This window comes from Ochotona curzoniae, unplaced genomic scaffold (assembly GCF_017591425.1).
Source record: "Ochotona curzoniae isolate NIBS_2020 unplaced genomic scaffold, NIBS_Ocur_1.0 contig_21, whole genome shotgun sequence".
NCBI lineage: Eukaryota > Metazoa > Chordata > Mammalia > Lagomorpha > Ochotonidae > Ochotona > Ochotona curzoniae.
Window position 1 is genome coordinate 5,365,329 of NW_024465322.1, and position 109,915 is coordinate 5,475,243.

The 109,915-nt window shown below is 51.7% G+C and overlaps 2 protein-coding genes across 4 annotated transcripts; both read right to left on the minus strand.

The window, feature by feature from the left end:
- Positions 1–4,460: 4,460 nt before the first annotated feature.
- Positions 4,461–47,718, minus strand: SLC39A14 (solute carrier family 39 member 14). Of its 2 annotated transcripts, none has more exons than XM_040971262.1 (9): positions 47,566–47,718; positions 18,745–19,023; positions 16,660–16,846; positions 13,975–14,144; positions 12,224–12,346; positions 10,494–10,682; positions 10,161–10,368; positions 9,248–9,432; positions 4,461–7,454 (listed from the first exon to the last, which is right to left on the minus strand). In XM_040971262.1, exons 2-9 carry the CDS (start codon positions 19,006–19,008, stop codon positions 7,308–7,310), a joined length of 1,473 nt encoding a protein of 490 aa, XP_040827196.1. In that variant the 5' UTR covers positions 19,009–19,023; positions 47,566–47,718; the 3' UTR covers positions 4,461–7,307. The 2 variants fall into 2 exon arrangements, with proteins under 2 accessions (XP_040827196.1, XP_040827197.1); XM_040971263.1 differs by lacking the exon at positions 13,975–14,144 and adding an exon at positions 16,075–16,244.
- A 6,219-nt stretch (positions 47,719–53,937) lies between these two features.
- On the minus strand, positions 53,938–106,998 carry PIWIL2 (piwi like RNA-mediated gene silencing 2). 2 transcript variants are annotated; one of them, XM_040971265.1, is made up of 22 exons: positions 106,804–106,998; positions 102,859–102,946; positions 102,585–102,723; positions 101,899–102,105; positions 101,305–101,415; positions 98,254–98,371; positions 97,191–97,315; positions 95,373–95,453; positions 95,022–95,135; positions 91,220–91,408; positions 90,585–90,669; positions 89,825–89,914; positions 88,465–88,605; positions 84,244–84,357; positions 83,071–83,259; positions 81,107–81,208; positions 80,391–80,507; positions 79,113–79,201; positions 78,187–78,292; positions 57,614–57,867; positions 56,353–56,460; positions 53,938–55,769 (listed from the first exon to the last, which is right to left on the minus strand). In XM_040971265.1, the coding sequence occupies exons 1-22, from the start codon at positions 106,993–106,995 to the stop codon at positions 55,613–55,615; spliced, it is 2,916 nt and encodes a 971-aa protein (XP_040827199.1). In that variant the 5' UTR covers positions 106,996–106,998; the 3' UTR covers positions 53,938–55,612. The 2 variants fall into 2 exon arrangements, with proteins under 2 accessions (XP_040827199.1, XP_040827198.1); XM_040971264.1 differs by lacking the exon at positions 56,353–56,460 and having other exon boundaries at positions 106,804–106,995.
- Positions 106,999–109,915: the final 2,917 nt, after the last annotated feature.

The following is a 109,915-nucleotide window of genomic DNA, read 5'->3' on the forward strand; positions in this document are numbered from 1 at the left end:
CCATTTTTGCCACAGGACAGCTCCTAGCTAAAATACGACAGGGATTTAGTCCAAAGCTCAGTTGAAACAGGTTTATGCATTGCAAGGAAGTTATCCGCTGGAACCAGACCCTGCAGGATCCTCTTGGATTTGTTTAACCATAAACACCTTGGCTAGCAACGCTAGGGGACAGGTGTGCGTCCTTTAGGTGCAAATTTGCCTTTGCTTTCTGGAGTTAGGGCTTCAGGCCCTCACCCAAGGGGATTGTTCAGATATCCTGAGGCCGTCCTTGGAGGAGTAATCAGAGCTCAGGCTTACATCCGGTCTCTACCGTCAGATGCTGGAATTCCTCGGGAGGGACATTAAGAGGGAAAGAGTAAACAAATTCAAGAAAACATTGTGAACCAGGGGCAGGGAGAGTTTAATCGTGAGCTCTTGGGATTGAAGTTGGGCCCTCAACCTGAAGTGGGCCTGGTGTTATGTCTTCCTGTGGCTCAGCCAGATCCCCTGTGAGCCCAGGAGCTGGAGACTGGGCGCGAGGCCAGCTCTGCTCGGACATGGATGAGCTGGGAGTCGGCCACTGCCCCAGGATCCTACCCAGCCAGAGGAGAGCTTCCCAATGTGGTCAGAGTGTCCAGTGCCCACACTTGGTGAAGGGGTCCTGAATGGAGCACCCCACCCAGCACAGGGACTTTCGTCCTCATTTTGGCCCGCAGCTGGAAACTGAAGCTTCGAGATCTATCTGTTGCAAGTCAGAGGTTTTTGCTTAAAGCCCACACACCCATTTCCAGAAGCGTTTCGTGGATATATTCACATTTCTGCTTATCCTTACAGTCATGAATATGGACCAAACTCTTTCCAGCTGCACATCTCGGGGCACAGCTTGTAATGACCAGGTTAGCAGATTGCAAAATTGATTTGATCAGAGTAGGTCCGATCATGTTTCTTTGGCTGTCATGAAAAAGAAGGAAATGAGACAGATCAAAGGACATCTCACACACAAAGAACTTTTCCAGGAAATTCTTTTTTAATTTAAAAAATGTTTGTCTGTTTGAGTCATTTGGGGGTCATTCCCACATCCCTAGCTCGGTGCCTGATAGCCAGCCCCCTAAGCCCAAAGGGCTGCAATGGCCAGAGCCAGGCCGGGCGGCAGCCGAAGGCCTGAACTGCATCTGCATCCCCTGTGCAAGTGATCCGAGCTGCTGTCCCTGGGGAATGCTAGCAGGCAGCTGGATCGGCAGCGCAGCAGCCAGGACACAAGCTTGCATTTAAATGGGATGCCACGATGCTGGCCCCTAAAAGACAAGTTTAATTGGGTACTAAAAAAAATATGTTAAATTCATGCATACTTTTTCTTCTGGAACACACATGTTCCATGCCCCTGGGACATGATCTTCTGGTGGTGTTAAGCATCCACGTGGGAGACTTTCTGGATAAGTTCTTGGGTTAAAACCAAACCTTTGGTGACACTCAGTGAAAACAGAAAAAAACGTAAGAAGAAAGCTCAGCTGGCTTCACAGCTTTTTCTATAATGAGGCAACTTCCCGGGATGTGGTGTTGGAAGTTACCTCACGAACAGTTCTTTCTTAGTAATAACTAGAGAGCGCTTTCATCTCCCACCCCCCCAACTCTTTTTTTTTTGAAGATCTATTCATTTTTATTGGAAAGACAGATTTACAGAGAGGAGAAGCAGAGAGAAAAATCTTTCAGCCGCTTGGTCCACTGCCCAGTCGGCCACAACAACCAGAGTTGAGCCAGGGCTGAGCCAGAACTAAGTCAGAACTGAACCAATCCGAAGCCAGAAGCCAGGAACTTCTTCTAGGTCTCCCATGCAGGTGCAGGGTCCCAAGGCTTTGGGCTGTCCTCGACTGCTTTCCCAGGCCCCAAGCAGGGAGCTGGATGGGAAGTGGAGCAGCTGGGATACAAACTGGCGGCCATATGAGATGCTGATACACGCAAGGTGAGGATTTAGCCACTAGGCCATCTGCCAGACCCTTTCGTCCTCCTTTTAACAAGAAATTTCACGTATTCAATTTGAGAGGCAGATTGACAGATGGAAGGAGGGTTGGAGAAAGAGTGATTAAGAGTGAGAACACACTCCCATTGCTGATCCGCTCCCCAAGTGCCCACAGGGTTAGCCCCAAGTTTTCCATGTGAGTGACAGAGAACGGGAGCCATTCCTGCTGTTTCCCAGGGGCCAGCGCGAGGACTCGAACCCAGGGACTCCACAGAGGGACGCAGGCGTCGTCATCTGTCTTACCTGTTCGAGCCAGCGTCCCCTCAGCTTGATGGATTTCACTTTTATGTTGTGCCATCGGTCAGAAGTGACATAGCCTTGAAATGACTAAGATTGATGTCTAGCTGGAATACACACTGATTGCGTGCAAGCGAGGCTTCCACCTTCCAGGGCTTCTGAGACTTGGTGCGGTGCCTTGCAAAGCCCCTAAGCGCGACGGCAATCTTAATTAGTGCCCAGCTCTTCCACGAAGTAATTAGGAAGGCATTTAATTTACCAGAAGCACGGGGGATCCTTCCCTCCACCGTTACAGAAAAGTGACCTCTCTCCAGTTTCTATTTATGTCAAGTCATTAATGATTAAACTTCCACACTCCGTACAGACAAGAGAAGGGCAGAATGTTAAAAGAGAGACAGAGAGAGAGTGGGAGAGGGTCTTCCATTTGCCCAATCACTCTCGAGATTACTCTCACACTGAGCAAAGCTGGGCCAATCTGAAACCAGGAACCTGAAGCTTCTCCCGGGTCTCCCAAGTGGCTGCAGCGTCAAGAACCGGGGCTTCCTCTGCTGCTCTCTTAGGTCATGATCAGGGAGGTGGAGCACAAGCCAGGATTTGAACCAGGGCCCATAGGGGATGCCAGCACTGCAGGGTGAAGATGAGCCTGACACACCACCTTGCATGCCCCTGTAGACTTTTTATCGGGGGATGGGGAACATAGCCCAAAGCAGCACCCCACAAATAATAGTCTAAGTTAGTAATATCTTTTTGTGTTTAAAAGGAAAAAATATGGGCCATGGTTTTGTTACCTGGGAAATATATATTCATAGGAGAAGTCCGTACTCTGAGAACTGTGCTAAGCCCTGGGAGCCCCCACCGCCGGTTCCCAATGTCTGCATCATTACAAAGCAGGAAAAGCGGTGGCAGGCATGACGTAATCTGCAAGAATAGAATTGAACAGCCCCCTCTTACCTGGGCTCCCACATCCCACAGGTAGGGAGGGTCTCCCAGGTGAGAGGCACCTGCGTGCATCCGGTGCTTGGACCGACAATGCAATCATCCTTTTGGAAAAGCTTTCCCTAAACTCTGTATCCTGCTAGCTTGCTCCCCCTGCAGGCCATTCCCCTGCATTGCAGGCCTTGCTCTGCACTGTCTGTACCTGGAAGGGACACAGGTGAAGTCCTTGGGCCCCTGCACCACTAGGAGACCTAGAAGGGGCTCCTGGCTCGCAGCTTTGCATCCCCTCAGCCCTGATGATGATGTTGAGGACTGTCTATTATTGTTGAGGCAACTGCAAGAATCCAAACATCTACAATCAAAGCATACACATGGGGGAAAAAACAACAAGATCCTTCTGGAACTTGCTAGATAAATCGAAGCACTTTCTGCCTTCAGATTGCTGGGACTCAAGCACTTCCAGATTATTTCTTCACCATCATGGTGCAAGCATTCGGGAATCCGACCCAAAGCCAGGGTCCGAGGCTGCTGGCCCGCAGGAAGGCCAGCCTCTATAAATCCCTTCCTTCACTTCCGGGACGCCCTGACCAGGCATGAGGCCGCAAAGGGAAGTGGGTTGTTGGTTGCGGTTTTTGGCAAGCACTTCCCAGCCCGCGGAGTGGATGGCAGGCAGGAAGCTCTGGCTCCTTACCCAAGCCCTTTCTTATCTCCTGAGAAGAGAGCTACTCCGTCTCTTGCAGAGGACACAAGGGGTTTGCTGTCCACAAGGGGAAGTGCATTTGGCTTTTTTCTCACATGCGAACTGCTTCCCACCCCAGAGGGGGCGGCCTCTGCCACGGCCACTGGGCTCGCCTACGATCAGAACCTCCCTGTCCTCTCTGACTAACTGAAATGGAGTTTGCTCAGCTCCCGTCCGAGGGGGGAGAGGGTTGGGCAGAAGCTGCGAGGGAAGGGCACCGCTCTGCACCTCATGGCGCCTCTCAACCGTCTGGGTTGCCCATATGGGATCCACGCTGGAGCCACATACATCTATCGTGATATGCATGCGCGCACACACATGGTTCTTTTATCAAGCACATCACTGAACTCACCGGTTCCATTCAAGAAAAAAAATAAAGCTTTTCTCAATTGAGTATATTACCACTGCTAAGTCCTTTCGAGAAACCCGTCATTAGACTGCACAAAAACGGGTTTGCACATCAACGAGACGCCATCGCCACCGTGTGGTGAATAGCCTTCATTACACCCACATTGCTACAGTGAGAAAGACCACAGGCTGGATTGTCAATAATTAGAGAATATAGCTTTATTTATAGAACCTTACAAATAAACATTTACAGTCCACATAAGTTATTTTCTTTGCTAGTCTCTTCTCGCAACACCTGAGTTAATTTAAAAATAAAAACACTGTGATGGAATTGCAGAGCTGTGAAGGGAATACGAACAATAAAAAACTACCCTCTTTGTAGAAACAGGACTCGGTCTAAAGCAGGTTCCGGCATGTCATCACCTCCTTGGGACAAGGACATAGGAACGCGGGTCTCGGGCTACTCACGCACAGAGCTCTTCTCTTTCAAACTGAATGAAAACCACCAATGAGAAATTGTCCCCCCACCCCCAAGTCGACGGAAAGCATCAAGACCGGGGGAAGGGGGCGGGACAGAAACAACCTGTGGGGGGGGTTGGGGGTAGGTAGCACAACCCTGCCTCGGCCTCTGGCACATGAGTTGCCCTTGCTCCGCCCGGGGAAAAGGAAGGGTGATGGCAGGGGTGCGCCAAGTCCCCGGGACGCCTCACTGCGCCCTGGACTGCTGCATAGGGATGCTTCAAACGGCAAGTTCAACGCAAAAGTCAAATGGCCACGTTTCTGACTCGCGAGGCAGATCCACCGCCCTTGGCAGCCTCTCGCTTTGAGCTTCTCTCCCCACATCCTAAGCTTGAGCTGGCCTCTGTGCCGGCAATGGGACCATAAAGAGCCTTCCCCCGTCCCCCCCAGGCTGCACGGGAGGCCGGGTCTCGAACTCACGCAGGTGTCCGCAGGACCGGCGAGCAGTCTCCTAGTTCCTCTTGTGTTGCTCCGTTTGCTAAAGCGTCTATCTTTCAGCCCCTACACTACGAACCATCACCTCTAACTTAGTACTCTACTCCAGGACAAAGGGTGCAGGTGTGTGTGGAATGAATGACGGCGCCTACAGGGAATTGCTAAAATCATGAACTTGACACATCAAGGTGAATTAAAGAAAGCGGAATCTTGGAGAATCTTTCTGCATCTTGAGTAATTACTTTCTGCCAGCTCCGGGGCGCACTTGGAGGAAAAAAAAAAAAAAAAGAAAAGAGAGAAAGAGAAAATAATAGTAACAATTCTAACACACACCACGCCAAAAAAGGCTAAAGATTCCGACATGCGAGCGATTGGTTCTTTGGTACGACCGGACCAAAATCCTAGGAGTTAGATTTGGAATCTAGAATTTTGGTCGCCAAAGGTTTTCTCCTTCGTCAGCGTATTCTCAGATCTAGCCACGCGAAGGAAGACCAGCCACTTTTCATCACAGTCGGTCCATGAAAAGAAAACCAAACCAAACCTATGAGCTGGCCCCGGGCAGTCTTCCCCGCTCACACCCCAGAGTACTTCGGCTTAGACGGATGTTATCCCGGAAGAGACAGGCCATCGACACAGCCGCCTGGCACGACCGAGGGCGCACAGCTCAGCTCTTCTGTGTTAGGACAGAAAGCCTCGGGCCTTGGCCGTGAATGGGCACTCCGGCCCAGTGGCGCATCCGAGCCGGTCTTGGAACTACAGCCTCTGGGCTACAATGGTGGGCACCACAGAGAAAGGCTTCAGGAGAGAGCCGAGCTCCCCAAAGTGGCAGAAGAATCGCACATTATCAATATGATAACAATAAGTCAATTCACCTAGTGAACCTGGAGATGGACCCCCCCGCCCCACCCCTACATCCCCCAACCCGGAAGACTGAGACGCGAGGAGAGGATGCATGGCGCCCGAGGCTGCGCCCTGCGGCTGCGCAGAAAAGCCTGTCTGTCCCATTTTCTGGAGAGAATCAGAGAGTCAAGGGCATGACTTGGCTTTGCAGAGTTCGTGGGTGAGGGAGAAAGCGCCACCCCTCCCGCCCCACCCCACAATCCACCAGCAGCCATCATCTCTGCAGGGTTGCGGGGAGGGCGGGCCAAGGTCTTGACTTTGCACTTTATAAAGTCTGCCACTACAGGTACTTTTACGGACGGGATTAGCCAATCCCCCGAGTCCACTCCGAATCAGCAGGCAGAGCGCACACCGCGCATGCCTCATTTGGGTGACACTCTGCCCAGTGCTGAGCTGGCACGCAGTCCGCCCTGGGACGCAGATGTGGGCCGATGTGCTCTGAATGAAATGTGCTTCTAGGAAGGCAGCGAGAGGCATCCCTGGGCAGGGTGGCAGACAAGAGGCTGGGGGGCGGGAGAGGGAACCACAGCTCATGCCTTCTGTCAGTGTGATCTCAAAGGGCGGAGGCTGTGCACCTGCAACTTCAGGTTATGTACCTGGAAGCCGCGTGCCACCAGTAGGGATGACGGCTTCTACCTCCCACATGACCCGGCTGCTCCCCAACCGCCCTCCTCCCGAAGGTGTCGGTTCGGACACCTGCCTTCGCATCAAGAGAGGAGAGGTTAAGGCAAGGGCCCTTCTCGAACCCTCCTACGGAGGCCCCATGAATCCACACAGCTGAATCCATGGGTTCCACCTGGTGGTTCTGGTCAGGTGACAGTGGCCACTGCTGGCTCCACTTTGCACTGCAGGGTGGGCGGGGGGAAGATGATAATCTCTCCAGTGATGGTTCCGAGGGAAAGAAGCCAGGGCACCCATTTTAAAAAGGGGGGTGGGGAGGACGTTCTTGCTGGAAGCTGCACTCAGAGGCTCGAATCTCTGTGAGCAAGGAAGGGCAGAGACAAGGGTGCCAGGTGCTCCCTAGAAACCAGGTCTCAGGTGGGCACACGCCCGAGGAGAGAGCGGTTTTGGAGAACAGTTGACATCCAAACCCCAGCCCAGAGCCTGAGTCGCAGATTTCAAAGGGACGGCTTCCTCGGTGGTGCCTCGCGGGAGCCGGGGCTGGGGCCGGGGCCGGGGCTGCTGAGTCGGGGGCCGCTAGCCGATCTGGATCTGTCCCGAGTACATGGTGAGCAGCAGCATGATGGTGAAGCCCGTGAGGAGACCCAGGTTCTGGATCACGAACGGGATCAGGGCGCTGCCCTTCCTCTCGTCCTCCTGGGCCACCTCGTTCATCTCGGGGAACTGGGGACAGAGAGAGAAACCACAGCTCTCATCCCTCTCTCAGCACATGGGGCGCTGGGCCTGGACGCCCCTCTCCCGGTAGATGCTGATCTGCAAGGATCCCCCAACCCCCACGGGAACGAGTCCGTGTTTGCATAGGACTCGCACACATCCTCCTGGATGCGTTATTTTAGAGAGTTATCGATTTGGAAGGCAGAAGGACAGAAGGAGGGAGACACAGAGCGATCTAGCGGTTCATTCCCCAAATGGCAGCAACAGCCAGGGAAAGCTATTCCAGCAATTCCATCCAGGTCTCCCAAGTGGGTCACAGGGGATCTCCCCTCCCCCAGCATGACCGGAAGCTGTGCTGTGAGACGTGGCACCCGTGGGCATCCCACGCAGCAGTTCAACCCGTCGAGCCATTCCTCACGGCTCCCGTGTACCCAGAACAGCTGCTTGGGGCTGTGAGTGTGGAATGCACAGCTGCTTGGGGCTGGCTGAGGATAAACTGGAGCGGCAGCGAGCGCTCCAAGGCTGCACAGGGACCACTGTGACTCTACCGTGATCCAGGCAAGCACGGAACCGAACAGCATGTGGGCTGGGGCCGGCACTGTGGCAAGCCTCCACCTGCAGCTCCCGTATCCCATGTGGACACAGGTCTGGGTTCCGGCTGCTCCACCTCCCCTCCAGCTCCCTGCCAATGCACCCGGGAGAGCAGCGGAGGACGGCCCATGTGCTTGGGGCCTCTGCAGCCACGGGGGCCACTGAAGCAGTCGAGAGGGAGGCACTGGTTGGAAAGTCTCTCTCTCTCTGTGGGCTAAAGAACACTTGAAAAGACATTTGGCTAACATGCGACTGTCCTCTCTTCGGGAAACGGAGCCACTGCCAGAGGCAGGAGTGGGGCCCGTCCGCCTCGTGGGCCTCACTAGCACCAGATCCTCTGGTCCGATGCTGCTAAGGCAACTGCGGGCAGGACTTCAAACTCAATTCCGCCAGAGCAGGCTAATTTTTAAGCTCATCATTTTGTACGGCCCCACAAACGATGCTATAAATATCCACGTGGCCTTTGCAGGAGGGGAAAAAACACAGAGAAAAAGACTGTCCTTGCCTGTAAGGGGACAGAGGCTGGAAATACAACATGAGCAGCGTTCAAAACCCCACGTTGCTAGGGGCCTATTAAAGCCCCCTTTAAATATGTATATATATAGCTGCCACCATAAGCCAGTAAGTAACGCCACCTCCCCCCAGACTCGCACATGACGTCAGAACCATGAGGCAGACTCCCCCAGAGGAAGCAGAATCCAGAACACGACCAGAGGCTCGGCCTGGTGGCTGGCTCTCTCCTGATCTCAAACAGGATACAGAAAAATCACTCATGCCAACAGCCCAAAGGTTCCTCTGCTGCGGGCATGGCGCCACCGTGTGGTGACACTGAGGTAGTGCACCCTGGTTTTAACGCCTTGGGGCCAGTTATGACAAAGGTTAAGCCACTGCTTGTAATGTCAGCACTTCATATCCAGAGGTCACTTCCCTTCAGATCGGGCTCCCTGTTCATGTGTCCGGAAGGCAGCAGCTTTGGGCCCCTGCACCCGTGCGGGAGACTGGAACGGAGCTCCACGCTCCCAGCTTCAGACCCCAGCTGTGGGAGCCATTTGGGGAGTGAACCAGTGGATAGACCCTCTCTCTCTCTTTCTCTCTCTCTGCAATTCTGCCTTCCAAATGAATACACAGATCCTCAGCGTCAGCTCAGGTTTCCTCCCATCTAACAAGTTTAACGATCCAGCCTGCCCACCTGGCACGGGCCCAGGACTCACCATGTCAGCCAGAGCAATGTACAAGAACATGCCGCCCGCCAGCGCGAAGATCCAGTTGGCAGAGAAATGGCTGCCAGCCAGGATGCCGAAGGCCAGCCCCACGTAGCAGCAGCAGGCCGACAGGAAGTTAAAGAAGAGAGCCTGCTGGAGGCTCATGCCCGCGTTGAGCAGGATGACGAAGTCGCCTGCGGCCAGGAGAACGAAGCAGGAAAAGGGGCATGAGCGAGCAACTTGCAGGGCAAGGCAGAGAGGTTTCGGCTCGGGACAAGCCCGGGGAGGGACAGAGAGAGTCCCAGACTCGGGGGACAAAAGTAAGGGGACCTTCGTCTTCCAGCTCCGGTGCCACCTATGCTTGACCAGCTGTTCAAGCCCTTACCCCACGCCCACCCCCAAGCCTCTAGTCTAGACAATGAATTACTGAAGCCATGATTGATCCCTTCTCCCTGCTCGTCTCTTCTGCTGCATGGGGGACAGGAGGTGGCTCCCTTCCGTGCCACCACCATGACTTAAGGTAATGGCAGCCAGGACAGAGAACTTGTCACCCACATGCAAGGCTGCTGCCTGGCAGAGCCCATCTCGGACCTTGAGTCTTCTTGGGAGCCTCCTCCAGGTCCTGGATTTGATCAGAGGGTGACCGATCTACTGTCACCTGCCAGATTTTTCCCATCTATCACCGGGCAGGGTTAGGATGACCTGGGGCTGGCAGAGAACAGGTGCCTCAATGCCATACGGGAGGCAGCATGAAGCCCAGGGGACCGAACTTGAGTCACAGCTCAGTCCTGGTAAAGAGCGCTGCTGTCCCGTCACGATCACTCCTCCGTTAGCAAGCAGTGGTCAGGTGGCACAGGGTTTAGGCAGTGAGCAGGGCACAGCTGTGGCTGCCGCAGGAGGTGCCCCCGGCACAGACGCTCACCCAGCTCGTGTGGAAACTCCTCACAGAGGATGGCCACGGAAGTGCTGATGCCTTGGAAGACAGACACGGTGAAGGAGGCGCCGATGGCCAGCCCGTCGATGAAATTGTGCAGGCCATCGCTGAGCGTGATCATCCAGGCCAGCGTGCCGATGTCGGAGTAGCGCACGCCTTTCAGCCAGTAGCAGGCGCTCTGCGATGCCTGCAGGTCCTAGGAGCGAATTGGCATGCTGCTGCAGCCCGTGAGAACTGAAGGCAGGCCACGAGCTGCCCGGGCCAGCACCCTGCGAAGGCTCCCCTCGCCCACCCGGCAGGCGCCCACCCAGGGCCACCAACCTGCACGGACAGCGAGCCCACGATGACTTTCTCGTCCACGGCAGAGGCCTTGCCATCCAGCTCGCCGTCTCCGTGCTGGGGGATCATGTGGTCCAAGTCCCCATTCTGCAGCTTCTCCGTGACGCCCTCCTCCTGGTCCTTCCTGGAGGGCAGCGTGTCCGACGTGTAGTGGCTATGCCCGTGGTGGTGCTGGGGGCGCAGCAAGGCTGCTGTTAGAGGGGATGCTCACCAAAGCTGCCCACCTGAGGGTGAGCCTGGGCCAAGTCCAAACACGGGGCGGGGGACAACAGCTGCCCACTATGCAAGCACCGAGAGAAGTGGGGAAAGCAGTTGTGCCCCAAGGGAAAGGAGGCAGACACCAGCTATTTAATAAGACATTGAAGCACCAGCAAGGTGGGCGCTTGCCTGAGTGGTTAGGGTGCCAGTCGAAAGGTGCCCAGTATCCCACATCAGAGGCTGGCTTCAAGCCCCGGCTCCATTCCTGACCCCTGCCCCTTCCTGGTCATGCAGAGCTGGAGGTGGGTGGGAGGAGGAGCTGCAGGAGCTGGGCCGAGTATCTGGACCTTAGCCACCTACATGGAGGTCTGGATGGAGTTTTGCAGGCCTAGCTTCTGCCTATTACAGAAGCAAGCTCTCTCTCTCTCAAACAAATATGTAAATAAAACGGGTGCTGGCATCGTGGTGTATCAAGTTCGGCCTCCACCTGCGATGCCAGCATCCAACATGGGCACAGGTTCGAATCCTGGCTACTCCATTTCCGATCAAGTTCCCTGCTCTTGCGCCAGGGAGAGCAGCGGGGGATGGCACATGTGCCGGGTCCCTGTCACTCCCACGGGAGAGATCAGAGTGCGCTTCTCAGCTCGGGCACAGCCCTTGGCCGTTGCAGCCTCTTGGAGGCGGTGAACAAGCAGATGGAAGATTTCAACTCTGCCTTTCAGAGACAATAAATCTGCAAAAGTATTTGCCACAATCGCTCATTCCAGTGAGGAGCCACTGCTTCCTTTCAGCCCAGTGCGCATGCCTGGTCGGTTTCCTGGAAACTGTCCCACACCAAGCGGTGCAATTCTTTGTGGTCTCCCCTACAGCTGTGATGGCTCCGCCTGACCGAGCCTTCCCCCACGTTAGGGGAACCACTGGGCTAAATCAAATCACTGCGATTTGTATTAAACAAACAACAACAACAACAACAAAAAATGAAGGGAGGAAAAAAAAAAAGCTTGCTTGTCCAGGTCTGGCCCCCTGGCCGGTTCCTGGGGGGTAAATTTATGCTCTGGTCATCTCCCCGCTAAATAAAATGCAATCAACTGCTCTTGAACTTCACAGAGAAGAGTTCATTCATCTGCTGAACTACTCCTCAAATGGCTGCAACGGCCAGAGCTGAGCTGCTACAAAGTCAGGAGCCAGGAGCTTCTTCCAGGTCTCCCACGCAGATGTGCAGGAGCCCAAGAACTTGGTCCACCCTTCGCTGCTTTCTCAGGCAATAAGCAGGGAGCTGGATGGAAAGTGGAGCAGCCGGGACTTGAACCAGCGCCTGTATGGGATGCCGGTGCTGCAGGCAGAGGATCAGAATGCTACGCCACCTCACCGTCCCTCAAATGGAGGGGGTTCCTGACCCACAGGAGGATGTGGCATCGACTCACTGTGTGGGTGGGTCCGTCCCCCCACCACCCGCGTAGCTTTCTAAGGCAGTCCCCTCCTGGGGAGGACTTCCTGCCCGCGCTGGGCCTTACCTCATTCCTCTGTTTCAGCAGCATCTTCAAGATCTTCTCTGTGAAAAAGAAAAGGTAAAAGCCCCCAAACACCACTGCCGACTTAGAGACATAATAATCTTCCAGGGGGTTGAACCCAAAAGCCTGTGGATCCAGGAAAACACAGTGAGCTTTGAGGAAGACAGCAACTCCACCCTAGCTGCCCCGTCCTCGCTCTGTCTCAACTGCCTCCTGGGGTCTAGGAAACGAGAGACACAGGCCCCGGGGTAGCTGCCACCCACCGACCCTTCCCTGTGCACACGGGGACAGAGGGCTAGAGGCTCGCTCTGGCTTCTTCTTGGAGGGCATCCCAGCGGCCTTGGCTGTGGGTGTCTCGGCCCACGGAGGATCAGATCAAGGCTCACTGCTGCTCGGCGCTTTGCGTGTGTGTGTGTGCGTGTGTGTGTGTGTGTGTCTGACACCTGGTGTCCCGGGCTGCTCTGCCCCATAAACACAGAGGCCCCATGCAATTATACTTTCTAAAACGGGAAAGCCGCTCCCCAGCTAAATAGCAGGAATTGCAACATCTTTGTGACCACAGACCTCTGCCTGACCACAAGGCCAAGGCAGCAGACAACGGGACTGCAGGCATCAATTCTGGGTGGGAGTGGGAGGGGGGCTTCTTTGGGCTCTTTGTGAAAGCCTTACTTATCAAGGGGTGGGGAGGGTGCCACAAAACTAACCTGGGGCAGAACCAAAATGAATGCACTGGGAGCGGGACCGAGTGGGAAAACAGCAGAATGCTAGCTGAAGCCCCGTTTTCTCTCCCATCCTCTCGCAAACACATCACGGCTCAAGGCCACGACCATGAGGCCCCAGAGCTGCTCAGAGCGTTTGAGTGCCTGCCCAGCTTCCATTTTAAAGGAGGCCTAATGCGTTCACTGCCTTCTGGGGATGGCTTCTCCAGGGGTGGGGGGATCAAGCTCTAGAGTGGAACCCCACATTCAGGCAGGATCTGGGGAGCGCCTTAGGGGGAAAATGTGGTGCGACAGGCTGCTTGCCCGGCAAAGCCTTGAAGGAGGACGTAGAGGGGACGAGGTCCCAGGGGCACGCCTGTGCAGGTGCACCCCCAAGGGGGCGGGGGGCAATGCTGGCGTGATAAGCCACCAGGGGCTGAACTAAGAGAGCACACAGGGGCATTATGGAGGACAAGTGCTTCTTGTAGGGAAACCTAAGGCAATTATAGCTTTATCCAGGGCTGCTGGCCTGCTAGCTTGCAGTGAGCAGGGGTCCCGGGGAGATGTCCCCGCCCACTTGACACACACCCAGCTGCCTCTGCTCACTGGAAAGGCTCTGCCTTACGAACAGAGTCCTGTGTGTGCCGTATGGGGAAGAGCTTGCCCCTAAACTCCCCCCTGGCCCCTAGGCTCCTGCCTGCGTGTTTTGTATCTCTTTGGGACCCTGCTACAGCTACCCTCGCTCATTCCCCTTTTCAGCCACCAGGTGTTCCCTGCTCCCCAACACTCAGAAGGTTGAGACGGGCCTTATCTTTCTGCTCCTTCATGCTCAAAGGCAGTGGAGCCCTACGGCAGGGAGGGGGTGATCAGGGGCTGGGCTAAGATTTCAGAAGCTGCGGGTGGGGCAAGGTCTGAACCCAGCTCTCCAACCGGAGGTCACGGCCGCCTCTGCTGGCTTCACTTTCCAAAAAGGAAAGCGCCCTGAGGTCCCCCGCTCCGCCTTGCGCGTCGACGGAGGGCCCGCCCCACTGCTGAGACGGCTCCGGCCGGCCATACCTCGGGGATGAGCTGGAAGAGGGCGTTGGAGTAGAGGGTTCCAATCGCCAGAGCTATGAAGTAGAGCAGCAGCCTCTTGTAAAATGTCTTCTTCATGAAGGGCACCACGCTCGCGCCCATGAGCGAGCACAGCGAGATTACGGTCACACACAGGAGACCGTAGCCCCACACTGCAGCAGCCGGGGGTCAGCCCCAGCCCCGCCCGGGACGGGAGAGGGGGACAGAGGGAGGGGCCGCCGCCGCCACCACCACCGTGTTGGGGGAGGAGGATGGGGTGGCGCCAAGGAGAATCAGAAAGAGAGAAAGAAGGAGGGAGGGAGAGAGAAACAGAACAATTGTTAGTGATTCAACTCCAATGCAATTTTTTTCCCCCTCCGATCAGTTCAGAAGAAACCAGAAGGAATTCCAGGTGACCCTGGCGCCCTGTGACTACAGCCCCCTGTCAGGGCCAGCAGCAGGTGGAGGGGAGGCGGTGCCTGCCCACGCAGCACAGAATCAGAAGGAATTCCAGGTGACCCTGGCGCCCTGTGACTACAGCCCCCTGTCAGGGCCAGCAGCAGGTGGAGGGGAGGCGGTGCCTGCCCACGCAGCACAGAATCAGACAAGGCCACAACGAAAGACCTCCCTCAGCACACAGGTGACTGCCTGGGCACCCCCAGGTCCGCCAGCTGTGAGGCCCCTCCCTGGGGGCGGGGCCTCATCCCTGCTAGGCATACCAGTGGCAGGATGGAGGACCTCTCTCAGACCCCCATGTCCCTAAGACTCCATTTCTAAGCCTTCTCAGTGGTCTGAGCTTGGGTTGGCTCCAGGAAGGTGTAGGAACAGGGCTCCAGGGCACAAGGCGAATTTCCTCCCGCACTTCCCGGTAAGTCCCACTCTGGGCGTGAGTCCGGGTCCAGCAGCAAAGGCAGGACCAACTGATCCAGCTGTGGAAGGAGCCGCTCCCTGCCAGCCACAGGGCGAGCAGCACGTGGACCACAGCGGCGGGCTCACCCTTGAGCCCCATGACTAGGCATTGCATGGCAAGTGTCGAGACAGAATGAATACATTTGATTTCAGGAGCTGAAAAAAAATACCCCCCAAGCGAGCACCCCTCCTTCCTCCTACCAGCCCGACCCCCTGCTGTACAGCGCTTGCAAGCTCCCTGTGGCATTCTGAGAAGGCCTTCAGTTGGCTAGCCTGAAGCCATTTCTTCTCTCCTTAGGAAAGCAGAGCCAGCAAGGCCTGGAGCCCCAGTTGCGTTAGCCACTGACTGGCAAGGGCCTGGAGAGCTGTGTCAGGGGCTCCTCGTGGAAGGTGGTTCCCACCTTGGCAGAGCAGGGGCGACCAGGTGCCCGTGCACCAGCGCTCCGCCCCACCTTCCCATGCAGCATTCTAGCTGAGCTCGAGGACAGCTAGGTGGATGTTAACTTGGGTGGTATTTTTCTCGCTCCTCAGAGATAACAATTAAAAATCCCAAATTAAGCCACACTTCCAAACAAAGCCGAGGAAGGGTACACCGGGGAGCCAGTCCTAGCGGGGAACCGTCCAGATGCAAGGCCGAAGGACCCGAGGTCCGAACACACCCCACCCGCTGGCCCGCGGTGCATGCGCACATTGGCTCGTGGACAGCTTGGCAAAGTTTTTTTGAGTTTGGCTCCAGGTGCCACAAAGCCCAGTGGGAATGACTCACTTTATTTTTAGATGTGGCCATGCATAACCTCATTTCCTTCCCTTCATTCCAGATGGATAATGTCCTAGGGCCGCGGCCCAGAGCATTCAGAATGCAGAGCACGCATGCGCCCAAGGCTCTCTTAGGAGCCCCTTAGTAAAACGTGGCTATGGAATGGAGACCGGGAGATGTCCAGCATGCCTTGCACCTGACGTCATTGCCCGAGGAGGCCAGAGGCATCCCCGGTGCCCGGAGCAATGAGAAGAGGTCCCGGAAGTCCAAGGGTAGAGAAGAGGCAGTCCTTGGTGGGTCCCTGACAAAGGCGGCACGGGGTGGGAGGGCAGAAACTGGGCTTGGTCAGGTGGCAATCAGGCGGCGGCGGCGGCGGCGGCGTGGGGGTTGTGTGGAGGGAGCCCCGCCCGGCCGTGGGGGCCGTGGTTCTACCGCACCTCTGGGATGAGCTGGAAGAGCGCGTTAGAGAGCAGAGTTCCGATGGAGAGCGCGATGAAGTAAGTGAGCACGCGACTGAAAAACGCTCGCTCCGTGCACGGCACCACGAGGGCTCCCAGGAGAGAGGCCAGGTTAATCACCGAGACACTGAGGAACCCGAAGCCCCACACTGCGGAGGAACAAGAAGACACGGGCAGGCGGGAGGGCCTCCGTTACCCAGGGAGCTTTCCTAGGCCGTCAGCAGGGAACTGGAGAGGAAGTGGAGCAGCCAGGACTAGAACTGGTGCTCAGATTGGAAGCTGACACCACAGGCAGGGGCTTAATCCACTGCGCTATGGTTCCAGCTCCATGGTAGTTTACCTGTGTGGCTTAATAAAACAGGAAAAGAGAAACAGACCAAAACAACAAACAACCAAAAAGGCATCCAGATGCACCTGGCATGGTGCGGGATCAGACCTGTGAATACAAAAGGACCACCAGCACCACCAAGCCCTCGTCTGCGCCACTGTGGGTGAATGGCAATAACACCAGCCTGGAGGTGCAGGGTGAGAGAGACGGACAGGTCAGGCTCCCACTTGGCTCACCTTCCAGGGCGCTCGGGCCGCCTTCTGCCGTCTGCTCGTTCTCCTTGTTCTCCTGGTTTTCTGAGCTGCAGGCGCGGGAATCGAGCTGCTGCAGTATGGTGGGGCAGAACTCCTGGAACTCGCGCCGCCCGATGTGCGACTGCTCGCTGAAGTTGTGGGCAGCAAAGAGGTCCCCGGAACTGAAACACTGCAGTGAGATGAGGGGTGCGGGGCAGAAGGCCTCTTAGAACCCAGAACGGGCACCTGCCTGCCTGCCTGCCTGCCAAACGGGGTCCCTAGCGCACACGGCCTCTCTTTCTGGAGAGGCAGGAAGGGGAACAGCTGTGAGGTAAGACGCAGGAAACCAAGCATGCCCATCTGTAACTGCTGCCCGAGAAGTGTCCAGCCTGAAATCCCGGCCCCCACGACCCAGGTGGGCTTCGGTAAGACTCTGTTATCTGGGGGCTGGTGCCTTAGTGTAGCTAAGCCTCCGCCTGTTGACACTGGCATCCCACCCAGGCGCTGGTTTGAGTCCTGGATGCTCCACTTCCCATCAGCTCCCTGTTAATGTCCTGGGAAATCAGTACAGGATGGCTCAAGTCCTTGGGACCCCGCACCTGTGTGGGAGACCCAGCCCTCTCTCCAACCCACAGCTTTGCGGCCACTTAGGGAGTGAACCAGTGGATAGAAGGTCTCTTCACTGTCTCTCCTTACTGAAAAAAAGAAAGCAGCTCTACCTGCATCCCTTAGAAATCTCCTTCCCTGCAACCTTAAGCTAGCTGCACACCAGCCCAGAGTGCCTTTCCATGACAATACAGATTCCAGATGTTTCTCCCCTGGCACGCATGGGGTGGGGCTCCTCAAAAACTCGGCTGCTACCCCATCGCGCTAACACACAACGCAGTGGGGACCATCTGCCTCCCTGACCGTCCAGGACTATCCTTGGCCTGAAGGATACACTGGCAGGGACGAGGGCTGGATAACCCACACAGCCGTGGAGTGGGCCCTGGCACGCGCAGAGGCCAGCCTTCGCGGGCTCAATGCACTTGTCACCATGGGAGGCAGCTGGGGTGGCAGGGGTCCTGGCTCTCACATGCCGTTATGCCGACTGGAATTGATCTACACACACAGTGCGCCTCTCTCCATTTGGTTGCACCCTGTGTCAGCCTCTTATTTTAAGAGTCAGCCCTCTAGATGTGCCCACATTCAGTCTGCGTGCCCACAACACTGACGGCTGCCCTTTTGCACCCCACTCTGCCTCCAGATGTCAGGGCAGATCCTGAACCCCACTGGCCGCAGCTTCCAGGACCGGGCTGCATCTTCCCCACCACCATTCCCCTGTCTTCTTCAGACATACCCCGAGCCCGGGTCCTGTCCTGGGCATCCGCCATATTCTCACAGTTGTACATCCATGCCACGGGGTCACCTGACCCACACTGGCTGCCCTTCAAGGCACCTCATCCTCGAACCAGCCCTGCAGATCGCACCATGTCCTCACCCCCTCCACAGGTTCTGCCACCTGCTGACCTGGCTCTCTTTGGACAAGTATCCTTAGGACTCACACTGCAGGATCCACGGCTTTCTCTCCTGGAAGACGAAAGCTCAAACCTCCCCAGGGTTTGAGGGGCGCTCGACTCCCCAGACTCCTGAAGTCCCTGTCCTGTTTTCCAAAGTCTGAGGTCAAAGATTTACCACGCGAGGCTCCATCTAAAGGGACGGGGCCTATGGGAGGTGAGGGGATTGGAGGACAATGCTGGGTGGCGCCCCACGAGCACATGGGGCGGTGGTGCCCTTCTACAGGGAGACTGTGGGGAGGGCAGCTACAGCCTACCCGATCCTCCCTCTGCACAAGGGTCGTCAGCTGCGGCCGTGCCACACCTTCCTTGGTAGGGAGCTCCTCTTAAGAACTGGCTGATCTACACCTGCCCCTGCCTGAGGCTCACGGTGACTTGGGATGGATGTGTTATGAGAGCTACTCTATCATCTAACAGCTTCTCCATGTCATCCTAGCACAGCCGAGAACCCCACCAGACACTGGATGCCCCACTTCATCAACCCCCCACCCCAGACCCAAGAGGCCACAACTGCCCCCAGAAAGAGCTCTACCGTGGAGAGGTTCCTGGGGCCTGACACAGGCTGGCTGACGTTCTCCCGGTCCATGACCACATCCAGGTGGTTCAGCAGGGTTTTCAGCTGCCGCAGGGTGAGGCTGTCACCTTCGCCATAGCGACGCATGAGGTCCCCCAGGAAGGAGGCAGCGCTGAGGCTTGGCGTGGCCGTGGACGCAGCGTAAGCCTCAGGAGCGGCCCTCCACAAGCCCAGCAGGATCAACAGGAAGCAACCGGGGAGGGCTGAGTGCAGCAGCTTCATGGTGGCCACAGGCACCTGCAAGGACACATGGTGGAGATGAGGCCACTGCCAGGCGGATCTGCCCCGGAGCCTCTGCTCCGAGCACCAAGGCTCTCTCTCTTGGCATGAATTCATTCCCTCCTCCTTCTGCCTCAACAACATGAAGATGAAAGATTCGGCATTGTGGTATCCCATACAGGTGCCAGTTTGAGCCCTGGCTGCTTTGTTTACAATCCAGCCCCCTGCTAGTGCCTGGAAAAGCAACAGAAGATGGTCCGATGACTGTGCCCCTGCCCTACTCTAGCTGCAGTCAACCACCTGTGATGCACTAGACTTGGGCAAGTATTACACTACTGGGAGGAAAACAGCTAAGAGCTGGCAGGCATCCTGGGCCTCGTTGATAGGCTGGCAGCCCTCAGACAGGGTCTGGGGACCCGCGCATGAGTGTATGTGGGCCCTGGGTAGGCAAGTAGGGCCCCAGTTGGCATGGCATACCACTGAAGGACCAGACTTGGGAATCTGCATGCTCGCGGGCGTGGGGGGCTGTGTATTGCTCAGGGAAGGGGGTCTGAGGCTGGATGTGTGGGATGGGACTGCTGGGGGAGAACGTGACAGTTGAGGAGGGACTTCCAGCAACCAGGCTACTGCACTTGCAGGTAAACAAAGGGGCTGAGACTGGGCGGGTTAGAGGAGAGCAACGAGAGGGCCTTTAAGAACCAAACCAGTACACCTGCCCACGTGGGAGACCTGAGCTGGGATTGTTGGTATCAATCACTGTCTACTAGGGCAAACAAAAGCCATGGATGGGGGCCTGCAGTGAGTTGGGGCAGGGTGTGGACCATACTGGGCTGGGCCATGACATTAACCAGTTTATGAGCAAACCGATCTAGAAGCAGACTGTGGGACTGCCAGATTAGTTGATTTGCATGAGGGCTGGCGTGGTGACAGGCTAAGCTAGGCAGGACCATGGAGCTCACCAACATTCTTGGGTACTGGAGTTAGAAATAGGCTGGGCTGGTCCAGGCTGTAGCACCCACAGGTGTGCTCAACATTTGGGTGTGAGGTAGACCAGGCCACAACTGAGGGGCAGACTGTGCTGGGTAAGGGCCTAGAACCTGCTGGCACGTGCAAGATCTGCTTCTGAGAGTGGACCTGGTGGGGTAACAGGGCATCCCACCCAGCACAGGCACACTGGCATGCACGGGAGCCAGGATGGGGCAGGCCATGCCAGGCTAGGCTAGGTTTTACTATCACACCTGATTTGCACGGAAGCTAGGGATGGGACATGCTGGGCAGGGCTAGGCTGCAGCACCCATCAACAAGAATTGGGACTGGGGGCAGGCCAGGCTAGACCAAGCTGGGTGATGGGTTATGCCAGGCTGGGTCATAACAACCACTGGCACACACAAGATCTGTAGCTGGGAGCAAGCCTTGTTGGGGAACTAAAGGGATGCCACAGCTGGGCTGCTGTTCCCACAAGTGAGTGTGAGGGCTGGAATGGGGGTAACGAACTGGGCTGAAAATGACTGCAGTATCCCCTGGCATGGGTGTGGACTAGGTCTGAGGTGTGCCAAACTGGGCTAGGCTCCAGCACCTTCTGGTGCTTGCAAGAGCCACAGAGGGTGTGGGACAGGCTGGGCTAGGTCTCTGTACCCAATGAACCATACAAGATCTGGGGCTAAGGGTAGACCAGGCAAGGCTGGGTTGTAGCACCCAACAGTAAGAGCCAGAATGGGTGTGGGCTGGTCGGACAAGGCCTCAGTATCTGCCAGGACAGGAGGTGGGCCATGTCAGGTTAGGCTAACAACCACTGGTGTGTGCGGATTGCCACTGGGAGGTGACCTGATGCAAGAGCTTGGGGAACTCTTTTGTCAGGATGCAGTCCCTACAGGTGAGTTCAAGAACCAAGCTCGGGAGCGGTCCAGACCAAGACAGGTTTCAGCACCCGCCAACGTACACGTGGGTCAAATCCAGGGGCGGGCCAGGCTGGCCCAGTCATAGCACCTACTAGCAGATGTGAGACAGGACAGACAGGGACCCTGCCACACAAGAGGGAGACCCGGAAGGAGCTCCAGGTTCCTGGTTCCTGGCTTGGATCTGGCCTGTGTCAGGCCATGTTGGCCATTTGGGGAGTGAACCAGCAGAGGAAAGATCTCAGTATCTCTCCCTCTCTTACTGGTTCAACTGTCAGGTTGAAATGGTGACTGTTGTTAACCCCAGGTCTGAGGCACGCAGGCCACGTGGCTTTGGGACCTGCATGGACACTGCAGAAGTCAAAGTCCATGGCCTGTGATGGGACAGGCCGAGTCACACACACAGTGCCCTCCTCCCCAGCAAACGGCGGAGTGAAAGTTGGCTGACCAGGCTGGCTCGATCAGACTGCATCGTGGGCAATGCCGCCTGAAAGCTGCTGCACATACAGAGCAGGGAGACACCTGACCCGGTCACGAGTGTCACAGACAGATGATGAGCTGTCCAAACAAGGGAGAGGAGTTCCGGCCTGCATGGATCTGGAAAAGTTGAGGCCACAAGGGCACACACTCACAGCTTGATTCCATTAGGCCAAGGAGAGAAACTTCATCAACCTTTCTCTGTAATTCTGCTTTACAATAAATTAAAAAAAAAAATGGGGGGGCTAAAGATTTATTTTCATTGAAAAGGCAGATTTACAGAGAGAAGGAGAAACAGAAAGATCTTCCATCTGCTGATTCACTCCCCAAATGGCTGCAATGGCCAGAGCTGAGCTGATCCGAAGCCAGGAGCCAGGAGCTTCTTCTGGGTCTCGCATGCGAATGCAGAGTCCCAAGGCTTTGGGCTGTCATCTACTGCTTATCCCAGGCCACTAGCAGGGAGCTGGATCACAAGCGGAGCGGCTGGGACATGAATCAGTGTCCGTATGGGATACTGGCACGTGGACATGGAGGTTTATCCAGCTGAGCCATCACACCTGCCCCTAAATATATTTTTTTAAATACTCAAAATGAATAAATGAAATGACATAGGCAGGGCATGAGACAGAATTATGCATTGTTGAAGCAACTCTCTCTGCTTACAGCTCCTGGGTTCCTTGATGTAGCTGCTGTGACAGCACGGAGCATGAGGAAGAGAAGCCTTCCCAGGGGACCTCCAGGCCCTGCTCTAGCCCCTGGCACAGCTGTCCGCTGTCCTCTAGGGATGCAAGCCCCTGGCTGCAGGGAGACCCAAACACAGGTTCTGGGTTTCAGGGTGCAGGTCAGGCCAGCCCGTGGGGAGCGCAGTCTCTCCCAGCCTGGTCCCTTGAGAGGTGACCGCAACCCGCCAAGGGCCCAGGCAGAGTGTGCAAATGGCCACAAGGACGCCTCAGAAGTCCCAGTCCAGTGAGCGGTCACAGAGCTGCTGGCCACAACGGCAGCCCAAGAGTAACTGCTTTTGGGCAGATAAGAAAGCCAAGTTCTCTTCTGCGATGGAGCGCGTCGTGTGTGTGTGTGTGTGTGTGTGTGTGTGTGTGTGTGTGTGTGTCTCTCTCTCTCTCTCTCTCTCCCCATCCAGCCCCCAGGGGAGCGGGAGCTAGCAGTCTCCTGCAGATCCAGAAAAGACCCTGCCCAGGACTAGCCAAGCAGCAGGTGAAGAGGCAGGGCTGGGAGAGATGGCAAGAGCTCCATGTGCCAGGCTCTTCCTGCTCCAACCCCCGCTGCCCCCACCTCTGATCACCTGCTCCCTTGCTCAGCAACCATGAGGTACAACCATTTCAGTGGCTGGGGTCCAACTCAAAGGCACCAGGGCCAGTCCTCCAGGGAGGGAAAAGAGACACAGCGAGAAGTCAGCAAAAATCCCGTATGTCTCCACGCAAGCTTAAGAGTGCCCTTGTCACCCCAAAGGCTCCACACAGGAATGCTACCTTCTGTCCCCCCTCCAATAAACACAGAAACCCGACCACGAGAGCGGATCATGTAGCAGCTGAGAGGTCTGCAGAGTACTTGGGTTCGACTCCTGCCTTGGGCTCAATTCCAGCTCCCTGCTCATGCAAATCCCCGAGAGGCAGGGGTGATGGCCAGCCATGGGGGAGCCCTGGATGGCAGCCCTTGCTTGGGCGCTGGCCACCACTACGGGCATTAGGGAAGCGAACCAGGAGATGGGAGGGCTCAGTCTCCAGCTCTCAAAATCATAATACAATCGTAAGGATTCATTTTCTTTTTATTTGAAAGACAGATTTACAGAGAGAAGGCAAGGCACAGAGAGAAGATCTTCCATCTGCTGGTTCACTCCCTAAATGGATATAAAGGCCAGAGCTGGGCCCGCCCAAAGCCAGGAGTTTCTTCCTGGTTTCCCACATGGGTGCAGGGGCCCAGGGACTCGAATCATCTTCCACCGCTCTCCCTAGCACATTAGCAGGGAGCTGGATAAGAAGCAGAACAGCCGAGACTCAAACCTACACCCATATGAGATGCCAGTGTGGCAGGTAGCAGTTTAACTAGGCTGCTGTACCCCAACGCTGGCTCTGGTTGGTTTTTGCAGTTTGAAAAGAGGAAGTGGGACCGGCACCGTGCCCACAGTGGGTAAAGCTACCGTCTGCAGTGTCAGCACCCCATAGAGGTGCCAGTTCCATTCCTGGCTGCTCCACTTCTGATCCAGCCCTCTAATGCACCTGAGGACGATGGCCTAAGTACTCGGGCCCATGCCACCTGCATGGGAGACCCAGATGGAGTTTCAGGTTCCAGACTTAGGCCTGGTCCACACCAGCCACGACAGCAATTTGTGGAGCGAATCAGCCGATGAAAGCCTTCTCACTGGTAAAGTTACCTTTCAAATAAAAACATTTTTAAAATTATTTTTATTGGAAAGGAGGAGACACAGAGAGGAAGATCTTCCACCTGCTGATTCACTCCCCAAGAGGCCACAAAGGCTAGAGCTGAGCTGATCTGAAGCCAGGAGCCCAGAGCTTTTTCCGGGTCTCTCACATGGCTGCAGGGTCCCAAGGCTCTGGGCGGTCCTCAACTGCTTTCCCCAGCCACAAGCATGAAGCTAAATGGGAAGTGGGGCCATTGGGATTAGAACCGGTGCCCATATGAGATAATAATGCATTCAAGGTGAGGATCTTAGCCACTAGGCTACCGTGCCAGACTCCCAAATAAATACATTTTTTAAAAAATAATAAATACATTTTTTTTAAAATAAAAAAAGGAGGAAGAGCAACCCATGAGGTTATTATCTTTTAAGGAGTATTATAAAAGACAAAGTTCAATGAACACAGTACAGAAAAACATTTCTGAGCCAACGCAGGAAATGGAAATGACAGCACCATTTCCCACGTCTCCTGATAGTTAATAGAGTTTTCTGAGAAAGATCATCTAGACGGAGCGGGAGGAAGCAATCCCCAAACACACCAACATCAGCCAGGAAGAAACAGACCGCATAAGAGACCGACTGGCTGACTTCAAAACCAGACGCCAGCAAGAAACCCAAGGAGGTGCTACAGCACGGACTCAGCTCCCGCCCCGTCCCTGCCTCTCACGAGACCTGCAGTGACTGCAGTGGACAGAGCAGGGCATGGAGGACCGTCACTGCTGCGAACAAAGCTGCAAGAGGGCGCTGGTGCAGTGGCATAGCGAGCTAAGCCTCCACCTGCATCCCCAACAGGCACCACATCCAGTCTTGACTACTCCACCACTTGTGAACCGGCTCCCTGCTGATGGCCTGAGAAGCAGCAGCAGAGGATGGCACGGGCCCCCGGCACCCTGTACCCACATGGGAGACCCAGGCTGGCTCAGCTCCGGCCAGCCATTGTGGGAGAAAGCAGCAGATGGAAGAGCTCTCTCTTACTCTCTGTAACGCTGACTTTCCAAGCAAAATAAAATAAATCCTATATATATAAAATCAATACCATCAATATAAAGCTGCCAGGACACAAGGCTGGCAGGGCTCCAGGGTCACCGTGAATCAGGCGACCTGAGGCACTTGCCCGCTCCTTCAGTAGAGATGGACACACCTCCCAAAGCAGGCAGTTGGTCGAGAAGTTCCCCAGACACAGGGCAGATCCAACCTACCCACCCACGTCCCCCGTTACGCATTCCCATTCGGGGCACTCACTCCCACGGGTGGGTGGCAGCCCAGTCTAGATGCTTCCACGCTGTGGTGCTGGTGCCAGCCACAGCAAAGGCTCCAGCAGGCTACCCAAGCAGGCGTCACGAGTCCAGGCGTCACCATAGCAGAGGAGTGACTTTATCAGACTTTAAATGGGCCAAACGGCAAAACCAAGAGATGGCAGGCGTCCCAGAGGCCAGAGGAACGACACGGTACCGTCACCACAGAACTCACCGAGACGTTCACGGGGCTCGAACCTTAGACTCTGCTACTAACTCAGGCTGGAAAGCCAGGCAGAGGGAAAACATGGAAGGCAGCCAGGGCCAGCACTCATTAACTCAAAGATCAGGGAGGGAGCAGCAGCAGCAGCAGGGGACGTGGGGCTCCTGAGTCCATAGTTCAGTTCCCTCAAGTTCAATCCTAAGCTGGGTCTTAGCATTTAGCTAATGCACTTCCCAGAAAAGACTTTCTGGGCTGATGTAAAGGTTTGAGCCACTCGTGTAATATCAGCACTCCGGATCTGAGCACCAGTTCACGTCCCAGCTGCTCCACTTCCGAGCCAGCTCCCTGTGCATGCGCCTAGGAAGGCAGCAGAGGACGGCCCGAGTGCTTGGGTCCCTGCCCCACAAGTGGGAGACCTGGATAAAGCTTCAGGCTCCCTGGGATGTGAATCATATGATGGAGACCCCTCTTTCTCGCACGCAAGTCTTTGCTCTCGGTTACACTTCTGCTCTGCCGGTCAAACACATCTTGTAAAGACAGGATTTTAGGCAATCAGAACACATTCCTTTTGTCCCTTTTGAAACCTCAGAGTTGTAAGTGGGACACCCTTCAGACTGCCCTCCTGCAGCCATAACAACACACGGCAGGGGAGGACAAGACAAGGAACGTCTGTCCAGCCCAGAGAGGACAAAACCAGGAACCAAGAATGTGACCCTGGCCCAAGACAGCAGACAACAATGTCTAGAAATAAATGTCTGAGGATGGAAAGCACCCCATATGGGGACATGTCACAATAAGACGACAAATAGAAGGCAGGAAGAGAAGGAGGTAGGCAGAGAGACAGAGAGTTCCTCCATCCACTGATTCACTCTCCAAATGGCTGGATGCGGCCAAAGCCAGGAGCCAAGAACTTCATCCGGGTCTCTCGCCTGTGTTTCAGGGGGTCTGAGGACTTTGGCCAGGACTCCCTGCTTTCCCAAGGTACATATCAGCAAGATCAGACGCAAAACAGCCAAGACCTGAACCAGGCCTTCTGATCCCAGATGTGGGCGTACCAAGCTGCTTTTCTCACACTGCCAGCCCCAAAATATTTTCCATAAGAACAGATCATTCAGATATATATGGTTAAGGACACAATCCTATTACCTAAAACAAAACAAAACAAAAAACCAAAAAACCAGCAACTCAATAATACACTTACAGGGCTTGGGGTGGGGGAAGATTTAAGAAAATGAGAATTATAAAAGATTTATATACTTAAGACAGTTACAGGGGGCAGGATGGAAGTGGCTACAAGTGGCTACAACAACTGGGGATTTGCCAAGTTCAAGTCAGAATCAGGAGTGTCATCCAGGTCTCCCATGTGGGGCTGTCCTCTGCTATGTTCCCAGGCCAATCAATGGGGAGCTGGATTGGAAGTGGAGCCACCAGAACATGAACTGGTGCCCATAAGATGCTGATGAGGAACTAGAGGCTTCACCCACCATACCACAACACAGATCTGCCCCCCCCAGCCCCAATATAAGAATTTTCCTATTTTCTCATTTTTCGTGAGTCAACAGATACTGCCTCAAGTACAAATAAATTAATTGTAGACATGATTCAGAATCTATTTACTGGAGTTCTAAGGAATTATTATCTTTTGGGGCTCCCTGTTATGGCTTGAAAAAGCAGTAGAAGACAGTCCAGTGCCCAATGCCTTGGGATCCTGCACCCATGTGGGAGACCTAGAAGCAGCTCCTGGCTCTTGGCTCCGGATCAGCTCAGGTCCGGCCATTGCAGGAATTTGGGGAGTGAACCAGCAGATGGAAGATCTTTCCATCTCTCCTTCCCTCTGCAAATCAGCCTTTCCAATAAAAATAAATATGTATATTTTAAATTACCTTTTGTGGAGACCGCATTTCTTTAAAACTCAGTAATTACTTTTACTAGTTGTCATTTTTTATTTAAATGGCACAATTACAGAGAGATGGAGAGACAGAGATCTTCCATCTGTTGGTTCACTTCCTGAAAGGTAGCAACAGCCAGAGCTGGGCTGCTCTGAGAGGCAGACAAGACGACGCTAGCGGGGCCAGCACCATGACCTAGGAGGCCAGCACCATGACCTAGCGGGGCCAGCACCGTGACCTAGAGGCTAAGCTTCCACCCACAGCACCAGCAGCCCACACGGGTGCTGGCTGAAGTCCCAGCCACTCTACTTCCAACTCAGCTCCCTGCTTACGACCCGGGAAAGCAGCAGAGAATGGTTCAAGTGCTTGGGATCCTGCACCTGTGTGGGAGACCTGGAGAAAGCTCCTGGCTTTGGATCAGCTCCGTTCTGCCCACTGTAGCCATTGAGTGAACCAGCAGATGGAAGATGTTTCCATTCTTTCTGTAAATCTGTCTTTCAACTAAAACTAAAATATTAAAGGAAAAAAAAAGATGAGTGACTGCAATCAAGGCGATAGGAGTGACTATAAAAGTGGCGCAGAATCAGCCCTCCCAGGACAGCCTGCCAAGCCTCTAACGCACACTTGCTACACTCTCATACAAACAAGGGTGCCTGACGTCTGTGTTGGGGAGCCCAGCGAGTGTCATGAGAAAACCAGGAGCCTCAGAAGCCAGTCCTCGGGGGACCTGCCGGGGAGGCTGTGCTGGGGGGCAGAACCAGGAGCCAAGGCAAACGTCCCAGCACTCACTGGGCCTTTCCACCCTTGCCTCCTCCTGCCCTCTGCCTACCCGCCCAACTGCTGCTCTCCTGCCTGCCCTAAAAGGCTATGTTCTCCCCTTCCAGCTCCCACCCCGAGAACTCAGCCTCAGGGCTTTGGCACCGCCAGGGGCCACCCAGGGTGAAAAATTTCCACGGAGGTGCTGGCAGGAGAGAGGGGGAGACCTGGAGGTGGCTGCTGTGGCGCCAAGGGCAGGCTGCTGATCACGCCAGCAGCTCCCCGAGCCTCTGAGATGCAGAGAGGCCTCCAGTTGCCGCTGTGCCCCAGGAAAGGCAAGCACAGGATGGCGGGGGAAATGAAATACAAACAAGGCAAGCTGAGCTGCCCCACAGCAGGGAACAAATCAGAAGCAGTGCCTGCAGCTCCTGGGTCAGCATTTACTCAGCTCCCACTGCTTGTGGCACCTACAGTCCCAGGAGGAGGAGCTGAGGCCAGCAGAGGGAGGGAAAGGACCACCCCAGCAGCACTTCCAGGCACATTATTCACACACACCCTTCCCAGGTGCCTGTCAAAGTCCCCCTTGTTTGCCAGGCACCTGAGGGCTCTGAGAGCATGGCGAATCACCCCCACTGTGGCCAGCCGTTGCCACCCTGAAACTGTGTTACCCAGGATCAGATAAATCCCTGGAGCCCTGGGTTCAAGATTTGGTGTGCCACAAAGAACTTACCCTTAGGGTCGTCTTCGCAAAACCACCGAGCTCACTGGGGTGCTCGGATCAGCAAGTCAGTGGGTTCCAGGGCACCAAGCCCTTTACCACAGCTTCCACCTGGCTCCCCTGGACCTGGCCCTCACCCTGACCTGAGACCTGCTCTGATCTCCACTTCCAGGAAGTCTTCATGGACAACTCTCCCAGCACTTGAATTCCTGGTCACCTCATCTCCTTAGGAGCTTCCCCAACTCAAGCTCCCTAGCCCTGCGCCCCTCAACGCGGGGCTGGCACAGTGTCGGGCACACAAGGAGCGAGAAGCAGAAAACTTGTTCTGCAGGACGCGGCGCCAGCCTCCCTCCTGACAGGTGCCTGTCTCTTTCGTTCCAACAGCCTAGAGAAAAGCTCAGTGCCTCCTTCCAGGTCACAGACTGAAGCCAGCTGCTCTTTTCTTCTCTGAACGCTTCCCTTATCTCGGATTCCGTTTACAAGTAACCGAAATAAAAGCTGGCTTACACCTACCCCCTACTCTGCCAGCACAGTGACCACATGGCTGATGGGAAAACCCGGGGAGCACGCCTGCCACGTTAGCAGAAGGAGAGGAAACTACACGGGACAGGAAGTGACTGCAGGACTCATCAGAGAAGCTGACGGGAGTTCCTTGGCTGGGCTCCCACAAGCTGCTCCCAAAACTCATGCTGTACAATTTCGGGGGGCAGAGGGGCAAACAAGGAGCCGTTGCCCATTCTGCCTGTGCCACCTTGGAGCTCTGGCATGAACAGCTGCTTCCAAATCAGCCCGGTCCCTGCCAGCCCAGTGGCTGTCCCACTTGAGCCCCCTATTGGCATGCTTAGGTTCAAGTCCCTGTGTGGCTTCAGATTCCAGCTCCCTGCTATAGCATGCCCTGGAAGGCAGCTGGGGATGGCTCCCAAAGGGGAGACCTGGATGGAGTTGGTGACGCTACACAGGCATCTGGGATTGAATCAGCAGCCACAGAGTCCTCTATCTGTGTTTGCCTTTCAAATAAGTGCATTTTAGGGGCTAGCATGACAGCTCAACTGGCTAATCCTTCACCTGCAAGTGGCAACATCCACTGGTGTCCCAGCTGTTCCACTTTCCATCCAGCTCCGTGTCTATGGCCTAGGAAAGCAGTGGAGGATGGCCCAAAGCCTTGGGCAATGCACCTGCATAGGAGACACCAAGGAGGCTCCTGGCTTCACATCTGAAGCTCTGGCCATTGCAGCCATTTGAGGAGTGAGCCAGAAAATGGAAGAGCTGTCTCTCCTTCTCTGTAAATCTGCCCTATGAACAAAACTAAATAAATCTGTTAAAGAAATACATGCATTCTAAACTAATGAAATCACTGCCACTCCTCCCCACCCCCCATCATCTTCACAACTGGGTGGTGACTGGTTAGCCTAACTCTTGGTGGGCCTCCAAGAACCCCCGACTTCTTGAAATGACTAAGAGGCTCCCTTTGGGAGGGGAGGTGGGCCCTCCGCCCTGCTTGAGGGTTCCTCATGCCCCCCAGCTTCGCCAGGAGCCTGGCCCACTTACAGCCCTTACACTTTCCCTTGGGACTTCCTGCCCCACCACTTCCCCTGCCACACCCATCTCCACGGGGAAGCCCAGGCCCTGGTTCTGGGAAGACAGTTCCCCCATCCCCACCCAGGGAACCGCTAGACCATCATCATCATCATCATGGGCAGGGGTGGGGGGTGGCTGGCCACAATGACCAGGCAATTCACAGCCCTCTCGTCACCCCCGGTGCCCAGCCACCATACCAGAACCTCTTGGGTAGGGCTGTAACGACGCGGGATATACAGACAGGAAGTGAGTTTACGCTGGCTCAGCCGGCAGTTACAAGCCCCCCGTGTAATTCATTCCATCCTCCTGCTTGTCAATCCAAACGCCCCCTTCCCTGCGATGCACCGTGCACGACCCAAGTGGTGGTGGTAGGGGAAGACACCATGAAAAGCTGGGACTTGAGGGGTCTGTGTAGAAGTGCCCCAGGGTGCCCAGCAGGCTCCAAGCCTGGGAGGGACGCCTGTGGGCGGCAGGCTGCAGCTGGAGCGGCTGCCAGGTGCTGCCTCCCCTCCCCCAGCCCCTTACGTTAGGCAAATCATCTACCCCACAGCCCACGGATGACGGGTATTTCTCCATAGGGTAACCCCAGGCACGCTCATGCGTGTATGAGTACGCATGCGTGGTCACGCTCTCACCCTGGACATACGTTAGCGCTTTGAGCACGTGTTGATGTCAGCACGTCTGCTGTGGCTCCGACAAGGCCTGGAGTAAAAGGCCCACAGCAGCTCCTGCTCAGTGCCAGGGTCCCAGCTGCTTGCGCTTTTGATTCTTCTATCTCCTGGCCAAGATTTATTTATTGGGGGTGGCATAATGACACAGGATGATACATGGCACAAGTTTGTGCTCCCGTCGCTCCACTTCCCTTCCAGCTCCCTGCTTGTGGTCTGGGAAAGTGGTAGAGGACGGCCCAAAGCCTTGGGACCCTGCACCCACGCGGGAGACCCTGAGGTGGCTCCTGGCTTTGGATCGGCTCAGCTCGGGCCGTCGTGACCACTTGGGGAGCGAACCAGCAGACGGAACATCTTCCTCTCATCTCCGTTTCTCTTCAACTTTCAAGCAAAAATTAATCAATCAATTAAATAAATAAACTAAACCTTTTATTTATGAATCAGAGTTACAAACAGAGAAACAGACAGAAACTGAGAGAGAGGAAGCGCGAGCTTCCACTCACGATTCACTCTCTAAACGGCCATCATGGCCAGGGCTGAGCCAGGCCAAAGCCAGGAGCCAGGACTTTCATCCAGGTCTTCCACGTGGATGCTGGGCCAAGCACTTGGGCCATCTTCCGCTGTCCCGGGTCATAAGCAGGGAGCTGGATGGGAAGTGGAGCAGGTGGGACAGCAGCAGCTTAGGCCACCGACTGCCCTGGCCCCTTGATTTCTCAATAATGATATTGAATAATGAATACATGCCAACAGCCTCATACACTATAGACCTATCCTCATAAGAAAAAGGTGGGGGGGTGGTGTTGAAAAGTAAGAGGAAAAAAAAAAAACCCAGATTGCCACACCGGGGAAAAAAGATGCGAGCAGGGCAGACTGTGCAATCGCACGCATGAATCACATTCCCCGGGGACTCCCTCCCTGTGTCCACACTTCCCATCCACATGTCCTGTGGGCCGAGGTCACAGGTCACGGAGCCAAAGGCACATCGCCACACGTCCCACTTCCTGTGCCCGAGCAGCCTGCTTCCTGCCACCCCAGGCCCTGGGCACACGGAGACACAGCCGCCCTCCACCTCTGCCCCTCTCCCAGGAACACCCCTCTGAGACTGGCAGTTAAGCCATCTGCCCAGGCTCCTGCCTCCAGAATGGAATGTTGGAACATTCTGGAAGGAGCTCGACCTTTCCTGCTGGAGCTGGGGCCACGCGTCTGTCCTCCCAAGGTGGGAAGGGCCTAGACAGACGGAACTTGCCATGCCCCTTCATTCCCTGACCCCGGGCAAATCCTGTTGCCTTCTGCCTTTCCTTGAATGTCTCCTGTCACCTCAGAATGCCAGGACTTCTCTGAGGGCGCTTCGGAAGGTTTGTCGGAAAAAAAAATTTTTTTTTAATTAAAAGGTAAGTTTTCTTCTGGTACACAACTTTTTTTTTTAACATTTATTTATCTATTTATTTTTATTTGAAAGTCAGATACACAGAGAGGAGAAACAGAGAGGAAGATCTTCTGTCTATTGATTCACTTCCCAAGTGGCTGCAACAGCTGGAGCTACGCCAATCCGAAGCCAGGAGCCAGGAGCTTCTTCTGGGTCTCCCATGCAGGTGCAGGGCTCCAAGGCTTTGGGCCGTCCACCACTGCTCTCACAGTCCACACGCAGGGAGCTGGATGAGAAGTGGGGTCGCTAGGACACAAACTGGCACCCATATAGGATCCCAGGGCATGCAAGGGGAGGACTTTAGCAACTAGGCTACCACACCAGGCCAGGTGCACAACTTTTTGAACTTCATATAACTTTCTTATAGAAAGTCTTTGGGGCTGGCACAATGGCTGCTCCACTTCCCATCCAGCTACCTACTAATGCACCTGGGAAAGCAGCAGAAGATGGCACAAGTGCCTGGGCCTCTGCATTCATGTGGGAGACCTGGAAGAAACTTCTGGCTTTGGCCTGGCTCACTGCCGGCCATTACTGCCATCTGGGGAGTGAGCCAGTGTGTGTTAGATCTCTCTCCCCACCCTCTCTCTCTCGGCAACTCTGCCTTACAAATTAAAAAAAGTCTTCCAAAAATTCGTGGATATGTCTATGATGGAAAAACTATGCATGTATATCAAAAAGCTTTTTGCACCAGAAGAAATTCCTTTTCCGCACGAGTTTTTCCTGCTGCTGTAAGCTCATGTGTTTGGCTTCGTCCTCACGGTCCTGTGAGGTGGGTAAGGGCTTAGTCGGACCTCACCTCACCCTCCTGGGACTTACAGATTGGCCGGGGAGAGGCAGTGGACAGGGGCTGAGGCAGAAGGGGTGGGTGCTCACGGAGGGCCCCAGGGCAGCCCCCTGTCCTTCTCCACCTGTGTCAGCGCTCTCAAGAGCACCTATAGAGAAGCACCCCAAAGTCAGGGAAACCTGGACCCCCGGCTGTGGGTCCCCTAGGCCACACGGGACAGCAGCCCCACTCCCCAGCCTATTAGAGATCAACATTCTAAACCGACTTAAAGGCTTACTCCCCCAGGCCGGGCCATAACACAGACAGCCGAGGAGGGCGGGGTGGGCGGCTGGCTGGCTGAGAGGCTCCCTTACACAGGCCTGCCTGGAACAGCATGGTCCACACTCACCAACCTCTGCCAAGGTGGGACAGCCCTAGCTTGCCACAGCCACTCATCCTCGAAAACCTCCTCTCCACGGAGATCTGGAGAACCACGCACGGTGTTTCCTGTTTCCGGTCCTGGGAATGTAAGTGGAGGAGGTGCAGCCACACTGCCCTCCCTCCCCAGACCCTCCCCCTCCACACACGCATGACTCCAGATCTCAGGTCTGCGAATTTGCTCATGCAGCACATTGCTGCTCTGTTTGAACCATTCAGTGGCTTCCTGGCACCCACAGAATGCACTGAGTGCCTGGCCCCTGCTCTGCAGGTCACTGCACACACAAGCCACCACCGCCGATCTGGCTCGTTCCGACCACAGGGCCTTTGCACTTGCTGTCCCCTCCACTAGAGGGCTCCTCCCCTGGATCATGTGCACCAATTCCGAGGTCAGCAGCCCCCTCAGATAGACGGTCACCTAGAGCCCCCAAACTGTCTGTTCCTGCTGGTTCGGAACACTAAAACACCCTGTTTGGTTCTCCTCTTAGCATGTACTATGGTCCCAAATAATCCCTTCCCATCACTGAGTGTCTAAGGAAATCCCAGTCTTCCGCAGGGTCCTTGCAATACGCCTGACTTCAGAGAGCCACACATCTTGCCACATAGCTGGACTCCTGGGCAGCATGTAGAAATGCAAATAAAACATGAGGCGAGGGTGGTGCGTGTGCGCACGTGTGTGTGTGTGTGTGTGTGTGTGTGTGTGTGAGGGCGGCTGTCCAAGAAGAAGGTGGAGGGGAAGGCAGGCTGTCAGGTGGCCTCTCTCCTTTCCCACTGTCCTGAGAATACAGCCCCCCTAATAATCTTGCCCGAGGAACATTTTCACTTTTTGTGGAGGCAGACGGAGAAGGTAGCCAAGGCCCGGATGCAGGCTGTTTCTAGAATTCTCCTCCACTCATGGAAACTCTGAGTCTCTTGGTGCGGGTACACCAGCCAACTACACGGATCCTGCAGTGCAGGGGGAAGGGGCTGGGCGAGCGGCCAAGGAGAGGGAGGGACGGGGGGAGGGGGACAGACAACCAAGGTCATGGCCAGATGGAGCAGCTGCAGCGCACAGCACACTCCAGGCTAGGCTGGCTGGCTCACGGTCAAGGACTCAGCCTGGGGAGGAGGCTCCTCCAGGGGTGCAGCATCTGTGGGTGTTGGAGGGGCGGCTGAGGTGGGGAGTAGACAATGGGGCTCAGAATCCGTTTCCAGAGCTGGCTGGCTGGAAGCACTGGCACCCCACCCCCATCCAGGGGGCCAAGTCTGGTGAGCTGCCCAGCCTGGGCGAGTGAGTGACTTTGAACTGTTTGCACCTTTCTGGGAAAGGCAGTGGGGATGGCCGTGGCTTGCTGCCCTCTGGACCCGACCCAGGGACTCAGCCTGTCCCATGGAGTATGTCCAGTACGGGGGAGGAGGGGGAGAAGGAATGGTCAACATTGAACAGACAGCCACACGGGTGTCACACGGGCTTGGCATGGCAGAGCACAGGGGACACAGCACCAGCGAGCAGGGAAGGAACGAACAACCCTGATGTCCCCAGCCTGTGAAAGAGCAACAGGCCAGCAGTGGGCTCCCTGGTCAAGCCTCCATAGTCAAACTTTGAAAAACCAGGAGTCCCCAGAGCTGGCCCGCAGAGCCCTCTGGCTTCCAGGAAAGGATGGAGGGAATGCTCGCCAGTACAGCCAGCTCACTGCTTCCAAAAACCTCGGAATTTCCAGTAAAAGAAACTGCAATAGAAACCATTGCAGCTACTTGGATCTGCCGCCTTTCAGCTCCTGCAACCCCCGGGGTGGGACAGGGGGAATCTCGGCTTCCTCCAAGGAAGACCTTGGTTGCGACCTCTAATGGAGGTTGGGGCAAGTAAGTAAAGCCTCCGCCTGCAATGCCAGCATCCCATATGGGCGCTGGTTCGAGGCTCAGCTGCTCCACTTCCCATCCAGCTCTCTGCCAGTGGCCTGGGAAAGCAGCAGAGGATGGTTCAAGTGTCTGGGCTCCTGTATCCGTGCAGCAGTCCTGGCAGAAGCTCCCAGTTCTCAGCTTCGAACAGGCCTATCATTGAACATTTGCAGCCATGTGGGGAGTAAACCAGCTGACTGAAGAGCACTCCCTCTGTAACGCTTTCATATAAATAAACAAATACATCCTTAAAAAAAAAAAAGAAAGAAAGAGCACCCAAGGGGGTGAAAGGAGCAGTGACGATAGATCCAAGGCACACGGTACATGCTAAGAATTCACTGCACCACCTGCTAAGCCTCTCTCCCAAAGTCACGGTTTATGCTCGGCTGTCCATGCGCCTGGGTCCTGGGATCCGCCCCACCCTTACACCTGTGCCACCTGGATGGGAGAAAACACACACTCTTTCAATCCCTTTACTTGGCCCTTCTTTGGTGACTGGCACGTCCAAACCTGCTCTGAGGTTCACTGGCATTTCTGTCTCTTCTCGGAGATCCCACCTGGCAGTCTTTTGTGCCTAACTTGGCTGAGACACCGCCCTTCTCCTTAATGGCTCACGTAAGAGTTCACCAAGTGACCTTCCTCCTCGTGTCCAAACACCGCTAATCAGTCATTTGCCTTTTCACTTCATCGATCGCAATTACTGACAGTTTTAAGATCTTATTTATTTCAGAGAGAGAGAGTCAGCTAGAAAAAGATCAGCCACCTGTTGGTTCACTCGTCACTAATCCAGGCTTCTGCTAAGGCGTACCCCGGGAGTGGCAGCAGATGATGGCCAAAGAGCTGGGCCCCATCACCCCCAGGGCAGACTCTGATGGAGTTCTTGGCGTCCCAGCTTCAGCTTAGCCCAGCCCTGCTCGTGGCAGGCATTTAAGGAGCAGAACACTATATTGAAGATCTCTGTCTTTCAAATAAAATTAAGATCAAATTTTAAGGCTGTTCAGAGACGAGCGCGGCGGCATAGCATCCTAAACCTCCACCTGCAAGCACCACCATCTCGCATGGGTGCTGGTGTGAGTCCAGGCTGTTCTACTTTTGATCTAGTGCCCTGCTTATGCCCTGGGTAAAGCAGCGGAGGCTGGTCCAAGCAAGGGCCTGGACTCCTGCACCTACATGGAGACCCAGATGCTGTACTAGGCTCCAGACTCGGGACGGGTTGATTTCTGGCCTTTGGCAGAGTGAAACAGCAAATGGGGGAGATGGTTATCTCCCTTAGGGCTCTGTCTTTCAAACACATAATCAGAGAGGAGAGAGAGAGAGAGAGAAGGGGAAAGATTGTCCAGCCCCTCCTGAGCCCTAAGGAACTTCAACAACAGCATCCTATGGTAGGAAGGAAAACTCTGCCCAATGGGGGCACAGATGCACCTGCTGCCTACCTCAGACAGCAGCAGCAAACAGCACCTTGCAAGGGCGGATGCAGCTATCACCCTTGCTTTACAGGGAAGACACTGAGTCTTAGAAGAACTGAGTCATAAACACGAGACAATGATTAGAAAGCAGTATCATCATTGCCTGCTGAATGCTTGTACATATAGAGGCCTGTGTTTTGGACATTTCTACTCCATTCCACCGATCTGCCTTCCACCACTGTTACATTCTATAAAATTTCCAAGTCCAACTTCCCCACGTCTCCATTTTTTAAAGTGCTCTTGGCTATTTGTGGGCATTTGTTCTTTTAAACATTTTACATCATTTTTCTCATTTTGGAAAATTCACTACCTATGGAAACGATAGTGAACGGCAGCAAATATTTAGCTCTAGGGAACCTTAAAAATGTTATTTATTGGAAAGGTAGAGTAAAAGTGAGAGGAAAGGGGCCAGAGAGGAGGAGACTCAAGAGAGGGACAGAGCTCTTTCTGCTGATGTTTTCCTCCCCGACGGCTCCCACTGCTGGGGCTGCATCAGAACACAGCCAGGAGCCTGGAACACCATCCGGATCTCCCATGCAGGAGGCAGAAATCCAAGTACTTGGGCCATCCTCTGCTGCTCGCCCACTGGCAGGAAGCTGGCTTGGAAGTGGTGCAGCCAAGATGGTGGCGTCCAAGCAATCAAGGGTTTAACCTCCTGCATCATTACGTCAGCCCCCTGGGAGTTTCCACAAGTGTACGTTCAGGGTCTGATGCAATGGCTGGAGTAGTCAATCTTCCCACTTTAAGCTCTTGGCGCAGGTTCAGATCCCAGAGGCTCCACTTCCCATCCAGCTCCCTGCTTGTGGCCTGGGATAGCAGCTGAGCATGGGACCCTGCACCCAAAGGAGCTCCTGGCTCCTGGCTTCAACTCAGCTCAGCTACAGCTGTTGTGGCCGCTTGGAGAGTGAACCGGCCGATGCAAGATCTTTCCCTCTGTCTCTCCTTCTCTGTAATTCTCCCTTTTCAGTAACAGATAAAATAAATCTTTTAAAAAAAAAGTTTCTGGAAAAGTGTACATTCAATACTAAGCAAGAGGTACCCCCGCTCAGGGCACAGGGAATGCAGCCAAGGAGAAAAAATAAAACATTTCTTCCCACCTGGGGGTAGTCTCATAGCGCCTGTAACAAAATTGCAAGCGAAGCAAGTGTGTAACACAAAGGATTACATTGTTCCCAAAATAAAGGCAGGCAGTCCAATTAACACCGCCAATATTGAGGTTAAGAGTGCTGAGCCTAGAGACTGGATCACTGAGCACCCCTGATCACCCCTCCAGGCACTGGGTCATGTCTGCAGCCAAGATTTCTTTCCCTTTTGGGGAAACAAGGGAAGTCCCTAACTGGTTCACCCTCAGAGTAGGTGATAAGATCCAGTAAGATACTGAATTTTAACACAATACTTATTCTCCAGCAATTGTTGGGTACATGTTAGTCAGCTGGGGCAAGAACCATGGGGAGGGCCCACCCAGTACGATGATGGCTCAGCGGCTAAATTTTCACCTTACACCTGCCGGGATCCCATATGGATGCCAGTTCATGTCCTGGCTGCTCCACTTCCCATACAGTTCCCTGCTTGTGGCTTGGGAAGGCAATGAAGGATGGTCCAAAGCCCTGGGACCCTGCACCCATGTGGGAGACCCAGAGGAAGCACCTGGTTCCTGCTTTGGATCGGCTCAGCTCCAGCCGTTGCAGCCACTAAAATGCATGTTTAAAGAAAAGAGCTAAAAATACCGAGGCCAATATTCTGGTACAGTGGGCCAAGCCGCCCTCTGTAACACCAGCATTCCACAGGATTGTGGGTTAGAGTCCCACCTGCTCAGCTTCCTGTTAAGGCACCTAGGGAAGCAGTAAGGGATCGCTCCAAAGCTTGAAGCCTTGCCACCTATGCAGGAAACTGGATGAAGCTCCTGGCTCCTGGGTTTGAACTGGCCCAGCGCCCCAAAATTACAGCCTTCTGGAGAGTGAACTAGCAGATGGATACTCACAAGTAGCAAAATATAGTGTGTCCAACAGCAGTTTCTATTGCCTTTTTTCCATTCATCCAGTATTTCTAATGAAGAACGTGGATTTCCTGAAGGTAGGAGATGGGCAAGGGAGCCAGAGAAACCAGGCAGGTAGCCATGTCCTCTCTTCTGGCAGATCGTCACTCTGCAGGTAAATTCTGCCACCTGCCCTGGTCACTGCGCCAGGTTCTCCTGGATCAGAGCGGTTCTCCGGAGACACAGACATCTGGTACACCCAAGACTGAGGCTGATACACCTGATTCCCGGACCAGACCCTGAAAAGCCCCTTGGTGTGACATTTTGTCATTACGTGAAACCTCTCCGAGCTCAGTTCCCCCTCTGCAGCACACAGGCCTCCCCCGACTGCTGACCTGCCCGCCCTTGAGGGACACAGTTACACCTGGAAGCACAATATCCCACAAAGGCCACCCGAGCCTGTGTGCTGAGGCCCGGCTCAAGATCCACTTAGTTTCAGAGCTGAGTCAGCACAGCAGGGAGCAGGCAGCCTCAGGCCAGCGACCCGTGCCAAGTCTGAACTGTCATCCCCTTGTTCTCTTGCAGGGTCCTGACTCCGGGGGGCTCCCCCAACACCTCAGTCCCCTGAAATCTCTGAAGGACGTGTGACTTGGAAAAAGGCGTTTGGGCAGTTACAATAAGTTAAGGATCTTGAGATGAAAGTCACGCGCAAGTTAAGACAGGTCCTAAATCTACCGGCTCCTGTGCGTGGAAGCAGAGGAGGGCAGAGATGGGACCCCCGCCCCCACAGCCACAGGGAGCAGGGGCACCCCTCCAGGGGAAGCTGCCACAAGGTACCCGGCCCTGCCAAGGCTTGCCTCAGAGAATTCCCGCCTCCAGGGCTGCGAGGGAACCAATAGCCGTTGCTTGTTCCAAGCCAAGGGGAAGCTAACCCATAGGGGAGGACACAGGGGGGCCGGCGTCACAGCTTTTGGCCGTGATCAGCACAATTCCCAGAGACCCTCGACCCTGGCCTGGGTGTGGGAGGGGTGTGCAAATAAGACATGGTTCCTGTGCTCTCCTCTGGCAAAAGGGGTGGTGCGGGCGTCGGGTGACCCAACTAGTCGACCTCACATTGGGAAATCATCCCACATGAGCCAGAACTCATGAGTGCGGTGAGCTCACCCTGGCAGAGAGAGAGAAGCCCGAGGGAAGGTCTCCGCAGAGCTGGACTTCAGATGGAGGAGGGGAGGAAGCTGTGGAAGGCTTCCAGGGCTGCTGCCCCCTCCTCCCTGCCTTCCCGCGGTTGGCCAAGAAAATGCCAAGGGGATGGGAAACTTCTGTCCTCCTGGCCCCAAGGAACCAGGTTCTAGCACAGCTGGGGGAATCCGGCAGAGGGCTCTCCCCTGCCCCTACCCGCCCCCCAGACTCCAGATAGGAAGTCCGGACCCACGGAAACCGGGAAACGACTGCTCAGCTACCCCAACCAGCAGACAGATGGAGGAATGAACAAATGGATGGATCGCTAGTCCTCCAGGCCCTGCAGCAGCGGAACACTGAGTTCCAGCCACAAGTGGAGGGGCCTGGGCGAGGCGTGCCTTCTCATGAACCCATTTTACAGACAGGCTGAACCAGGAGCAGTTAATTCTTACAGAAACATGAGGCAGCTGGCTCTGACCCTGGATTGAGCCATCTTCGCAGCTTCTGATGTGAGAATACACCGTGCTCCCACCCTCTCCAATCTCCGTTGAACCGAAGAACTCTGAAGCCGGGAGTGTAAGGGCGCTCAGCTCAGCAGGAAGGGAACAAACCTTGGAGGGCAGCACAGGGGAATGCCCACCTGCCAGGAGGTACCTGGATGGAATACTGCCGGGGCAGATGCTGAGGTGTAGTGGCTAAGGCTACTGCCTGCAGTGCCTGTATCCTGTGTGGGTGCCAGTTCCAGTCTCGGCTACTCCAGTTCCCACTCAGCTCCCTGCTGGGATGCCTGGGAAGGCAGCAGAAGATGGTCCAAATGCTTGGCTCCCTTCCACCCACATGGGAGACCCGAAGGAAGCTCCTGGCTCCTGATCAGCCCCATTCTGGCAGTTGAGGCCATCTGGGGAGTGAACCAGCTAATGAAAGATCTCTGTCTCTCCTCTCTGTAAAACTGTCTTTCAAATAAGTATATTTAAGGAAAAAAAAAAAAGTAGAAAAGCCAAGACTCAAACTAGTAGTCCTATGGGATGCTGGTGTTACCAGCGGTGCCTTTACCCGCTACACCAGAATGCTGGCCCCTCTGGTGCATTTAAAAAAGAAAAAAAAAGAAGAAGATAATGCTGATGATGTATTGGAAAGCCAGTTTTACAGAGAGAAGATATACAGAGAGAATTATCTTCTCTGTTGCCTGTTCACTCCCCAAGTGGTCACAACAACTGGAGCTGAGTCAAGCTGAAGCCAGGAGTCAGGTGCTTCTTCTGGGTCTCCCTAACAGGGGTAGAGTCTCAAGGCTTTGGGCCATCGTCTACTGCTTACCCAGGCCCACAAGCAGAGAGCAGGATGGGAAGTGGAGTAGCCAGGACACAAACTGGAACCCATATGGGATCCTGACAGGTGCAAGGTGAGGATTTAACCACTGAGCCATCACATCAGCCCTGGTGAAATTTTTAAAATTCTGAGAAAAGCTTCTCTTCTGGTGCCAGCTTTGTGGCACAGTGGAGTTAAGCCACTGCATACAACAATGTCATCCCATCTGAGTGCCAACTCAAGTCCCAGCTGCTCCATTTCTGGTCCAGCGCCCAGTCAATACGCCTGGGCAAAGGGCAGAGACGACCCGAGTGCCTGGACCCCTGCACCCACGTGGCAGGACGGGAAGTATTTTTTTTTTTAGCCTGTCATCTGGGGAGTGAACCTGCAGATGGAAGCTTGCTCTGTGTTTCTGTAACTCTGCCTCTTAAAAACAAACAAAATTCTGTAAAGTCCATTTTTCTCAAGTGCCCACGTGCTGAGACAGCCTTTCCAGGGCCGTGGCTGCGTGTTTCTGAGCGCTCAGGGTGGAGACGGGGATGGGACCCTTCCTTGTCTCTGCTCTGTCACTCACTCACTCACCAGAGAGCAGCGTGTATCACGGGAGAGTGGCTCATCTTCCCCAGGCGCACAGCTCTCCTCCATGCACCTGGGGGATGGAGACAGCATGCCACCTGACTTCCTGGAGGCGAAGTGCTCTGAGCCAAACTCTGTCAGACCTGGCAAGTCCCTGCAGGAAGAGGGCAGCGGCTCTCTCCCCTATGGCTGCTCCCAGCTCCAGGCTAGGAACTCAGGGTAAGGTCCCTAACCAAGACTCAGCATGCCTTAGTTCCAAACCTCCTAAGGCCACTGCTGTTCAGTGTTTTCAAAACAAATACAGGGGCTGGTCACTGCATAGCAGATTAAGCCTCCGCTTGGGGCAACTACATAGTATAGAAGCACCAGTTCAGTCCCAGCTGCTCCACTTCTAAACCATCTCCCTCCTAATGTGCCTGGGAAAGCAGCAGAGGATGGCTGAAGTGTTTGGGTCCCCGAAGCCACACTGGAGATCTGGGCCCTGTTAATGGCCTGGGAAAGCAGCAGTGGATAACCCACGTCCTTGGACCCCTGCACTCACATGGGAGACCAGGAAGAAGGTCCTGGAAGAGGTTAAGCTGGCTCCTAGCTTCAGACCAGCTCAGCTTTGGCCACTGCAGGCAACTGCAGAGTGAACCAGTAGATGGAAGATTCTCTCTCTGCCTCTCTCCATCCTTGTTCTGTAACTCTGCCTTTCAAATAAAAAATAAATAAATCTTACAAAAAAAAAATGGGGGTGGGGATTCTGAACATGACTTGGTTTGCAAGGGTCTCCTAAGCTGTCGCCTTAGTGCATCTCCAATGAAAGCAACAGGAGACCCACTTAGCGAAATGTGCTCATTCTACGGTCTTACATCAGCAGGAATCACCTTTGTACACAATCACCCATCAGGGCATCGTCTATAACGGCAAAAGGCTGAGCACAATCACGCCGAGACAAGGCACACTGCTGCAAAGTAAGACAGAACCCCTCCCTTGCGGACTGCCCCACAGCCACCCCACGGACACACCAAGGGGATCTATGCGCTGACAGAAAAGGCTCCGACCCAGGTGCTAGTGGAGTGACCAAGCAAGGACTAAGGTGCTGGCTCACACTTACATGCAAGTACTGACTCGAGTCTCAGTACCCAGCTCCCTTCTAGTGCATCGGGCAAGGCAGCAGAGGATGGGCCACATGCTTGGGCCCCCGCACCCATCTGGGAGACCTGGATGGAGTCCCAAGCTCTGGGCTTCACCCTGGCCCAGCTCCAGCTACTCTTACCATTTGGGGAGTGAACTGGCAGATGGAAGATCTGTCTCTCCCAGTGCCCAGTCTGTCACCTGACTTTTGAATAAATAAATCTTTCACTTAAAAAAAAAAAAAAAGAGAAACAGTTTTTAAAAAGATTTACTTTATATTCACTGGAAAGGCAAATTTTACAGGGAAGGAGAGACAGAAAGATCTTTCATCTGCTGATTTACTCTCTACATGGGTGCAACAGTCAAAGCTGAGCTGAGCTGAAGCCAGGAAACAGGAGCTTCCTCTGGGTCTCCCATGGGGGTGCAGGGTCGCAAAGCTTTGGGCCATCCTCCGCTGCTTTCCCTGGCCACAAGCAGGGAGCTGGATGGGAAGTGGAGCTGCCGGGATTAGAACCAGCGCCCATATGGGATCCCAGGACTTGTGAGAGGAAGACTAGCCAATTGAGCCATTGTTCTAGGCCCAGAAAACAGGCGATACTTCACTGATTTGGGAGTTGAACTATATAAGCCTCTTGGAAAAAAACTGAATAAAATCAAGGAAATGAGAACTCTCAGATGACACACTGTGGTGTGATTTTTAACACACAATTTGCAAGTCTAAATAAAAGATCGAAAGACTCAAAGAAAAGGCCTTGGCCCTAAACCAAAGTCTTGGTGACTAAAAATAGAGGTTGGCTTTTGGCACTGTGATTAAGATCCTGCCTAAGGTTGGTGTCATGGTGTATCAGGCTAACCCACTGCCTGCAGCACCGGCATCCACTACAGACGCTGGTTCAAGTCCCGGCTGCTCCGCTTCCCATCCAGCTCCCTGCTTGTGGCCCGGGGAAAGCAGAGGAGAATGGCCCAAATCCTTGAACCTCTGAACCCACGTGGGAGACTTGAAAGAAGCTCCTGGCTTCAGATCAGCCCAGCTCCGGCCATTGTGGCCTTTTAGGGAAGTGAACCAGTGGATGAAAGATCTTTGTCTCTCTCTTTCTGTATCCCTGCCTTCCAAATAAATAAAATAAATCTTGGCGGGGGCTGGGGAGTAGGAGAGAAGTTCTTGCATAAAATGCTAGCATCTCATATCCCACATACATCGGGGTTCCTGGGTTTGGATCTGGACTTTTTTTCCGATTCCAGTTTCTCGCTAATGAGTTCCCCGGGAGGCCACTGGTGATGACGGGTCTCCTGTCACCCGCGCGGGAAACACAGACTGAGTTCTGGGATTCTAGCTTTGACCTGGCCCAGCCCCAGCTGCGTGAACATTTGGTAAGTGAAGCTCTGGGTGGAAGACCTTGCCTGCCTTTCAAATAAATAAAACTTTTATTTGATTAAAGATATAAACGTGCTTTAAGAGTAAATCATTTAAAAACATGCTTTAGCTCTCAACCTTTGAAGAGAAGCGGAGGGGGGGAGACAGAGACGAGAATCTCTACCCACTGATTTCCTCCCCAAATGCACAGCTTCATCCAGGTCTCCCACGTGGGTGGCAGGGCTCCAAGCCCTCGAGCCATCCCCTGCCACCTCCCAAGGTATGCCTTAGCAGGGAGCTGGACAGCAAATGGAGCCAAAGCTTGAATCCAGGCACTCCAGTTGAGGCTGTGCCTGCCTCAAGTGGTTCCTAACCCCAGTGCCAAACAGCAGCCTCTAATGCCCCCTTCTGATGGAGCCTGCTTATGAGCTACAGACAGGAAGTCCCTCTTCCCCTGCCATCAGGTTCCTGATCTCTGCTGCCGGAGAAGGGGTCAGGCAGTCTAGACAGATGCCCAGCCCAGCAGAGGCAGTCCAGCTCAGAGAGGGCACTGCACTGGGAACAGCTGGGGCAGGCTACAGGGAGAGGAGGGATGCGGGGAGCCCCAGCCTGGCTCCATCCCAGTGAGAGAGAGTGGAGACATGAGGGACTCTTGCAGAAGGAACCACCACCACAGAAGCCATGCCCAGCCTTGGCCTCCAGTAATCACAGCAGCTGCTGGCCCTTCCTCTCCCCATGGGCGCCAGAGAAAGATGGCCTACTAGCAGCAGTCACCAGCCTCCCCTGCAGCTGACAACCCTTCATCCCGTGCCACGGCCAAGCAGGTCCTCAATTCAGGACTTCTGCGTAGAGGGGAGTGAACTGAGGATCCTTATGGACCAGGCAGGGGTGAAGGCAGCAAAGGGGGGCGGGGGGAAACAGAACGCAGGAGCTGCTGTCGTGGCACAGTTCATTAAGCTGCCACCTGCAAGGCCAGCAACTCATACGGGTGCCAGTTCAAGTCTCAGCTGCTCCACTTCCCATCCAGCTTCCTGTTAATGGCCTGGGGGGGAAAAAAAAAATCAAAGGATGACGCAAGGTCTCAGGTCTTTGCCACCTATGTGGGAGACCAGAAAGAAGCTTCTGGCTTCATACCCACTCAGCTGTGGCTGTTGCGTACATTTGGGGAGTGAACCAGCAGATGGAAAATTTTATATCTCTGTTTCCCCCTCTCTGTAACTGTGTCTTTCAACTACAGACAGTTCATTAGGAAGCGAGGGAGGAGAGGAGAGGAGAAAGAAGGAAGCAGGCCTGAGACAGACATGACACACAGACGCCTTGTTAGTCCTGACTATTATTAGCCTAGAGAAGGAGTATTTTTCCTCTAAAGAAAACCAGAGTTGCTCCCAGAACTAAAATAAATGTGTCTCTGTCTCCGTGTGTATGCGGGGAAGGGCGGGGGGGTTACTTTTCCTTAAAACCAATCAGTGAACCAGCGAGTAGGACAGAGGGGATAGGCCAGGAAAAACGGAGTCCCCCTTGTAGGACAGGGAAACTGCTTTGGAGTCACCCCTGGATCTGGGCTCCTCCCACTCCCACAGCCCACTCCACCCACGGGCTTCTGGGATCCCTAAATAACCCACTTGGGCATGCCACAAGCCCTGTGCCGTGCGTCCCAGCACAACCACGGTGGCACCGGTGCCCCACGGCAGGCAGTGGGCAAGGGCAGGCTTGTGCGGCTGGCCGGCCCTCAATCCCACCTCCTCCAGACCCCAGCTCAGGCAGAGCAGGCTGCAGCCTGACCCTGCAGCTGCACCATAGGACCCTTGGTCCCCGGGCAACCCCTGGGCTTGGCTCTGTCCACAATTTATGAAGTCTTCCCAACTAGGCTGGGACCGGCAGCTTCCTCCCCAACTCCTCAGACCACTTGGTAACTGGGGGTCTGACCAACCCCCGGGGCTCATCTCCTATCAGCCCCGCCCGGCCCTGTCCAGCTCTCCCGCCTCCTTCCCTCACCAAAAGCAGAGTCCAGGGGGAGGAGGGAAATTATTTTTCTGGAAGCAGAAACAAGCCCCTCACTTGGTGGCAAGGAAGGAGATGCCAGGGTCCAGCAAGGAGTCCAGAGTGGTGGGGTTGGGGGATGGGGCTGCACAGTCCTGTCCCAGGCTGTAGGGCTTGTGTTTTAAGGGGTAACAGAGTGGGATCCCTTCCAGGAGCAGGCGAGTCAGTTCTCTGGCTTGTGGAGGACACAGTCCAACAAATACAGAGCTTGCAGTGCAGATACAGGGAACTGTTCTAACCCCTCACCTCCCCTTCAGACCCCTGGAGCAGACGGGAAGAGAAAGAGAGGTGGGAGAGAGAGGGAGGGATGGAGAGAAAGAGAGCGAGAGAGAGAAAGTCAGTCAGTCCTCACCCGGATTCGGACGTCCGGGCCCACTCTCTCCCAGCCCAGACCCAGGAAGGTCACCAGCAGCCCCTCGGAGCAGAACCTACTTACAAAGCAAGAGCGCATGCACACAGCCTGGATTCACATCGGACCTCGTGGTCGCAGCTGAGCCACCTGGACGGCCCCGGGGGCCCCAGGGGGCCACCCTCTGAGAGAGGGAAGCTTGAGCCAGCCCACCTCACTTGGTCGGCACCGGCTCAGAAACAGCCCAAAGCCATCACCCTCCCGCTCGGAAGTGGAGTAGCGGAGTGCCTGGGGAACTAACCGAGCGAGCGCCCGTTAGTTAGATCTGGGGCTTTTCCCTGCGTCTGGAAAGTGGGTCCGGCAAGGATGCAGGGGATATGGGGCGGGGAGAGGCGGGGACACAGTTCCTGGAAGGCAAAGTCCGGGAGGCACCAATAACCACCACCCCCCCCACGGCTGCGCCCCACGAGGCTGCCCTGCACGCCGTGGGCCCCAGTGCTCCGCCTGGAAGCGCCGGTACCCAAGTCCTGTGCGTCCTTCTCTGCCTCCCGCATCCCCGCGGGCTTCTCGCAAACTGCAACGAGCGCCGCGAGCGCCGCTGTGACCTCGCCGCCCTCGCCACCGTGGCACCCCAGGGCCAGGTGCGCCCGCTTCTTCCCGGGCTGCCGCGCGTCCTGGGCAGAAGCGGAGCCACCTCCATCCCCACCCCCAACCCCATTCTCCCAGCCGGCGCCTCCCCCATCATCCCATGCCCGCACACATCAGGCCGGGGCCTGATGCCCTCCCCTGGGGCCCAGCCCCGCACACACTCCTGCTCACCTATGTGTGGTTCTGACAGCCGGCAGGAGACCCTGTGCACTAGCCCGCCAGGCCCCGGCGGCCGGCGGCGCTAACAGAAGCAGCAGCCGAAGCAGCAGCGGCGGTGGCGACAGCGACTCGAGGTGTGCGTCTGCCAAGACAGCCCGCGCCCGGCCCCCTCCCTGCGTGCGGCCGCCGGCGCCGCGCATGCCCGGCTATATACCCGGGCGCGTCACGGCGGGGCCCGCCCCCCGGCCGCCCGCGCGGGCCCCACCCCGTTCCCCTCCCGGGCCTGCCACGTGGGGCGGCCCGGCTGCGCCAGCACGGCTGGTGCCCGCCCGCGGATACTGGCTCGGGCATCGGCCTCGGGCCCGAGACTCCTCCTCCTCGCTAGAAGCCGCCCCCGTAGACCTTGGCCGAGTGCGCCCCGGCCACCTGCGCTCCGGGCAGGCACGACCGGCGGGAGCGCGCCGCTCACCCGGCTCCGACCTGCTTTTGCACACGTATCCTCCTCTACACGCTCCTCTCTCGTCCTTCTCGTCCCGGTAAAGCTCTGGAGAAGGCGGCACGCCGGAAAAAAGAGGAAAATTTCTCCCAAGCCAGGAGAAGTCCCGTCCGAGCTCCAAGTCTCCTCTTTGTCCTCACTGTCCCAATCAGAGGTCACACCACTGTGGTCCGCGCCCTCCTGGCCCTTTAGAAAGCAAGCACAGTTCTCCCCGTAGCCGAGGAGGCCGGACTTTTCGTTTTGTTTTGCTTTTTGGTGAGGAGTATCCTGGGGGTCGCTCCCCGGGGACCGGAGGACGGCGCGCAATGTGCCTATTGAGATGGATATTAGGCCCTGGGAAGTGCTTCCCCCGCACCCCCACCCGAAAAGCAGCCGCCCGGGAAACTGCTTCTTGGCTTGCTCATGATTTCCTCCTGCCGCTCTGCCAGCTGCGGCCCCATGGGGCTGCGGCGGGGGTGGGGGAAGACCGGCGGGAGGGGCTGCCTAGCCGGACTGTGGCACGTGCTCTTGGGGTCCCCGTGAGCCCCCTCGTGTCGGGATAGATCTCTCCCCCCGACAGTCCTCCAAGGCAGTGCTGTGGAGCAGGCCGGGACAGGGGACCAGAACCCCGACGGCCCCTGCTGTCCCCTGGTCGACAATCTAGTGGCCCCAAGGAACCCAGGGCTGGGGGAGCGGGGACCAGTCCTGAAGGCAGGTGACAGCAGGCCTGCTTCTCCCTGTGTGCCCAGAGGTGTGGGCAGTGATGGAGCCAACCGCGCTGCGTTTATTAACCAGCTCATTCCAGAGGAATGTGAATTTCTCCCAAGCCCGCTCTCTGCCTCGTCTTCCCAGAAACCCTGCCTGCCTTGGTTGCAAGTGCAGTGTTGTTCTTCAGGTGCCAGCCGGCTGGCACTGTGGTTCCCCCAGAATCAGGGCCCCATGTTCACTGCCCTTCTTTCAAGGATTGGGGACGGGCAAGGCAATGGGGTGATGCGCACCTGCGTGGATCCCAGAAGCAGTGCGTGGCGCTACCCGAAAAGCACTACCTGCAAAGACACGCCACCCAGTCCCCTCCCGGCCAGGTGTCCAGGTGTCGTCTGTCCTCCCCTCTCACGACCTATCACAACATCCACAGTTGTTCACCATCAAAGACTGGAGGTGCAGCTGCTAAAGTCCACAGGGGCCCAGCGATAAGCTATCAGTCACCCCTGAGGGGAACAGAATTAATTATTAACAGAGGAGCTGTTCCAAATGGAAAGGGCTTCCACTCTGAGCATCTGAGCATCGACCCCTCACAATACTCTACCTGGCGGCCCACTCCGGCCAGCCTGGAGGCGTCCTCGCCCCTTTGGCCTCCCGCTATCCCTTGGCCCTAGCCCTGCACACACTTCCAAAATCCACCAGGCTTCTTGAATCACCTCAAGTATATCTGATCCACTTTTTCTTGTTACAGTAACCCACATTAAAAAACACTTAACACTGTAACTCGAGTATTCAAGTAAGACAGTGCACCGGCAATTCACGAGGTCCTTAATACACGTGTGTAGTGCCGACAGCTCCCACTGCGGTTTAACACGTGGATTTCATAATACATTCACTGCTGTTTCTTAAAATCTCCCTCTAGCCGCATCAGACCTTAACCTGCTTATGTCCCATCACACTAGGTACAAGACACCGATGTAAAGTTAAGTTGAACAATAAATATACCATTTATGACAACCTTATTATTAAAAAAATTTTTTAGAAGAGCTCTTTATTCCTTTGGAAGGAAGAGTTACAGAAAGAGATGGAGAGATCTTCCTTCCACTGGTTTACCCCCCAAAAGGCTGAAACAGCCACAGCTGGGTCAGGCCAAAGCCGGGAGCCAGGACCACCACCCCACCGGGTCTCCCTGTGGTCTCCCAAGCTCTCGGTCCCTCATCTGCTGCTTTCCTGGGCACATCAGCAGGGAGCTGGATGGAAAGTGGAGCAACTAGGACTTGAACTGGTACCCGTAGGGGATGGCGGCACCACAGATGGCAGCTTGACCCGCGGCAGCAGAACTCCTGCCACCATCCTGCCCCCCCTCCCGCTTAGGGTAACTTTAACGTAGAGTTCTTTAGAGAAAACAGGTGAATAATTGAAGCATTTTTTCGTTGAGAAAATGGCATAAACTGTTGTGGAAAAAAAGACCAGCATTAACTTTACTGAAAAAGTTACTTCCACTAAATATTCAGCGGAACAAAGAGAGAGGCACAGAACTGATATGAGAGGCATGCAAGGAAGTTCTCCTGTACAGGAGCCTTCGCATAGTAAGCTCATCCTGTTTGTAGTGCCAACATTCCCGCATTCCGCATGGGCACTGCTTTGTGTCCCGGCCGCTGCACTTGTCCGGCTCCCTGCTTGTGGCCTGAGAAAGCAGTTGAGGACGGCCCAGTCTTGGGACCCTGCACCCATACAGGAAACCCTAGAGAAATTCCTAGCTCCTGGGTTCAACTCAGCTCAGCTCTGGCCATTGTGGCCACTTAGGGAGTGAACCAGTGATCTGAGTGAACCAGAGATCTCTGTCTCTCCCTCTCTTTATTCAACTCAAGGAAAATAGAGAATTTTCCAGAAGTTGGTTATTTGTCATCTATATTTCAAATGGTAAGACAACCGTGTACCGCACGGTGAGAGGTGGTGACCTGGGTTTTCATGGGATACACCTCAACAGTTCTGTCTCATCGCTTGAAATGAGTAGCAGCATCAGTCTCTGGTCACTTGTTGATCTGTGTAGCCTCACTCACTGTATGGATCAGCCCCAAAGCTGTGAGCGAAGGCAAGAGAAATGTCCTAACTTCAGTGTGTTTCAGAGAGAACTCTCTGTTGGGCACACCTAACACGGTGCACGGAGCCTCGGAGGAAAACCAGGTCACCCTCGCAGACCTACTGCTGGCCCCGAGAGGCCATTTTCCCCGAGCAAGAGCAGTGACATTGTCAACACAGGCTGGGGCATGTTGTCAAAAACGTCCCGTAAGCCTTTGAAACGCTTTGCGCCCTTCCACCAAAAGCGAGTGTGGCACATGTCAGGGAGGCCACTTTGTAACTTGCGAAATGAAGGAAGGGATTGATTCAGCCAGCGCCCTCTCTGCAAGGCAGTCTGCATCGGTGTTCTTCGTGAGGCTTAGCGGGTGTTACTATAAACTCTAGAGGTTTTCCAACCTCTTGGTCTTGTGTCAATCTCATTGATGTGTTCGGAAAAATGAAAACTTGAGACTTAAACTGGTTCATCTGTCTTCATTATAAGAGATTCCTGTATTTATCTGTACCCCCTAACGCAACACCTTGCACATTACAGGTTCCTGATAAATATTTGTCGGATGAAGGGACAGGCCAGCTCATGGGAAGTTTCATATTGGGCAATATTTAAGGGAAATGAGAACAGAAATTGGGACACTTTGGGCTGTTACCGGTTCTCTTCCAAAAAGATCCCACAGCTACCAGCCAAGAAACACAGGAGGACTTCCCGGAGACAGGGAAGCTTTGAGAAACAAAACCAGGGAAAGCAGACCCGGGCCCTGATTGGCACTGGGTGAGGTTGGGGCCCTCCTGGCTGGGTTTGCACTGACAAGCTAATCAGTGGGGTCGGGACAAGAGCTTTCCCCATCCAGGCTCTCCCACCAACGGAAGGTTTAACTGGATTTGGCTGGAGAGGGGTTCCAGCTTTTTCTTTTCTTCTTTCTTTTCCTTTCTTCCTTCCTCTTATTTTTTAACAAGAAAAAAAAAAAAAGTAAGGTAACCTTTTGTAAATATCTACCTGCCTTGGGAGGCTGTGCACTCCACACAGTAAACAAACAGAAGCGGCTGGATTTGTTACACAGCCTTTATGGGAGGCCATTGTTTGCATGACCCAGGACGGTTATTTAAACTCAGTGCTGTGGAATACAGCAACTTTTAAAAATGGACCAGTCTTCCTACAAGCAGGGAGATGGCACAGCAGCCAATCAGAATGAGCCACGTTTACCTGCTTCGGCATGAAGAAGTGCCTTGCTACATTCATCTTGTAGGATTAACGTGGAAATAGGAAAAGCCATGACATCCAGGGAGCTGAATATTTTCTGATGGTAGCTGATTTCCCGCAACTAGTAACCATGGAGGGAAATACAAGGGCGAGAGTGTAGTACATCCAGCCAGCCCGGGGAGGAGGGGTGTCCGCCCGGAGGGCTACAGGACAAGGCAGGAGAAGGCAGGAGAAGGCAAGAGAAGGCAGCGCTGGGCCCAGCAGCCTCCTCATGGCACGGGAGGCGGAGCCATACCTGGACACACAAATGGGATGGACGTGTACCTGAGGATTTCTGAGTTTCTCCGTGCCTCCACCTGCAGCTTATTCATCTTTTCAGTCATTTAATTATGGATTTGAAAGGCAGAGTTACAGAGAGGCAGAAACAATCAGAGATCTTCCAGCAACCCAGAATTCCACCTGGGTCCCCCCCATGAGGGTGGCAGGGACCCAGACACTTGGCCATCCTCCACGGCCTTTCCAACTGCATCAGAAGGGAGCTGGATGGGAAGTGGAGCGGGTGGGACTTGAACAGGCAAAGGCCTGACTTGTGGCACGGGTCAGCTCACAGGTGCTGTGCATCACGCAATCTCCTCCTTCCGTTTCCGAGGCTGCATCCTGGGGAAGAGGGCGTGCGGGACTGCCACGTGAGGGGGCGGATGTAAAGTGCGGGGCTGTGAAGCATCATCTAGGGCAACGTCTTCATCTCATCCCCATATTAACGCCACGCAAGGTACGGGGTGTTCATATGGCTAGTTTGGAATACAAACTGGAACCCACCTTCCTACTTTTCTCATCCACATCTTTCTTAAGATTTGTTTTTATTGGAAAGGTAGATTACAGAGAGCATCTTCCATCTGCTGGCTTACTCCGCAGCTGGTCACAATGGCCAGAGCGGAGCCGATCTGAAGCCAGGAGCCAGGAGCTTCTGGGTCTCCCGAGCAGATGCAAGCACCCAAGGTCCCGGGTGCTGCTTTCCTCTGCTGCTTTCCTCTGCTGCTTTCCCAGCCTCCAAACAAGGAGCTGGATGGGAAATGCAGCACCCAGGGCAGGAACCAGCAACGGTATGGGATCTTGGCACTTGAAGAGGAGGATTAGCCCGGACCTAACCCACATACTTCTGTGTATACTAGTTAGCCAACTCTGGTTACAGTGATCATCCAGCTGGATGATCCACTTGGCCTTTTCAGCTCCAAGTTAATCCCACGAGATTAACACCAAGGGGACTGTGTTCAAGCTGACGCACACTGGTGTGAACCCTTCATCAAGAACAGCAGCTCCTTAAAGGGCGATCCATGCCTTGCCTTTTTTTCAGGCACATTAAGCAATTAGCTTGTATCCCCAAACAATCTCCACATGAAGGGAGGCTCTTTGGGGTGACCTATTCTTTGAAGACTTACTTGTTTGAAAGGTAGAGTCACAGAGAAAGGGAGAAGTGGAGACCCTTCCTCCCGTGGTTCACCCCGCAGGGCCGGGCCGGAGCCAGGCAGCTTCCTCGGGCTCAAGCACCTGGACCAGCCTCCACTGCCTTTTCAGGCACGTTAGCAGGGAGCTGGCTGGGAACTAGAGCATCCAGGTCTCAAAACGCTGTCCCTATGGGAGCCTGTGCCACAGGCACTGGTTCCGCCCACTATGCCCTCAGCGCCAGCCCATAAACCTGATCTTCCTTTCCCATAAAATTAAGTAAATCTTTACAAAATAAATTAGCTTAAAAATAAAACATACATAAAACAGTAAAAAAAAAAAAAAAAGATGAGGAAGGTGGACCTTTCAAAGGTGACTCTCTGCGTTGTGGGAGAAAGGTGCTCTGAGGAGGCGCACACACCAAGCAGCACAGTGATCCGCTGCAGACTGTCCCCAGCAAGTCTCGCAGTGACATGACCTGGCTCCTCACCGTGGGGCCCGGCCTGCCACGCCCGGTCAGCACGGAGGGATGCAGGGAGTGCGGCCGCTGTGGCAGGAGCAGCAGCTCACCGGGCAACACAGACACGACGCGACTTCAGACACAAGTGCGCACCCCCACAGACCGGCTTTATTTCCACCTCATGGTCCAATCACTTGGCATGAAAACTGAAAAGCAAGGCAAGCAAACTGGGACTAAAAAGTGAAGGCATCTTAGGATTCTAGTCAAGCTGTCTGCCTGTTCTTGCTAAGAGAAGGGGGGGAAATCCAACTTGTAATGTGAAATTCAAACTGCTGCCAAAGAAAATCAAGAAACTCGGCTGCTCAGTCGGAGACCAGGGGCTCATTTAGCTCGAGGTCACAGGGTTTAAATTCCAGGTCGCAGCCTCACCCCATGTTACAGACTCCACACGAACCCAGAGAACCTGCCACACTCATTGCTCCCGGCACCGTGCCGGGTCCTGCAGCCAACTGAGAAATTTCTGGGCTTTCCTCTTTTAAGGACTTTGAGGCTGAAGTGTCTCCTCTCACACAGCATCATATGAAAAGGGTATTTCCACTGTGTCTCCTTTCCTGCCACTCTCAGCCCCAAAATAAATACAAATCTGAGACGTTGCATAAAACTGGCCTTTAAAACCCCACCAAGGCGAGCCATGTTGGAAAGCTGCCTGAAGGGTCTGAGAGATTTGAAAATAAGAGTGGGGGAGGGGTGAGAAACCAACACAGAAGAACGGGGTCTCCCCCAAACACTGACTCCTGCAGGCCCCGGGGGACAAGCAGCGCTTGTCAAGTGTCCCGTCTGGACTTTGGTAGGAATGTCATGTTTTTCCAAAGCCGACTTCTGCAAATCTCAGCCTGCGTTCCAAAAAGTTCCCGGCAAAATGAACCAACCACCAATTAGAGGTTATTGCACAAGAGAAGCGAGCAATCCCCCCTCTCAACAGCAACCAAGGCCACCCACACCTCACCCCAAACTCTGCCGGCGGGCTGAGATTGTAACTTAACCAACAGAGATTTAACTGAATGCCAGCCATGAAGAGGTAACGCTCGTGTGCGTACACTGGCAGGGAACGAGACCTCAATACGATCTCCCTCAATGCGTCTGAAAGGTATACTTAAAAAAACAAACTAAACACAACTTCACTTGGATTCTTGCAGGAGGCCAAAGCACAGCTGAAAGCCACCTCCACATCCAACTCAAGGCACAGGCGTTGTAAACTCCCCACAAAGAACTGACTCTCCCATGAGCCGATTTTATTCCATGCCCTTCACAGCAGCCATCAGCTGCAGCAGGAGGCCTTTCCATCGCCTCTCCAGGTGGCCTGTGTGGACTAACTGTGCTTTAAGAAACTTGCAAAGGTTTCATCTGCCTGCTCCATGTTGCTGCCAGAGGTGGGAACTGCTCAGCGAGGACAGCGCTGAGGTCTAACTGGGATTCTGCAGCACGTGCTGGCCGAGGAGGAGCCTTCTGGCTCCAGCCCGCAGCGTGCTGCTCCCCTCCGCTCTGCAAGGGACACAGGGCACTTCCTAGCTGACACCTGGCTCTTGGCGACACCAGCTTTAGGAGAACAAAAGACATCTTATTCTACAGGGTTGGAGAAAGAGAACACACTGCTGTCAAGCTGAGCTCCGAAGTCAGCCCAGCCGAGACCTGGGCTGGGCAGTCACAGGAAGAACAGGTTCTCACACAGTTGGATGGCCGGCTCATGATGCAAGATCTGGCCTGACAGGAAGGCTAGCTTGTGGGCATATTTGCAAGGAGCTGGGACTCGGATGGTGCCGGGCCAATTCCAGTACATGTGGCACAGTTTGAAAGTCAACCTGCAGGCCAAAAAGAAAACACGATCCTTATCACCTGCCACCTCCGGCTGGGGAGGCACTTACCACCGTCAGGGATGCCACGACTCAGCCGCTCACCAGCGAACTGGGGAGCCCGGAAACACACGTGCGGAACTGTTTCTAATGTCACGTGTAAGTCAGAGCACACGGGCAAACTCCCTTGAGGCATTTCCCTGTTTTTATGTCAAAACAAGGAAAAGAAGACAAAGTTGGTTTTGTCGACCATGGAAGCTGCACAAGGCCAGGCCCACAGGGCACTTCACTCCTCTGACCTCAAGGGCATCCCAGCTCCAATCAGGGCCTGCTGTCGTCATCACCTGTGTCCCAGAGTACAGGTACACCAGCTGATTGGGGCTTAAGGCCAGCATCAACAGTGTTGTGGTGGAAAGTTCCTCAAGTAATTCTGCTGTAAACCCAGAATTATCATTCCTCAACAAGATAGCACTGTTGTCAGGGAGAGGAAGACCCTCTGGGCAAGCACACCGGCTGGGGGCAGGCAGGGCCCAACCAGCTAGCTGGCCAGAGCTATCGCCATGGAGGAGAAGGGAGTGACCGACAGGCTCACCTCTGCATGTGATCAGGGCTCAGGTTGGCCGTGTTGAGCACGCACACGTAATGCGTAGGGATGCCACAGCCCTGCCTCACGTGATGTGCAAGGAGGTAGAAATCCACCCTAGCAAGATAAAAGCATAGATTAGGGATCCGGTCATGTGTCCAGACAGGGTTGAAAAGATGGGCTGCCGATCTTCAAAATTATTTGAAAGACAGACTTACAGAGAGAGAGGGAAGTGGTGGCAGACTGGGAAGAGAAAGAGAATCTTCCATCTGCTGATTAGCTCCCCAAATGCCTTCCACAGCTGGGCTGGGCCAGGCCAAAGTCAAGGGTCCAGAGTTTCACCTGGGCCTCACACATAGGTGCAGAGGGGCCTAAACACGTGGGCCTTCCTCCACTGCTTTTTCAGGGGCATTGGCAGGAAGCTGGACCACAAGTGGAAGCAGCCAAGTTTCAAACCAGCACCTGTAAGGGATGCTGGAGTTACAGTCAGCAGCTTACCAACCAAAACACCAGCCCCAAGGCAAGGCTAAAAACCTGTTAAAATTCCTCAAGAGACTATTTAAGGATGGTGGCAGGGAATTGGCATTATGGCGTAGTGGTAGAGCCATCGCCTGCAATGGCATCCCATATAGGCACTAGTTCATGTCCCAGCTGCTCCACATCTAATCCAGCTGTTAGTAGCCTGGGAAGAGGAACTCAACATGGCTCAAGCATCTGGGCCCATTACCATGCGGGAGACCCAGAAGAAGATTTTGACTTCAGCCTGGTCACTGTGGCCCTCCTGGGAGTGAAGAAGCAGATGGAAGATCTCTGTCTCCCCCTCTTTAGCTCTTTCAAAATATATGAACCACATTTAAGAAGTAACAACAGAGTGGTGGCTGGGTGGGCCCGGTCCAGCCCTGGCCGTCTGGGGCCATTTGGGGAATGAGCCAGAGGATGAAGATCCATCTCTCTCAGATTTTCACACACATTTTAAAAACATTTTTAACATTTTTACAGAAGATTGATGACAGAAAATACTTCATCCCCATGGAGAAGGTGCAGCTTGTATTATCTCAGGAAAACACTGTGTTCAGGATTTTGTAGGTCAAGAGGCAAAAGGTGTGTCATCCTTGTTGGTCTCAGATAGCTTTTTAAAGATTACTTTGTCACCAAAGGATCCCAGGATTCCACCCCACGTCTCTCCAGGCAACCTCCCTGCTCCAGGAGCCAGGAGCCAAAGGCTCTGCTGTGGCCTTGCTAACCCACGGTACTCTGCGGCCCCACTTACCACTCGCAGCTCGTGATCGTGTGATCCACCACAGTCCCAGGGGAGGGTGTCACAAAGTGCTCGGTGGCAGCCAGGTACAGATTGGTGCTGATCTTCTTCTGAACTACGAAGACCACCATCTTGGGCTGATAATTCTCAAAAGCTTCAAAACATTTCTGCAGCTGGGGGATCTCGTAGTTGGCGACCGTCTTCAGTTGGCCGTCGGACACTCCGTCCCGGTAGACCACGATCTTCTCTGGCAGACAGTGGTTCACCTGAAACGACACTTCCGGTCAGGAGCCTCGTGGGGCTCACTCGGGTCACACGCTTGGGCTCTTAGCAGCTTGCCCCATGAACAACGGTGTCTCCAGGGCAGGGAGATGGGTGGCAATAGGTGAGCAGGGGGGATGACACTTCGAATCACTTTCAGACTGCCACGGGGTTATAAAACAAGCCCGGAGCAGCAAAGGTATCGTAAAACACAAAAGCAAAATAGACCAGTCATGAGTCACATCCACACCGCTTAGGCTCAGACACAGTGTGGACAAAGTTAAAGAGGAGTGGCAGTCCGATCACAGGCTCAACAGTCTCCCTGCTACACACATTTTTTACCACGGACAACTGCTTAGGCAAGATCAGGGTGGGTGTCAGGGACGTGCTAACACACAGGCTCCACTGTGTCTGACAGGTTCCCCTCCAAGTGCCTTGGTTTATTTGGTCCTGGCAGTGGGTAGCTGGCACAGGGGTTAAGAAGTCATTCCGGGGGATGGGCACTGTTGCACAGCAGGGGAAACCATGGCTTAGCATGCCCACATTCCAGACCAGAGAAACTGGTTTGAGTCCTGGCTATTCTGCTTCTGATCCATCTTGCTGCTCATGTGCCACAGCTCATGGCTTAAGTCAGCTGGGTCCCTGCCACCCACACAGACGCTGAGTTCCTGGCTCCTGGCTTTCCCTGGCTTGTTTCAGGCTACTGGGCAGTGAACTAGCAGAAAAAAGACCTCTCCCCACCTCTCTCTCGCCTTGAATGCCCCGGGATCCCATATGGGCGCCGGTTCTAATCCCTGCAGCTCCACTTCCCATCCAGCTCCCTGCTTGTGTCCTGGGAAAGCAGTCGAGGACGGCCCAAGGCTTTGGGACCCTGCACCCATGTGGGATACCCAGAAGAAGTTCCTGGATCCTGGACCAGCATAGCATCGGCCGTTGGGCTCACTTGGGGAGTGAATCATCGGACGAAAGATCTTCCTCTCTGTCTTTCCTCCTCTCTGTATATCTGACTTTCCAATAAATAAATCTTAAAAAAAAAAAAAAACCGGGCCCGGTGCGGTGGCGCAAGTGGTTAAGGTCCTCGCCTTGCATGCCCGGGATCCCATATGGGCGCCGGTTCTAATCCCGGCAGCCCCGCTTCCCTTCCAGCTCCCTGCCTGTGGCCCGGGAAAGCAGTCGAGGACGGCCCAAAGCTTTGGGAACCTGCACCCGCGTGGGAGACCCGGAAGAGGCTCCTGGCTTCGGACCGGCATAGTATCGGCCGTAGCGGCTCACTTAGGGAGTGAATCATCGGACGGAAGATCTTTCTCTCTGTCTCTCCTCTCTGTATATCCGCCTTTCCAATAACAAAATAATAAAAATAAATCTAAAAAAAAATAAATAAAATAAAAAAAAACAATAAGTAAAAATTAAAAGGAAAAATTAAAAGGAAAAAAGTATGTTTTGATCACTTGAGTGTGGTCCATTCTAGGTTTCTATTCAATTCCTCTCAAAAAGTTACATGATGAATTAAGTGTAAATTTAATATGCATTGTTGTACCCTTCACAAGTTTTATAGAAGACACTTAAAGACATTTTTTAAAGAAATAAATCCTGGGGGGGGGCGGATAGTGGAGAAAAAAATACCTGGAATCTTCTTGAAATTTAAATTCACATTTTCAAATATTGTACAAATGCCCCTTTCCTAAGAATCTTCAAGCGCTACATTTACAAACAGGAAGTTGCTGTCACAGACGGGAGACTGTAATGACTGCCGACGTTACACGCTTCTTGTTTTTGTTTTTACTTTTCCCATTCAACATCCACTCCCTTCTCCTGGGCAGCAGCACTTCCATTCCCTCGGCCTCCCGACAGAAGACAGGCTGGCGTGACTACCAGTCTGGTCATCTTGCCCTCAGCACCAAGGCACTGGGCAGGTGATTCCTCACTGGCAGCTGTCCTGGGCTACACCACACCCTCGTACTGCAGCATCCCTGGTCTCCGTACACTGGGTGCCAATGGCATTCCCAGTTAAGCCCCCAAATGACTCTGACATGTCCCGCTGGAAGGACACAGCTGCCCTCAGGCACGAAGGGAACAACTTGTAGAAGACCCAGGTGCCATGGGCAACATCCTCCTCCCCTCCCGTGATGCTGAGAGCCTAAGGAATGAGAGGACCACAGGGAGCTTCGGTCTTTCCTTAGATCCCTGTTTCTGGAACCTTGGTTGGAAGCCAACCCCACTCGGGTCCTTCTCCCAGGTGTAGTCTCCACACCAGCGCACCACGCTCTTGGGGGTCCATCCAGTGCCCCCCAGTCACACCCACTTTCCAAGGTCCTCCAAATGACAAACTGCTGAATGGGTGGGCACGGGAGCTTGGATCCGAAAGACACACTCATTCCACAGAGAAGGACACGAGAGAGAACGGTGGCCTTGGTCAGGAGCCTTCAGACCAAGTCGGATTCCACTGTTCCTTAGCAATGACCTTGAATACTTGGCTTCCCCAGTTGAAAATAGAGAAAAATTATCACTTTCTTACAAAAGCAAAGAGGGATAAAATAACATACCTTATCCACATATTTTTATAGAAATAAAAAACTACATACTGAAGCTATCAGGGAAAGAAACATTCTGAAGCAGAGGAGGGCTATAGTGAAATCAGTGGAGTGAAAAATAGAAATTTAATCTGTCTACAATGTTCTTTGCCATCACCTCCTTTAAGATTTTACTTTTATTTGAAAAGCAGGTTTACAGAGAGATAAGGAAAGAGAGACACACGGAGATCCTTCCGTTGCTGGCTCTCTCCCCAAATGGCCACAGCTGAACCAGTCTGAAACCAGGAGCCAGGAAACTCCCCTGGGGCTCCCACGTGGGTGCAGGGGTCCAAGGACTTGAGCCATCCTCTGCTCATTTCCCAGGCCACAAGTATGGAACTGGAAGGGAAATGGAGAAACCAAGACAAGAACCAGTGGCCAGTGAGCAATGGGGCTGCAGGTAGAGACTTAGTGTGCTATGCCACAGCACTGGCTCCCATCACCTCCTCCTCTTACATGTGTTAACCAGACACTGAGTGTGAGGTGCTACATTAGGCCTTGTGAACAAAAAAAGATATGGCTCCAATTATTAAGCAATGGGAAAATTCTTCTAAAAAAATGAAGTGTTCAGCTTTGTGGGTCATTTCATCTTTCCCCTTCACATCATAAAAAGGTTTAGGCCTGGGCCTGGCATGGTGGCCTAGCAGCTAAAGTCCTCACTTTGAATGCACTGGGATCCCATCTGGGCACCAGTTCTAATGCGAAGGCACCACTTCCCATCCAGCTCCCTGACTGTGGCCTGGGAAAGCAGTCAAGGACAGCCCAAAGCCTGAGGACCTTGTACCCTTGTGGGAGACCTGGAAGAGCTCCTGGCTCCTTGCTTTGAATCAGTGGAGCACCGGCCATTGCAGTTACTTGGGGAATGAATCATCGGATGGAAGATCTTCCCGTCTCTCCTCCTCTGTATAGCTAACTTTGCAATAAAAATAAATAAATCTTTTAAAAAAAAAAAGGGGTTTAGGCATGACACAGGACATAAGGCAAATCACAAGACTGCAGCAACTGTGGAGTGTCTGTTATAAAACCACTGCAGTGCCCAGGTGACAGGCGGTGAGCTCCTGGAGGGCAGAACGGCTGTCACCCCAATCCTGAGTAAAGCATCAAGGGTCAAGCAGGCAATAAATATTTGGCAAAGATTGAGATGTCTTCACGTGTGCCAACACTCACTCAGAGAACACAGACTAGACGTTAACCAGACAGGAGAGGAGCAAAGGCCTAGCTTTTGGCTGCACAGAGGTAAGGAAATGAATGGCGATCAACCTGTACATTAAACCTACCTCAAAAAGATGACTCACGTAACTACAGAGCAAACGGAAGAGAGAGAATGGAGCAGACTGCATCTCCTCCAGTTTCAGATGTCCAGACAGAATGTCTTCATTTCCACGGTGATATCAGGAAAATAAAGTCAAAAATGACAGGTATCTGTGGGACTCTTCCAGATCAGCTGACGCAAGAGCAGCTCGATACGCTAATTTCTCGAGAGCGGAGATCTGACAGGTGAGCATGAATGGGCAAACGTCGCAGGTGAGTGTGGGTGGGAGAAGTGGCCTGGGCACTGTGTACAGCTCAGAGAGAGGCAGGCCAGACAAGCCCCTGGTCAACGGTGGGGACAGCAAGGGCAGAATGGCCTCTGGAGTACCCCCCAAAACAATAATCACTCGCCTACGATAACTCACCCCCAGCCTCCTTCCAATTCTGCAAAAAAAAAAAAAAAAAAAAAAGGAAGTGAAGTTGAAACTGAAGGAGAATCAACATACAGGCTGCCATGCTCCGTGGGTGTCTGCAAATGCAACGCCAGAGCAACACGTGGGCACAGTGACTTCCTGACAGCCGCCCATCAAGCACAGCCTACCTCCTAGGAAGCTCCAGCTCTACCTGGAGCCACGGCACAGGGGACGGCACCACGCAGGACGCGGGTCAGCATTCCCGAGGCCCACGCGTCTACTCCACATTATGACACACTTCACACAGATTTCCTCCAGCCCGTGATGTGTCCTCCCACACTCTGACCAGTTCTTTCCCAGATAATTTAAAAATTTCAGTGAGATTCACCTATTATTTTTTTCTTTTACAGACACTGTTTTCAGTATATCTGAAAAACAAATCACCAAGTCCTAGGGTCACCAAAATGCCATCCTGTTATCTTCTGGAAATTTTAGCTTTGTGTTTTTAATACATATCTGACGAGTTTTGTTTTGTTTTGTTTTTATTAGAAAAGCAGATCAGATTTACAGAGAGAAAGCTCTTCTGATGATTTACTCCCCAAATGGCCACAGCAGCCAGAGCTGCGCTGATCCAAAGCCAGGAGCCAGGAGCTTCTTCTAGGTCTCCCATGCAGAGCCCAAGTCCTCACGATGCAGGCTGTTGTGGCCACTTGGGAGCAACCTAGCAGATGGAAGACCAAAGTCTGTCCATGCACACTGATTTCATATCATCAGTCACTGAGTTAGCAGGCATCTTTTATTTCCTGGAATTTTTTGTTTTACATAATCAAGCTACCTACAGTTTTCTTTGTAAACTCCCAATCTGTGTATCTTTAATTTCTTTTTAATTGCATCAGCTGGGACTTCCAGTGTGAAGATAGACGGGAGTGCTGAGAGGGAATAGCTTTGTCTAGTTCGTGACCTTCTGCGGGAGGAGGGGATGCATCTGGTCTATCATGATTAAGTACATGTGAGGTTAGCTGTAGCATTTTTGTAATTTTCAGAAACTACTCATTTTATTTGAAAGGCAGAGTGAGCGAGCGACAGGGAGACACACACAGTTACCTTTTCATCTAACGATTCCCTCCCTGAATGGCCCCAGTGTCAGGACTAGTCCAGACCAAAGCCAGGAGCTGAGATTTCCATCTGGGCCTCCCACAGGGTGGCAGGGGCCCAAGTACTTGAGCCGTCAAGTGCACCCAATAGATCCCATGGAGTCTGACCTGGAAGCCAGATTTGGATTTGAATGCAAGCGCTCCACCATGGAATGCAGGCAGCCCAGAACACGTCTTAACCATGACCACAAACTCCTACCCCTCCATGAACTTTCTCAGGCACTTCCCCCTCCCTAGCACAGGCAATCTAAAATCCAACAGAATCTGAACAGACATTTCTCCACAGAGCTTATGGAAGCAGAAAACAGATGTGAAAAGCGGCACAGTTCTCACTGGTCCTCAAGGAAACAGAAATCGGTGTCACAAAGAAGTTCTTCACGCTAAAAGCATTACAAGAAAACTACAGATCGGCATTTCTCAGGAACAAAGATGCAGAGTGCATCGCTTAAGTGACTTCCACAGTACCAACAGAATTACACACCATGTCTGCGCCCAAGTTAATGATGCCCTTCCAAATGCATGCCCTGCGACCCAAGAACACAAGAACTCTATGAGGAAGCAGCGTCTTGCAGGCATAACCAAGTGAAAGTGGAGGGAGACTGACTGGGGCGGGTCCTGGTCCAGCGACTGGCCAGACAAGAGCAAGTCTGGACACAGAGGTCCGCGTAGACACACAAACCCAGACGTCAGAGCTGAGACAGAGACGGAGCTGTCGACAGACACACCAACGGCTTCCAGCAACCATAAGAAGCAAAACCTGAAGAAATACCCTTCCCTGCCGCTTCCAGAAGAAGCAAGGCCCTAACGATAACTATCACAAAGCCTCAAATCTTTGGAGCTGCAGGAGAACACATTTCCGTGTTTTGAACTATTCACTTTGCGGTGCTTTTTAGTAAGTAGTTACAGGAAACTAATAAAACAAGCAAGTGGTTTTATTACAGCAATGTAAGGCTGGTTAAACATTCAAAAATAAAAAATAATTCACCACATAGATTAAAGAAAAATCATATAATCACTTCACTAGACAGAAAAAGCATTCAACACCCACTTGTGGTTAAAACAAACAGCTGGAGCATAGCACACCAACCCTCTGCCTACAGTGCCGGCATCTCACAGGGGCACTCATTCAAGTCCCAGCTGCTACATTTTGATCCAGTGCCCTGCTTATGACCTGGGAAATCAGAGGACTCCAAAGCTGCTCCCGGCTCCTACCACTGGATCAGATCAGCTCATCTCTGGCCGTTGGGGAGTGAACCAGCAGTTGAAAAATTCCTCTTTCTGTAAATGCCCTTCAAATCAAAATAAACAAACCTTTAACAATTACCGACTTCCAATGAGCTAGGAATAGTATGGAACTTCACCAACATGGTAAGAGTGGGCACTGTGACACAGGTTAAGCCTCCACTTGCGATGCCAGCAACCCACACCAGAGTGCCAGTTCAAATTCTGGTTGTTCCACTTGCTGTCTGGTTTCCTGTTAGCGTGCCTGGGAGAGCAGCAGATGGATGGCCCAAGCCCTGGGGCCCCTGCCACCCATATGAGATAGAGACGGATTCTGGGCTTCAGCTCGGCCTAGGCTGGGCTCTTATGCGGATCTTGGGGGTGAATCAGAGATGGTAGATCTTTGTCTTTCAGACTTTTTAAAACTGCAAGGTGGAGGAATCCACTATGGGGGGAGGGCTGTAGGAGGGGTGGGGGGAATCCCCAGTGCCTATAAAACTGTATCACATAATACAATGTTAATAACAATTAAAAAAAAATTCAAGAATTCTTTGATGCCCCCTTTCATGGCAAATGCTCTATATTTTAGGGAGAGTTTTTAAAGGGGTGACATTAATTCTCCTTTAAATGTCAGCTATAAATCAAAAGATTAGGTAGTTCCTATCTGTCCAGAAAGCCCGCATTTGAGCATACAATAGCCCCCAATATTTTCTCATTCTTCTCAAGAAACTCATTTGAAAGGCTCAGCGAGACACAGACCTCCCACCCACCCAGGTACTGCCTAAAGAGCTGCAGCAACCAGGGCTGGCCAAGGCGGAAGCCAGAACACCGAGTGGCATCTGGTCTCCCTCAGGTATGGACCCGATGCCTGAGCCACCACCTGCTGTCTTCCACAGTGTGCGTGGGCTGCACGCTGCATCAGAAGTGGAGCCAGGACCCGCACCCTGGCACTCCTCTACACGACGCAAGCTTCCTAACCGGTGTCCTGAATGCAGTGCCAAACACCCTCACTCCCTTTAACGTCAGGCCGATGGTTGCTCTTCATTTCCTGATTTTGATAAGGTTCCTTCATTTTATAATGCATGGTCTAAAGATTTTCAGTTTTCTCTGCAAAAACAAAACAATACAACCATGGATTTTACTGATACTTTTAGATTCTCTATAAAATATTTTTCATATTTTGAGCTTACTTTGCTACCCTGGCATATCTTGTGCTACCTTTAAAAATATAAATACCTTTTCTAGACCGCATGCCTAAACAATTTTATTGTAATCCATTCTTTCAATCTTTCAACTGTAGCATTTGGGTGTGTTAACATGTAATGTCATTATAAGATTTACACCTCCCATCTTGCTGGATTTTTCTACTGTCTATTTTTATTCTTCTATTTGTCCATGTTCTGGGTTAAACAGATGGTTTTACTTACTATTACGGTTGTCTTGCTTACTGTGTATTTTAGTTTTCGCAGTTGCCTTCCCTGGAGTTGTTTTCCCAGGTAAAAAGCTGAGAGCTAGATTGGAAGTGCAGCAGCTGGAACACAAACTAGCACCCATCTGGGACTACAGTGCTTGCAGGCAGAGGGTTGGCTGAGCCACCAAGCTGGCCACCCGAATTCTTACAAAAGGCACCGTGTAACACATAGTTGTCTCTTAGCATGTTTTCATTGTGTAAATACTGCCACTTCCCCCATCCGGTCACCTACATTTTTTTTTCAAAATTCTTTATTTTGAAAATGTATTTGAAAAGCAGAACAATACACAGAGATATAGAAACAGAGAGCTAGAGAGAGGGAAAAGGTATTTTCCATCTGGGAGTCCCCAAATGCCAGTGTCAACCAGGTAAGACTCCCGCATGGGTGGCAAGAATGCACCACTTGGACCACTTCGGCCATCACGTGCTGTCCCAGGCCGGCCATCGCAGGAAGCTCGGTCCGAAGCGCAGCAGCTGAGGCTGCGCCCTGGGACTCTAACCTGCGATGTGGGCGTCCCAAACTGGTTAACCCACCGTGCTTCACACCTGCCCTGGCTTTGTTCTCTTTCTTCCATTTAAAGACATTTAAACATGTTTTGCTGTCCCATCTTGATACATTTTTATTCTACAACAGTTACCCAAACGAATATAACATATATCTTCATTGCATTAAAAGAACAATTTAAATTTATGTTTCTACCTCTTCCTCAACAATGCAAAGGCCCAAGTACATGGGAATTATCCTTCACATGGCATTAAATATACTGTTATGGATCTTATTCATGTTCATGCACACATATATCTATGACCTTATTATTTTAAGTGGTATGTATTTAAATTTGCTCTCATCATTTTCCTTTTTATTGTTAACTCTTTTGTTCTTTCTAAATTTCTATCTGGGATAATTTGCCACTTATCCAAACAATTTTTTTTTGTACTTTTCTTCTGTGAAAACCTCTAGTGGACAATCTTTCAACTTCTCATTTGTCATGGACAGTCTGTTAGTCCTCATTATTCAGTTATCTTCAGTATATTTCATGTCATGCTGTCAGTTTCCTTCCAGAACTGCAAAACCAGTAGTTTGAGCTACTGTTTCTTTTGAAATCTACACATGTAACAGGTTTCTAAACAGTTCATGGGCTTTTTTTTTTTTTTTTAAGAAAAACCTATGCACGGATTCCAAATTTTTACACCAAAATAAACTTCCTACTTTCACTTTCACATTTTGAAGTAGCCTCATTACTTATCAGTTTCCAATTCACTATTAAAACTCAATGAATTTTCTCTATTCAAAAATAATCTAATGGAATTTTTAAGAGGGTAATTTATTTGAAATGCAGAGTGACAAAACAAGAGACCCAGAAAGGAGATTCCACTCGTTGGCCTGTTCTCTAAGGGTCTGCAACAGCTGTGAGTAGGCTGGAGCAAAACCAGGATCCAGGAGCCTCCTCCAGGTCTCCCACATGGGGCAGGAAGCCAAGAACTGGACCAGCATCCAGGCCTCCCAGCTTATTAACAAGAAGCTGGAGTGAAAGCACGGTGGCATCAGGGCGTGAACCAGTCACTCCAATACAGAATATGAGCATCCCAACTAGTGCCTTAACCCGCCGTCCCTGCACCCACATGGGGTACCCAAAAAGCTCCTGGCTCTCGGCTTTGAACCAGCTCAGCTATGGCCATTGCAGCCATTGGGGCAGTGAAGCCAGTAGATGAAAGATCTCTCTCTGCCTTCCAAGTAAATAAATAAAACTTAAAAAAAAAAAAAACCCTCAATGAATTCTCAAAGCACTCCTCAGGAAGGACTTGAAAGGCAGAACAAGCAACAAGGACATGGACAACCACCGTGAAAACCAACGCTTTTGAATGGTGGAATGCGAACCTCTGCAGACAGCACTTTGTCTAGCAACTGGAGGGATCCCACAGGGAGCCCTCAAGGGCTTTCCCTTGCCTTGCCGCCTTCCCTTCCTCCAGCCCGTGCGGGGCACGGCAGCAGTCAGCAGCAGGGAGAAGGGCAAAGTCCTCAGAAAAGAGCTCTGGCCAGTATCAGTAGAGCATGAAGGTGACCTTCCCCCGAGTCCACGCATGGTTTAGATCAGAGCGATTACACAGCAGCAGCACCTGGAGGTGGACATCTGATTTGCAGTGTTCTTACAGATTGGCCACTGTGGCCTGCATGGCAAAGTGCCTGGCATCAAGCAAAGCACCTCCACTTTAATCAGGCTTCCTGCTGAAGTGCAGCCTGGCAGGCAACAGATGACGCCTCACCTACCTGGATCCCTGAGATGATCCAGTTTTCAATGAAGAATTGCGAGGCATGACAAAAAGTAGAAAAGCAAGAGACACACTTAAAACACACATGGTAGAAAATGTCTTAGAAGCCAGAATCAGAAACTGGTGTTGTGGTGTACCAAAAAGTGTCACCCAACTGCTCCACTTTTGATCCAGCTCTCTCCCCTAGTGTGCCTGAAAATGCAACAGAAGATGGCCAAGAACTCGGAGCTCTCACCCACATGGGAGACCCAGAGGAAACCTGCCATCCGCCTGGCAGAGTTCCTGGACACTGTGGCAATCTGGAGAGTGAGCCATTGGATGAAAACAGATGCTCTCGCTCTCTCTCCCTGCCTCCCTCATCCTTTCTCCCTAGGGAACTCTTACAAATAAATTTAAATATCTTTAAAAAAAATCATCAGGGGTTCACCATGTAGGATGCCCACATCTTACACCGGAGTGCCAGCGTAAGTCCCAGCTTCTCGGCTTCCTGCTAACGTATCCTGCGAGGTTTCCAATGATCACTCAAGACTTGGCTCCATCACCTATTTGGGAGACCCAGACAAAGTTTGAGACCCCTGGCTTCGGCCAGGCCCAACCCAGCTGTTACTGGAATTTGGGGAAAAACACAGTAGATGGAGGATTCTCTCCTGTACATTCTCACACTTTGAAGTAGGTAAGACAATAACAAATGAATACGAAAAATGTTGCTTTTGGAAACCGCCAGAAAGCAGCAAGTACTAACAACATGAAGAAGTGAAGAAGCTAGAATCCTTGTACCCTATTGGTAGGCCTGGAAGATGGTCCAGCCACTGCGGAAAATGGCTTGGTAGTTCTTTAGAGGTGAAACAAGGAATTACCACGTGACCAGCCTTTTCCCCACAGAACTAAACACAGGTACTCAGATACACGTAGAGGCATGTTCATAGAGACATCAGCTACAACAGTAAAAGGTGACAATGGGGGCAGACATTTGGTGTAACAAATCCAGACGCCACTTCTCTCTCTGTCTGTCTCTCTCACACACACACACACACACACACACACACACACACACACCCCTACAATCCCACATCAGGATGCCCCAGTCTCGGCTCCACTCTCATCTTCCCACTAATGTGCACCCGGGTGGTGGCAGGTGAGGGTTCAGCTGGGTCCCTGCCACTTGCATGGGAGAGTTTCTGGCTCCTGACCCAGCCCAGCTGCTGCGGGCAGTTGGGGAGGGCAACAGTGATGGAAAGATCTCTGCTGTAATCCTCTGCTCCAACGTCCAGCAGATGCGCAGACTGTTAGGAATGTCTCATGGGATATTACTCAGCCGTAAGAGAGCAAAGAATTGGTAAATACTACAGTGTGGATGGAACTAAAAAAAATTCACGCTTTATCAATACTGCAGTAAGATATACTTAAATAGGCAAATCCACACGAAGAAGATACCACAGGAGTTGGGAGAAAGGTGAATTAGGAACGATTACTTCATGGGTACATGGCATTTTTTTTATGGGGTACTAAGAAAGCTTGGAAATCAGAGACATGGGCCAGTACCATGGCGTAACAAGTTAACCCTGGGCTTGCAGTGCTGGCATCCCATAAGGATGCCAGTTTGAGTCCTGGTTACCCCACTTTTGACCCAACCCCCTGTTAAGTCGGCGGAAGCAGTGGAGGATGGTCCAAGCCCTCAGGTCCCTGCACTCATGTGGGAGAACCTGGCAAAGTTCCAGGTTCCCAACTTCAGACCACACAGGTGGCAGGAGCCTACGCACCTGGGCTGTTGGCTGCTGCCTGGAGGGACGCACCAGTCAAAACCTGGGTCCTCAGAGGAGTAGCCAGGGCCTAAACGGACATTCAGATATGGAACGTGGGCATCCAAGGTAGCAGCTTAACTCACTATGCCACAACGCCTGCCTTTCTCCACTTCAGAAATAAGGCCATATTCTCAGGTACCACAAAAGGACTCCATCATCTTGGGGATACAACCAGTCCTTCCCCCGCAACAATCCCTAAGCAAGAAACTGCAACTACACCCTGAAACTTGACGTCTGACTGAAGAGCAGCCAGGATACGCTGCTTCTACTCCGTCTGGCCGAGTGAGCTTCACCGGGAATTCAGCTGTGCTGCTCAGGACGCCTGCTGGTCTACACTGCTACAACCCTGCCGCACATCAACGGGACCCGAGGACACTAGGCTAGCAGCAAGTACTGCCAGCAACCCCGAGCAGTACGATGGCCAAAGCTAATCCCCTAAAAAGGTGCAAAGGTTTGGAAATAAATGCAGAGAAAGAAGGAAGGGAGCATGGTATAAAAACATGAATAAATGGTTACGCAATGAGGGAAATACAGTATTGTGTTGGTGGCTCAAGAGAGGATTTAAACAAGAGATGGCCCATCTGTTGGACCAAGTGAAACAGCTGTTGCTGAAATGTCCACTACCCTGCGACTTGCCAACGCCGAACAGTGGCCTGCAAACCCAGTGGCACAACTCTGGGGGACGTTTCGGTCATACCACGGGAGGAGCAGCTGAACTAATCATCCACGTAACAGTAATCTCACCAGTAAGATTCTACCAGCTCAGGTGAACAGTCTGCGGTAACACTGGTAATGGGCTGTACTAGGAAGCGGAGTGAAAGCCTCTTCAGGATGTCACAATAATGGAAGTACACGTCGCCTGAGGAAGACTGGGTTTAGCTAACCATTAGCTAACTGTTACCGCCGACATGCCGGCAAGCCAGGGCGAAAGAGTAAACAAATTAGTAGAGACTTGAAGATTTTTACCGGAAGGGCAACTTTACGGAAAGAGGCAGAGACTTCTGTTGGTTCACTCCCCAAGTGGCTGCAACGACTGGAGCTGAGCCAATCTGAAGCCAGGAGCCAGGAGCTTCTTCTGTGTCTCCCACACAGGTGCAGAGTCCCAAGACTTTGGGCTGTCTTCGACTGCTTTTCCAGGGCACAAGCAGGAAGCTATTTGGGAAATGGAACAGCTGGGACCACAACTGGCACTCATAGCAAACTGAGCAATCGCACTAGGCCCGAACTTCAAGCAATGGGGACAAGCATTTGGTGTCCCAGGCAAGCTGCCCTTTGGGATGTATCTCCCACAGCAGAACGCCTGGGTTCCCGTGCAGCCCTGTTTTCGGCTTCCTCCCAGTGGACACCTTGGGAGGCACCAGCACTGGACCTAGTTTCTGGCTTCCAGCTCTGGCCTGGACTAGCACCAGCCACTGCTAACATCTGGGGAGTGAACGGGCAGATGGGAGCCACCTCTGTTTCTTGCCCCCTCCCCTCAATACAATTTTAAGAGTATATTCATGAAATAAAAATTTCGCAAAACTGAAAATGTGCACATTGGTTTCTTAGTGAAAATTTGTTGTTTTTTTTTCCTCTTAATCCATCCCTCCCTCATTCTGGCTCTTTCATAGTCAGGCATACTTACAATGACACACCTGCTGTGACTATCATATAAATGTAAATTGCCACATAAGTGTGGTTGTGCTGTAAAAGAACTCTAGTCCAAGTCCAGAGGGCAGCTGTACAGGAGGACTTCACTTTCCATACTGAGAACAGCTGGGAGCCATCATGGACATTTTAAGGATGAGCTAGCAGACAGAATGCCCCTTCGGTCTCTATAAATACCCATTTTTCAAAAAAAAAAAAAAAATCCTGAGCATGGAAGCTAGTATTGTGGCAAAGTAGGCAAAGCTGCTGCCTAAAGCCCGGCATGCCATATGAGCACCAGTTCATAATCTGGCTGCTCCACTTCCAACCCATCTTCCTGTAAATGACCTGGGCAAAGCAGCGGCAGATAGCCCAAGCGTGTGGGCCCCAGCACCCACACGGGAGACCTGATGAAGCTCCTGGCTTCTGACTCTCACCTGGCCCAGTACGAGCTGTTGTGGTCACCTGGAGAGCGAACCAGAAGATGAAGACGTCTCTGGCTCTCCCTCCCTCCCTCCTTCTCTCTGGCTTTAAAAAAATAAATGAACCCATATGTTGGTTACTCGGCAGCACATTTTTTTTCATGGTGCTGTAATTTGTTGTTGATGTTGTTGTTGTTGTTGTGGCTATTCTAACTCATACCAGTTGTTGACCTTGTTTCATGGCTTCCCACTTACGGAAATGCATAGTGATGGAGTACTGGGGTCTATCATATGCAGACGTGGGGGTATAATGGAACATGCATCCCTGCTTCCAGACGGAAGATGGAATCCCAATGGAATTGTCGGACATGTGTAGACAATGGGATGCTGGACTGACATTGTCTGCACCAACAATGTTGGGGTACACTTAACTAAGAGATTGACAGAATTATGATTCCTTATGAAGGACTACACTATTGTAACAAAATGGGAATAATCTGATGGGAATGGGAGTTTGGGGGAGAATCCCAGCCTATACGAAATTATACCACATCATTCAAAATTAAAATCTATTAAAACTGAAAAAAATGAATGAAACCCTTGCCACACACACACAAACCTGAGCGTATTGTGGGAATTTCCATGCCCTGACTTGGAGCTGGTATCAGAAGTAAGAACAACCCCACATGCAGAAGGTCACCTGTGCCACCTACATCCCATATTGCTTCTAGCCCAGCGCCCTGCTCGTGCACAGCGGGTACCAGGCATTCAGATTTAGAGAGTTTCCCAGGAACTGAAAATGTGGAAGTTTTTGGAGAGGGCAGTGAAGCCCGCAACTTGCCCTGAGCATTTCTTCAGCTATCTCCTTTGTAGTATCCTTCACAATGAACCAGCAGATGTGTTTCCTTTAGCCCTGCGGAATGCTCAAGAGAATCAAGCAATCCCAAAGAGGGGGCTGTAGAAACCTCCCTTGACTTTCAGCAGGTTTGTCAGAAGCACAGAGAAAACCTGGCAGCTGAAAGAAGGGGAGGACAAACTTTGGAACCCGAGTCCTCCAGCTGGGAGGTCCGAAGCTATCTCTGGTAGACAGCGTCAGAACTGAATTGGAGGTCACACAGCTGGTGACTGCGGCACGCTTGCGGTGTGGTGAGAAGCCACACATCCGGTGTCACAAGTGATCCATTGTGATCTGTAGGATTGGGTTTGCTTTTTCCCCTCTGTACCATCATACACACACACACACAAACTTCTGATGGAAGAAAGGTATTTTTCAAAGACCAAAAAATGTATTGCCACATGCTCTTAACTTCTTGTAACTCATTCCCATCAGGATCCCATTCCTAGTACCTCACTCCCCCCATGTCGACACATCCATCAGCTGTATTTCTGCTACGACCTTATCCACACCAACCAGAAGTATCCGTGGGAACCATCACCCGCTCCCTTTCACAATGCGTTCAGCAGCTTTCTGTGACATCTCCTTGGTTTTCTTTCTCCTCACTGACCTCTTACCTATATGATGCCGAAATCAGTATTTGAACCCCGGGTCTTGCGCGTTATTCCTGGTCTGTCTCTCTGGGTAAGGGCTGTATCATCTAATTGCAGATGGCTCCCAATTCCTACCTCTTCCCAGACTCCCACACCATCCCACCTCACAGCTCCAGGGATGCTAAACAAGCATATCAAACATAACAGAAGCAAAACAAACTCAACTTCCCCTTTTCTAAGAAAGTGGCTTTAACAACTGAGTTTGTTAAATGATTGTTCTTGCCTCTTGCATTCTTCTTGCGCTCACATCACCCAAACGGCTGACCTTGAGGTAGTGTCTGTGTCACCTCTAACCTAGGCTACTTTCTTTTGCCTCAACTCAAAAACAGTACAAACCTAATTTAGAGAGGAAAACAATCTGAACGCTTCTTGCCGTTCCAGTCTCTGGAACTTGTTCCGTCCATAAACACACCACAGCACCGAGCTTACTCTTACACTTAAGCCATCAACACCCAGCCATTCCATTTGCCTAGTGGCCTACCAGGACATAGGTGCTCCTCCTTGTCACTCAAATCTCAGGCCAAATATCATAAAACATATAGCTCAAACCTGGAGCAACACCCAGTCATTTTACATCACTGTATTACTTTAAAAAATATTTTTATTGGAAAGGCAAATCAGATTTATGGAGAGAAGGAGAGACAGATCTTTCATCTGCTGATTCACTCTCCAAAAGGCTCACTCCACAATGGCCAGAGCTGAGCCGATCCCATGCCAGGAGCCAGGAGCTTCTTCTGGGTCCCCCACGTGGGTGCAGGTGCCAAGGCTTTGGGTCATTCTTTGCTGCTTTCCAAGGGCCACAAGCAGGGAGCTGGATGGGAAGAGGCGCAACTGGGACGTGAACTGGCGCTCATATGGAATCCCATAGAGTGCAGAGTGAGGCTTTAATCCCGGAGCCATTGCCCGAGGCCTCTGTATCACTTTTTAAGCATTCCAAGCAACATTTCACAAGCTACGCTCAGGCAGGCATTTGGCACAGCAATGAAGTCACTGCTTGGGACACCTAGATCCCACACTGAAGTACAGGATTTGAGAACCAGCTAATCTGCTTCCGATCCACTTTTCTGCTAAAACATAGCCTAGAAGGCATCAGACGATGGCTCAAGTACTTGGGTCCCTGCCACCCATGTGGGAGACTGAGAGAGCGGTCTAGACTCCTAGCTTCAGTCCAGCCAAGCCCTGCTTCTGTTGAGTGCTTGGGGGAGTGAACCAGCAGACAGATCTGCCTCTCCTACTCCTTCTTTATCATTCCTTCAAATAAAATATGTAAACATTTAAAAATAAATCTACACTCATTTTTAAGTCTATATAACAGACTCCATTATGTATTATACAGACAAAGCAATCACTGTTAGAATGTGAGCCCCTGAAGCTTGGCCTCATGTGTTCACATCTTCGCTGTTTCTCCAGTGCCTAGAACAGTGTCCAGCACCTAATAATTACCTAGGAGCTATTTAATGAATAAATATGAACTATGTACTCTAAAAACACTACCAGGAAAGCAACATTTGTATATTCAACTGGGCACAAGATGATCTAGGAGTCTGGCTCTTAGATTTGAGAACAATCACAACTTGAGGTATGCTTTGCTTTGTTCTTAATTTTAGAGGCAAACAGAGTGCACCGAGGAGCAAGAATGGGCTCCCGCCTGCTGGTTTATTCCCCAAGTACCCACGTGACTGGGGCTGGACGAGGCTGAAGCCAGTCGCCAAGAACCCAATCTGGATTCCATGTGGGTAGTCAGCACTTTTGCAATGTCCAAGAGCCCACAGGTCCTTGGAGCCTGGAGCCAGAGAAGGATGCGAGCTGAAATTTACCCCCAACCCCCTTGATAAGCCCAGGTTCTCTACTCCAAGGCATACATGTATTTTGACAGAGCTTGCACTGCTGGTTCACAATCCAATACCCACCACAATGGCTGGCGCTGACCAAGGCCAAGCTCAAAGCCAGGAACTCAATTCAGTTCTCCACATGGATGGCAGAAACCCAACTACTCCAGTCATTATCAACACCTCCCAAGAACTGCATTTGCAGGAAGCTGGAAGTTTTGGTTGGTATGGGTAAGATCAGAACAGAAAAATAATTGTTGAATGTGTCAACATGGATTGAGATACAAGGAATGGGCTTGTGAAAGAACTGAAGCTGGGGTTCAAACTCAGGCACTCTTGATATGGGCCATAGGCACTTAAACTGCTAGGGTAAATGCCCACCCATGCGATGCTTTGAAAAAAAAATGTGTTTGGGCCCAGTGCAGTAGCCAAGCACCTAAAGCCTTCACTTTGAATGCACCAGGATCCCATATGGGTGCTGGTTCTAATCCTGGCAGCCCCACTTTCTACTCAGCTCCCTGCTTGTGCCTTGGAAAGCAGTCAAGGACGGCCCAAAGCCTTGGTATCCTGCACCTGCATGGGAGACCCAGAAGAAGCTCCTGGCTCCTGGCTTTGGACTGTCTCAGCTCTAGCCTGGCCACTTGGGGAGTGAATCAACGGACAAAAGATCTTCCTCTCTGTCTCTTTCACTATATCTGCCTTTGCAATATAAACAAATCAATCTTTTGGTCTGCCAAAGAAAATCTCCATACGGAAAAGAGAAAACAGGAAAGTCATCTACTTAAGGAAATGACAAACATACTTAGGTGCCTTTCAGTATTTAACATGAATTATTTAACATGAATTGAGGGGGCGAAGCACAGACACAGAATGAAGAAGATGCACCCAGACTAGCAAGCAATGATCTAAATGGAAATGAAAACCCAGAAGAAGAGAACTTTTGGAGGCAGCAGACCTTCCAGTGTCATCCCTCAGCCCCTGGAGGAGTCAGAACCTTCAACAAGGGTACACAATGTGCTGCGGGACCACGTGGGATAGGACAGGCTCCAGGAGAGACGTGATGGAACAGTGTAAAGCTCTGTCTTGCCAAGTGCAACAGTGCAGAGCAGCTGGCCAAGTGGCCAAAGGCAGCATGGAAGGAAGACCCTAGATAGGATGTGACTGAAACAGAGCCTGCTGATCCACAGGATATCGAGGTGACTAGCTTTTCGCCAGATTTAGAATAAATCTAAGTATATTTTCTCTTTGCTGTTATTCATTAAACTCCCCTGAGCCAGGTCAAAGTTTATAGCGATCGTTTAAAACAAAAAAATAAAAACAGAACTGGTATTTAGCTCACAAGTCTGTGGCACTAGAAATTCTATGTAACACACCACAAGGAGTGTCACCAGGAAGCAGCTGTGTGCAAGGCACTGTAACGGACAGAAAACCAAGAAAGCTCCAAAGCTTGTGACAGAATATGCCTTCTGGAAATCGCCACAGCAGTAGCTCCAGTAGCTCATGTTCTTCTAGAACCTTCTTCAACCTAGCCGGGACTTCACATATTTGTCAACAAACAGAACACGGAAGAGATTCTGCATTGCCTTTATGGCTATGGCAGAGAAAGCAACAAGCCTTCCCTCTGACTCTCGGTCTCGTGGAGTGTGCACACTTGGATCCCTGCTGCCATACAGCTGAGGGAGCCCAGACTGGCATGCAGGGAGACCACAGGTTGAGGCCCCCTTGCAGAACTGGAGCCCACTGTGTGCTGTCCAAATTCCTGGCCACAAACATCATCCCTGCTACCGCAGGCCACAAACTTTCAGGCTGATGTGTTATACAGTCATCATAGCCCGCAATTCAGTGGGAGAAACGAAGATACGAGTAACTGCCACAGGCAGGCGGCGGGAAGCGCCACACGGAACACCAAGGCCGGAGGAGGGCACAGAGCAACAATTCCGGCCAAGGGATGGAGGGGGAAGGACAATGGGAAAGGTTTCTCTGAAGTCGTCTTCATGCCGGATCACACAGAATTTCAAAGGGAAAGAGAGATGATCTGCAGGAACTTGGTGACAAAGCAGCATAGCCCACGTCCCCAAAGAAAAATCTCCAATGTTTTTGTTTTATGAAGCCTCTAACACCAACAGAATCAAACTATGAGGACACTTTAGGAAGCATAAAAAGACAAGGTGGTAGTGTTCTAGGGACTAAGTTTAATTACATGAAATTACATGTTTCGTACTGTTTAACCTCAGCACAGAGGGCTAACCTTGACCCTGAGGAATGAAACCCACTTATCAGAGCTTCCTTTGATATACTGGCCAAGACAAAAATTAATGCCTTGCATGCTCGCTGTTCCAAACCTACTATCAGACTAATGACAGTAATTCTCCAAGGCTCACATTCTTAGGAGTTCCACGGGGTGACCAACAGGGAGGCATTTGTCACAGACTAAAATGAAAAGAGCCAGCGCCTAATCACAGTCATAAAAAGCTGAGTAAATTCATAAGCTTCTTTAATTGCTGAAATTTACCCCTAACTCCCTTGATAAGGGTATAAAGATTGTGTCTGCAGTCATCCAACTGACTACCAAGTCAGAGCATTTAGCTCTTGGAGCAGATCTGGCTGAGCGGAAGCCCAATGGTGGCAGCTCTGAGCTGCTGGCCACAGGCACGCTGCAGACGCTCACTCACCTGGGATTCAGGATCCGAAGTATTGACCCAGGTAGGCTTGCAGAACCCAGAAACAGAACCTCGATCCTCCTCACCTCATAGAACTTTTTCAAAGAGCCCACCAGGCACAGCTTCAGGCTATCCACGATCTCCTGATGTGGCATCTGGAACACCACTCGCGAGTACCACTTAGTGAGAGTGCTGGGGCAGGCCCAGGGCAGGGGGTGAGAGAAGGAGAGGGAGGGAGAGAGGGGGAGAGAAAGAGAGAGACACAAAGATGAACGAGCAGTCACAGGGACGTCTCTATCAGTCAATCTACCAACAAATATACAACAGGAGTTTATGCTGCATGAAAAACACACAGTGACGTGGGTAAGAAATCCCTACCCCGTGTTCTAGAATGCAAAAACATACATATCATTGCAGGCATTTATAATAAAACCAGATCTGATAAAAAAAACCTAGCATTGCAGCCACCAACAGAGGACGAGTCAGGGGACATAGCACACGACAAAGTCTGTGCGGCAGCCGAGAAGGGACTGATGGAGATTTACTCGCACTGACACAAGAAGGTGTCCACATAAAGCAAGCTGGGGGACAACACATATAGAAGTCCCATTTGCATACAAAACACATACAAATAAATGCATTAATGCATCTATAGAGAAGGGAATCTTAAATATACGTACATTAACATCTTGGTGCTAGTTGGCAAAAAATGGATAATACAAAACTTTATAAATCTCCACAGGTAACTGGAATGAGAATGTCTTATTTTTATAATTCCAGAAAAACAACCAAAACCCCTCACTTTTAGGGGCAGGAGGGAACCAACTGTGTGGGACAGCCCCATCCTTGAAAGAGCGCCACGCTGGGAGCTTCCCAGACAACCTGGTCAACCAGCTGCTTCAATAAGGACCATAAGAAGAACACATCATACTTGAAAATCTTTTCAGGGCTTACAGTAAGATTAGCACGAGAACATGAAAGTCAGCGCAATGCAACTAGGACTAGCACGTACAGGTTGATGCTTGCCACGAAGCCGACCACGGAGCGCATGCCTCTGCTGGGGTCATGGTAGACATCCATGCCAATCACCATCAGCTGTTTCTGGGGGAGAAGACAAAGCAAATGCCAAACCCACACACTCCACTGCTCTGTGTTAACCGCTACCTGGAGCGTTACCTGTTTACAAATAAACATTAATTCTGGAAACAAAGAGAAAGACTGCCATCAACTTGACAGGTTATTTTTCTCTAAGACTTTTTTTTTTTGAAAGGCAGAGTTACAGAGAAAAGCGACAGAGCAGTTGTAAGTTGAACTGGTGCCTATATGGGATGCCAAGAGTCACAGGTGGCAGCTTAACCTACTGTCCATGATGTCAGCCTGATTTGACAACTATTAAACATGCTGGGGGGCCTGGCACAATAGCTTAGTGGCTAAACCCTTCACCTTACTAGTGCTGGGATCACATATGGGCGCTGGTTCACATCCCAGCTGCTCAACTTCCCTTTCAGTTCCCTGCTGTGGTCTGGGAAGGCAGCAGAGAACAGCCCAAAGCCTCGGAACCCTGCACCCACACAGGAGACCTGGAAGAAGCTCCTGGTTGCCAGCTTTGTATTGGCTCAGCTCTGGTCACTGCGGAGGGAGCCAACGGATAGAAGATTTTTTTTCTCTGTCTCTCCTCCTCTCTGTAAACGTGACTTTCCAATGAAAATAAATATTTAAAAAAACATGGTGAAACAGTTCTACATTAGAGGTCAGCTCACGCTTTTTGTTAAAAGGATCACACAGGGACCTCATCGGCTCTGGAGCCCCAGGAGCCCCAGGAGCTCTTCAATCTGGCCTTTTCTTATGATGATGATTCTTTTTCATGGAACTGGATGTTTTACACTTTTATTTTTAATTTATATAAACTGAGTAGGTTCCACATTTTTCAGGATAAAGATTGAAAAGCTCAGGGGTTCCACATTCCCCTCTCAAAAGCAAGCACAGTACAAGAACAAGGATGCCCATAAACCCAATAAACTGTGTTTAAGGACACTGGGATACACTAAAAGCTTAGTTTCACATAATTGGCATGTGTCATGAACAACTGGTCTTATTTCTATTGTTTTCAGCATTTAGAAACGTAACGACTATTTTTAGTCGCTGGGCTTGGACCACTAACAGGCAGGGAAGCACTAGTGAGTAAATACTGGGAAAGGCACTCGGGGCGCCAGAGCAGAAGACCAGGGAGCAGGCAGGCGGCTCTCGCCGGAGAACCAAGCTGAACGAGGACACGGGCAGCACCACTCACCAGAGGAATATCCACTCCCCAGAGCTCACCGCCCAGCTTGCAGTTTATCTGCAGTAAGATTTTCTGGGCCACACTCCGAAGCCTGGCGGGCTGCCCAATGGTCCGGACATTGATGACCTGTAAGTGAAGGGATCACAAAGCGTGGACAAACGCAAGGCATGAGTCACTCCTCAGAAAAGGATGCTAAGTCTCAAGCAAACACCGCACTTCGGGCCCTGCAGTGTGGCCTAGCGACTAAAGTCCTCGCTCTGAATGTGCCGGGATCCCATATGGGTGCAGGTTCTAATCCCGGCAGCTCCACTTCCCATCCAGCTCCCTGTGAACACCATACTTCAGAAATGCAGGCCAGCAGAGGAGGGCTAATCACTCCAATTCTAGCGTTGCCAGTCACGCCTGTGCATATGCCAAAGCAAACAAGACAGCCAACCAACAAAAGCTTTCCCCAGGGTCTCCTGCAGCATGCAATTCTAAGCCCCATAGGAAAATCAGCCTTCCCCATTCGGAGCAAAGGAGTGTGCTCTCAGAACCCAATCACAGGGAACCACCCCATGACTGAACTCCCAGCAAGCAGGTCAGTCCAGGGGAGTGCCTAGGCAGCACTTAGGAAGGGCTGGCTATCCGCCATTCCCCAGGTTACTCTCAGCACATCCACTCTTCCCCAGAAGGCCCGCTGTACCCTGGCTTCTCACAGCTACTTCAGGCTGTGGCACACTCACCTGGGAGGGCACCGGGGACTGCACGCAGCACAGCTTCTTGATGGCCCCGTAGAGGTCATCCCGGGTCCCCATGATAATGCAGACAACCATCTGGATCTTCCCCTGGGTAAGAGCGAGAGGAAGCAAGCCAGGCTTTGGAACTCAGACTGGCATGGCCACCCAGTCGGGGCAGTCGGAGCCTGCAATGCCATGGGCCTTTTACGGAGACAAGGAACTCAGAGATGGTGACCACTGAACCAGAAAAGCCTTCACTCAAGTAGCATGTGTTTGGCTCGGGGTTGCTCTGCATGAACAGGCAATGTAACAGCATACTGAAAATGTCTCCACCAGGACACTACATGCCTGGAGAAGGAAGAGGTTTCAAAACACACAGGGCTACATTCTCACTTTCAGCTCCCTCCAAAGTGGTGAGAGTAGGCAGCTTCTAGCACTCGTTCCACAGAACCTTGAGAAAAAATGGGATGCAGCAGCAGTAGCAGGGACTCAGAGCCCCATGCAGCACAGGGTGAGGCAAGCTCCTGCAGAGTCCTTCAACAACGGTCCCTACCTCTCTAACTAGAGAGTGACAGTATAGCCAGCAGCTTCCGCCACGTGGCAGCCTTTATGTCCCCAGTGTTCAGGACATCTGAGACACAGGACCTCCCAAAGTCTGAATAAAAAAAGGGAGAACTCAAGTTGAGTAAGACTGCCAACCTTCTGTGCTGGAAAATGCCATAAATCAGAAGTCAGCAGTCTACGGCTTCAACTCAAGACTGGTTTGTCAGGTAAGGCTTCTCAGAGGCCACATGTCGCAGCAATGCTATCAGTCACGTGGCCATGATGTACACTGGGAATTGATGGGCTGAACTCAGCAAACACATCTTTTTTTATTCCCTATGAAGATTACTAATTTGTCTGTTTAAATAAATATTTAAGCATACAGTGATGTACACATAGGAAAATCCAGATTTTTTGATTCCTTTCCAAAACAAAAATCAATGTGGCAATACTGCTTCTCTCTCTGGACCACAGGATTGTTAATTCACTACAGTAACCCCTCTAGGCCCACTTCATCCAGTTACGTTACTTCTCTACCTGATGAGACATCTGTGTGTGATCACTCATAAACAGAACAATAACCACACAGAACGTCCTGAAGATGGCAGAGAAATACCACCCCCGCACGAGGCTCGTTCAATTATGCCTGAGAACTGCTGGCTGTGTGCTCTCATGATAAAGGAGACATGAGAAGCTGTGAATGGAGCGAGCGGGTGTAGCCAAGAATATCAACAAACAGGCCTGAGGGGAGCCATGAGGCAGGGCAGCTGGGCGATCAGGAGGAACCTAGAAAATGCACACAAAAATGTTGCTACAAATGACAGACCCAGAGGGATGGATCAAAGCGAGGGCACACACGCTGACCGTCCCAGAACAATTCTCTGCACCAAAGTCTGCAATTCAAGGGTGAGCTATGCCTCCCAAACCTTCCACCTGTCTTTGCTCTATCCCTAATCTTACTCTTATTTACTACCAGATAAGAACAGTGAGAACTGAGCTACTGAGCTGTGGGTGCTGTGACCTGCTCAGACCCAGTGCCCCAATCAGTTAACAGGGCCCAACTGATGGGCCACCTGCCAAGGGCATCACCAAGCAGCTGGTCTCTTGAGTCAAAGCACGGCAGCTCAGGGCTGAGTCGTGCAAGCTGGCACCTGGTCCAAGTAGCTGCTTTTCTGAGTACCACATGTTCGACAGATAATGAACCTTTTCTCATAGCCAAGTACGTGACAAAAACAGTCCGAGAGAGAGAACCAACCAACAGAGAGTCAGGGAAACCAAGGAACATGAGAATACTTTCTCAGTTCAGCATTTCACGTGTACATGGGTAAGACAGAGGTTCCTATATGTCAACAGATTGATGATCAAGTAATTTAAACTCAGTCATTCAAGCATTTTACAACAGACATTTACCCGGATCAGTTAGTTACCTCCACTCCCAGCATGGACTGAATGGTTCTGATGTAGGTCTCTATGCGGTCATCCTTCAGCTCAACCCAGGCTGGGGCGCTCATGCGCATGCCAATGGGGCCGGCTATCTTCTCTAACATGTTAACCAGTTCTCGCGCCTGATCCGTTGCTCTCTTTGGGTAAAAAAGCGCCCAGAAATGCATGGGGATCTAGGAACAACCACAGGCTGGTTTTCAGTACTTCTCGCAACTAATGACATTCTAAATTTACACTCAGAAGATTTTTTTTCTAAGGAATAAATTGCTCTTCACACCCTCAGCTTACCTGACTCCTGTTATTAACAGGGACAAAGATGAGAAGCATACTGCAACACATGAAATACAATATAGAAATTGAGAAAGGAAGTTCTACAGTAACGGCCAACAGTAGGGACAACACTCACCAATACAAGGTTGCAGAGAGGGAAGCCAGGCCAAGGTACACTGTGTGACTCCATGTATATAGAACAAACAACAACCACTGCAAACATCTCTGCCATCAGAAGTCAGAGTAGAGGTCAGAGAGAGAGAGAGAGAGAGAGAGAGAGAGAGAGAGTGTGTGTGTGTGTGTGTGTGTGTGTGTGTGCACGCGCGTGCACGTGCACTGAGGGACAAGAAGTAACTCATTCCCGATGCAGGCATGAAAGGAAAAGCTCGTGGGGCTGGTGAGGTCGTTTCTCAAACCTTGTTACTGATTACACAAATCTGTGAAAACTCATCAAGTTTATCACTTTTAAGTGCACCTTGCCTTTATTGTATTTCAATATAGACTCCGAGAAAGTTAGGCTGCACATGGCCACAAACACTAGGCTAGCCAAAAACATTTAGAAGTAACTATCTACCTTTTATTCTTCAATGCAAATAGCTAATACAGTAGTTGCCTTTGTGGGGCACCGTTTTAATCAAATTTGACTTCTTTCATGGATAAAATCGCTCTCCAGAAACTCTTTGGGGAACAGGAGGAAAAAAGTATTAACAGGCTGGCACTTCAGGGATTTCCACAGCAACTTGCTGGCTCATCCTAAGTTTGGAGACAGGCAAACTAATCAACTGCTCTGCTTAGCAGGTAATTCACATCAATAACGCCATCATTTCAGCTCCCTAATTTTCACATTTTTTAGAACACTGATCCTCTGTACCACTTGAAGTACTTACAGTCAAGATGGAAAGGTCTCTGGTTACTTCCTTAACCCAGTTTAGATCCTGAGATGTGATAAATGAAGTGTTTCTTAGGTTAATTCTTTCCATTGGTAGAACACGTCCTTCAATCTAAATAGAACATAAAATAGCTATCACATGAGTCACCCCAAATTACTATTTAGTAAAACAATGTTTCTGTTCTCTGTGAGGTCTGGTAAGCTCTAACACAAATCCTACCTGTTAAAGCTTTTCAGAATAGCAGGAAGATGAGACTCCTAGTAGTAGAGTCCAAGTCAATAAAAATCTGGACTCACACAGGTAAGATCTACCAGGTACTAATCTTTCATGCAAGCTTCCAACATGGCATCACAAGAAACAACTCCAAAACAGTCTCCTTAGCACCAGGGAATGAAGAAAAATAATCTTTGGCCAGGTCTTAAATACATATTTATTTTTACTTTACTGTAAGGTCAAAGATCTTCCATCTGTTGTTTCACTTGGCAAGTGCCCAACTGCCATCTTTAAAATAAGCCAAAGTCAAGAATGCCATCCAGGTCTCCCAAAAGGGTGGCAGGGATCGCCTGAGCCATCACCTGCTTCCTCCAGGGTCTGCTTTAGCACCAGCTTCCTGCTGCTGCAGAGGAACAAGGGTTGCCCAAGTTACCTGAGTCGGGGGACAGGCATCCCAACTGAAATCTTAACTGCGTGCCAAATGCTGACTCAAAAAAAAAATTACGTTACATTTAGAAAATGTATTTAAGAGACATGAAAGAGGAAAAAAATGAACTCCCAATTACGGTTCACTCTCCAAATGCGGCCCGACAACTGGTACTGGGCCATGTCAAAGGCAGGAGACAGAAACTCAATCCAAGCTCTCCTATATGGTTTCAAGAGGACCACCTGTCTGAGCCAGCCCCTGCTGCCTCCAAGGGTGGACATCACCAGGAAGGCAGAGCCCAGAAGAGATCCCAGACACAAACCCACTGACCCTAACACGGCGCGGAGCAGCCCAGCCAGCGTCTTCAGTGCGAGTGCAAACCCTTCCCTATCCTCCACACACTATATTAAGGACAAAAGCAAAGGTGGAAAACTAAGGACAACATTTCTTCATAAAGCTAACCATTGATTACTGTTCACACCGGAAATAAAGCCATGACGTAACTATGAAAAATTAAAATGGAAAAAAACGTATCCATCAGATCTAAAGATCTAAAAACAGTATGATGGTTTAATTTGTGATCACTAAGCTCACTTTTTAATTATACATGACACGTCCCTGCTTTTGTAAAAACAAAACATAAAAATTCAATGAGCCTAAATCTAGTAGTAATTTTTTTTTTTTTTTGCAGATTTACTTTATTTTCATTGTAAAGTCAGATATACAGAGAAGGAGGGACAGGGAGGAAGATCTGTCTGTTGATTTACTGCCCAAGCAGTCACAACTGCTGGAGCTGAGCTGATCCAAAACCAGGAGCCTCTTCCAGGTCTCCCACACGGCTGCAGGGTCCCAAGGCTTTGGGCCGTCCTCCACTGCTTTCCCAGGGCACAGACAGGGAGCTGAAGGGAGGTAGAGTAACTGGGACATGAACCAGTGCCCATACAGGATCTTGGCGCATGTAAAGCAAGGATACAGCCACTGAGCCATCATGCTGGGCCCCCCACATTTACTTGTGAAAGCTTTTTTTGTTTGAAAGGCAGAGAGAAGGCAAAGAGAAAGATTAAGACAGATTTTCTATCCACTGATTTACCCTCTCAAACACCTGCCAACAACCAGGGTTGAGTCAGGCTAAAGCCAGGAACTTGAAAATCAACCCAGGTCCCCCATGCGTGTGGCAGGGACCTCAATACCTGTGCCATCCCCAGCTACTCTCCATGGTATGCATTAGGACACGGAGGCGGGATCCGACGGCAGGCACTTGCAGGTCTCCTCAGACAGTGGCTTAACTTGCTGCACCACAACATCCAGCACATTGTGTGTTATTACTTAATCAAACAGCATAGGAGCAATTGTCAAGCGTGCTAGAGGACTGCAGCAGCGACAAAATTATTTTGGTATCAACTCAAAAGAAAAGTGAAAACAGCCAAAATACACTTGTAATATGTCTATAATAAACCGGTGTAGGCAGTGGCCCAGGGTGTCTTGTCCGTAGGCAAGGGTTACACTCCTGGGAGCAAAGCAGCCAGCAGCCGGCTGGCACTCCGGGTTAACTCTACGACGGGTCAGCATAGCTGCCTATTCTTTAATGTTAAATCTACAACAGACTGACTTTTGCAGGAAGAGCCCACCGTCTTCAGTGACGCAGCAGTGACAGGATGAAGTGGACAGACAGGCCAGGGGCTCCAGGATCCCAGGCAGCTGATACCTCAGCATGCCGCTGCACTAGGCCAGGGTCCTGGGGAAGGGCGGTCTTCCACTGATGGCCTTTGGCACGGTCAACAAACCTGGACGATCACGTACAGCTGATCTCCAGAACCAGGGCCCAGGGGCGTCTGTACTGGCCTCGAAACACACAGTGTATGTTATGCTGTCTCCTGTGCCGATTCTGTGCAGGGGAGAGGATCACACACAAGGAGGAGGAGCTGTCCAGGTCCTGTCATTCAGTCAAGGACCTCGGATGACATTTCAAAAGACAGAAAAGGCCAGCGACTTCTCAGGAGGACAGTGACATCAGGGGGACCCAGTCACTAGTGCCAGCTGGAATTCCTCGAGCTGAGATAGACCTATTAGATGCTCTGAGAGATTTCTGAATGCGAGACATACACGGCCTACATTCCTCATCGGCAGGAAGTAACTGCAGAAGCCGTCAGGAATTTGTTTCCTTCAGCAACCTTAAGATGAAGGGCTGGAAATCTGCGGAGGGGACAGAATGGGACAGGCTGGTAGCTAGCCTAGAGTCATAAACTGGAGGCCACACTTCCCTACCCTATGTAATACTATCTGCCTACCTGTCGCTCAATAATCCCTTCCACAGAACGTATTCCCTCTCACCCAGGACTTGGGGGTGGCATCGTATAGCCACTCCCACTCCCAGACTCAGGGAAAGCTAGCCAGAGAGGTCAAACGGGGAGAGGTCTCTATCCCAGCTGTCCCCTCCCTGCTCACTCTGTATGCCTGAATTTGTCTGTGATTTCCCTACCTTATAAATATCTTACACACAAACGTTACTTTTTTTAAATTTTCACAGGGTAATAAGAGGTCTGGCTACAAATTTTAAATAGGATCATCAGGCAGTGCCCCATAGGTCTGCCTAATCACTGTGAACTTAATCTTCTGAGCAATAAAAGTCCACAATAAAGTTCAAAAAAAGAAAAGAAAAGCTATGGGCCCGGTGCAGCAGCCTAGTGGCTAAAGTCCTTGCCTGGCATGCACTGGCATCCTATATGGGTGCCAGTTTGTGTCCCGGCTGCTCCACTTTCCATTCAGCTCCCTGCTTGTTTCCTGGAAATGCAGTAGAGGACAGCCCAAAGCTTTGTGACCCCGCACCCATGTGGAAGACCCAGAAGAAACTCCTGGCTCCTGGCTTTGGATTGGCTCAGCTCTGACCTTGGGAAGCAAACCAGTGGGTGGAAGTTCTTTCTGTCTCACCTTTTCTCTGTAAATCTGACTTTCAAATAAAAACACCTAAAAGAGAGCATGCAACAGAGAGAAAGACATCCAGTGTCTTAATCACTTAAAAAGGGGATCAGCCTCGCGGCCCTGTGGATTAAGCCTCTGCCAGCGACACCAGCATCCCAAATCAGCACCGGCTGGAATGCTGTTCTCTGCAAATGCACCTGGCAAAGTGGCGGAAGATGGCTCAAGGGTTTGGGCTCTTGCCACTCACACAGGAGCCCAAGATGGAATTCTAGGCTCCTGGCTTTGCCCTGGATCAGCCTTTGCCAATGAGACCATTTGGGGAGATGAAGCAGTAACGGAAACTCATGCTTCTAGCTTTGCCTTTCAAAGAAAGAAAATAACATTTAAAAAATTAATTAGGGTTTGGATCCTGAAAATTAAGTCAATATTGCTTTTGCTATCTGTCCAGGAATTAATAGCTCCATTCCCTGGGAAATCAGACTAAATCAGGTCAAGGGAATGTAAGCATCCCGACTGGGAATGAAAGGCAGAAAGCAAGCCAGAATGTAAACAAGGCAGAAATTCTGAAATGAAGTTAGCAAGTTACCACGCTGTGTCACCAAACTCTACAACCCTGGTGACAAGCACCGTTTCCCACGCCGTCAGGTGACCTCGTCTACCTTATGCACATCCTTCTGCAGACAGAGCCCCCAGCGCGTCAGCTCACTGTTGGCCATTTCATTCTTGGAAATTCTTTGGAGCAAGCACTCTAGAGCACTGTGGTGCTGCTTCGGGCTCAGGTTGATCTGCTGGGTCAAATCCTAGAGAGAGAGAGAATGGCGAGGATTCGTTCTAAGCATCCCTCTGTCCAGTGTGAGGACCCCAATGTCTCTAAAACAGAACCGTGGAGTGGCCAGTCAGCCTGGCAGTGAAGACGGCTGTGCCCTGCCTCCGAGTCCTGTCCTTCTCATTCCAGTTGCCCACAGTGGGACAGCAATGATGTCTCAAGGAACTGGGGTCCTGACACCCAAGTGGGAGACCTGAAGTGCCATCCTGGCCCTGCCATCCTTATGCCAGTCATCCAGGCAAACATACAGAAATCTGTTGTCACTCTTGTATTTTATCTCATGCTTTACTAGCCACTCAGTATCATCACAAGGTAGGTACTTTCTGCTCAGAGCTTGCCACAGTGTTTGACCTGCTCCATATTTAACTGAGCAATATCTCACAGGTACATGAAGAGTCTAGATCACATGAGTTCTCTGCGGTTCTAGGGCCAATAAACTGCACAGCCACTGTCCAGGAAGTTCACGTGGTTACATTATCATGGGTAGCACCGTGACCATAAAATTATTAGGCAACTGGGAGTCATAAGGAAGGCACTGTGACCCACACAGCCAAGGCAGGAGGGGCAGAGTCAACATGAAGGAAATAAACGTTTTACGGGAACTTTGAGCTTCACTTCGTGATGTTCAACAATCTGATGTGACATATCAGGCAGACATGGAGCAGACGGCGAAGCAGCAGAGCGCGAGCAGCTCTTTCAGAGGAGCAAGAGAGCATGCAGGGGCCTGGCACCCACCCTGCTGGGCAAGCCGTGCCAGTCTCTGCTGGCAGTGAGGTTCTGTGGGACCTGAACCCAACTAGCCTGCGTGCCCAGAATCCACTAGACAGGCCCCATCCATGGCTTCTGACATCATCTCCTCCACACCTTTAACTCAGCTGGAGGCTTACAGGAAATTACAATAATCCAGCACTCGCAGAGTCTCCTGGGTGGTCACCTGACCAGGAGGATGAAGACAGAGCTGCTGGTTTCTTTTTTACCTGGTAACTGAGTCCCTCAAAGGAGGCCGTGACGGGCTCTGACACACCGAGTACAGCAAGAGACACTGATCATGTTTCACAGAGAGGAAAGCTAGGATCTGGGAGAAGGGATTTGCCCAGGCGACAGCTCACGCCAGTGTCAGAGCCAGAACCCAGCCTGCTTCTAACGCAGACAGTACCCAAAGGGCGCTTTACGGGAACCAACGGGACTCCGACCTTCATAGCTCTGAAGTCCTTCTTCATTTTCTCTGGGATTCCAGTCATGAAGGAAAGCTCAGGCAGCAGCAGGATTTCACCTTTCAGGAGCTTTGGAGAAAAAACAGGAGGGGAAAGTGAGGCAGTGGGAATAGGACAGGGCTTCCCTGACCTGCAGATGCCCTATGGTCCAGGGTTGGTCCTGGAGTGACCTCCTGTGGACACCAAGGCACGTGAGACCCCGGACAAGGGCAAGGGATTAGTACTTTTCTCCATCCAGTCATGGTACACACAGCCTGCCTTATCAGGGACAGCTGCAGCTGTCCAAAGGAAATGAAAACTAGAGAAACAAAACAACCCTGTCTCTCCTGGGGCTCTAGACAATGGTTAGACAATATATCCCATCAAACTGTGCTTCCATCTCTCTACCCTGGGCTTCTCCTCAGCCTGAGCAGCTCCAGGAGTCTGGACGCAAGAGACCTTCCTTCAGGCCAACTCTGTGAAAAGAAATGTCTACCCTCTCCTTAATGAGCCCAAAGTTTGCACCTTGCATCACAAGAAACTTTAGTCCCATCTTCAACTAAAATCACTCTTGGATATTTAGCTCCTCCTTGTGAAGACTTCGAGAGCGAGTCAGCATCCCAAACCCTGCACAACTTTCCTCAACCACGCCATCATCAGCGCTCCACCCCACCCCTCAACAGCTGTGAGAGCAAGCTACAAGAGCAACCCACAGAATGAAGGACAGGGACCGGACGTGTACGCCGGACAGCCTGCTCACCATCCCGTGGTTGTTCTGCCTCTCGCTGGGCCTGTGAATCAGCAGCGGCTGGTCCTCTTCCTTCACGGTGATCCCATAGTTTTTGCTAAAGGTGGAAGCAGGGAAACATTTCAGTAACGGCGTCCCCACTCTTGGAGCAACAGTCCAGAGTCTCCTGAGCAGGACTGAGGTATACATCTGCACAATGCCCTTATCCAGAATCCATGTGGAAGACTTTATTTATAAGAGGAAAAAGCAGGTTCACACTACACTGTTAGTTAAACACAAGAGACATAAGACTCAAAGCCAAAGAAAAAGTGTATTGGGGTGCAGAGCCTAGGGAACAGAAAGGCAAAATGATAGCCATGGCTAATGAATTAAACCTCATCTTCCAACTAGACATCTAACAAAATCAGCAACATAAAGACAATTCAAAGCCCCGAGAAAAAATTATATAGTAGCTTCCCAAAGCATTCAAGGAATTTCTGAGAATAATATATTCCCACAAACAAACTCATCTAATCTAGGGCATATCACTCATTCAAGTATTTTGAAAATGTCAAGATGAATGCTATCGGGTAACTCCGACATCCTGCTGAAGTCGGAGATGACATTCTACCCCACCCTTGGGCCCAAACCCGGAGTCTTCTGTCCACCTGTAGTATTCCAGAAACGTGATCTCCTTGCCGTCAGACATGGTGAAGCTATCTTTTGGAGTCTTATTCCAGTCCACATCATCGATCCGGTAGGTGCGATTGTTGTATCGGGTGATGACGATGCTGCCAACCAGAAGCTTACTGCACTCTTCCTGGAAGTTCTCCTTGTTTTGCTGATACATGGCGTGCCTTTGGGAAGGAAGGAAGACCTGGATCCCAGGGTACACACACAGAAGTACGTGTAATGCAGGGCTATCACCACGGCCAGCTAGCAGCCCCAGGAGGCTCCAGTCGTGTGTTCACTTTTTTCAAATAGAAAATAATCAGCAGCAGCAGTGAAGAAAAAAAAATCATTAGAAGCAACAATCACATGTTAACAAGATTCACCAGACTGTAAAAAGAGGTGTTCTAACAATTACCTGCTTTCACCATACTAGAACTCAGGATACAAAAGGCACAATAAAACATTCTCTCAACTATATTCGCTCTTTCCTACCTGCAGGAAAAGCACCAAATCTGAGCCTATCAGGAGCCACTAGTAAGATGCTACAGATGAAGGATGAGACAGCACACACACAGGTAATGTCAGGAACCGTGCCACAAGCAGACAACACAGCAGCGCTTGGTACCAACACACACACACAGAGCCAAGGAAAGGGCCAGGGCAGCTGGCCACTGCAGAAGGAACCTGCCAGGCTGGGCTGTGGGCACCACCATGGCCAGAGGAAGATGAAGGGGGATAATCATGGAGGTTAGTGGAAACAGAACAGAGAAGTTAAGACAAGTCTATTTTGGTGCAAAACACTTCAAACCCACACGCACTTTTTCAACACACACGTTTCCTGTGAACTTTCACATAAATCACTTTTACATAAATTTTTTTTACCTAAATCACATAGAATTATGTGTACCACACATAATGAGGTGACTGAAAATATCGCATTACCCTTCTATGTAACACACCCCAGGCTCAGGGTGTGCACATTTCACAGTGTGAAGTGAATGGATTAGAACGACTAACATGGCCCACGTGTCACAGCGGGGGAAGAGAGCTGAAACTGCTGTGGGTCCAAAACACACAAATGCTGAACTACGAAAGTCAGAAGCAACCAACAGTACAGAATTCATACTAACAGGTATAGTTAATACCCCCTATGAAGATTCTCAATTTTCTCTCATGAAATGCCTTTTTTCTAGTTATCATTTCCTTTTTCTTTACAGAATTTACTCAATCATTTGGAAGGCAATGTTACAGGATCCTGATCCATGGGACCATGGCCACACCAGGCACAGCTGGGCAGCAGTTAGGAACGTCTCGTGGACGCCCACATGGGTGGCAGGGTATACGCTCTGCTCTTCTTGCATATGCATGAGAAAGGAGCTGGGTCAGAAGTGGAGCAGCCAAGGACCCAGGGCAGTAGCCTACTGGTAAAGTTCTCACTTTGCATCCACCAGCATCCCATACGGGTACCAGTTTGTGTCCCCGTGGCCCTGCTTCCCTTCCAGCTCCCTGCTTGTGGCCTGGGAAAGCAGTTGAGGATGGCCCAAAGCCTTGGGTCCCTGTACCCATAGGGAAGACTCAGAAAGAAGCTCCTGACTCCTGGTTTCAGATCGGATCAGCTCTGGCCATGGCGGCCACTCGGGGAGTGAATCATTAGACAGAAGATCTTTGGTCTCTCCTCCTCTCTGTATATCTGACTTTCCAATAAAAACAAATAAAATTTTTTTTAAAGTGGAACAGCCAGACATAAACCAATGCTCCTAAGGGAAGCCGGGGCCCTGCTGTGCTACACAATGCTGTCCCCTAACTGTTTCCTTGTACTGGAAAAGGATGGCTGGAGGCTGGGAGGGGGCAACCGAGTAAAGGATAGAGGGCCTGGGGTAGTGGGGAATAAAGACTACAGGCCCACGCCTTGTTATCCTAACATACAGTACTGGAGAAGACATAAAGGACAACAACTTTAAACTGTACCTGTTTTATTTTGAATTTAAAAAATAAAATCCTATGGTTTCAGGCAAAATGTTATTTTCTAAAAAATATTAGATGTACTTATCACTCAAGAAATGCCAAAGTACAAAAAGAAATCAGATGCCATTTTTAATTGCACATTTTTGTCTTCAACAAAATCATTTATTTCCATTGATTTGAAAGGGAGGGAGGGGTCTTTCATTCATCTGAATCACTGGCGGCCCAGGGCAAAGGAGCCCAGGAGCCCGGAACTCAAGCTGGGTCTCCTGTGGGTGGCAGGGCTGCGGGTACCCAACCAACACCAGCAGCTGCTCTCAGGGTGCACGCCGCAGAGGGATTTAGGAGGCAGCAAGGGGCAAATCCAGGAGTCGGGCTCCTACCATGCACCCAGAGATTTAGAAACGAACTCTGGGTGCCAGTTCAGCCCAGCTCTGCCGAAGGCACTGTAAGCTGGGGAGTGAACCGCAGACAGTAGCTCTCTCTGTGCCTTTACGTGTCTCCACCTTTCAAACCTTAACACTACAGATCAACATTCCATGGCATCTGAACTGGTACCTCCACTTCTGCCTTATCTTCCCAAGACTCCCTCCATGCTTCCAGAAGAGGGGTGCTTCTGCAGCCACCCCCCGCTGAAGCAGCTCTGTAGTCAGACAAGGCCCTGAGGCCTCACACACAGCATCCCTTCAGAGCCCTCCGTCATCATCTCTCTCCCACCACTCTCAGCTCACTGCCTTGGCCCGAGTCACCCAGCACAAGCCTGGGAGACCCAGAGGAAGCTCCTAACTGCTGGCTCTGGATCGGCTCAGCTCTGGTAGTCGCATCCATTCGGGGAGTAAACCAGCAAATGGAAGATTTCGCTCTCTGTAAATCTGCCTTTCCAATAAAAATAAATCTTTTAAAAAGCAATTAAGGGCCCGGCGCGGTGGCGCAAGTGGTTAAAGGTCCTCGCCTTGCACGCCCGGGATTCCATATGGGCGCCGGTTCTAATCCCGGCAGCCCCGCTTCCCTTCCAGCTCCCTGCCTGTGGCCTGGGAGAGCAGTCGAGGACGGCCCAAAGCTTTGGGAACCTGCACCCGCGTGGGAGACCCGGAAGAGGCTCCTGGCTTTGGACCGGCATAGTATCGGCCCGTTGCGCTCACTTGGGGAGTGAATCATCGGACGGAAGATCTTCCTCTCTGTCTCTCCTCTCTGTATATCCGCCTTTCCAATGAAGAAGTATGAAAGTAAATCTTTAAAAAAATAAAAATTTAGAAAAAAAAAAAAAAAAGCAATTAAAAAGTTTTAAATACTGACCCACTTAAAAGGCAGAAAAATTAACAGAGATCTTCAATCTCCTGGTTCACTGCATGAACGCGTACAACAGGCAGGGTTGGGTCAGGTTGAAACCAGGAGCGCAAACTCCGGGCCACACACACAGCTGGCAGGGTCCCACACAGCTGGCAGGGTCCCAAGTACCGGAGCTATCCCCTGCTGCCCTCCAGAACGCATGAGCAGGAAGGTAGTCGAAGTACAAGAGCCCAGATTCCAAGCAGGACCCTGCTATGAGATACAAGTGGCCTGAACAGCAGCTAACCTACCATGTGTACCCCAACATCCACCCCAAACCATGCCTTCTTACTGTGTTAAGTCAAATTCTTCAAAACACAGCGGACATTCACGCAGAGGCCCATTTCAGTAGGTCTTAGGGACAAGGGTACATCCATCCATTCCGTTCTCTTAAGCTGCAGCACACTGACAAATCCAGAGCTCTGCCTAAGCCGGTCCAGCACCCGTCACACCTAAAGCTTCCAGAAAGCCACCAGCCTGTCAAGGCAGATGCTCTGGTTCACTCACATGACATCCAGCACAGAGTCGTTCCGAATGACCTTATGGGAGACGTCAGCAAGCAGGAAGAGCCCTCCGTCAGTCCTCCGGATACTGGCTGCATAGCCCGGCCAGATCTGCAACCTTGGGAGAGAGACGTGGTCTTTACCCAGGGGTTCCGCACAACACTTCAGCCGCTATTGCCCTTCCAGAGAAATAACAACAAAAACCTAGTACAGAAACCGAGTCAGCATCATGGTACACTTGCTTAAAAAAACCCAAACTCAAGAGGAGAATTACTGATAACTTACTTACTACCAAAGTATTTCCACAGTCTAACACCCAGAACATTCAAATGTGACAAGGGGGACGGCCACCAACCTGTGCTGCTGCAGCACCATGGCACTCGTGGGGTCGTAGAAGTTCCTCCCCACAAGCTTCATATCCAACAGCTTCATTACCCTGAAACAAAGAGCAGGAGCAGCTGCCTAACAGAGCAACAACACACCATGCCCCAGGACCCTATCACTGTGCTGCGGAAGCCTGAGCTGTGTGCTCGGGCCCGGTGCTGCGGCGCCTAACAGAGCAACAACACACCATGCCCCAGGACCCTATCACTGTGCTGCGGAAGCCTGACGGGTCTGAGCTGTGTGCTGCAGTGCAGCAGGTGAGGCTGCTGCTAGGTCGGCACATACGGGCGCCAGCTCACGTGCAGGCTGCCCCACACGCAGTCATCCAGCTCAGCTCTCGCTAATGGCCTGGGACGGCAGCAGATGGGCCAAGCTGCCAACCACGTGGAAGACCCTGAGGATGCTCCCGGGCTTGTGCCTGCCCAGCCCAGGTTGTGTGGCCATCTGGGGAATAAATCAGAGGATAGAAGACCTCTTTTTCTCTCTGCCTGTAACTCTTTCAAAGAAACATTTTTAAAAAGTCTGTGCTCTCTGTACAATACAGCTTTTACCTTGAGAATAATCGTGCTGAAATAAAAATTATATCAAAGCATTCATCTGACTAAACACTGAGTTCACTGCCCAGGCTTCACGTACAGCCCTGTTCACGACGGATCAAAAAGGACACGAGAGCCAGTTTTTAAGTTTACAAATAGCAGTGTGACAGACAGAGCTGCTTGTTCCTTGCTGCTCTGCACACAACAGAGAGCTGCTTCTATGGCAGCTTGGGAACAACAGCTGCAGGAAAACCAGATTCTCAAAGTAAGCTGCAGAATCAATAACTTCCTGAATGCCAAGAAATTCATCAGACTAGAAAAATTCTTCCTGGAAATATTTGCATACACGATCCCTTTCAAGTAGCCCCTTTCTTTTTTTTTTTAAAGATTTATTTTATTTTTATTGGAAAGGCGGGTATACAGAGAGGAGAGACAGAGAGGAAGATCTTCCGTCCGATGATTCATTCCCCAAGTGAGCGCAACGGCCGATGCTATGCCGATCCAAAGCCAGGAGCCTCTTCCAGGTCTCCCACGCGAGTGCAGGGTCCCAAAGCTTTGGGCCGTCCTCCACTGCTTTCCCGGGCCACAGGCAGGGAGCTGGATGGGAAGCGGGGCCGCCGGGATTAGAACCGGCGCCCATATGGGATCCTGGGCATGCAAGGCGAGGACCTTAACCACTTGCGCCACCGCGCCGGGACCTCAAGTAGCCCCTTTAACAGTTCTGTTTTAAATACACTAATAAGCCAGTACATTGGTGGTGGCATAGCCCGCTAATCCTCAACCTGCACCACTGGCATCCCATATGAGTGCTTGTTCGGGTCAGTCTGCTCCACTTCTAATCCAGCTCCCTGCTTGTAGCCTGGGAAAGCAGTGGAGGACAGCCCGAAGCCGTGGATCCCTGCATCCACATGGGAGACCCAGAAGAAGCTCCTGGCTTTGGATCAGCTCAGCTCTGACCTGCAGCCATTTGAGGAACGCACCAACAGATGGAAAATCTATCTCCTTTTCCTCTTCTCTCTATAACACTGACATTCAAGTAAAATAAATCAATTTAAAAAAAAGTACTTAAAATGCCACTTCAAAATTTCTTAAAGAATCAAAAAAAAAAAAAAAAAAACCCCTGAGTTTATATACCCAACTCTGGCCTACCACCTATAAGATAATCTTGAAATTAAGTCAACATCAGTGCTCAATGTTTCCAAACCCATCCAGACAGACACTGGACTCCATGCAAGCTTCTTGAAGACTTTTACCGGCGGAAGACGACATTGTAGAAGGGAATGCAGAGGTCCGAGCACGGCTCCAGGATCTTGGTCAACTGGATCTTGATGCTGATCTCGGCATCATCCGTCTTCCGCTGGCTTTTTAACTCAAGAACCTAAGAAATGAACACGCACGGGTAAAGAGAAATGACGAAATCATCAAGGCCTGACATGACCCTGCTGTGTTCTAGAGAACACGAAAAATACCACATGGGACGCCCACGAGGTACCTGGGTTCCATCCCAAACCGCACTTCCTGCTAACACACCCTGCAAGGCTGCAGGTGACTGCTCAAAATACATCTCATGCTTTCTGACTCTGGCCTTGCCTAGTCAGCTGTTGTAGAATGCAATACGAGAGAGAATTTTCTCCTCCCATCCCTGCCGTTCACAAAAAGAAATTGCAAAAAGGAGGCTGACCCCATGGCACAGAGGGCTAAGCCTCCAGCTGCAGTGCTAGCATCCCCCTATATGTACTGGGTCATGTCCCAGCGGCTCCACTTCTGATCCAGGTTCCTGTTAACGTGCCTGAGAAAGCAGTGGGAGATGACTCAAGTCTTGGGGCCTCTGCACCCAAGACACCCACACGGGAGACCCAGAAGAAGCTATGGCTCCAAGCTTCAGATCAGCTCAGCTCCAACCACTGAGGCCATTTAAGGAGTGAATCAGCAGATGGAAGACCAATCTCTGTCTCTCCTTCTCACTGTGACTCTTCCAAATAAAAATAAGATATTAAAAATCAAAGTTTTATTTATATTTCCCTTCACTTTGCTGACCATATCAGCAAAATCACAGCAAAACTAGAGATTAAAATATTAAAATGCATTTGGTAAGAGAAACCTGTTAATGTTTGAATTGCTTATCCTTGAGGCCAAAGACTCGGAACCACTGCCCTTATGCGAGAAGGGACACCAAGAACACCATCTCTGCTGAGTTCTGCTCAGCTCCGCCGTGCCTCTGTGCAGGGTTCGGCTCGGGAACCCCTGGCATCCCCGCACGCCACTCCGGAGCACTCTTCCGTTTCATCCAGCAGTGCATGTCCTGACTGGTCTCACCTGCTGAAGCTTAACAGGCAGATAGAGAATGGAGCCATCAAAAGCAGTGACATTTCCAGTGACAGCCTGGTGGTCCTTCAGCATGCCAAACCTCATACTTTTGCACTCCACATTAGGGCTAGGAAAAATTTTTAAAAAAAAGAGGATTTTACTTCCATTTGATTCAACAGCAATCTTTACTACAGCTACGCAACAGGCATGTTACCGAAGTACTCAATTGTAACTGCTGCCCCATCTAGTGGTCATATTTAAAAATTCAATAACTCCACCTGCAAGCTCCGGAATGCCACATGGGCTCCAGCTCATGTCCTGACTGCTCCACTTCCAATCCAGCTCTCTGCTAACGGCCTGGGAAAGCAGCAGAGGACGGCTCAGAACCTTTGGCCCTTGCACCTGTGTGGGAGACCTCGAAGAAGCTCCTGGCCCCAGACGGGCTCAGCTCTGGTCACTGTGGTCATTTGGAGAGCGAGCCAGTGGGTGAAGAGCTTTCCTTCTCTGTTTCTCCTTCTCTCTGTAATTCTGCCTTTCCAATAAAAATAAATCTTTTAAAAGGTTCTGCTTCTCATTAAAGCCTTGGCAAAAAATATTAGAATACAGGTTAAAAAAACTGCTTGAAGCAACTACCCTAACATGTCAATGTACATTCCTATAGTCTTTAGACCAGGGGATCTAGAAACTTTTACACAAAATGCCAGATAGCAAACATTTCACAAATATTCACAACACATGGCCCAACAGAAGCCATAGACAATATATGTGTGGCTATATGCCAAGAAAACTATCAGTAAAACGGGCAGTGGACCACGTCTGACCTTTGAACCAATCACAGTTTGTTAATCCTTGTTCTGGAATCTTGAGAGGTAACTGGCTTTTAAACAGAATGTTTTTGAAAAGCAGGATTACACTCATTTTTGACTCATGGCAGTTTCAACTTTTTTTCCAGTCACAAATCTCACAGCTTTGAAAAACTCCAACAGCTGTTTTACACACTGACTGCTCCAATATGTCAGAGTAAAGCTTGAACATCTGCAAACTGTTAAACAAATCCGTGACTACAAAGGGTGAAAAGTGCTCAACTTCATGAAGATTCAAAAAAAAAAAATCACTGGCAAACACTGCGTTGGAGGCATTAAGCTTCCACCTGCAGGGTCAACTTCTCACGTGGACGCCGGTTCAAATCCTAGCTGCTCCATTTCTGATGCCACTCCCTGCCCACGTGTCGGGGAAGCAGCAGAGGATGGCCTAAGAAGCTTCTGGCTGGTGACTTTATGTCACAGCAGCCCAGCTCGAGCCATTGAAGCCATCAGAGGAGGGAACTAGTAGGAGGAAAATCTCTTTCAAATAAATAAATCCTTAAAAACAAATACGTAAAACATTTCACACCAACACACTGCTGTGCTCCTCAGCCTCTCTCCACGCGTTGCAGGACGACACAGTGATGCCAATCTGTTCTCTCCGCGCCCGGGTCCACCCCAGGCTGCTGAGGTCCAGCCCACGGGCCACAGCCCTAAGTCCATGACAGGTCCCTGGCCGCTCAATGCCAAGGTGCCCAGGAGGCTCCTCTTCCTCCGTCTCCTAAAAACCTGTCAATCTGTTCTCAGGAAAAGGATTCTCCTCTCTTGGAAAAAAAAATGATCATGATGATGAATTATTTATTACAAAGGAAGACTTAAGAGTGGAGTTTGGGGAGTCAGAACTCTATCTGCTGGTTGCCTTCCCAAACACTCCTCTAAGAACCAGGCCTGGGCCAGGCTGAAGCCAGGAGCCAGAAGCTTCATCCAGGTCTCCAACGTAAGGGATCCCAAGCACTGGAGCCATCCTCTGCTGCTTTCCCAGGTACATCAGCAGGGAGACAGATCAGAAGTGGGGCAGCTGGCATCAAAACAGGTACCATCATGAGACAGCAGCACTGCAGACGAAAGCTTAGCACACTATGCCACAACTCAATCCTGTAATGTTCACCTCTCTTCTCTCCTTGCATGTGCCAGGTTCTCATACAGATGCTGGTTCGTGTCCCAGATGCTCCACTTCCCGTCCAGCCCCCTGCTTGTGGCCTGGGAAAGCAGTCAAGGATGGCCCAGGGCCTTGGGACCTTGTGCCCTCGGTGGGAGACCTGGAAGAGGCTCCTGGCTCCAGACCAGCTCAGCTCTGGTCGCTGTGGCCTCCTGGGGAGTGAACCAGCAGATGGAGGATCTTTGTTTCTCCTCTTTGTAAATCTTTCTAATAAAAAAATGTAAATCTTTTTTCAAGTTTATTTTGATGCAAAAATATGTAAAACTATAGATTCTTTAAAAAGATATTTATTATTATTGGAAAGTCTGATATACAGAGAGAAGGGACAGAGAGGAAGCTCTTCTGTCCGTTGATGCATTCCCCAAGTGGCTGCAACAGCTGGAGCTGAGCTGATCTGGAGCCAGGAGCTTCCTCCGGCTCTCCCAGGCAGGTGCAGGGTCCCAAGGCTTTGGGCCGTCCTCAACGGCTTTCCTAGGCCACAGGCAGGGAGCTGGATGGGAAGCGGAGCCGCCGAGATTAGGTTGAGATTAAATTCATGGCTAGCACCAAACATAAACCGGCACCCGTCCAACTGAGAGCTGGGGGCAGGCACTGTACAGCAGTCTGTTGCTTGGGACACTGGCATCGGATGATAGTCCAAGTTCAGGTCCCCACTAATACTTCCCATTCCAAAGTCCTACCAGTGTGCAGCTGTGAGGCAGCATGTGACGGCCCAGCTAACTGGGTCCCTGTCAAGTATGCGGAACATCTAAACTGAGTTCCAGGCTCTCGCAGAGGCCTGACCTTGCCCGGGCTATGGCAGGCATCTGAGGAGTGCAACCAGTGGATGAGGACCTGGCACTAGATGAAAGATTAATAACTTTCAAGGTCAAACTCTGAACTTGGGCTGTAAAGCTTCCACCTCCTGTGAGGTTCTGAGTGCATGCACCGCCACATGGGGAGGTCCCCAGGCGTCACACAGAACAGCACGCAGGGCAACGGTCTCAGGACTGCCAGCCAAGAAGCAAACACCACACAGAACACAGATGCTGTGGCTACCTGAAGGTCACGTGATACTGATACACTGCTTCATTATGACACTGGATCTTGATGAGGTTCAATCCCAGAGACTGAGGGGTTCCCTTTGATCCCTGCTTCACAAAAACCTCTCTGAAAAACAAAGGTTTGTTTAAAGCACCCACCTTACCCAAACAAAACGAAACAAAATCCACCAGTCCACACCATCACCAATTTTTCTTTTCATACTTTATAAACAAATTTAAGAACCAGGGCATAAATGTAAGCTCGGAAGGCCAGGTGGCAGACTGCAAGCGACGTCTGCCCTACCTGTGCCAGCAGCAGCACTGCAGGAACTAGGCTAGCTAAGAACCCAAGCAGGAGCTGTGCAGAATTACACTGGTTTTCATGGCTGTCTTCCCTACCCTCGACTTGGCAGAGAACCGACTTGGGCAGCAACGAAAGGTCTGCTTAGACTGCGAGGGAGCCCCTTCTCTGGTACGTGCCACATGCACACAACCAAACCTGCTCGCTCCATCAGACTTTGCATCACGCAATCCCGCAGCCAGCCCCCCGCAGACGCCTCTGGGGCTCCTTGTCGGATCGCAGCAGCAGAGGGCAGCAGCCCTGACTTACTTGTCCTTGTGTTCTGCAGTCAGGAGCAGAGGACCTTCTGGAGAATGCAGTGAAGACTGGGGCAGCGGGGGAGGTGGGGACAGCCGTGGGGGATTCCAGGAAGTGAGGCCAAAGGCGCTGGGGGGCTTGTCCAGGCCCCTGCTCATGCCACCAGCTGCTCTCCCCAGTGGGACTAGAGCAGCCTCCGAACTCCCTCTTCCAAGCATTCTGAAACGTCAGAGGAGCGAGTGAAGGTTTTCTCCAAGGTGTGTCTACCCGCGCCCCAGCCGCAGCATCCCCCACCACCCGAGGCTCCCGTCTCATCTGGAGGGGCCAAAGAGATGCAAGCACAGCCTTGGGGCTCCCTCAAAATCTACTAACACGCCAACATGGCTCATGCCTCAACTGCTCGCGACACTGACACTCCCAGCCATCTTAGGACAACAGAACAGAGGGGGAACAGAGTGGGACACATGGACCAGGCTGACGTGTGAGGAAGGCAAATGCCCACTAGGGAACCATTTTTACTCTTTCCCCATGACTGACCTGGCTCAACAATTGCTAACCACTCTGGGGAAAACACTTGTTAATATAAAAGCAGAAAATTCTCTCGTTGGGAGATAAGAGAACCCTCCTTGGAATTTCTCTACAGACTTGAGACATCCCAGCTAAATGTGATGATCACACAGGAAGGTAAGTGGACTCACCTATTCCAGCCGACAGAAGCTTCTGCCATCTTGCTATCACTGGCTGCCAACGTGGAAGGATCCGGCAAAGTGAGACCTGGTTCCTCTTTCTCCTTGCGTGGCACGTGGGCAGACAAGCCTCTCCCTAAAAGGCCTCTCCCTGAAGGGACCGAACCAAAGTGCACCGTGAGTTCAGCTCGAGCGTGCGGATCTCTCTGAGGACACACCAGACAGACTTGGGAACAAAACAAGCATGCAACCCAGCACCACGTCTCAAGGTTGGCACTCCACATACCTGACGGAGGCATTTCCCGTTTCACAGACGTCCGGGACGCCACGTCAAGGCCCAGGCCTCGGAACATGGAGACCAGACCCACAGCCTCCTGTGAACAAAATAAAGTTCTTCCAAGACGTTGCTTAAAACCCCGTGGGTCAGAAATGTGGCCTAGCAGTTGCCAGACCTACATCCCATATCAAAGTTGAGTACTTGCCTCCAGCTAACGCAGCCCCCGAGAGGCCGTGGTGATGGCGCACGTAACTGGAGCCCCGCTCCTCGGATGGGAGCGCGAGACTCAGTTCCCGGCTCCTAGCTTCCACCCAGAGCAGCCCAGTCCAGTTCAGGCTACGCTGAGTGAGTGAACCAAAGAGAAGGGACCCCTTTCTTTATCAAAACCAGAAATGACAGCCTTCTAAAAGTCTTGGTAAGAATCGTAAAATTCTAGAGGTGCTAAAGAGAATCAAGATGGCAAAATAGAGTAAGGACACATTTAAACAGACAGAGAAATATTAGCCAGCGTGAAGCAGAGAGGGCGCACTCCAGGAACTGGAAGAGGACAGCACAGCAGAGGGGTACCTGGAGACGGACAGACACAGGCAAGCAGCAGATACGATGGTGTGGTGTTGCAGTGACTGATAGACCAGCAGTGATCGGCACCCCAGCAGCAGCAGGAACTCTACCAGCAAAAAGGTGGGAAGGCACATTTACTGGGAGCTCCAGAGGTGAACCCAGACAAAGAATGTCCGTCCTGCTGGTCTGTTTCCTTTGACCAGAAGCAGAGACAGAGCGGCAGGTCCGAGACGGGCAGTGCAGGAACATGGTGGATTTCATAGCCCAGTCCGCCTCCTAGAGAAGTGTCAGATGCCATTTTGTTTAAGGAGGTGAGGGCTATGGGGCAGGACTGCACATACATGGAGCTGGGAGTGAACTCATTTCTGACTGAGTGAACTGCAACAACGCGGCATCCTACAGGTTCCACCCAAGACAGGTCCCGGTAGCTCTCAGACCTGATGGCCAGCAGATAAAGAATTCTAGTAGTGGCACATCAGGCGCAATTTTGTACAATGTGGGAAAGAATTTAAGACTGCAGGAGACAACGGTAACCTGTGCCTGTGCTGAGCTCGGGAGAATTCCCTGAGCTCAGTGGATTGCACTGGTCCCAGAGGAAAATAATACCGACCATGGCACTGTACGGGTCAAAATAGGTATGTGTGGCTCTCAGACCTAATGGCCAACAGGTTCTGGCAAGGTCAGCACCAACAACAACCTAGCTATATAAGACACCTGCTGTCTCCCTAATCCTGGGACCTGCTCCAACTGAGAGTGGGAGAAAGGTTGTACAGAAAACGGTGCAGCTTCAGCACAGTATCATAGGAGGTGCAGACAGGCGAGGCAGGAGCTGGGGCTAAGAAGACCATGGTGGAAATCTAACATACGAACCCAGACCTGGAACTCGCTGGAGGGAGTGGCACAAGTGACTGCAAACAAAGAGCCACGTACCAACTACAATAAGTAAAAATCAAACTGTAGACCTGTGGGTGACACAGCTTAGAAACCTGCCTCAAGGAGAAGAATCCGATAACCAGAAGTACAATGACCAAGAGCAAAAGAAGAGACAAAGGCACAATGAATATGATAGAAGGCTCCCCTGCAAAGGAGCAAAACCCTTTGCCAACCTCACAGTTAACTGAGAGACATCAAGAAAATGGGGGATACAGAATTCAAAACACTTGCTATAAAACTTGTCAACAATGAGAAGCACGTAAAGCAGGCATTCAAGGAATTTCACAATGGAAATGCAAGGAGTTAATTCAATACATGCATACCATGTATAAAGAACAAATTGATTAGCATTTTCATTTCCTCAAGGAGTTCCCATCTGTGTGTTGCAACTGTGACGCCTCCAGTTATTTTACAATACAGCATCAACTGCTGTTGACCTCTGCCACCCTACTGCAGCACCCAACACTTCTACCAATTCCCCCCACCTCTCGGAAGGTTGTATCAATAGAATTATCACGAATACACGCCACGTATTCGTTCACACAGCAGCAGCAACAGCTGAGGAACTTTTGTCTTTGAGGTTTGGATAGGGGCCAGCATTGTGGCCTGGCAAGTTAAGCCACTGTCTGCCAACACCAGCATTCCATGAGGGTGCCAGTTCAAGTCCTAGTTCTTCTGCTTCCAATGCAGCTCCCCGATGACATACCCAGGAAAGCATGGGAAGATGGCCCAGGTGCTCGGGTCCCTACACCCACGTGGGACACACCATGGACAATCACAGCTGTTGCAGCCATTTGAAGAGTAAACACACAGAACCAAGACCTCATTCTGTCTCTTGCTTCCCTCTGTGACATTGTGCCTTTGAAATAAAGCTTAAGGGGGAAAAAAAAAACCCACACATTTAAAAGGATAAAGATTTCAAAATATTGATTGATTTGAAAGAGTTACAGAAATAGAGGGAGAGACAGAGAGCTCTCCATCTACTGGTTCACTCTCCAAATGGCCACAACGGCCAGGAATGGGCAACCCGAAGCCAGGAGCCAGGAGCTTCTTCCAGATCTCCCGTGTGGATCCAGCTCCCTGCTAATGTGCCTGACAAAGCAGTGGAGAATGGTCTCTGAGTGCTTGGGCCCTTGCACCAGATGAAGCTCCAGGCTCCCGGCTTCAGATAGGCCCATCTCCAACCACTATGCCCACTTGGGGAATAAACCAGTGGTGGTAGATTTCTGTTCCTCTTTCTAACCCTGTCTTTTAAACAGATAAATCTTACAAGAAAGAGACTGGAGCTGGTGCTGTGGTACAGCATGTAAAGCCACCAGCTGCCATGCTGGCATCCCATGTGGGCACTGGTTCAAGTCTCCACCTACTCTACTTCCAATTCTGCTCTCTGTTGATATGGTGGGGAAAGCAGCTGAAGACGGCCCATGTACTTGGGCCGCTGTACACAAGTGGAAACAGGGGCTGCTCCTTGGAGCTGGTGTCATGGCTCAGACTAATTCTCCACCTTTTACTGCCAGCATCCCATACGGGCACCGGTTCGTGTCCCGTCTGTTCCATTTTATATCCAGCTCCCTGCCTGTGGCCTGGGACAGCAGCAGAAGGTGCCAAAACACCTTGGTATGTCTCACCCATGTAGCAAACCCAGAAGAGGCTCACGGCTCGAGGTCCCTGGCTCATAATCACCTCAGCTGCTCTGGCCTTTGCAGCCATCTGAGGAGTGAACAAGCAGATGGAAGATCTTTTTCTGTCTCCCCTCCTCTCTCTAAATTTGGCTTTCAGGTAAAAATAAATACTAAAAAAAATTCCTGGCTTCCACCTGACCAAGTTTTAGCCACTGGTACCATCCGAAGAATGAATAGCAGATGCAAGATGTCTACTTCTCTTTAACTCTCCCTTTCCAATAAATAAACCCTTAAAAACAAAATACAGACATATTTAAGAGAAATAATGTATACAATTACCTTTAAGACTATAAGGTACATTTATGTGAAACATAAATGAATTTTGCGTTTAGCATTGGGTCCCTATCCAGGTATCTCACTATGGATATGAAAGTATTTCAAAAGCAAAAACAAAAAAATCTGAAATCCAAAACAAATAAGGAATACTCAATCTGTAATAATCTCAGAGGCAGGAGTGCAACTCAGAGAGAGAACAGAAAAGCTGAGGAAGGAGCAAGAGGTTATTTCTATAGAAGCACCCTTAACGGAAGCTAGAGGGCTGACATTTCTCCTGGTCCACTTAGCATTCATTACGAGCCACTTTCTTAAGCCTAGCAATTCAAGGATTTCAATTATAGGCCCAGCCGGTGCAAAAATTTGTTGAAGAACAAAGGAAAAAAAAAAAAAAAAACCTCCTTCTCAGATAAAATGTGGCAATTTTCCCAGCACTCTGAGACCCATTACTTCTTCTCGTCCAGGTAAGCTGGACCGGAAGACCATTACACTTTCTGAATCTTACCTTCTGTGGTGGCCCAGCCTGCGTGCTGGGTTCCTCTGGCTTGCCAAACATGTGACCGCGCCCTAGAGGTCCTGCCCTGCCCAGGCTGGGGTCCAGAGGTTTCGCAGCTGATGGCCAAGAGCTTGGCATCCGCACACATTGAGATGGGTGGACAGGAGCAGGGCCCCTGAACGGTGGCCGAACAGGATCCATAGGCAGGCTCGCAGAGGACGCGGGGTGCAGCCTGTTCCAATGAGCCAATGACCTGCCGGCAGTGTAAACAGGTTTAAAGGGTCCCAGCTGTTCTCCTCCCTCTTCTGGCAACACAGGCTCCTTTACAAGTGTCAGACTCTTGTAACGTTTTCATTTCAACAGCTCCCGGTCCTTGAAAACACCCTCTACTGGCAATCCCTTAAGAGGCCCAAGCCTGTCTTGAGTTGAATACCTTCCACCCAACAACCCTCAAAAAACTCAAGCTCAGTAAGTCAACCATCTTCTGTGTCAGTGGAAGAAAGCAGTTGGGATGTAACAGGAACGATCTAGGCTGACATATTTTACCATTCACGATTATTCAGTTCATAATTATTGCCAACAAACTGTCCTAGCCTGGTATTTTGCTTTCCATCTCTATCCCCAGGGTCCTTTATCTTATTTTTTCAGAACTATAATCACATTCAATGCATCGCCTTGATCTCATGAGTTACTTCATTCTTTATCTAGTTCATTTTCAGAAAACTCTTCTTTCAATCCCTTCCACCAGGGAGGGGTCCCCTCCGCGAACACTGAAGCCCAGCAGGCCTTCAGTATCACTTCTTCATCGCCTACAGCTGGCTTTAAGCGGCTCCTTCTGCGCTCAAAACAATCTCTTAGTAAGTGGAAAACAATCCTTTCCCAACTTAGGGGGAGAAAACAAAAAACCCACAAAATTCGTCTTAAGTATCAGCTGCCGATAAATTAGGCCACGCCTATACAAAGACTGATTAACACAATTTATAAGTCCATAGGGCAGGTGGAAATAATCCATCATCCTGGGAAAAAAAATCATCTTTCTATACTCAACAGCTATCGGAACTGTCAGAGGCAGCACAGGTCTCCCTCTCCTGCTCAAATCCCTTTTTCAGTTAAGCCTGGGATCTTCCTTCATGCCTCCTTGCAAGAATCCCGAGGGAGCCAATTACACCGTACTCAGTGGGCCGACTTCACTCAGGATGTGGAAAGGCCTCTTCCTGAACCCTGCCCCGCCTGCCGTCCCCACTCGTGGGGTTTCAAGCACCTCTTTTCATCCGGGGGGGAGGAAGGGCCGCCAGGACAGGCTGGGCCTAGCCTCTCTCGGCCTGTCGGTGGGCTCTGGGCTGGCCTCGCTCACGCTCAATAAACCAGGCTGGAACCTTCTGTCTCCCCACTCCCACCCCCATGGCCAACCCCCAAACACAGCGACTAGGTAGGGTCCTGCCCACTCCAGGTCACTACCTAGCAAGATCCCTCCCTGCTGGGCCACAGCCCTCCTCGCGCCCCCACCCCGGCCCCCGTGGGCCCGTCCACGCTCCCCCACGCACAGGCGGCCTCGAGTAAGTAACGTCTTCCCGGCCGCGGCGTCCCCACCCCCCTCCGGGCCTCGCAGCCCGCCACCAGCCTCCCGAGGGGGACAAGGGCGCCACGGTCACGGTCACGGCCTCGGGCTCGGGCCCAGCCTGCACACGAGCGACCTCAGCCCTCCTGGCCTTCCACACCTGGGCTGAGTTCTGTCGCCTTGGCCGGCGTCCACAGAGCCTCACGAGAACCGGGAGCGCACAACCACCCGCCACGCGGAACAATTGCACAGGCCTCTCACCCGGTTTTTCATTTCCGGTCATGGGGGCGCGGAGGGGAGGGCTGTGAGGGGTGCTTGAGCCCATAGGCCAAAGCAACTGCCACACACACTCGACCCAGCCATTTCATTGGCTGGTTTGCGGGAGGGACTCGCCCCTTTTCAACAGGGTGGGCTGAGTACGTGAGCAAGGGGAAGCCGGGAGGTGTGAGTCGACAGGTGTTCGCTGTTGCGAGGACGCGGCCTTTGAACACGTTTGGCTTCCACGTTCATATTGACCATGACTTGGGGCCGACCCTGTCCGTTAGAGGAATTGGGAATTAAAGGTGCTCAAGTGGAGTTCAAACACATAATGATGTGATGGGACTCCTGGGTTTGGCTTGTGTGTAAAATAGGATTCAGGGCCCTAGGCTTGTTTGCAAAAGTACATGCGTTAATGAGGACCAAGTGACAACCCCCTAGAGATGCTGCCTAAATCTGTGAGCCAAAAGCTACATCATTAGCTAGGCCTGCAGCCACACAAGATGGCTCCCCGAAGATTCCTCCCTGCATCTCAACCATTTCTCAAATAAGAACACCCAGGCTTTACAGGATGATTTAGGGTCACACTTAAGGCTTTTAACTGCTGCTGTACCCACATCCAAAAAGAAGCCAGCCTTGGGACACCCCTTGTCAGACCCAAGTCCCAAGTGGGAATGCAGGTTCGAATCTCAGCACGTCTGTCTGATCCAGCTCCCTGCCAAGTGCACCAAGGAAAGTGGTGGAAGACCGACCAAGTGCTTGGGTCCCTGCTGCCCACATAGGAGACCAGGACAGAGTTCCCTGGGCTGGCCCAGACCCCACTGTTGTGTCCATTTAGGGGACTACTGGTGGGTATAAGATCTCTCTTTTTTACTCTTACTCTGCCTTTCAAAATAAATCTTAAGGGAAAAAGGATGTCCCTACACTCTTTGTAGACTATGTTGAACACAGTGAGGCAGGGGATAGCCAAGGGTTAACAAGAGAAGCTGAGAAAGGCAAATTCCAAAATTCTTTTCCTAGTCTCTCTCTGCCTCTCTTATCCACAACCTTGAGGTGGAAGTCGAAAATAGAGCTAATTGGGCAAGCTGAGAGAAAAAGAAATTGCAAACTTCCAAAACCTTCATTTACAAGCCATGTGTAGATAGAACAGCCAGCCACAAGGCATATACCACGTGGCTTCCAAGCCACAGAAAGTCAGTGGGTGAAAACTCCACCTGCAATGCCAGTATCCCTTTGGATGCCAGTCCAAGACCTGGCTGCTCCACCTCCAATACAGCCTTGGATAATGTTACTGGGAAAGCAGCA

Bases quoted from the DNA above. Each gene is read 5' to 3' on its own strand.
- SLC39A14 (XM_040971262.1), bottom strand. From the start codon at position 19,008: ATGAAGCTGCTGCACTCAGCCCTCCCCGGTTGCTTCCTGTTGATCCTG. The intron at 10,369-10,493 runs GTTGGTGGCCCT...ATTCGCTCCTAG, and splicing joins TGGGCTCGCTGTCCGTGCAG to GACCTGCAGGCATCGCAGAG. The intron at 9,433-10,160 runs GTGAGCGTCTGT...TCCTGGCCGCAG, and splicing joins GGAGTTTCCACACGAGCTGG to GCGACTTCGTCATCCTGCTC.
- PIWIL2 (XM_040971265.1), bottom strand. From the start codon at position 106,995: ATGGATCCTGTTCGGCCACCGTTCAGGGGCCCTGCTCCTGTCCACCCA. The intron at 98,372-101,304 runs GTAGCCACAGCA...AATTTTTCCTAG, and splicing joins CAGTATCACGTGACCTTCAG to CCCTAATGTGGAGTGCAAAA. The intron at 55,770-56,352 runs GTGAGCCTGTCG...TTTGGCCTGCAG, and splicing joins AGCCCTGATCACATGCAGAG to GTTGACTTTCAAACTGTGCC.